The sequence below is a fragment of the Cuculus canorus genome, chromosome Z (genome assembly GCF_017976375.1).
Source record: "Cuculus canorus isolate bCucCan1 chromosome Z, bCucCan1.pri, whole genome shotgun sequence".
In the NCBI taxonomy this organism is placed as follows: domain Eukaryota; kingdom Metazoa; phylum Chordata; class Aves; order Cuculiformes; family Cuculidae; genus Cuculus; species Cuculus canorus.
Genome location: NC_071441.1, coordinates 42216253 through 42360431, shown reverse-complemented (window position 1 = coordinate 42360431; position 144179 = coordinate 42216253). Strand labels below are relative to the sequence as shown.

Sequence of the window (144179 nt, the reverse complement as noted above, 5' to 3'; positions counted from 1 at the left end):
TTTGTGAAGCTTGAGGATTTCGTCAAAGATCAATTCCTGCAACAAATGAACTCCATCGGAAGGCCATATTTATATGAAAATTACTCCAGTGCTTTTTTTGATTTCCAAAACAAGCCATACTCGACTTCCCATTTAGTTATCTACTATCTTTCACTACAATGCCCATTCATTTGGGAAAGGGCAAAATACAGAAAACAAAATGTCAGGAAGCAGAAACTAGAGGAGAGGAAGGAAGATCCATGTCTTAGATTCCAAATTACAGAAAAGTTCCAAATTTTTACATCAGACAGGTTCTGGTCTTCAAGAGCTACTGCTGAAAAACTAGACTGCATTTACGACTCAGCTATATCCAGAAAACCAGTAACTGAGGTCCACTGTATTCCAAAACAATGTTTTCAGCTGTTTGACCAGAAATACTATAAAAACCTAAGGCAAGTCTAGTATAGTGACTGAGCATTTCACTATACAACAGCCTGTAAGAGTTGCTCTCTTATGAGCATTTTATTCCTATAGAACAGGACCATAACAGCTATTTTGCTGCAGTGTCTTTCTGGATGAAGAGATAGCATCAAAATCCATCACATTTTTAAGTTAATGTTCTGATTTATATGGAACCCTGATGGAATAATCTCAGTTTACACCGCATAGCTTCCTCAGAACCAATACCACTCATCTAACTCAACTGTGGCTGCTTACCAGACAGAAGACGCCAGTAGAATATTTGTGCCCTTTGCCAGAAATGCTACTGGAGGTTCTGCAAGCATCAACGAAGACAAAACTGAACCACCAAAGCAGTAAAGCATAGCACTAAACCAGCAGGCAATTGGACTTCGGACAGACACTTCTACTGCACCTGAAACAAAAGGAGAAGATGCATAAATAGAAATAAACATTTGAGAACATCATGTTTCAAAAGCCAATATTTTTCAAATCATTCAGTCCAACATTGTTCCTTTAGGTAATGAAATATCCCGCAGAAATCTGTAGGCTTTCACAGAAAAAGTCTTTCAGAGCATGGCTGAGAGGTCTCATTGTTAATAATCTGGCACAGAAATACATTTGCTTTTAAATTTGTACTAAAAATACACAAGTAGCTTAGCTGACCTAGACAGGTATTTGCAATGTCTGGGGGGCGATAGTACAAATTCCATTTCTACTTTTAAGTGTAAACTGTCACTGTTTTCCTTTTTCCTCATAAACCCCTGCTAAATGTGCTTGCTGACCAAAATTAAAGCAGTATTCAAAAATAGTAGTTGCACCTGCAATTCTGAATAGAGAAAAAAGGTTGCCTGCAGCCATAATATTAAAAGGATCACAGCTTGGTTTATTTTGTCATCTTTAAAACAAATTATCCCTTTCAAATTGCCATTGAACACGTCAAAACACTATTCAATATTAAATGATTAAAAGGAGGTAACGAAAAGCCTTAACCCATTTCAGGTGGAAATGACACTTTACCGAAGCCAGAAATATCCTCAAGTAGTTGTTTAGACTATTTCCTTCCACTTCAAAAGGCCAGTGTTGCCAAAGTTTCCTCTTCACATAGGTGCAGGACTCTGTTTGCCTGAAGTGGTTTAACTCTCCATAGTCCAAAGACTGAAGTTTGTTCACAAAATCAGAGATGAAACATAAGTATCTGCCCCCAAACGAAATTTGATACATGTTACCAATTCAGAAGAAAAGCTTTTGTTTCTTCAGGCATTTATGTGGGAAAAGAAGGTTCTTACTCCAGATGAGAAGATCAAATGTGTCAAAGAGAATACAGCACATAGTATAACTCACTTAATAGAAGAGTATTAACAGGATTGTTCCAGTTTCAGTGGTGGCACAGCTACCGCAAATGCAGCTCTATTTAAATTCCTGTGTAATGCACAATTTATAATCCTAAGCATTACAGAATAGCTGAATACAAAACAACATCTTTTTTAACTATTGCTTAATTTATTTTCCATAATGCAGTACGTGGCGCTCCAAGTCAGTTACGCTCAGATTTGTCATTGCATATTACCACTCCTCCAAAGTAGCTATCAGCTACGTTTGTGTGCATAAAATTACCAGGAGAAAATTCTAAAGCCTGCTAACTTTACTTAATAGCAAAAGTAAAAATACTAAGTGAGTCATTATAAGATCCCTTGTAACTGAATGTAGACCTATTTTCACCAACATATTTGAAAAGGGTAAGATGGTTGCACAATATTAATCGTTCATGCTTTCTATGTTGAGGTTTCTTCAATTAAAAAAAAAATCTAAAAATGCTAACAGCCATTGCATTCAGAAAAACGCAAAATTATATTATGTAGTCACTTACTGGTCCAAAATCATTATAGTACTTCCTTCTCTCATGCAATTATTCTGTCTAATGACACAGCTGCCTTACTACTATATACCTACTTTAGGATGAAAGGTCTGAATTCCTTTCTTTGCAACAAGAGAACATCCTGCCCCTGTGTTCAGCAGTACTCTCTGTTGAGTAACTCCACTAAGTGCTGCTATGGCATTACAGAATGACGTGGCTCTACAGGACAATGAGAAAACCCAGCTATAAGAGGCAGCCAGCATAAATCACAAATCACAAAGGAACACGCGCGGGAACTGAGGAGTACTGCTAACAGATCAGCTGTTGCGTTATGCACAAGATGTAACTCCTGGGTGGATGTAATACAGGATGTGATCTGCACAGTAATATGGTCTCAGAGTGAGACTAGTAACCAGATCATGACACAGATCACCTCCAGACCAGGTTTAAAAAAAAACAAAACAACATCTTACACTTCAGACATCCACTGTCAGGCAGGCGTGCACCAACCTCTCTTTTATCAGCACGAAAGTTCTGACCTTGCAGTAATCAACATCTTACTGGCAGCCTTCATCAGAATATCGAACTAACTCATACCTCCCCACAAAATACAGCATAACTGAGAGCTAGCAAACTGGTACTCAGCTGCTTCTTCATTTCACCACATGTTCAGTTAGATTGGTTTCCATTTGTTATGTTAGCATTCTAGGTGCTGTGTGTCTTTGACTTTAACACATTGTATTTTATTTTTCACAAACACGGACATCAAGTACCATTAATGAAACACAGCTAGTAACCCCTAGGTTTAAGTGGAAAAATGGAAGATTGCCATGTATTAAGTTTGAAAAGTCTTATATAGATTTCCATTATACATTTCACAGTGTTTCTTGTTCAACTTGCCTTCTCTCCTACACACTTTGTGAAAATACCTTCATGAAATACCTTCACGAAAAAAATATATAAAAAAACAGATTAAAAAAAAACTTTAAAAAAATCAATGAAAGGTTGGAGTTGTTTTAAAATTACTTAGCTATCTGTTCTCTTTTCAAATTCATTACACTGCCTTTCAGCAATCACTGCTCCTCCTCTCTTCCTTTCCTTCACAACTAGCAGGAATTTGTTTCCAGTTTTGAGGGCACATATAAGAGTTACTATTTTTATTACCAGACTGCCCTCTATGAGCAAGCTCCACAGGAAAGCATGTAAATTTCTTCATTAATCTCTTACATGTAAACCAATATGAGACTGGAAACCCTACTGGACTTGAAGAAATTTCTGTTGGTCAAGATCAGAATTTTCTTGGTTCAAACACCAGTATTTCACAATTCATACCTGCTTTCTAACAAGGAATATACTCAACATAAAAGGCAATGAGGCAAAAAATGCTGAGACACATTTAAAGATCATCGTACAGTTGCTACCTAAGCTATGACTGGGATATAACCTCTCAGAAAACGAACTCAGTTTTAAAAGGATCACATGTTTTTAAACAAGTGGTTATTTATATTTGTCCTCTGATACATCGTGTAAAACCAGTGAGGCATCATACAACCATGCAAAATATGACCTGCCAGAAGGCCACAGGTCCTTTCACTTTAAAGAGTAAAGATAAGGTTTCAAACTGCAAGGACTGCCGTTGAATACAGTTTTAAATGTTGTTTCTAGACAACAGTAATAAAAAACACCTTGCTCACAAACTATTTCTGTCAGTAAAATAATATCTGCTTTAACCCTTCCAACATGTTCCAAATAGGCAATACAAAACAACATCTAAGAAGCAAGCTAGAAGAATCCATCGAAGATTTTTTAGCACCCCTCTTCAACTATATTCAACTAGAATAACATCAAATAAGCCAAACGATTTATAGAGTCAGGTTTATTTTAGCAAAGCTAGGCAAAAAAAATATTAGTTCTCCTCAAACATCAGAATCATGTCAAAGAAAACTTGCAAGAACAAAACTAGCACACTCCTTCCAATTACAGCACATCCTCAATTCTCAAGAATTTTTTTGCTGTCCCTCAAAAAGAAAACTGTCAGTTCTACAGCTGACGGGAGTTACAAATTAGTGTCTCCTAAGCAATCCCAAACACACTAACAAAGAAATCTTAGACTAAAACTCACAGAAAGCAATGTGTCGGTTGTCACTGCTGCAGTTTGCCAGTACTCACATGTGAGCAATAAAATCTAGCTAGAAGGACTGGAAAAGTCCCAGTTGTGGGTGCGTATTTTAATGAGACAGTAATCTGGGATAAAACAAACTGAGTGGCTTTGACTCAACCACATACTTCTTACATCATCAGTCACTTAAGGTTACCCAGTTATTTCTCTGTGAAACACAGCTACTGTTTCCAATAAGAATACATAGTAATTCCAGGAGAGTATTCACCAATACTAATATATCCATCACAACTATTTAATAATGACTGCTATTTCATTTATGATTTAATATCAAGTTCAAACTGCTCACAAGTGAGCAGCAGGTCAGCATGCAGTCACCTGAATTACACTTACGAATTCGAAGTATTAGAGGACACTCAAGAGTTCTGAGCTTTCTAGCTATTAAGCTCAGCAGAGATTTGACCAGACTTCTGATAACACTTCTCCTGTCCATAAGTGCTGATGCTAGCAAAGCAGAGAGATTCTTCTCATCCTAGTCTTTACATGTCTCCTTTCCACAAGGAAGTTTAAAGGCTGTGCATGATAACATCAAATACCTTTAGACAGAAAACTCCCTTTTTGAGTGGAACAGTAATATTATACAACGCTACAACTCAGCATCCAGAAACATTTTTAGTAGTAGTAATACAAACTGGTGAAGACACTAACATCCATAAGCATTTTATATCATAATCTATAGGCACTTGCTCAGCAAAAAGCAAAAATCTTTACACATTTAGGAAGAGACCAAAGAACAAGCTCTCATTAAGCAAGCAGCACAGAGCCTTAAAAATCTGAAGCAAGCTTCCAAATCTGCAGTATAATCGTGCAGCATAATCTTGAAAGCCAGCTTAGTTTCCTACAAAGTTCTCAGCTGGGATGCACAGTTACTGTAACTGCCCAAAACCACACCATAAATCCTTATTCGAAACACTAAAACAATGATAGTGTCTACATTTCTGACAACTGAAAACTAGGCTTGGGGTTAGCAACCACAGTGCAAAAGATTTTCTACAAAAAAGCACAAAGGGATCGAAACATCATTATGTGCACTCATACAAACTCGAGAATCTTGTTCTTGGGAGTGAAAAGCTTTCCTAATTTAATTTTACAATTTACGGGTACAACATCAAGTCACTATACACAACCTGCCTATTATATTCCCAACCCGTTTCCTAGAAGACAGAGTTGTCTTAAGAGGCATTCCTGCATACCCAGAACAGGTGAAGGATATAAACCCATGAGCTGACTAGCTCTCCTCTCACTTCTCGAATGTAATAGCTGATAGTCACCGGTCTGTGATATGCATTCCTTCTCTGCACGCATAAGCCTAACTTCTAGGAGTTCAGCTCTTTTATTCTTGGGACTTTTAAAATCTTAAACTTAGATTTCAACAGAACTCCTGGCTGATTTCATCAACGCCTCTACTTCTGAGAAAGCAAGGAAAGTTCAGCTAGGCGCTTCCTATAGGGTCTCCGCTGTCGATTAGACATTATTTATTGACTGACTAACGCAGACTGCAGACAATCCTATTCGCACACTGTGGGACTATCAGGGAACGTCTGGATTTCGGTGCAGCCGCTGGTAGCAGAGCCCCGAGCTCACTTGGCGGAAGAAGTGACACTTCTCGCTGCAGAAGCCACAAACCGGCAAACCTCTCGCTACACAAAACGAGACGCGAGCCCCAAGAGACGGTGGGAGCGCGCACAGGAGATCTGGCCCATCCCCGTCACTGAAAATAAATAAAACACGACAGCGGGACACCCCCCCAGCGCTCAGCCGCGAACGAGCCTCGAGGAGACTGACCCTGCTCCGCTCGCCCGCCCGGGGGAAACGGGGAGCGGCGGGGGGACACCGGGAGGACGGAGGGGACACGAACGACACCGGGAGGTGGGGCGGGGGGGGGGGGGGGGGAAGGACGAGGAACGACACCGGGAGGAGGGGGGGGACGACACCGGGGAGGAGGGGGGCGGGGGCGACGAAAACATCGGAGAGGGGGATGGGAGGACGGCACCGGCAGGAGGGAAGGGGGACGCGGGGAGCGAGGGAACACACACGGGACACACACACAGAGGGAGAGGATGGGACACATGGGGGGGGATGCAGGGAGAGGTACACACGGGGGACACACACCCCCGGCGGGGGACACTGGGAGGAGAAGGGGGGGGCTCCGTCCCGCCCCACTAACCGCCCCCGCTCACCCCGCTGCTCCTTCAGCGCCATGACGGAGGCCACATAATGAGCCAGGTCGAAAAAGGGAAACATGGGCAGGCGCGAGAAAAGCAGTGGCACCTGCCATAGCTCCATGGCACCGCGGCTGCGGCTCCGCCACAGAAGTTTGGCCGCCGCCGGCCACCGTCAGCGGCGCGGGGCGGGGTTTGGCGGGGATTTAGCGGGGGTGGGCGGGGCCTGGCTGGCGGGGGCGGGGGCTTGACTTAGCGGAGGCTTCGCTGAGTGGGAGGGGCTTAGGTGAGGGGGCGGGGCTCGGCTTTGGAGGTGGCTTGCCCGGGTGGGCGGGGCTTAGCTGGGGCTAAGCGGGGAGCGGGGGGGGGGCTTGGCTTCACTAAGTAGGCGTGGTCTGGTTTGACGGGGCTCAGCGGAGTGGGCGTGGCTTCATTGGATGGACGGGGCTTTCTCGGTGTGGGCGTGGCTTTGCTCTGGGGTGGGTGGGGCTGGGCGGGGTGTTCTTGTTTCTCTGCCCATCGTCGCTGCAGTCTTCGGGGACTGAGTCCCTTCGCCTTTAGAGCCGCCTTTTGCCGCTCTGAAGCCCCTGCGACTCTGCTGGGTGTGTTCGTCTCTCTTGACAACACCCTAATGGTCCTGGTTAGCGATCGGCTGTGCCTCGTGTCTTCCCTACGCTTGTGTTTCTTCCCTGTCACATTGCTGTGACACCGAAAACCCCGGCAAATAAAACCAATCTAAGACTCGTTTTGGAGTTTCAGAGAGCAGACACCGTGTATCAGGCCTGGGCAGCACGAGGAGTGATCTCCATCAATCGTGTGCAGCCAGCCAGGAGCTGGGACACAATGGATTTCCCACTTATAGGCATATGGATAAATTTTCCCAGAAATCTTATACATATTCTGTTACTTTCCAAGGGCTAATTTTAATGTTATTTTGAACTTCACAACAGTCAAACCCCTTGCTAATTTGGAGGTGGCTCCAGCTCTCTGCTGAACGTTGCCTTTGAGACAGGGAGAAACTCCAAGCAGCAGGGATTGCAGAAGGAGAGACATCTGCTCAGCACAGAATCTTCAAAGAATGAACAATGTCTGGAAAAACACTGAAAGAACACATACCGTGAGAGGGACATTCTGTCTAACGTTCAAAAATACCATTACTTAGATGAAACTTTCAGCTTAAATCAAAAGTCTTCCACTTTTTGTAATAGTATCTATTTCTTGTACCAGCTGCAGCTCATTATCTTTAACGCACAGGTCACTTATAAGGCGACACCTTTTTTTATTTATTTTTAATTTCCCCTCCCGTAGAATATTCTTTTCGAATTCATCAAGAGTATTCAGGATTACCAGTATCAGGGCTGCAACATGCCATCTTTCTCACCTACCTAATAATTACTGAGGTTATTAATGTGTACCAGATCCTGGTCAAACTTCAGCGGAAACCCTTTTAATAGATCTTTACATCCACTTTGGTAGTGAGTGCCGTTGTTAATGGTATTGTCTTCTAAAAGTAGATTTCTAGCCAGCATCAATCCCATAGTGTTTTCAACAAAACCAATTTGCTCATGAGCTTCCAAAGTGAAACATCATCTAAGATCCACTTACTCCAAGATACACAGCACCACTGTTTTCTTTGTCTACCAGACTGGCTACCTTGTGGTAGGAAATCAGATTGATGTGACACTGTTCTTGATGGACCCATGTTAGGGGAGGGCTGTTTTCCTCAATTTTTTGGCATATTAGCTGGTTTGTTGGTTTTGCTGTTTTGCTTTCTTATTTAATCTGGAACTGGGAGTTAAGTTTACTGGTTTGTGAGTCTTTCTTTAGCTGTTTTTCTTCCTAAAGAAAGGCACCATTTTTGTCTTTTCCATTTGATTCCCACAAGCTGGTGAAAAGAATTTGTTAATGGCTTTAAGATTTGCACACTGTGTGGTGAAGCTAGTCAAGATAAGCAGTCTGAAAACATATTAGCTGCTGCAAGCACTCTTAAACTTGTTCTTTACCTACCAAGAACTAATTTCAGGAAATAACTGGAATAACTGTAGGATCATTGTTAGGAAACAGCTTATGCAGGGAGAGATAACAAATAGCTGCACTTTTCTCAGATTAATTTTACCTCACCATGAATAGTGAGGCATTTTTTTTACTGATTTTCCTCTTCTCAGCACCGTACACATACTCTTAAGTTCTCATTATCTTCAATACCTCTTCCTTTCTGTTTATCCAGTGACTCATTTTCTCCCTCATGCTTGTGCTGTATGCTTGTACCTGGTTTCTGTTTTATGCATATTCCCACCCTGCACTTCACTACACAAAGATCTCAAGATTTAGCCAAAGTGATTTCTTACTAGTCTTACTAAGAGTTCTAATTCTTGTTTCCTTTTGTGCTTATGTGCAGAAATGGAAACCACAGTTTGTTTTCCAAAACAGAATATTGCTTTGCCACAATTGATAGATGGTAAGACAAAATAAATTAATAAGCTGTGTTCTGCGGCGCAAGTGTATTCAGCATCATTTTGTTTCCCACTGAACAGTGATACGTGTCTATGCAGCTGCAGCAACAGAGATGTTACTGAACAGTTTATTATTGTGGAGCAATCCTCTGCCCATAGGCTGTAGAAATGCTAGACTGTTTCTACTCCTTGCAGTACTGTTTTATTCCCACTGAGCGGCACCAGTTTCATTACTAGAAAGTGAAAACTATTCAGACTGTGTTGTGTGTGATCATATTGGGGGGGGGGGAGGGGAAGGAGGGAGAAAGAAAAATGGCAATCACCACAATGTATCTATAGTGACATAAAAGGAAAATGTAATTTGGGCCAACAATGTGTTGTGCCTGATGGCAACGTCTGCGCTGCGGCTACTGCTGTGCCTAAAACTTATGTAGATAAACCCAAATTATCTAAGATGCCAGCAATTATACTGCTACCAGTGCTATCATGTAGCAGATTGGTAATAGCTACCTGAATCTCTACTCAGGTCCTCGAATACATACCGCATCTTCTTTCAGAGAGTCTTCGCTACATCTGAAGCATTGCTTTCCAAAGCAGAGTTAGCTAGTGTTAGGTGGATTTCCACAAGCTACTTTGCAGCGGTTAGGTTGGAAATGTTTGTTAACTTACACATCTAAATTGGAAAGAAGTTCTGGTGCTTTTTCCACCTCCAGCACCAGCAGGAAATAAGAATAGTTGTTTCTCTAAATTTGCTGATAATTGAGGTGAGATTCCTGAGGTTTCTGTGCATTTAGAGTAGCATCTCAGCAGAGCATAAGACAGAGGAAACCACTAAAGAGAAATCAGATCAAGGAACGCAGTCTTTGTAGTACAAATAGAGTAACAAATAAGAAAACTTAAAATTGGTCATTGATTTTCAAGCTGTCCCAAATGCTTCAAAATAATTTAAAGATAACGGAGGGTGAGCACCTCTGAAATAATCCTTTTTATCCTTGGATCAACTATGCTGACTCAGAGAGAACTGTGGCAGTGTGAGATGATGGTGTTGATGTGTAAGCTAGGTACACTTTTGTGTACGTGTGACAATTTTTTTGTCTTTTGCTGATTTCAAACTGGAAGAACAGATACCCCCTTTCTTCTTTTCTTGGAGGTGGGCTAGTAAAAAGAGCTGAGCACACTATGCATATAAGAAACTTAAAGATGGACTGCTTAGTATTCTGCTCTGTTGCATAAGTGTAAAGCTCAATATGAGAACAAAGCACAAGCCTCAACTGATTCTCTTGCCCAAGGATTGATAGCATGACCTTAAAAAAAAGCACTGCAGACACCTGCTGATTAGCTATCCAACTACCACATGCACTAGAGTAATTTTGAGCAGGATTAGTTGTCCTTTCCAAGAGAGCAATCGTAAATCAATACAAATCTTAATTTGCTTCAGAAAACATTCCAGCTGTTCATGAAATTGCCATATTTTTACTTCTGAAACAGCTGTGAAAGTCTAGGATGTTACATATAAGTCAGTTATTCCTGACTGCTGCCTTCCTGCGTATCATAACTGATCTTGGATAGAGAGTTGTTCTTGGCCCATTCTAGGCAAAGCTGAAACTACCATATAACACTTGACAGTAACAAAGAGAAATGTAATGAGGAGAGTTGGTTGCAAGGTGTTCACATGTTTAATCTCGCATCAGTAATGCATTGCAGCCTGGATCTTACAGAAGCTGTGGATGACAGGAAGTAGAGCTGTCATATCTGATTGATTTGTTGTGTCCCTTTCATATGGCAATTATACTAATTTAGTGTTTGTAAAGAAGGTCTGTATACCTAGCAGGGAAGCATTGCTAGTGAAGTTGCTGCCAAATGTGGGCTGTGTTTATTTAGTATTTTATTTCATGGGATCCTATAGACATTGACCAGGAATTCAAAAATAGTGCCTTAGGAAAAATGGGGAGGTCTTCAGTTATCAGTACACCTCTTGAAACTCAGACATCTGTACTCTACTTCCCAAAATTATGAAATAATAAATATTCCTACTTTATGGATTATTTGATTACATTTATTTACCTTTCTTAGAAGATCTTTCAAGGTCAAGTCTGTGTCAGAATCAAGTCAGGTGAAAATAGTAATCTTTGCCACGTGAAAATGGTCATTCCCATTGTCTGCTCTCGTCCTGCCATATTTGAGGTTTGTGATCATAAGTCACACTTCCATCTTCTGAATGTTCTGTTCTTTTCAACTTTGCTTAGGTTTCAGTGTCTGGTTAAGCCTCTTTTTCACATCTTATTCCTTAACAGTATACTTTTCAAACAGAGCTGATTTCTAGAATGGGCTTGAACTCTTACTTAACCTTTTTTATCTCCCTACTGCATCATTAGATGTATCACTAGATGCTTAGTTCACAGGACTTAAACAGGTTCCAGCACACTGTTGATCCAATCAAAGTTCAAAGGTGTCTCTCATTACAGTAATGACTCACCTTCACCAGAGTCATGGGCTATGGCAGTGGCACACTGGTGTGTCAGGGTGCTACTTGCCTGTAATATTCCCTGGCTGAACTTTTAGCCATTATATTGACTTGTGGATCAGCTCTGACAACCACTGAGCAGCCTCTCTCTTCTCTCATTACATACATGATTTTCAAGACTGTGAGCTCAGTACACCTTCTGTACCTTTCACCCGTGCATGGCTGTCATTGTAGTTAATTGACTAATCCCATTCTATCAAAATGAGAGTCTGTTCTGGGTCTGAAAATTGTGGGCCTACTTCAAGCAACTTCGCAGAGGTTTTTTTTTCTGGAAAAATCTATGTCATTAATTATCATCGCTAGCTAGTTTCAAGGTTATTGCCAGTAACGGTTGGCAATGCATTCCTTATATATTCCTCTTACTGTAACTGTTATTGCATAAGTGTTATATGCCACAATATTATCATAGAATTGTAAACTAGTTTGGGTTGGAAGGGACTTTAAAGATTATCTATTTCCAACCCCCCTGCCATGGGCAGGGACATGTCCCACTAGATCAGGCTGTCCAAGGCCCCATCCAGCCTGGCCTTGAACACTTCCAGGGATAGGGCAGCCACAGCTTCCCTGGGCAACCTGTGCCAGTGCCTCACCACTCTCTGAGTGAGGAAATTCTTCCTTATGTTCAGTCTAAATCTTCTCCTCTCCAGTTTACACCCATTGCCCCTCGTCCTATCACTGCAAGCCTTTGTAAACAGCCCCTCCCCAGCTATCTTGTAGCCCCTCTAGGTACTGGAAGGTCGCTATAAAGTCTCTTCGGAGCCTTCTCTTCTCCAGGCTGAACAAGTTGGACTCTCAGTCTGTCCTCCTATGGGAGGTGCTCCAGGCCTCTGACTGTCCTTGTAGCCCTTCACTGGACCCGTTCCAATGGCTCCATGTCTTTCTTATGTTGAGGATTCCAGAACTGGACACAATACTCCAGATGAGGTCTCACAAGACAGGAATAGAATATTACTTAGGAGTTTCAAATGAGGGTAAAGCCCATTGCATTAAGCTCCCTATGTATACAAAGCAAGTGAAATATCCTTCCTTGGTATAACTTACTATCTCTGTGAACAAGGAGTTAGGAAAAGGTTATCCCTCAGGTCAAGAGGAAGACAAAGCAACAGAGCAAGACCTTCTCCTCTAGGTTGTGCTACTTAGTCTATCTCCATTGTCAAATCTTCGCCAGTCTCATCTCACTTCCAGAAAAGGATACAGTAAGACAACACAATATTCAAATAGCCACGCCTCAAACTACTCCTGTGCAGTAAGCCCTGCTGTCTAACAGCCTCTGCTAGATGCATCAATAGGGCAAAGTTCTTAAAAATTCATTAGATATAAGTGGGCTTTAGGTGTTCAAATACCTTCAAGAATCAGGCCTTCGGTGATCCTAGGATCTGGGATTACTGATTGTCTCAGATTTCAAGCTGTATATTTGTTTAATCAGATGTGTTTATGTACAATGTAACACAGCTTATATAAATACTATTTGGTTTGGCTCACATCTGATAAGCTTCCCTGCTTCCCAGGGAAAAGAAGAAAAGCAAGGGATATTTCCGTGCATATGATGAACATAGACACTCCAATTGATGTGTGAGAGTTTCAAAAAGCATACTCGTTATATTTGAATTTAACCTGTTAATCTTACATTTCTGATGGCTTTTCTGCACATTTGCTTAGTCGCTCCACTCATGTTATTCAGAGCTAGTTTTGTTAAATGCTGATATACACATTGTAATGCACTACACATTCAGCAAATGAGATCTTAGATTAGAAAAGCAATACTGGCAAGATACTGCATATTTTCTACTCTATCAAATAAACTACACGTAATCCCCTCTCTCAAACATAATGCAAATGCAGCTGAACCTAAGACTGGACCTGAGGTGACAGCTGTAAGACAATTTTTTCCTCTTCTTTCATATAATGGTGTCCTGAAATATTCTACTTAAGACTGCAGGACTGAACAGATAGTCTGCTCTGCATGAGGAAGACAAATCATACTATTTAGGGTGGAGCGCAGCACAAATGTCTCGCTTGCATCTCCCGTTTTCCCTCTCAATAGCAAATGACTTATCTTCACCAAAGGCAGGAACTGTCTCTCAGAAACTAACCTGAATTTCTGCCTGAAAGGAGCGCAGAACAGAGCAAAACAAGGACTTTAACCAAACAGTTAATATTCCCCATATGCCTTTGGCTAGTAACCGTTCTTCATCAGAGTTTTAAGAGTGCAAATTCAGGCCCATCTCTTTCTGGAAGTGTTGCAATGCCCTCTTCTTTATCTTGGCATCTCTGCAGTCATGTACATATAGACAGTGCTTTTATTATGTATGGAAACAAGGTGCCTCCTTCCAACGATTTCCAGCTTGAAAGACAAAACGTACTTCTGGTTTGTGACAAATACACTCATCAGAAACAGTAGTAGAGTTGTGCTTTCTTACACCGTTCTTAGAACTAGCTCAGACCAACACACAGTCTTGAGCATCTTGACTGATATGAGTATCCCAAGGAACAAGCAGGGTCCTGCAAGCAGGTCAGGGGACGTAATCCACCACTCTCTTCAGCACTGGTGAGGCCACATTGGAAGTGCTGTGTCTAGTTCTGGCCTTCCCAGTACAAGAGAGAGAGAGACTTACTAGAGCAAATTCAATGGAAGGCCAGAAGGATGATGAAGGGTTTTGAAGATCTTTTATAGAATCCAGGGCTTATCTGGCTAAATGAAGACAAACTGATACCAAATGATTGATTTAATAGGAATTGATTTGTACAGGAATTCTTAGGAATAAGATTGGCATTGGCATGCTAAATCTGCATTAAGGGAAAAGAAAGGAAGAGAGAAAAGGGAAGAAAGGGAGAGAGAGGAAAAAATGTGCAAGGATGCCACCTGGGCTCTAGTCCTCTTCTGCCTCTCAGGCTGCTGGACACATGGCAAGTGGCCCATCCTAAAGAGTATTACTTATAGTTTTTGGTGGGCCAAAACTTTCTTCTAGGAAAGTTCTGGAACTGAGTTTGAGGGGGGGCTTAGGGAGACTGTGGAGTCCAAGGTATCATTCTGCTCCTGCTTTCCCTACCAGCAAGATCACAGCATGACTTCTCTAGGCAGCAAGCTGCAGCTGGGCTGCTTGCAAGAGTGAGCTAAGCCGTTGAAGGACACTGCCTTTTCTACAATCTCAAGAGTGGCATGAGGTATGAAAATGAGTGGTTTCAGGCAAACAAAAAGAATCAGAGTCTTAGACCTTCTTCCTTACCAATTCCAGCTGTAGCAAATGTAATGTTGGTAAACCCAGGCTGGGAATGCTGCCAGCTCCTGCAGATGGGTGAGGTCTGTATTTAGAGTAGTGAATGTGTTTCTGCAAAGTCACTGCCCATTATTCAATAAATTTCAAGTGCAGCATCAGTCTGATTGGAGAGATGAGGTTATATGTGCTCAGATGCCATCTAGTGCCAAAGATACCATCCAATGAACAATTTATGGACCATGCTTCAACTACTAGATTCTGGGAAGGATTAGTTAAGAAGAAAAAGCAATGTTCAACAGGAAACAGACTTCTCATTGTGCACCTTCATTGTATATTCTCTGTGCTCCCTTTTCTGCTTAGTAGTGCAGGACAGTTTGGGACACTTTAAACCGTCAAGAGCAGCAAGGGGTTACGCAGAGTGTGCTTTGTTTGGCAATACAGACGGCTTTTTTTGTTAACTGACTTGAACTCATTGTGTGTGCTCCACCCCCACCATACCCTCTTTCCTGTCCTCACCATCCTCATCCCCAGCCCAGCTCACTCTCTGCAGATCCCCTTACAGTCTATGGGTTCATGAAGTACAAATTAGCATAATCAGATTAGCTGCATGGGGTTGTTCAGCATGGAGCTGAAAAGGAAGAAAAAGAAAAAGTGGTTCACAAAGAGAAGCCCTGAGGAGGGTAGAAGGGGGTGCTATTGGTGTTGTGCTGTGGTGCTGAAAACTTGCACCTGCATAGCAAGCGGATCCTCTTCTCACTAAGGACTCTCAGATGGTATTAAAGCATAGGAATTAATTGGGGGGGAGGGTAAGGAGGCAGAGAAAGGATGACAGGAGAGCTGGGATGAAGAGGAGGGAAGAGATTCTATTAATTGAATTATCTGGACTGGGAATGTATGATTTGCTGACTGTGGAAAACTGTTTGATTCCTATTCATGGTGGAGAGGAGAGCAGTTTGGTAACCTGGCCTATCAAGATAAGAGTTTTAGAGTCTCTGCAAGACACTGATAAGAAACATGGTAGGAAAAAGGCGAAGGGAGTGGTTCTTTTCTGTCTTTTTTTCCTGGGCATTTTCTGTGGTGGGCTTGCGTCACCAAGTATAGTAAACAATCTGCTTGATTGCTTTAGTGCCTGCCCTTATTTTCTGCTTTGTGCCCTTGCTGAGAGAAGACCACTCCTAGAGGATTCAAGACTCAAATACTAGCCACAGGTTTTAGAAGCAGCTGGAGTCTTTATATGCTTGTATGTACAGGAACATGAGATGAAATGATTTGAAGGTGCCCGTTTTAAAATAAAGTCTTCAGATACCTTCCAAGCCAGCTTTCACACTGCCTGCTCTCACAGCTGAATTCCCTGACCACTCACCCTGTTTGTTTCTGAGGTATCATAAAAGCATACAAGAACAGCAATTACTAGAAAAGTACCCCAAAAAGTAGTCATGTCAACCCTAAAATGTTTTAAGTTGAGCCCTCAAGATCAAGAGTCTTACTACCAACCTTAGCTCTAGACTTTTACAGTACTTCACAGAGTGAGGATAAAAGCAAACATAAATGTCAGAATAAATCAAGTTTTGAGGCACTATTTATGACAAGACCCTGGCTAACTCAAACCTGCAGTTTTCAAGAAGAAATACTGTCATGGTTTGATCTACCTTAACAACACATGGCAGAGAACTGCTGAAAGTATTTAGTTGATGAAGCTGTGACAAAAAGCAAAGAAACTTTTTTTACTATTTTTTTGTCAGCATTTTCCTTTCCATAACTTTATAAATAAGTAATTAACTTAGAACTTTATTGTTAAGGGAAATCATTCTCTCTAAATTAGGGAGATATGGATTTGATGGGTGGAGTGTTCAGTGGATAAGGAAAAGTTTGGATAGTCACATTCAGAGCATAGTGGTCAACCGCTCAATGTCCAGATGGAGACCCGTGACAAGTGGTGTCTCTCAGGGGTCCATTCTGGGACTAGTGCTGTTTAATATCTTCATCAAATATATAAATAGCTAGATCAAGGGCACTCTCAGCAAGTTTGCAAATGACACCAAGCTGAGTGGTGCAGTTGTCATCTAGAGGGACGTGGACAAGCTGGAGAAGTGGGCCTGTGCGAACTTCATGAAGTTCAACAAGGCCAAGTGCAAGGTCCTACACCTGGGCTGCGGCAATCCATCCTTTCAATACAGGCTGGGGGGACAACATGATAGAGAGCAGCCCTGCAGAGAAGGACTTAGGGGTGCTGATTGATGAGAAGCTTGACATGAGCCAGCAAGGTGCCCTCATAGCCCAGAAGGCCAACCATATCCTGGGCTGCATCGAAAGAAGCCTGGCCAGCAGGTCAAGGGAAGTGATTCTGCCCCTCTACTCTCCTCTCATGAGACTCCATCTGAGGGACTGTGCCCAGTTCTGGAATCCTCAACATAAGAAGAATATGGAGCTGTTGAAATGGGTCCAGAGGAGGGCCATGAAGATGATCAGAGGTCTGAAGCACCTCCCATACAAGGGCAGGTTGAGAGAGTTGGGGTTGTTCAGCCTGGAGAAGAGAAGGCTCCGGGGAGACTTTATAACAACTTTCCAGGAAAGCTGTTATAGGAAAGCTGGAGAGGGACTTCTTACAGGGGCATGTAGTGATAGGATGAGGGGGAATGGCTATAAATTGGAAGGAGGAAGATTTAGACCAGGCATTAGGAAGATATTCTTCATGATGAGGGTGTTGAGGCACTGGCACAGGTTGCCCAGGGAAGTTGTGGATGCCCCATCCCTGGATGTGTCCAAAGCCAGGTTGGATGGGGCCTTGAGCAGTCTGGTTTGGTGGGCGGTGTCCCTGCCCTTCGCAGAGGGCTTGGAACTGGATGATCTTTAAGGTCCCTTCCAACCTAAACCACTCTGTGATTCTATGATTCTATGATTCTATGATTCTATGAAACATAAAACATATTTAGAACATATAGTAAAACATATTTAAAAAAAGAAGATATAGTCAGTGTTTGTATTGATTCAGCAGCCTGTGCTCTTGAGAAATCTTTGAAATTAATAGGGCCCACTATATCAGAGCCTTCAGAATTATGTAGACTTACTCATTAGTTGTAAGTTTGACTTACTCATTAGATGTAACAGAAACAAGGTAACGGTGTTCTGGGTTTTTTTTGTAGATGACATACAGAGAAGTGATATAGAAGTCTGCCGCCTTCAACAAGGGTAGTGCTTATCCAAGTATCTCAGGCATGGGAGAATCAACCTACACTCTTTCTCCCACTGACAATTTATCTCATTTTCATTCTTCTAAGTTTTCTTTCTCCTTAGTCTGAAAGAAAGGCAAAATTTGTGATTTTTCCCTTTGCATGTGCCCTTAAGTGAATTTCAACGTGGACTTCAAGATTATAAGGGTAAGATACATAGACAGAAAGCCAGAGAGATGGACAGGCATAGGTATATGTATGTTTTCTAATCATACATGTTCCGTTATTTAGATCAAAATTTACAGGTACGTTTTGCTGCTGAAGTTACTTGCTATGAATTTCTCCCCTCGCTTCTGAGACCCATTTGCATTCCACATGTCTATGCAGAAAAGCTGCCTTTGAGACTGGGCTGTCCTGTGCCAAACACAGACAGCTGACCACTCTTCTGTGCCTGGAAATTTAGGAAAACCCTTGCAGTGTAGCTTAGGATGAAGAGCCAGAGTCAGTAGTTCCATTCAGTGTTGATGTTCTTTAAGTTTCCATCCAAACAGTGGGAACATTTCCCACACAAGTGGGCTGTGCCAGCTCTGAGCGCTTTTGACAAGTCCAGGTTGCCAGGCTCACTTGCTTTGTCAGAACTCTTATCTGGCAATTGACCTTTTGTCATTTAGTCTGATAGGGACCACTGCAGAGACTCTTAGCAGGGCCAGATGCTTCCTTCTGAAACACCTTTTAGGCTCCAGGCAGTAAAACACTTCAGGTCACAGTCAGCTGGCCTGAGTTTCTCTGGTTAGCTAGGTCTGCTAGTCTCCACTCAAGATGCTTTCAGGCATTGTGGTTATCTCTTGAGCCTTCAGCTCTTGCCAGTAAGTGCAGAGCTTTTCAAAGCTTGAATGTGATACTGTGTAGTCTTGAGTTGGGGGCACCTATAGGTTGTATTTTAGTTGGTTGCACATCTGTGTATCAGAGCACAGTAGTTCTGCTGTGATTTGAAGGGAGATTTATTATTACTGCTCTTATCCTTTCTTGGCTGCAGGACTGAGGGCTGCTGACTACGAGGATTTGCCAAGTACAGTCACCAAGAGAAAACCGATGCTACATGTTGTGTGCTCCCAGGACTGGAGGCTTGCTGACCACTGACTGTTACCCTTTAGTTTTTCCATTAAAGTTTTAGGCTACCTAGAAAAAGTCTGTCTTCGGGGATGGAAAGAAGGGAATTTCAAAGAAAGTGAAGGATTTTCCCTGGGTTTGAGATACTCAGTGTTGTTCATCATGCCCCTAGCCAGCTGTAGTGGAATGAAAAGGTGGGTGCATGTGAAACTCTGCTGCTCTGTGCTGGTGAATACCTCTCTGCATCACTTGTCAGCATACAAGTTGGAGAGTTTTGTCTAAGGCCCAACGCAGTGCATGCTGAGATCCAAAGGACTCTCACTGCCTTCTTTCTGCTTTTCATCCTGAGCCACTTCTGGGCTGTTTTGTAGCATTGACACTCACCAGCGGAGATGTACCCACAGAACTGTTGATTGCTCTTTGACTTTTGTTTTGGTATTCTGTGCTGGGAGCCTCCTTGGCAAAAGATGCTCCGAAAAGGGGCTTATTGCAAGGTCCTCACTTATGCACTGTTGGGTTTGCAGTGTGGAGCAGTGAAACACACTGTGGAGGCATGGGATGTACATTTGCTTTCACACCGGGAAGTGGCTGGGGGGAAAATACAGTGAGATAAGACAAGCTCTTTTTCTTACAGAGAGCCGGAGCAACTTCAAGTGCGATGGAATTTCCACCTGTGGCTTATGGAAGGAACAAGAACGAACAAATTGACCCAGATAGACATATCAACCAGATACAGGGTGATCTCTACCTTCTGTAACCTCAATACTTGCTTGATCTGCTTCCTCCACCCACTTTCTCCCCTCTGATTCTCTCAGCACCTGCTGTATTAAAAATACAACTACACTGCTGAAAAGTGATGGATTTAGATTCTGTCACTTTCTTGATGACCTTTAGATTTCAGACTGGCTTCCAAGTGACCCCTGCCCCACAGGTCAGTAGTTAAGTCGCCCATTCTTTTCACCTCCTTTTATCACCCAGCCTTCAAAGAAAAGTCAGATCTGCATTGCTTACACTACTTTAGCTATGGTCACTGCATATCATTCTCTAGAAGCAAAGAAATTTGTGGCAGGCATTTAGATACTGGAAGATAAGTTATTAAGTGGTTCATGAATCATATGCTTCTGAAACACATCAGTCCTGCAGCTTCCACTTCTTGCTCAGCGCAAGATGCTAGGGTGGACCTTGGTGTCCTGAAATAACTCTGTTTTGCCATTTAATTTGGCTGTCCCAGGAATCCTATGAGTCTCCCACTGCTATGCTTGCTGTACCCTCCTCCTCCCTGATTTAGACTCAGTACAACTAACAGGGCTGATGAGTACGTGCCTCACCACAAAGTGTTGGCATGAGCAACACTCCAGAAAAAGCAACATGCTGTACAGCTCTAGGATTTCACTGTGCAATGTCTAGCGCTAAACATAGCGTGCTCACATCAGCCAGGATTTGAATCCACTTAATCTCAAACCAGAACCCTGATAGCAGACCTTTCCTTCCTCTAATCACAGGCTGGCCTTCACTAGGATTCATGCACAAAACTACGGGGATATTGCAAGACACAATTTCTTTCTTTATCCAATCTAAATGTCCAACTTTGATTACACTCCATAGCCACAAGAGAGATACTGAAAAAGTGGACATGATAAAGAGCATTATGCACAGCAGGTTTCTCCCTGGTGATGTGTGCGTTGCTTTTAAGGACAGAGTACATTGTATGTCTCTTGTCATCAGTTCTTTTAGGTTCCATGGTATCTGAAGAGTCATATTTGCCTTCTAGTACACAGCCTCTGTAGAAAGTAAGCCTCAGTTCATGTGAAATGTGGAGCTATATTCTTCCATTGATCCTGGTAGAAATTCCAAGTAAGGGAATGCCTTACCAGGACTTTTGCATTACAAAGCTGTGGGAGGACACCTCACACCCTCTGTGCATGTTAGGTGTACAGTGCATTGGAGTGAGCCATGACTCTGTTAACTTTAGATCACATCTCGAAGATACCATCTTAGTTGGTCCTCCCTGCAATATCAACAGCCATATCCTCACAAAAAAAAAAAAAATCTAAAAGGGAAAAAAATGGCTACTCGCACAACAACAAATCACAACCAGGACACCCAGTAGGGGCCTTAAGACTAGGCATATTGTTGTCATTTATATAAGGTTTTGCCACTGCTGCAACATATGTGAGACATTTTCAGCCAGCTCCGACTGGATTTGTCTCCATGCTACGGCTCCCTTTATCTCACAGCACAGCACCTTGTTAACATGGCTGTGCCATGCTCACTTCCAGAGCAAGCACTGGCATTTAATCCTGAACAAACTAATTTGGCATTACCCGCTGTAAGCATAACGTCCTCTCTAAGGCGACATTACATTGCTTAGTATAAATACATAGTTTGAACCTTACATTTGCTGATTTCGTGACTTTTAGATATAATCTCTAGAGACGATACCTTTCGCAGACACATATAGTGCCAATAGAAATCCCACTCTCAGTGTATCAGAGTAGTGTCAGGGCTGTGACGGTCCAGTTAAACATAAAACTCAAAACCTCATCCTAATGCTTCCTCTTCTACTCCCAGCCTTATATTCAACTGTGGATTAAGTTGTTCTCAGTAGCCGTTAGGCAGAAAGAGCAGCTTTACATCCTAAGCTCTCTGCAACTTTGAATGAGTTTTTACATCTGAACTTCGACTCCAGTCCAAAGCTGTAGGTTGTGCCTATCTTGCTCTTTAAAATGGAGTTGGTTAAAATCTATCGATATATGAATATTTGGAAGACAAACACATCAGTGTTGCACAATGAAATTTAACTTATCTGTCTTTTTCAAGAGGTGGTAGTACTCTTCTTAGCATGTAGACTGAAATATAATTCAACCAAGAAGTGTAAGAGTTTATAATAACCAAAGAATTCCTGTCATTCTTCATCACATGATAATGTTGTCTCTAACACCAAGACTCTTTCCTTAGTGTTGAACAGCAGAACAATTGGCTACTGTAAATCACATTGTAATGTTTTTGGTATCTTCTACAAAGCAGTATGGAAATGTAAAATGAAATTTTATAGACATTTAAAAAGAGAAAGGTTAGTTTCTTAAGTACTTTATTTGGAATATGTTAGATGTTAAAAATGTCATACAGCACAGCATGTGATCAGTTACACTGTATTTGTTCATGATTATATAGATAAGAAATCCGCAAAACACAAAGAATAAAATTGACCAGAAAAAAAAATATCTTTGGTAGATAGATTTAGTGAAATACATGTTGAACATGAGAGTAGGGAGCTCCTAAATGGAAAGGACAACAAAGAAAGAGCTGATATGAACCAAAGCAATAACAAGAAGGGAAGCTTTTTAGGATAGAAAATATAACAAATGTTATGTAACAAAATTGCCAGGTTTCTTTCTCGACAATAATTCCACTCACAAGATGTTTTGTCTTGCCTTTGTAACATGCGTTCCATAGGACAGCAAGGGGATGATAGTCCAAATAGCACATCACACCTTGCCAGTAAGTGCTCTGGTTTATTTGGACAAATTTGTCTCACTGTAACACCCAGCAAGTCAACAGAAAGCTACGAGGAGAACTTATTACCTTTGAGGTGCTGTGCATAAGAGGCTGTGACTCCATTCAGTAACACTGAAGTGGAAACAGATGGGGAGAAAACAGTACTGATTTCATGAACTGTGCAAGACTAAGTGATTTTTCACTCCGGTGCAGTCCTTGGCTCTGAAAGCTCAGAAATGCAAGAATTACAAACCGATGATTAGCAATGTTCAAAACTAAAATGAAATCACCACGAACACTTTCAGTTTGTTGTTTTGTTTTTTTTTTTAATTTTGTTCAAAATCTGTCCACTGGTACTCCTGTACCTTAATGCACCAGACCTGGATGGGGTGAGCTGCTTTTTCTATCAGACCTTCACCTTTGTCAATGCACAGGACAGCCCAATCCACACTTAGCAGAGCCAGCCCTGGCTTATTTGGTGTATCTGGCAGTTGGCGAGGATTTAAAAGGCAGCTCAGCGTCAGAAGGTGCACTGCTCACTGGCATTTCCATGAAGGTTTTCACAGTGCCTCATTGAGGCCTATTTCCTGGGACCTCCCTCCAGAAACAGGACTTCCCCCATTGCCACAACTGTTGAAGAACAAAGACATTTAGCCACCAACCTGTTTAATGTTTTTTTTTAAGGCAGCAGGAGCATAGTTGACCAGCTTTCTTGACGTGCAAGCTGTCACTTACACAGAGGAGGTTTACTCTGCCTATTGAACCGACTGAAATTCATCTATGACTATCTGTTCTTTTATTTTAAATTTGCATTTTTTTACTTTAACCAAATATTTGATTTTGTTTAATAGCATTTGGTTCCAACACTAGGGATTCCTCCAGTCTGCTGCAGAAAGATGTAGCCAGGTTGAAGGGCAAGGATATCTACTTTAAAAAACAATAATCAAGCTGGAAATAAGATTCATAGGCTCAAGAGTGAGTGCAATTAGTCTAGTGGAGGGCTGTGGCAAATATCCCATTAAAATCCTCACTACTGAGGATTGGACAAATTTTATAGTGCAGTCATCATTCTTGAGCTTGGTAGCGTTTACTTGAAATAGCACGGGAGAATAATCTCTTTCCCTGCAAGAAACACTGGAGTAATTCCTATGATCTGATATATGGATGAGATCAAGGCAGAAGGCCCTTCTGGCTTGGACTCTTCTGTGACAGCAGTAAGCACTTCCAAGTTCCTAGGGGCTGCAAGTTCTCTGCCTGGTCTTCCAGGTTGTTGGCTGAACAAAGATTTCCTTCCCTATTAAATAAAACCCTATACCAAATAAAACAGTAATAAATACAAATAAATAATCACAATACATAGAGAAGCAAACCACAGATTATGCAAAAAGAGGGGGACAATCAGACTAACACCAACACTGCATGTCTCATTGTCTGCTAGGGAGATGATGTCTCTGACCAATACTCTACTATATTGCTGCTCATGCCAGGAGAGGAGACACCACAGTTTTCAATCAGCATCAGCTCCTCCATGCTTTGCAAGTGCGGGGCTTGCTGGAAGAACCCCAGGATGCTGCCCCGTGCTGCCACTGCTGTCTGCTGCAGGCCTGGCTCTCCCAGGACCTTGACAAGGAAGTTGATGTATCTCATAGCTAAACGGAGTGTCTCATTCTTGCTCAGCTTTTTGTCTGGTGGGTGGGTGGGAATGAGTTTCCTCAGCTTGGCAAAGGCGCTGTTCACATTTTGCTGCCTCCATCGCTCCCTGGTATTGGTGAAGATCTTCCTTGTCATTCTCAAGGTGCTGCAAAGTAAAGGAGATGGTGAGGGCACTGTAAACTCCTTGACAGTGGTGAGCACAGACTGGTGGTAGGCATTTCTGATTTTCTCCCTCCTTGGCTGGTGCCTTTGTCCTGCATGTCCTGCACAGAATCACCTTAATCCCTAAAGTCATGTTGCTGTTCACAGCCACTATCTACAACTCCTGAAATGAGGTTGTAGAGAGGAGGGAGCTGGGCTTTTCTCCCAAGTGACAGGGGACAGGACAAGGGGGAATGGACTCAAGATCTGCCAGCAGAGGTTCAGGCTGGGCAACAGAAAAAAAATTTTCACAGAAGGGATCATCGGGCATTGGCAGAGGCTGCCCAGGGAGGTGCTTGAGTCACCATGCTTGGAGTTAAGGGACAGGTGGACAGGGTGCTCAGGGACATGGTTTAGTGGTTGATAGGAATGGTTAGACTCAATGATTCTGAAGGTCTTTTCCAACCTAGTGATTCTGTCATTCTGTCATTCTGTGATCGTAAGCATTGCAGGAGCAACCAGATGCTAGACCCCATTAAGGGCTTCTCAAAGGAGTAAATGGAGTTTCATTTCCTCATACAACCGTTTGATGCTGCTACAAGCCCACCTTTTCCAGGCTCCTGAGAGATCCTTCTCCTGCAGCAAATTTCCCAATAGTCAAAGCATTAGTCATCCCACCAGGCGGGCCCAGGGCAGAAGATATCCATGCTTTCCCAGCCCAAGTTCACACCTTCTTGGGGGCTGCTCCCAGTTGGCCCAAGGTTTGTGACTCATGGCTGGACTCAGGTGGACCTTCATCATGAGCCTTCAGTGAACAAACACTACAGACACTTGTAATTATGGTTATTTCAGGAGATTTCTCCAGGGAAGTAAGTCTGGTTCCCTACCCAGCCTGCATTGACTGCTCACTGCTAGTGGCAGAACTCCCAGTCTGATCCATTCAGGCTTCTGCTTTAGCCTCTGAGAGTCACCAGAACTAAGCAAGAAGTGCCATGAATGCAGGCTGCAGAGGGGAAGTGCTATTCCTACAAAAAGTGCAGGCATCGCACCCAAAATGTCTACTCAGGTGTTATCCATCCACCCCGCCGCACAGAGCTGAGCAGCAGAGGGAACCCAGTACCCAGAGCAGACCTGGCAACAGAAGAGCACTGTGCAAGGGGTGTGCAGTAATTTTAAATACTCTTTACCTGCAAGGTTGTCAGAACGTGTTGGGATTGCCCTAATCCTCCTCTCAGCACCACTGGAAAGTGTTGTCCCTTCTCTTTTCAAGCCCTGCTGGAAAAACTCACTTCTGCATTTCTGAAGCTGCTCTTTATGCCAATGGCACACAGACAGCTGGAGCAGGGAAAAACTATCTGCAGCCAAAAGACTAAAGGACAAATGTTTCCACTTACCCTTATAAGCCTGTGAAAATCTCAGCTTTTTATATTCATTGGAAAACACATCCTTACAGAAGTCACACATGGGATCGGGGAGCAGTTGGGATAGCACCTCTCACCCCAGAGAGAGGAAATTTTGAGGTGACAGCCCAGTTGTGATCCAGTGTCAATGTGAAGCAGCCTCATACTGAGCAAACACTCAGGGTTTACCAAAGTACATGGTAATAGCCTGGTTGAACAAAGAAATCCCACTGTGACTTGGGGGTTAATTGGGGTTCTCTGGCAGGGAGACAAGACATGCATGACAGACAGGGAAATTCCCTCCCAGCTCCTTCAAATCCCAGTCCAACACTGATTACAAATCACCAGGGAAACACAGTTACAGCATCATAAACTATGTCAGAGTTGTGTTCAGAGACCTCAGTCAGAGATGCAGCTAAGATGCACCCATGTGTACTACATATGGCTATGCTCACGCCTCCAGTACCTCACAGGCTCCTCTCGGCCGCAGCATTTAGAAAGCGAACACATTTCTATTTTGATAGAAGTCTGAAATTACTGTCAGGCACAATTGTCTACTCTGTCTTTAGGGAACAAGAAAATTGTCTCTTGCTTCATGAAAGGCATATTAAGAAAACAAACCCTCGATTCTCACATTGCTGAGAATTTTCCATATATTTTGTAGACTAATGGTGAGACTGAATGGGGATTGTATCTCTTTTTATTATTATCCTACTCCATGTGTTACTTTTGGTCTGTGCTATGTGAACAACACTAATTGTTACTTTGCACCTATATGAAACAGCTAACAAGTACCTTTTGGCAAGAATACTGCTACATCAGTGATATGGATTTTAAACACTGACTTCCAGAGCTCCTCAGTACTGCAATGTGGTCACTCCCCAAGGCAAATCATTTGCCTTAACAGTTTTATTCTTCTAAGCCACTGCTTGAATCCATGTGAAATTCAGACTGCCACTTGCTTTTTTCCGCTCTCTCTCCCCTTCTCTCTTTTTCTCATTCTCTCCCATGTTGATGGTTTTGGGGCTGTTGTTTTGGGGTTTTTTTAAGACAAATTTATCTATGTACAAAGACAGCTGTTTTTTGTAACATAAGGAAAGTTATTTGGACTTCCTCGTTTCTTTTAATGGCTTGAGTGGATTGTATTTTGCCAGCCCTTCCAGTCTCTGCTCAGTAATTCTCTGCATTGTGGGTCTGGGCTTGCTGAATGCATCTTTACTTCTCAGCTAGAAATACCAACACAGGGTCTGCTCTTTCTCTTTCTGTGGCTGCAGAGATTTCCCAATGCAGCACTCCAGGAAAGCAGGTCATCATCCAGCCCTGATGCTGTGAACAGATCATCTTGTCCTGTTAGTAGTATTATTGGTGGAAAAATAATCCCAGTCTGCTCCTTCACACTGTGCTTTCTTTGTCTCCCTTCTCTGGCCGTTGGAAAGGACAATACTACATTTGTGGTCACAAGCCTTGTCACCAAACAGACATCTTTGTGAGACCAGCTCCTGCTTTGCTCTTAAAAAATGTGTGTTTCTATTTCTGACTTTTATTCAAGACCAGCAAACAACAGCTCCTCCTTTCCCCCAGAGCCTCCTCTTGCATTGACAGCTCTAAGAGGAGCTTCATTTCAGGTGTAATCCTCTTCCTTACATATCTGCCCTTCAAATTTCTCTCTCCTTTTTCCCTTTCTTGTGTGGGTTTCCTGTTGTTCAGCTAGTTCTGCAGTAATTGTAATGCTTCAACACAGCTTCTTTTCTCCTACACAGCCCTTGAACTCTCTGTAATCACAGCACCTTCTTGATAAAATGCAGCCAGTTTACTGACAAGGGATCTGATTTCCATTCCTTTTGTCTCATTCCCTTCCTCCTTTTCCTCCATTATCTCCAATCCTCTTCACGAAGCTTGGCTTTTAATATGATATTACTTGCAGCTTTAAGTCTTGGCTGGTGTTGTACATCTAAGCCATATATTCTTACAATAATACATAAAATATGTATCGTTTAGTGTCTGCATGTAGCTTATATCCCACTGATCCATTTTTAATCTGTACAGAAATCACACATATCATGGACAGATAAATTGCATTAACTTACAAGCCTGGATCCTGTGCTTTCTAGTCACTTTCACTAACCACAGGTTACCAGCCTCACATTTAGCTGAGAATAAAGAAACCCAGGATTTTAATTCTGCTCTCAAAGATGTAAATCTGGAAGGTTACACCATTTTCACTGGCAGAATTGCTCTCAAGAGCAAAATGTTGCCACTGAGGACAGGATTTAACTCAATCAAGAAAACACATCGAGACGTAGTAGGTAAGTGCAGTGTAATAAGGTGAGATCCACATCTGCAGTGTGCAGAGAGAATCGTGCAAAGAAATAACCCCAGGCTAGCAGTAAATCTGCTCCAACAATCAGAAAGAGAAAAAAACAAAATACACCACTGGCCTATCCCTTTCAAAAATATTAAAAAGGGGGGAGGGGGTGCGGAGAGAAGAAAGGGGAATACTGGCAGGGGTTAATGCAGCCGCAGTTGTCACCAGACAAAAGACTAAACAATAGAAAAGATGAAGACCTTAACCTCCCTAGCAGCCGTTCTCACAGCCTCTCTATGCAAAAGCCTTTCAGGCAATTCGGCAGCAGAGCAGCTTAGGGACAAATACCGTCTCTGCTAGGACATTCCCCGGCAAATGGCCCCTGAGCCAGCGGTTAATGTCTGAGGGATGGCAGGGGACTCGCCAGGAGCCTAGCACTCAGTCTTAATTAGCAGGTTGCTATTAAATAAAGATCTTGGATGAGAAAGTTCCTCCCTCAAGTCATACCTTTGATCTCAGTGAAGTTAAATCCATCTTGAAACTGGCCACTGGAGACCTACTATTGCAAATCTTAATCAGACAGCAGATGCCTGCTGCCAGCGAGAATTGGCGTGCTTACAGTGAACCTGAAGTGCCACGCTGTTACTCCACAGGGGAAACCCAGTGCCTGCTAAAACTGGTTATTTAACACATTGCATTCCGTTTTGTGAAGTCCCCTCAGCCCTTAAGTAAATGGCAACAGAAAAGCAGATGGTGCCTGTTTTTTGTATCATGTGGGTGCTTGTGAGCGGGGTCTACTGCAGGAAGCAAAGATTCTCTAGCTATCATTCCTCACTGCTGCGCTTTGTTCACTTTGTATCAGCGTGATCCAAGAAGACGAGAAGGAGGAAGCTCATTGTTTCCCTCTTCAATCTCATGCGAACCTCAGAGCATGGAAATCAGCTCCACACAGAGAGGAAGATTGAGCATGGATGTCACAACATATTACACTGCCTGTCCATAATGTGTGACTTTTTGTGCAAAGAAAAAACCCCAGCCTAGCAGTAAATCTGCTCCAACAATCAGAAAGGGAAGGAAGAGAAGAGGGAACATTGCATCCCTTTTCTCAAGCCCCTCTTTCTATCACCCTTTCCCTGTATCTCAGCACCTGTACTCCTGTCCAAGAGCCTCTTCCAGCTCTTGCAGGCTGATCTCTAACACCAGCACTGAACTTCATTTTATTTCAAATAAGATGTGGGAAGATGAGATACTTCAGGAGTAAACAAGGGCTCCTTTCACTGCCTCATGCCTCTGTTGGGAGTGTTATCTGACAATCATATCATGGCCCAAAATACAGCAAAAGAGAACCAAAAGCTCTACAAAAAAACGCTAGTGTTGACAGAGTGATTTACATTTTTTAGACTGTGTAAACATGGGACAAAATGCCCATAGTGGAACCTCTGCTTTTGGGAGCATCATTTACAGAAACTCTCACAGCTACGCTGTGCTCTCATTAAATTTTAGAAAACGGACAATGCTGTAGTCTTCAAAAGCAACTGTGTAAAGGTCTTCAAGATTAAGTCAGCATTCACGTTTGCGGATACTAGTCTGTAAGTGATCACAGCTTCAAAAGGCAAGTTTTTTGCCTGACCCAGTGTTGCCCCTGTGTTGCACAGCTTTGTAGTTTGGTTGTCCTCCTAGAGGGTGCAGATATTCAGCAGGGGAGAAAGCTTGCTTCTTTCTAAGAATTTGGCCTAGTCTGCAGATTGGTCACCCTGGCATTGTGTTCCCTAAGGCTGCCTTGGGAAAGGTAGGTCTGTAAAGCATTGGGCTGCCACTCAGCAGGCATTTGCGAAAGCACAAAATGTGTAGCTAAAAACTTAGCAGTAGAGACTGAGAAACTTGTTCAAGGAAAGGTTCAGTTGAGGAAAGGTTTGGGGTTTTTTATCCGTGGCTCCCATCTTGTTAATGCTTTCTGTGTTCCTTTTAGGAAAGTCGATTTATACCACAGTTCTGCATAAAACAAAGAACCCACTCATGGGCTGCAACAGCTTTTGCTAAATGGAGGTCTAGTGTGTTGGCATGGATGTGACAGCTTGCAAAGCTGTGAAAGGAATATTGCCTTTATGTGCTAAACTAAACTTGCACTCGTCTTATTTTCTGTTCAGAAAGATCGAAGAGCCTTTCTTGGACAAGTGCTTCTCTGTCCTCCTGGTCCCATATCTATTAAGGTTCTTGTATAAAAGTCTGAACTACAGTTCTAGTGGGTTTCTTTAAAAACAGTCTCTGCCAAATGAACTTCCCAAACACTACCTATAGACACTATCTTTGTGCTTCAGGGTTAACATAAAGAAGAAAAACAGCTTAGTGGTCTTGCAAGAGTTTTATATGAACACATTTTTTTCCAGATCCAGCATGCAAATCCCTGTTCTACCCAGATATTTGCTCTCACCCTGTTACAGCACTCTCTCCTGCACATCTTTCTCTGCACCTGCCACTACGAGGCAGTAAGGTGATAGAAGAGACGTGTTCATTTGTTTTGATTTCCTTGCCTTGTCTAGATATGTAGGGAAGTCCACATCCTCCTTATGGTCAGTCTGACATCTAAGGAAGGAGGGGTCCACATACTGCATGTCTAACAGCTTGGCAAAGACCAATCTGCAGCAGCTCATGCTGTTACAGGAGTTATTAGGAGCAGAGAAAGGAAAATCCAAGGCTATAAGGGACCTGTGCATCTAGGGGCAGGTAGATCTTGTGTTATATTTGGAGCTCCAGAAAATATTTGCTTTTGCATTTTATTCAGGTCTGCTCTGAGGCAAATCTCTCTCTGACTTCAAGAAAAGCAAGACTGAAATTGTGACAACATCCTGATGGTGGTATGCAGTGCCTACCAGACACCAGTTAAAACTAGTCTACTGACCACGGTGACATCACCCCAGGAAGCATAAGCATGGAGAATGTAACTACTGCAGCAAATCATTACTTCCAAAAGTGTGATACAAAACCGCTGCAAGACAAGGACCACAATCCTATTTTACCTTCAATGTCATAACCTCCGTGGGTTTATGCCTGATAGAAAGATGAGTGTGAAGATCATCTCTACTTCAACCACACAACTGTGGGCACCTGCATTTATTTCACAAGCTTTTTACCTAGCATGCAAACTCCGTGAGCTCTTGATTTCTTGGATTATCTGCTCATATCACAACTACTTTAATGGCTTATGTAAACAAGCAGTAAAACTGAACTGCACTTACTTTTGTTATTTTTATCTGAAACAATATATAAATGCATGGTGGAAAAAGGTTCCGGTAATTAAATATTGCCATATTCTGTTCCATGGAAATCAGGAAGGATAGAGACAGCTACTCCAGAAAAATGCTTGTTTTATTGTTTATTAACTTTCTCAGACAAATGCATCTTTGTGCAGAAGGTTAACCCCAGAAATAGAAACATGTTCTTGATTGGCAGTTTCCAAAGGTTTTTTTACAAATCTGAGAGTCTTTAATATTTACTGGTGGAAATACAATTAATAACATTTCTAAGCTTTTCCTCCCAACTGAACTATTGAATGGATCAAAATTCAAATACCTGTGAATTTTATATACGCATCAGCTGTAAAACAGGTGACCATTAAAATATTTTTAAATATGTGAGAACTGGAATTTAAAACTCTTTCTTCACATCTTTACCTATTGACATTCATAAGGTTTCCACACAGTGTAGTGCAAAAGCATATAGTAAAGTCTAATGAATTCATGATTATCTGTGCTTTTGCCAATAATATTTTAAATATCGAACACCATTAGAGAAATCTGTGAAGTTTTCATTCAAAACTCAGGGAGTCTATGATACTCCATGTAATCATTTGCATCAGTGCAATAACTCTCATTTACAGCACTTTGCAGTGGTATAAATGAATTTGCCTAGTGTATATTATACAGTTATGATGTAAGAAAATCAGGGATCAGTAGAAACAATAATTTTAAAACCACAATAATTTGCTCCACACCTAAGCATCGACATTTCTTTCAAATGTAGAAACCAATCAATAATTTCTCCTGAGGTCTGATTCATTGAATCTCTGGAGATACTATGAATTTTTAAAGTCCAGGCACAAAACCAGGGCAACACTGTTACTTCTCTTTATTAAACACAGCCACCTGTACAGGGCTGTATCTGTAACTATTATGTTACCCAGACTATTCTGTTTGTTTCGTGCCTTACTCTTGATTTTTTTGATGACAAGATTGAGAAGTGCCATGATAGGAAATAAAAATCTAATGGACGGTAAAAGACTATTGCAGAAAACTTTGGCATTCCTAGGGAAGTTGCAAGATATGCCCTGAAGAGGGGAGGCAATGCTGTAAAAAGAAGAGGAGAATGTCACTTACTTTTCCCGTCACAGGTGCTTGTGGCTCTTGCACCCTGGTCAGCAGACAAACAGACAGAAATATCAGATGCTTCCTATTTTTCTTTCCTGACTGCTTTTGCAGTGCCTGGCTGCAGAGCTTGCTCTCACTGAAGTCAGTGTAGTGCTGGTCCTGGCTGCCTCATTTATAGAGTAGCAGGTCCTTTGTCTGGCGCGTGTCACCACTAGTCCTAGCAATCCAGGGAGCTTGTTTTGCATCTCCCAGGAGATTCTCTCTATCCTGCCTTTTCTCTTCTCACCATGCGCCCTCTGCCCTTTTCTGAGGCTGATACGGGGCAGTAGCTGAGACTCTGCTTACTAGTCTTAGAGCAACTTTGGCTAGGTCAGCTGCACTTTACAGAAAAAAAGGGAAACTGCTCATGGCAAGAATTTATTTTTTTCTCTTTTTTTTTATTTACTGGGGGGAGATATCTTTTTAAAATTTATTTAGTCAGCCCTGACCTTGTGCTTCCAGCAACAGAAATGCAATCCTTATTCAAAAACCATAGAATCATAGAATCACTAGGTTGGAAGGGACCCACTGTGTCATCGAGTCCAACCATTCCTAACAATCCCTAAACCATGCCCCTCAGCACCTCGTCCACCCATCCCTTAAACACCTCCAGGGAAGCTGACTCAACCACCTCCCTGGGCAGCCTGTTCCAGTGCCCAATGACCCTTTCCGTGAAAATTTTTTTCTGATGTCCAGCCCAAACCTCCCCTGGCAGAGCTTCAGGCCATTCCCCCTTGTCCTGTCCCCTGTCACTTGGGAGAAGAGGCCAGCTCCCTCCTCTACACAACCTCCTTTCAGGTAGTTGTAGAGAGCAATAAGGTCTCCCCTCAGCCTCCTCTTCTCCAGGCTAAACAACCCCAGCTCTCTCAGCCGCTCCTCGTAAGACTTGTTCTCCAGCCCCCTCACCAGCTTTGTTGCTCTTCTCTGGACACACTCCAGAGCCTCAACATCCTTCTTGTGGTGAGAGGCCCAGAACTAAACACAGTACTCAAGGTGTGGTCTCACCAGTGCCGAGTACAGAGGGAGAATCTCCATGGACCTGTTGATCACACCGTTTCTGATACAAGGCCTTCTTGGCCACCTGGGCACACTGCTGGCTCATGTTCAGTCAGCTGTCAACCAACACCCCCAGGTCCTTCTCCTCCAGGCAGCTTTCTAGCCAGACTTCTCCTAGTCTGTAGCACTGCATAGGGTTGTTATGCCACAAGTGCAGGACCCAGCATTTGGCCTTGTTAAACCTCATGCCATTGGTCTCAGCCCAGCGGTTCAGCCTGTTCAGATCCCTTTGCAGGGCCTCCCTACCCTCCAGCAGATCCATGCTTCCACCCAGCTTAGTGTCATCTGCAAACTTGCTGAGGGTGCACTCAATGCCTTCATCCAGGTCATTGATAAAGACATTGAACAGGGCTGGACCCAGTACTGAGCCCTGAGGAACCCCACTTGTAACTCGCCTCCAGCTGGAGTTAACTCCATTGACCACCACTCTCTGGGCCCGGCCATCCAACCAGTTCTCAACCCAGGAGAGTGTGCGCCTGTCCAGGCCAGAGGCTGACAGTTTCTGAAGCAGAATGCTGTGAGAAACTGGGTCAAAGGCTTTACTGAAGTCCAGGAAGACCACATCCACAGCCTTTCCCTCATCCAGTAGTCAAGTCACTTTGTCATAGAAGGCGATCAGGTTAGTTTGCAAGACCTGCCTTTCGTAAACCCATGTTGACTGGGCCCGATCACCCGGTTCTCTTGCATGTGCTTCATGAGCACTCAAGATCACCTGTTCCATGACTTTCTCCAGCACTGAGGTCAGACTGACAGGCCTGTAGTTCCCTGGATCCTCCCTGCAACACTTCTTGTGGAGGGGCACAGCATTAGCCAACCTCCAGTCCAGTGGAACTTCCCCACTTGGCCAGGACCACTGGAAGATGATGGAAAGGGGTTTGGAAAGCACATCCGCCAGCTCCTTTAATACTCTTGGGTGGATCCCATCCGGCCCCATGGACTCGTGGGTGTCTAGCTGGGCAAGCAAGTCTCTAACCACCTCCTCTTGGATCATGGGAGCCTCATTCTGCTCCTCTAACTCCTGGGTTTGTACACAGGGGAACAACTTCACTTACTATTAAAGACTGCGACAAAGAAGGTATTAAGTACCTCAGCCTTGTCTTCATCTCTTGTCACAGTTGTTCCTTCTGGATCCAATAGGGACTGAATATTCTCCCTAGTTCTCCTTTTCTTGTTTATGTATTTGTAGAAAGATTTTTATTATCTTTCACAGACTTAGCCAGTTTGATTTCTAGCTGGGCTTTAGCCCTCCTGATTTTTTCCCTGCACAATCTCACTTCCTCCCTGTAATCTACCCAAGATGCCTGTCCCTTCTTCCAAAGCTCATAGACATTCCTCTTCTTTTTGATATCTCTCAAGATCTCCCTACTCAACCAAGCTGTTTTTTTTCCCCAACCGTCTCCTTTTCCAGAACATGGAGATAGCTTGCTCCTGAGCTGCTAGGATTTCGTTTTTGAAGAGCGCTAAGCACTCATTGGGTCCCTTGCCCTTAAGGACTGTCTCCCATGGGACTTTGCTAACCAGCCTTCTGAACAGTCAAAGTCTGCCCTCTGGAAGTTTAATGTGACTGTTTTGCTAATCCCCTTCTTCATCACACGTAGAACTGAAAACCCTATCATCTCATGACTGCTTTGTCCCAGGAGTCCTCCAATCGTCACATCGCCCACAAGACCTTCACTATTCACAAACAGCAGGTCGAGGAGGGCACCCTCCCTTGTCAGCTCACTTACCAGTTGTGTGAGGAAATTGTCTTCCACATACTCCAGGAACCTCCTAGACTGCTTCCTTTTTGCTGTATTGTACTTCCAGCAGATATCAGGAAGATTTAAGTCTCCCATGAGGACAAGAGGTAGCAACCTAGAGACTATCCCCAGCTGTTTATAGATGAGCTCATCAGCTGTTTCTTCTTGGCTGGGTGGTCTGTAGCAGATTCCCATCACAATATCTGCCTTCTTGTGGGCTCCTCTGATTTTAACCCTCAGGCACTCAGTCCCTTCCTCACCATAACCGAGCTCCAGGGTATCAAAGCACTCTCTAACATAGAGGGCTACACCACCTCCTCTCCTACCCTTCCTGTCACATCTGAAGAGTTTACACCCCTCCATGGCTGCACTCCAGTTATATGAATCATCCCACCACGTTTCCGTGATGACAACAACATCGTAGTCACCTTGCCCTACAACAGCTTCCAACTCCTCCTTCTTATTGCCCATGCTGCGTGCGTTGGTGTAAATGCATTTCAGCTGGACTGGCAAACCTTCAGCCCTCATAAAGGGAATAGAGTTCATTCCTGATTGACTGGTCCTTGGAATAACTAACTCCACAGTGCCAGTTTCATCCTTACTGTCCCCAGGTATAATGACCCCCACTCGCTCTGAGGTAGTACTGGTGGTCCTCTCCAGCATGCGATGTCTCAGTTACAGGAGTCCCACTTCCAGGCTCACTCCCAACTAGCCTGGTCTTGTCCCCCTCCCCCTTCACATCTAGTTTAAAGCTCTATTTAAGAGCCTAGCTAGATTTTTAGTAATGACTTTAGTCCCCCGCAGGAGACAAGCATGTCCCATCCCTAGTAAGAAAGCCTGAGGGTGGGTGGGTCACCCCATGATCAAAGAACCCAAAGCCCCAGGCATTAATCAACTGTTTCTCTTTGACCTCCTGCTTCTCATTCCTTAGCATTGGAATGGAGCTAAACACTACTTGCGCCCCAGAGCTCTCCAACATTCTCCCTAGAGTCCTAAAGTCTTTCTTGATGGCTTTCAGCTTTCTGCACTGTAAGTCATCTTTGTCTATTTGAAATACTACTAGAGGGTGTTTAACATGACTCAGTACTGAGAATAGGCTAGTGTATTTATTGTATTCCTAAGCAGGAGATTCTCTCTCTGCTCTAAGAGCAAGCATGCTCAGGCTGTGGGAGTGACCATGTGCACGCAAATCCATTCTGCACTATCTTTTTGGGGAAAAGCTCTCTTTCACTCACAGTCACAACTAGCACCTTCTACAGCCTGAAGGACAGCTACAGCTGCTGTAATGTCAGTGATCAGCACTGCCCCAGGCCCCCCCAGGCCCTGTGCTGGACCTCTGCCTGAGTCTGCGTGACAACAGGAGGCTGCATGTGTGAATTCACACATCTACTAGCTTGCCCTTCACTTTGAGGCCCACACAGTGCATTAAGGGTAGGTTTAATTCATCCTTTTACAGCAAAGATGAACCGGCTCCATAATTCTGTGGCTAGGACACAGGGTCAGTGAAATAGACTTCTTTCTCCACTCCTTGGTTGGCCTCAGAACTTCCTCTCAGCTCAAGTACAACAGGGAAGTAAGCTGACATCTCAATGTACTGGAGCACATGCGTATTTGCCCATGATAAAGACTGGTCCATCCAGCCTCACCCTCCCTTTGGGTAACAACTATCTTCATAGCAAAATAGCCATAAAATTGCCCCAGGCACAAGCTAACAAGGACATAGCTTTGTTACAAACACACAAAGCCTTTGGAACCCATATGACCTCATTTGCACCTCCATCCACTCATCCAGTAGGTGCTGGGAGTTTGCTTTGGATGAAAGTAAGAGTAAATAGGGAGAACAAGAGCATACAGAGCAAGGCTGCATACAAGAGCAGAAGAACTTATACACTGGGAGCAACACAATACTAAACGGGACCAAGGGATGGGGAAGGAGGAGGCCCAGCTAATCACTCTGCTGCAATCCTGGGACAGGAAGATGCCTGCTTTTACAATAAGTTAGCTTTAAGCACACTCTATGGTTTTCCTCTGTGTAGCTCTAATAAAGCTCATCTCTTACCCACACAACCTGACCCAAAACAGTGAGCAGACTAGGTAGGACTCACCTATTGGGCTTTTAAAAGCACTGTAAATGTTTTTTTTTTAAACAGGATTGCCCCCATAAGTATTCACAACCCAGTGGTGGAATGATGTGGTTGCTCTCCAGAGAGAACCAGCCCTAGGTCCTTGTCAGGGCAAGTCGTCCCCACAGAGCTCAACTGGAGGTTCAGTCCTTTCACACGGTAAATTAACAGTGGCACTACAGTCTGAAAGCTGTGTCAACCGCTTCATTTAGCACAAGTGTTATGTTAACTAAAGGCCCTATTCCAGAGAGGCCTTTGGCCTCACAGGAGCCTAATTTCCATGTAATTTACATTGGAAAGTTGCAGAGTGCCCCTTCTCTCTGTTACTTCCTCACACCCATTATATATCCGCAGTCTGCCCTGAGATGCTCCAGCCAGCACGGAAGGTGAGGAAGGGGGCTTGCCAGTCCAGAAAGGGAAGAGAACTGGAGTTTTTCGTCCTTAACTGCTTGGAAACTTCACTGGGCTTTTAAAACCTGATCAGCAGAAACATTATAAAATATATAGTTGCAGGGAGAGGGACTGGACAGGATGCTATTCATTCTCACTCATCTATTCAAACAAGAGAGCTGGGTCTGCTCCTGTTGCTGTTTGATATAGGTTTCACCCATGTCTTCTCCAGAGCCAGGCTCATGACGAGAAACCTGCCTCACTGGGGAAACATGAGGAGGAAAAGGGGCATTTTAGCCCCCTCCCAAGTACTTCAGAAAAGACACCATTGTGCCTCTACTGCTTCAGCCATATCACAAGATCTCCTCTTCTCCCCTGTGTTATACAAGGGAATTACTCTTCCCAAACACCTCTGTGGTGCCCAGCTAAGGCTGCGCAACCCACAGCACCCAGGAGATCCTCACCTTTCCCCTGCTCTCCTGCTCTCCACTGTCCCCTGGCACTCTGCAGCCCAAATTTCCTCCTCTGAAAGGCCACTGCATGAAGGTTCTCCATCTACTGCAAGCACAGTGGGACTTTTTCCTTTACTAATGGGACACGCTGTGGCCCACTGTCAGGCCCTGGGCAGGAGGTTCCAGATGCTAAGCCAGTGCTGATGTCAAGTCATTGTGGATGCTCATGGAATGACACAGGGATGCTCACTTTTATGCCAACTTTAAGGGTCTTCTCTACCCTGCCGGATCGGTCTGAAGAGGTCTTACATGAGGGTCTGCTTCACTGTCTCTTATTAAGCTTCTTATTGAACTGTGATTATTTGGCACCAATGAATCACACTGACCACACTCAGCTTCCTCTCCATACTTGGTAGTGACATGACAACAGGGGCAATGCATCATCAATAAAAACATCCCTATAGTCCTGGCATTACTTCTGCCTGGAACAATCTGTATTTGCTTAGCTAGGGGCAAGGAAAGGGGAACAAGTGTGGTGAAAGCAATATTGTACTATGGGTATGCTCTTCCTCACAAAAATTTCTGCTGAGAAAGATAAGATCCATCCTGATGGTTTCCTTGGAGTCTGGGGTGTTTCTTTATCTGCAGTGGATCTAGGTTTTAGCAGCCACCCATTATTATTGGAGATCTTATACTGACTTTCCAGTACCTGAAGGGGCTAAAAGAAAGCTGGGGAAGGATTATTCACAAAGGCTTGAAGTGATATGACGAGAGGGAACGGGTATAAACCAGAGAGGGGCAGATTTAGGCTTGATATAAGGAAGAATTTCTTCACCATTAGAGTGGTGAGGCATTGGCACAGGTCGCCCAGGGAAGCTGTGGATGCCCCATTCCTGGAGGTGTCCAAGGTCAGGTTGGATGGGGCCTTGGGCAGCCTGATCTAGTGGGATGTGTCCCTACCCATGGCAGGGTGGGAGTGGCGGCTGGGGGTGTTGGAACTAGATGATCTTTAAGGTCCCTTCCAACCCAAACTATTCTATGATTCTATGATTCTATGATTCTATGATTCTAAGTCCATGAAAAGTCAAGGGAAACAGAATATATTCTGTAATTTGCACTCTACCTCCAAACTGCAGTTGATACTAGCATGTTTGCTGGTGTAATGGCCACATTTTTCCTCCTGAAGATACTGAGAAGTTGAGTCCCAGTTTTCCGATTCACCCAACAACATTTACAGGCGTGGCTCTGCAAAGCAGAAGCTGTGAGGGCTGGCCACTTCGAAGAAGTCATGTACATGTGGGTAGTAACAAAGTGCGAACGTCCTCAAAACTAGGATTCTCATGTCCCTTTTTGAAATTAGGCATGCCAACATTTAAATTCCAGGCACTGAAACATTCTAAGGGAGTAACTCTAGTTATTCTTTCTAAAAGGAAGGAAAGCTGTTTCTGGCATATGTGACTGTGGTATGCAAGCAGGAACAAAAGGCTTTATCCTATTGCTACACAGCCTCCAAGGCCAACAGAAGCCTCTCCAATTGGAACAGTCAGATGGCATGTTTGTGTTTCACACTGGTTCAACCCTCAAACCCTGTGTTTCTCCAGCAAACCTCTTACTGCAGATGAACAGGAAATCAAAGAGAATCCTCTGTAAATATGGGCAGAGATTTCAGAAGATGGGCCTGCGTTCAAATTAATTTTCCCCCTTTCTTGTGTGACCGCCTTCAGTCTGGTGAATTCAGCACACATAAAGTGATGGACAAGAAAAGGCTATATAGCCTTGTTGTCACTGTGATTTTGGAGCCACACGCTACAGATGGGAACAATAAGAAGCAGTTATACACGTCTGGGTTCCTGCCCTTTAAAAACAAAATTTAGGTCAATAGATTTTGAATATAGTGAGCTGGTGGCTGCTTGAGGTTCAGAACAGCAGCTACATGCAACCTGCTGAAATATTGAACTTCCATCATCTGGAACTTTTTGTAATGTTTTGAATCTCCTGTCAGAGTTAACAAAACACACACATCAGGGGGTGTTTTGAATTCTGGCCACACTTTTTGGCTTATTGCTAGAAGCCAAAAACCTTTTCCTTTTTAGTGCTGAAACTTGCTGATAGCCTTGAAGAAAATGTTTAAGCCACAGGAGAAAGAGTTTGAAAACCTAATGTTTCTCTAAACCTTCCACTGGGAGAAGGAGAGAAGAGGCTAGCAGCTTGTTTTCACTTTGACACAGACATACTTACACACTGAAAGTTCTTTGGAAACCACTTAAAACACAAGAAAACAAGGCAGTCATCCGACATAATCAGCAGCTGCCATTTTCACTGACACAAAATGCTGAGCTCGCACCAGCAAGGCCATCACATTAAGCATCACTCAAAGCAGGGACTGAAAGAAACATGGAATTGAATGTAAGAAAACCTTCCTGCTCAGAACATGAGCCCTGGCATAGATGGGTTCGTGTCTTTTACAACAGTCTTTTACCTAATGACAAAAGGTAGGGACTGAGACATTTAATTTCTAGTATGACTTCAAGCAAAACATTCAAACCTCAGCTCTTTGCATTCGATGCATTAAGAGTTGCCAGGCTTTTGCATGGTCTGGCAAGTTCTCTTTCTTCACATGCAAGTCTTTGAAACCACGTGGCTTTCTCTTTGAGGTGTGCTCTTGCAAGGAGCAAGGTAATTTGCTCTGAATCTCCCTAACATCTTTTCTTAGTGCAGGTTGCTGCTGTGGAATGGCTGCAGTTGAAATCCTCAGAGAGGTCTCAGTTTTGGTGCTTTAGACTGCTCCTCTTGCAAAAGTAGCTGTGCTTGTGTGTGCAAAGGTAAGATCCAAGAAACCCAGCCTCTCAGGGGTTCACTATGATCACACAGTCCATTTCATATAAAAAAAACCCAACCAACCAAACCAGAGCTGCTTACTATTCAGACTCTGAAAGGTTATTTCCTTCATTTGCTTTTAAAGTTTTGCCATCTTATTTTTTCTCAGTTATGCATGTATGCCCTTACTGCTGCCTTAATGACAGGCAGATGGTACAATTAATTTCAATTTTCATTTTCGATTGCTTTGTTTCCATTGTTTATAAATACATCTCTATATTTCAGATGATCAGGTGGTATAAACTGATGTAGTTTGATCGGTTTCTGTAGAAGAGTGCTGGTCTACAGCTTGCAAAAATCATTCCATTCTTCTTTCAATTCACCTGTATTCCATAAAAGGACTGTGCTATACATCTCTTTACATTCCCCTGGCTCTACAAAATACAACAGCAGACAGAAAGTGACAAATTCTTGGCGAATTCCTCAAGGTGAGAACTCTGCAATCTGCATATCTGCCTTTCCAAAATCATTTTGCAAGGTCAGTCAGAAACTCCTAATAGTTTGGACCAGGGTGCCCATTTCCCACCTGAGTGAGAGTACTGTTCCTGCAGCGCAGGCATCACAGCCACTCCTGTCACAGCACAGGGAAGCAGCTCTGTTAACACCAGTAAAGTCCTTCATGTACACATTAGCATGTTTTCACCCCTGTGTCATCTGAGCCTATGAAAGGAAGATGTGTCCTATAACTAGCCTGAACCATTGGGCCTGTGGGGTCTGAACTCTGTATGTGCAATATTTTTAATAGCCTGTGAGTAGCCCTTTGGGATAGCTTTGCCTACCTTCTGTGATCAAAATCTAAGTATCAGGATGTGTGTTGAACAGTGTGGAGAAGGAGAGGGGCGAAAAATTGATTTGATCCTCTGTGAGTACCCAAAGCTGTGAGTTATGTAAAGAAAACCTTATCTGGGGTGGAAAAATATCATCTCCAGTATATCATATCTGCCATGATAGAGGCAGTCTCATCTTTGTCACAAACAAAAGGAACTGCTTTCAGCCTGGAGTATTATACAGAAAACATAGGTCAGCTCAGCTTTCTGGGTGGCTTTTAGTGGCCACACAAAGAATATCAAGCTCTCAGCTCCTCTGCTTAAGTTGTAACTGACCTCTCTTGCCTTCCTAAGCTTTCTACTCCAGTTTGTGGGGAAAAAACCCCACCATTACCCCTAGCTGGATGAAAATGTGTCAGCCTCAGAGACCCAGAGCGTGCCATAAGCCATGTTTTGAGTACTGATGAAACGAGTGAGATATTGTGATTGCCTAGGCTCCTGACAAGCATTTCAGGAAGACATAATCCTGTATGAAACCCAGACTCAGAGGATGTGAATACCATGCATGCACTAAAGCATAAAAGCAGCTTTTAGCTCACAGAGAGCCTGTATATTCAGGCTTTGCAGACACAGCTTCCATGGCTGTTTTTGACAATACATCCCTTCATTCAGATTGGTCCCTGTGTTCAGAGACTAACATTGCTGACAGCACCTCTCAACCCAAATCTTGCTTGGGATGCTGGGCTTTACACTATGAAGGAACAAACTCATAGCACATCATGAGCTCAAAAGAAAGGGCAGCTAGTAATTTTGCACCAAAGAGATCAGAGATGCTCTTTCAGTGCACCGAAAGCAACATCCCAGGGCAAAGTGCTGGCTGCAAGGAGTACACCAGCATTGTCCTCCCCAACCCAGTACTGAGATGCCATTAATACACAGGCAGTGCCCACTCCCAACCTTCTATTTGCTGGTGTCTCCCACTGCTTTGCCAAGCAGGAACACCCATCTGCATGGAAACAAAGCCCTTCTCCTTTGCCCCTCATCTTGGCACTCTCTGCCCACCCCTTTCAGCAGCACTACCTTTTTTCAGCCTACATGTTTCTTTTTAGAGTGTCTTTTATTTCCAGCTTGGAAAGCATGGGGATGAGAGATGGAATAGAGATGCTGAAGTAGTGATTTACATAATCTGATTAAAAGAGGATTATCCAATGGCTGCTGAACAGCCTTAGTGTGCTTGAGCTAAAAACCTTACTATTCATTGCTCTCACTACCCTGCAGGACAGCTGCACCTGCAGCACCAGCTAATTCTCTCCTGGGGACTTCAAGAAAGGAGAAAAGCAGTGGCATATTTTTATTATTATCTGAGGGAGGGTTGAGGAGCTGCAGCTTCTTGTGTGCAGCCCTTAAATTGATCTGTCTGCATTAGTCTCCAGGAAGCTGAAATGAAATCTGAGCCAGTTGGCATTGTCAGGAACAGCCATCACCTTTGAAAAGGGCCAGCTTGTGTGGATCCTCCTGGTTTCCCTGCAAGGCTCATGCAGACTCACTGCAGAAAGAAGATGGGTAGAAGTGTCCTGCACATACAAGAGCCAAGTTTCTGGCTGTACTCACCACTATCCAGCTTAGCTGGGAGCAAAACAGACCCAACCCTTGCTCTAATATAACCAGAGAACTTCTCAGGCTGTAGTCCACACCTCACCACACTCCACCATACCTCCAAGAACAATACAGTGACATGGGGACAAGTATGCTCAAGGCTCACAAAGCATCACACCCAACATCTTATCTTTTTATGGCCCACAAACTATAACACAGTCCAGTCATCCAGGACAGCAGGATCCACCAGACTAACCCAGCTGCACGTTCAAGGGGGAAGGAATAAGCCTGCAAAACAGCTATCCCACAAGCAGAGTCTAAGACCTCCCATACAGAAGGACAGCTAACTCCTGCAGCATCTCAGAATGCAGGCTAGAAAAAGAAGAAGTGAAGAGAAGGGAAGTTGAATGCCCCTTGGATGTACTACAAGACTCAGCAGTGAATAAGGGCATCAGCTGGGGCTGAGTCAAGCTCTTCCAGAAGGATATGGGATGAAGTCCCGGTCCTGGCAAAACAAGAAGAGTTCAGCTGCTTGCTTCAACAGAACCAGATCTGCACACCAAACAGCCACCCATGATGAAGGGGTGAGACTCCAAGCTGGGAAACATGTTAACCGCAGAGTAGAAATAACTGGGAACACAGATCTCCCGGTTAGGAATAGCAGGTAGCACGAGCTGCACTCTCTAATATGCATGCACATCAAAGCCAGGTAAAGAGGAAGAATTTGGACATTTTTCCATTGTGCAGAGGGACATCAGTTAGGCTGGGCAACCATAAGAGCTTTCCTAGCCTTCCAAGGAAACAAAAACTGGGCTTCCTATAAGAAGAGACACAATTAAATTTAATCCTCCAGTACAAATGCTGGAGTGTAATCGCCCAAGACTAATTGTGAGCCTTTATTTCCAGGACCACACTCCATCCTCACAGCTAGGTCTGCAGAAGCTAGTGTTGCTTTACTTATTCACTTATGTCTGCTGTATTTGACTGGAGGTTTCTGGTCTCTGAAGATCTGTGTGACAGCTGCCATTCACAGATACCACCTAAAGAGATTTGCAGTGCAATGTGTCTTTCCTACTCTTGCCAATAACAGCGTGAATGAATAATGCTGCAGAGTGATCTAGTTAAATAGGGACATTACAGAATATCAAGTCATCCTGTCCATTTGTTTCTTCAATTTCTCTTCATCTTCTGAAGCAAGAACAGGAAACCAGTTCTGACTTTTGGGTAAAAAGCACAAGAACAAACCCGGGAAGCAGCCGGCAGATGAGACTGTGTGCTGACAGTACATGCGCAGTCATCTCCACTGAGTGGGTTTTCTTGTGAGGAGCTATGACACAAAGAGCTGCTCTTTCACTGTGTGTTGCACAGAGACCAGGGCTCAAACCTTAGTGCTACCTGGTAAAAGTAACTCCTTCCAGGTGCTGGCTGATGTGATTTGACTTGCATCATGTACAAAGCTGGGCAGCCATTGCAGCTATGGGATGTAGCGTGCCATGCAAAGTGCCCAACATACAGTATGGTAGCAATATCTCCATGTTCCACAGTAGAGGTATTGCCAAAATATTTCCATGTTTTGGTGTAACTCATATTCCTGGATTTAGCAGTTAACTACTATCAATATAAATGGATAAACTGCATCCTAGGGTAAAGAAGCTCTTCTGCTTTGAGGAAGTTCATTTCTGTTGCTAAACTAATCCTTCATATTAGCATCTGCCCAAATGCCAAAACGAATGAGGAACTGACAGCAACTTCACTAGCATTTCTCTGTGCTGTGTGCTGTGGGAAGCCTGTTTCCTATGGAGCCTTATTTCTTTGTACAACTGTAGCTTAGTGAGGTGCCACTGCACCCAGTGTTGAACTTAGACCCTTGCCTCTTGAGCAGAAAAGCATCCAAAATGGGAAGAGGCAGAACCGAGGTGAGAGAACTTGCACATACCCAGGCCCCTTCTTCACTAGGACACAACACTCTAGTACAGGCTTTTTCTGTATTTTCAAATTAAAGGGCTAGGACCTCATGCAGGTCATCTGGCATCTCACAATGTCCCGGAAAGAGAGAGCATTGCCACAGATCATAACGACACAGAGACAACAGCAGCATCTGTTTGCTTCATCAAGAGTTCCCAGACATAGACTTTTTTTTATATTCCCCAGAGCTCAGCAGCCGGAACAATAAAGCTTCTGCACAGCTGCTATTATTTTTTTCCATGCTTCTGTCTCTGGAAAGGACAAAACAGCTATTTAGCCACCATATATTCCCCAGGAACCCAAACCTGACCCACATGAGGTATACAGAATTCATATAAAGCATGAGCAGAATGACGGAAAAAACCTTCTCCTGAGCAGTGGGCATGTTTCTCAACATAAATCTTCAGCCTAGAAATAGCAGCAACTGCTCCCGAGCACACAGTGGGCAAAGCTGTGGAGCAAAAAGCATGCCAAGGAAACATACCCAAATGTCAGGGGCCTGGCCCACTAATAAGAGTAACAAATGCATGAGTTTATGTGAAGAGCTTGTGCTATCTCTAGCACTAAAAGTTGTCTTAAACATAGACTGTTCTTCTTAGAAAGGCGCAACAAACCAGAGACTACTTCTTTTTTCCTTTTCCAGCACTGCCCCCATGCCCCTCCCAGCCGACTCAGGCTCCCTGCACAGCTGAACAACTGTTTCAAAACACAGGACAACTCAGCTCTGAAGCCTTGTGTTATTTATGAGTTTGGAAATCAGAGCCATTCGGTTCACTGCCGGTAAATGGCAATGATTGGAAGGAGGGAGGGGTAGGCTTGTGTGCAGCTCTTCATTCTCTACTCATTGTGAAAAGGGGATCACTCCAGCTAACTGGTCCATGGAGATAAGCATTTCAGACAATCTGCATTAGCCTGATAAGCCAGGTTTGCATTGCATAAAGATTATTTGTTAAGAATCTCAGCAAAATAAAATACAGTCAGAAGGCTTATCAGCACAATTTGTTTCCACTCACAGCTTTCCCCCAACTGACATTTTTTTTCCCAAATAAACAAAGCTCTCTGATAGTGTCCCAGCTCTCTGGGATGGAGCATAGAACAAGGATGAGAGGCGGGGGGGGGGGGGGGGGGGGGGGCAGGGAGAACAAGGAAGAATAGCCTGCAACTTCCCAGCTGCTAGTGGTCACTCTTAGAGCCATGGTTCTGATCACACTATGTGGGAGGGCATCAGTGCCCACCTGGTGGGTGGTTTGAGTTTGCCACTTCTGGTGTAAATCAGAGCAGCTGGCTGACATCAGCATTCTTTCCTTCTTTCTACTAACTAAGGATCAGATCAGGAAGGAGGAGTTTATACATGTTGCCCTCTATTTCATGTTTTTCCCCTTCCTCGCATATTTTAAAAACAGCCCCTAACATGTGAATTACTGGTAACTCCCAAACCGCTGGAAATCTTCTCTCTTCCTTCTACAAACTGGACACAGTCAGGCATTTTGCTGTGAACCAGCCCTGCTGAACAATGAAAAACTAGTAGGACAGCCCCCCATGCTCCTTCTCTTCCCCTTTTCTTCTCAGCATTTTCAGCTTTAGCAGATGTATGAGACCCAGGACTCTTCTGTTCAGACAGTGCTGCCTTTCCAGAAATTAAATGTCCATTTCTGCACAGATTCTAGGCATTATTCAGGTATCACATAGTTAAGTCCTTCTCCAGCCCACCTTGGATCCTAAGTCCCAGAGGAAAGGCAGCCACACAAATACAAACTGTTAACAACAAAAGATCTTCTATGTTTCTGACAGGCACTGCTATTACAGTCACTTAATGTGTGTAAACTGTTGTTTCCAGCTGCCATTGCTGCACACACCTCTATTAGCTTTTGTTGGCAGAAAGACCTTATCAAGACAGAAAGTACACTGATAGGGCTTAGCATTTCTGTTGTAGTACTTGCTAACATCGTGGAGTAACGCACCAAGTACTACACACCATTAGTACTACAAGTACAGACAACTCTGTCTCACTGACATCCTCTGTTTAAGGACTCCAACCCTACAGTCATAATGGGTGTGCTTGGGAAAACTATTGCTTATTTCAGACAGTGTTTTTTCATGCATAGACAAGACCTTGAGATTTCTGTGTGTTTCCTCTATGAATATGGTCAGAAAGGAACGCGTGAAAATAAGTTTGCAAACTTCTATGTATACAGATAAACAGTTTCCACAGGGGATAAGGCACCATAGGTCTGGTCTGTCATGGAGAGACTCCTCTCCTAGGCCACAAATGTATCTTGGCTTGGCAAAATAAAACAATTAATAAAAAACACCCCAGCTCTGTCTTGGCTCCCGTCTTTACCGGCTGTCACCAATTTAATCTTCTGTCCCTTTCCATGTTGTTCAGAGATCCCTCTCTTTCAGTGCAGCTGGAGAGGTTGTTGGCAACCAAGCCTGAATGCTGAAAATGCAAAATGATTACAAGTGCCCGAAGAGTAAACATATGGGCTTTTCAAAAGAAGGTGCTCCTGCTGCCCCGATGGTCTTCCGAGATAGTGCTCCAGACAGCAGTGATAAACATGGGCTACTGTCAACTAAATAGGAGAGGCCAGAGTTCAACAGTAGCTCTGTGTGGAAGCTGCTATACTTAAGAATTTTGACTTTTCTGACAGGAGTTGGCTGTAATTAGTTGATTTATGTCAAGGAGAGGTGCCTGGTTTATCTTGGGTTTGAAGTGTTAGGAACAGAAATGGCCAAACTGCTGAAAAGTAAAGAGACTGAAGCACCAATACCATGCAAAGTGCGTAATTATAGCACTCCAGGTTATGAGTGCCCTTTGAGGGCCTAAACCAAATCACAACAAAGTAATCATAAAACTTCCTTGAACTGATCTGGGAACAGAATGAAAATGCATGGAACATGACCTGCTATATGGGAGTCCCTGCTGGAATTTCAAGTTCATACATAACGCCAGACTGTAGGCTGTGGCTTTGTGCTGCCATACAGAAGGACCTCAGCAGGCTGGATAAATGGGCTGACATAAAATTCGTGGAGTTCAACAATCAGAAGTACAGAGTTCTGCACCTGGGGAGGAATGAACTGAAGCACCAGCACATGCAGTCGGCTGCCAGGCTGGAAAGAATCTTGAAAGAAAAGGAGCTGGGGTCCCTGATGGACACCAAACACAGGACAAGTAACAAAATAACAAAGAGCTGACTATGATCCTCTGTGAGAGGACACAGGGGAAACCAGAGGGCTGGCCAGCAGTGCTGAGCTGTGAGGAGAGCCTGTGCGACTCTGTCCTGCAACCTCCCAAGGAGGCACCAGGTGTTAGGCAACAAATGCATCTGCCACATACGCCTGGATATGTCTGCCCTGGCCAGAGCAACCTGGTGGAACCCTGAGAAGACACAGCTGAGGGCTTGGTGACTGGCATAAAAAAACAGTGCTGAGCACAAGAGAAGACATGGGGGTACAGAGGTCGCTCTGCCATTGCAGTAACCCCAGACACATGTCACTCAATTCCATCATGAGCCACTAGGGAGAAAAAACACATTTATGCACAACCAAACAAGGCGCTTAAAATTAGTCCCATGTATAAAAACAGCCTCGCAGACAGTATAAAGCATTCATAAAGCGGTCACAAGCCCTTTCCTTCCCTTTCCACATTCATTTGATGCTCTCTCAGCCTACAATGCAGTCAGCTGGGGAAGCCCATTGCTTGCTTCTGTGATTTGACAGTGTTGCGGTGAGAGTCTTCCTAACTTACTTCAGGGCTGGACCGAGCAGTTGCGGGATGGATTGCCAAGTGTGCAATGAAAAGCTCCTAGGCAGGCGACATCAGAAATTGGCAGCAGTTAATCTGGAACATTGATTCCAACAATAATATTGATCTGAAAATAGTGAATCAAATCCTACAGGTCTGACTGGGCCTGCTATGAATAAATCAGATCCGTTTATTTTTGGATGTGTCAATAATCATATTATAGTCATCAATGTGCTTGTCTGAAGGGATTATAATTTAATCAAAATGCAGTTAAAACTCATCTAAACAAATTTGGCCTCAGTTGCACTGCCACGCACACGACTAATCTTCTTCAGCGTGATGTGAGGGTTTAGACACCAAAACAGATCTTTCTGTAGAGACCTGGCTACGGACTTACGCATGACTTGATTTTGTGTGTGCAATTCCCAACACTTTGCATTTTATACTGCAGGCCAAATAAAAGATAACAATGTGGTATGCTCTGAAGCTTTGGTCGCAGTGTTCCTAGCTTGTACAGGTCACCTGCTATGGAGTAACGTAACTGCGGCGGTACATTGCTGTCCTAACTTATGCATAACCTGACAGCTGGAGAACGCGAGCCCTCGGGATTCATCAAGAATTCACTTGTATGTGTAACTCCTCTGTTGTTGTACAGCCATTGTCTAAATCAATACCAACTCCTAGGTCACAAGAGACCACAGAAGCGTTATTTGAGGGTGACAGAGAACAGACAGCCCACGAAGGTTGTGGAGTCTCCTTCTCTGGAGATATTGAAAACCCGCCTGGACGTGTTCCTGGGCAACCTGATGCAGGTGAACCTGCTTTAGCACGCGGATTGGAGAGATGACCTACAGAGGTTCCTTCCAACATCTACCATCCTGTGATTCTGAGATTACAGTATTCAGGGACCACCGTTTTCCACAGTAGCAATGCCAAATACTCAATGTCCTCGTTGAATCCTTATAAATATCTGTTCATCAAAAAAAAAAAAGGTCTGTGCCCAAAGTGTAAATAAGTCCCGTTAGAACATCATGAGGTCTACGGTTTCTTTCAGCGAGACTGAATTCAGCTTCTGCTGTCCTCCGTAAAGTAGGAGTCAACGTTAAATTACCTATGAGTTACCGTTTTCACACACACACAATTAACACTCCAGTGGCAGTACCGCATGCACTGCCCAACAGAGCCCTGCTCCAAGCATGAACCCTCCTGTTCCACAAGAATACACCCAGGAAAAATAACTGGAGAGCACAGGCAGTCTCAGCCTTGTGAACATTCAAGAGACCCACATGCGCTACAGCTGTAGAATCCCCCTTACACAGTCAAAAAGACCCCTCTGACTCCCAATCCTGACAAAATTGTTATTTATGTTGCGGTTTAGGTCAGGACAGATTAAACACGTAAATTAATTACTGGGCTATAAGTCTCCATGTGAAGGAGTTTGGCATTTATCGTCTTGCTGAAGTAGCTCTTATTAATGCAAATAACACCATGAAGTTATGTGAAAGCCCTTCCGACAGGCCCTAGGAAGATACGGCCGAGGCCTCGGTGTCTGGTGTGAAACATCAGCATCGAGCACAAAGCAAGAAACAGGAGGTGCGGGGGGCAGTGGCGTCGCCGAAACCTCAGACCCACGTGCTGGGACTGCAGCACGGCTAGGGAAAGTGCAACGGGTGAGGATCACCCACAGTGATGTCACGGAGTGAGGGGTTCCCTTCTCTCCCAGCAGACGATTGTGACCCGTGCCCCTTGGTGCTTATACCCAGGCACCGAGTTCCACCCAGACGGCTCCTGCCCTCAGTCCAGCCGAGCAGTTGTCGAGGCTGGAGTGTTGTTGTTGTGCTCGTGTCCAACGGCACAGCTACTGGAGGACCCTGCTCAGCCCAACCAGCTAAAGGCTGGCAGGGCACGCAGGAGACGTGCCTGCAGCAGCAGAGGTGAGCTGTGTGGGGATACCTCGCCCTGGGGAGCTGGGAGAGTTCCCTTCTGGAGGGACCTGGGCATTTCCTCCACCCCTACCTTGGCCAGCCCATGACCATGGTCTCTCATCCCCGCCATGGTCTCTCATCCTTTTCCAGCGTGACACCCACTGCTGCAGCGCCGGTGAGAGGCGGCTGTTGAGCATCTCCAGCTGCCCCCAGCCCACCGCAGCAAGCATGGCCACGGAGGCAGTTGACCGCTGTCCAATATGTCTGGACAGCTTGGATGATGCTGCCTACGCGATGCCGTGCCTGCATCGGTTTTGCTACACGTGCATCCTGCGCTGGGCTGAAACCAACACCAGCTGCCCCCTCTGCAGAGGGAGGCTGACCTCCATCTTGCACTCGGTGCAGTCGGACAACAGCTTTGAGGAACAAGTCATCCCACCACCTCTGGAACCATCGGTTGTCGTCCACCCAACACGGGCAGCTCCTGGCCAGCCAGCTGCCCACCATCGTCCAGCAGCATCCCAGCCACCAGCTGCGGGGCCGCTGCCCAGCGTTCCAGGGCGCGGCCTCCAACCCAGCACCTGGGCTGTCCTCTTCCGACAGCACCCAGCTCTGCTCCGACCTCTGGTGCCCTGGCTGCGGAGGGAGATGAGGCGGATCTACGAGGGAAACAGGAGGGAAGCAGCGGCAGCACGAAGGATCACCTTGTCGTGGCTGTGCGTCTTTGGCCCGGATGAGGAAGCCCTGACCCTGATGCTGCAGGCTGTCTTGGGCAGGGACATGGGCAGCTTTGTGCGGCAGCTGATCGACACCACGCTGGCCTGCTGCCGCCAGGAGCTCCAACAGCAGATTGGCCTGAGGAACACCCCTGCCACCCAGGAGCGGGAAGGCAGCCCTGCAGCTGCCCCCAGTGCTGCTGCTGCCCAGGCGGGGTCTCCTGCCCCCACTGCAGCCCCTGCTGTCAGCCCCGACACATCCGAGGCAGAAGAGCTCCCCAGCACCTCGTCAGCTGCCCTCCAAGGGGGTCCCGGCAGCCCCCTCTCCGCACCCATTCCTGCCAACGGGGAGCAAGAAACGCCACGGGAGGAACCAGAGGAGGCTGGAGCAGGACCCTCCACTCCCAGCCGGGGCAGTGAACGCTCCCCTAGGGGGCCCCGGGGAGCCCGGAAGAGGAAAGCCAGCGGCTCCAAGGCCACTTCACCGCCAAACAAGAGGCCATCCCGGCGGCAACACTAAGAGACTGCCCCACCAGATGGCAAAAACGCAGTCGGACCAACAGCTCGAACACCCACCAGGCCTTGGACCTTGACAAAGGGGTGATGTTGCAGTCCTTGCTGCTGACATCTCTATACCTTCTCCCAGATTCCCATAGTTTTCCATATAGGCAATAAACTTTGAGCTAATCCCTAAGTTTCTGCCTAGTGTTTCTGCTTCTTGCAACACAGTCATCAGAGGAAATTTCCAGTGGGTTGTGTCCAGACACCGTTCCCTGAGGAGTTTCTCAAACAACTTGCTTCCAAGCTATCAAATCTTTCTCACAGTTCTGAGGTGAGCTAGCCAGGGCCCTTTGGATTTCTTCCACATGAGAGTCTCAGTCTTCCCTACCCTCCTGGCACCTCTTTCTTCCACCTGCTCCGGGGAAAATTCATTCTCCTTAGGCAGAGGTGGCCAGCACACAGGTAGTACAATCACACTGCTTCTCTTCCTGGCAGTTCCAGATTCTATGAGGTTCAGGGCCCCATCTGTTAGTGAATCCAACTTATTAATCCATACTGCTTATCCGACAGCCATTTCCAAAAGGCCGACCTCCAATCAGGCAGCCAAGTACAAATGTGAAACCTTGTGTTCTTCAATTCCATCATGAGTGACGAGGGAGAAAAAACACATTTGTGCACAACCAAACAAGGCGCTTAAAATTAGTCCCATGTATAAAAACAGCCTCGCAGACAGTATAAAGCATTCATAAAGCGGTCACAAGCCCTTTCCTTCCCTTTCCACATTCATTTGATGCTCTCTCAGCCTACAATGCAGTCAGCTGGGGAAGCCCATTGCTTGCTTCTGTGATTTGACAGTGTTGCGGTGAGAGTCTTCCTAACTTACTTCAGGGCTGGACCGAGCAGTTGCGGGATGGATTGCCAAGTGTGCAATGAAAAGCTCCTAGGCAGGCGACATCAGAAATTGGCAGCAGTTAATCTGGAACATTGATTCCAACAATAATATTGATCTGAAAATAGTGAATCAAATCCTACAGGTCTGACTGGGCCTGCTATGAATAAATCAGATCCGTTTATTTTTGGATGTGTCAATAATCATATTATAGTCATCAATGTGCTTGTCTGAAGGGATTATAATTTAATCAAAATGCAGTTAAAACTCATCTAAACAAATTTGGCCTCAGTTGCACTGCCACGCACACGACTAATCTTCTTCAGCGTGATGTGAGGGTTTAGACACCAAAACAGATCTTTCTGTAGAGACCTGGCTACGGACTTACGCATGACTTGATTTTGTGTGTGCAATTCCCAACACTTTGCATTTTATACTGCAGGCCAAATAAAAGATAACAATGTGGTATGCTCTGAAGCTTTGGTCGCAGTGTTCCTAGCTTGTACAGGTCACCTGCTATGGAGTAACGTAACTGCGGCGGTACATTGCTGTCCTAACTTATGCATAACCTGACAGCTGGAGAACGCGAGCCCTCGGGATTCATCAAGAATTCACTTGTATGTGTAACTCCTCTGTTGTTGTACAGCCATTGTCTAAATCAATACCAACTCCTAGGTCACAGAGACCACAGAAGCGTTATTTGAGGGTGACAGAGAACAGACAGCCCACGAAGGTTGTGGAGTCTCCTTCTCTGGAGATATTGAAAACCCGCCTGGACGTGTTCCTGGGCAACCTGATGCAGGTGAACCTGCTTTAGCACGCGGATTGGAGAGATGACCTACAGAGGTTCCTTCCAACATCTACCATCCTGTGATTCTGAGATTACAGTATTCAGGGACCACCGTTTTCCACAGTAGCAATGCCAAATACTCAATGTCCTCGTTGAATCCTTATAAATATCTGTTCATCAAAAAAAAAAAAGGTCTGTGCCCAAAGTGTAAATAAGTCCCGTTAGAACATCATGAGGTCTACGGTTTCTTTCAGCGAGACTGAATTCAGCTTCTGCTGTCCTCCGTAAAGTAGGAGTCAACGTTAAATTACCTATGAGTTACCGTTTTCACACACACACAATTAACACTCCAGTGGCAGTACCGCATGCACTGCCCAACAGAGCCCTGCTCCAAGCATGAACCCTCCTGTTCCACAAGAATACACCCAGGAAAAATAACTGGAGAGCACAGGCAGTCTCAGCCTTGTGAACATTCAAGAGACCCACATGCGCTACAGCTGTAGAATCCCCCTTATACAGTCAAAAAGACCCCTCTGACTCCCAATCCTGACAAAATTGTTATTTATGTTGCGGTTTAGGTCAGGACAGATTAAACACGTAAATTAATTACTGGGCTATAAGTCTCCATGTGAAGGAGTTTGGCATTTATCGTCTTGCTGAAGTAGCTCTTATTAATGCAAATAACACCATGAAGTTATGTGAAAGCCCTTCCGACAGGCCCTAGGAAGATACGGCCGAGGCCTCGGTGTCTGGTGTGAAACATCAGCATCGAGCACAAAGCAAGAAACAGGAGGTGCGGGGGGCAGTGGCGTCGCCGAAACCTCAGACCCACGTGCTGGGACTGCAGCACGGCTAGGGAAAGTGCAACGGGTGAGGATCACCCACAGTGATGTCACGGAGTGAGGGGTTCCCTTCTCTCCCAGCAGACGATTGTGACCCGTGCCCCTTGGTGCTTATACCCAGGCACCGAGTTCCACCCAGACGGCTCCTGCCCTCAGTCCAGCCGAGCAGTTGTCGAGGCTGGAGTGTTGTTGTCGTGCTCGTGTCCAACGGCACAGCTACTGGAGGACCTTGCTCAGCCCAACCAGCTAAAGGCTGGCAGGGCACGCAGGAGACGTGCCTGCAGCAGCAGAGGTGAGCTGTGTGGGGATACCTCGCCCTGGGGAGCTGGGAGAGTTCCCTTCTGGAGGGACCTGGGCATTTCCTCCACCCCTACCTTGGCCAGCCCATGACCATGGTCTCTCATCCCCGCCATGGTCTCTCATCCTTTTCCAGCGTGACACCCACTGCTGCAGCGCCGGTGAGAGGCGGCTGTTGAGCATCTCCAGCTGCCCCCAGCCCACCGCAGCAAGCATGGCCACGGAGGCAGTTGACCGCTGTCCAATATGTCTGGACAGCTTGGATGATGCTGCCTACGCGATGCCGTGCCTGCATCGGTTTTGCTACACGTGCATCCTGCGCTGGGCTGAAACCAACACCAGCTGCCCCCTCTGCAGAGGGAGGCTGACCTCCATCTTGCACTCGGTGCAGTCGGACAACAGCTTTGAGGAACAAGTCATCCCACCACCTCTGGAACCATCGGTTGTCGTCCACCCAACACGGGCAGCTCCTGGCCAGCCAGCTGCCCACCATCGTCCAGCAGCATCCCAGCCACCAGCTGCGGGGCCGCTGCCCAGCGTTCCAGGGCGCGGCCTCCAACCCAGCACCTGGGCTGTCCTCTTCCGACAGCACCCAGCTCTGCTCCGACCTCTGGTGCCCTGGCTGCGGAGGGAGATGAGGCGGATCTACGAGAGAAACAGGAGGGAAGCAGCGGCAGCACGAAGGATCATCTTGTCGTGGCTGTGCGTCTTTGGCCCGGATGAGGAAGCCCTGACCCTGATGCTGCAGGCTGTCTTGGGCAGGGACATGGGCAGCTTTGTGCGGCAGCTGATCAACACCACGCTGGCCTGCTGCCGCCAGGAGCTCCAACAGCAGATTGGCCTGAGGAACACCCCTGCCACCCAGGAGCGGGAAGGCAGCCCTGCAGCTGCCCCCAGTGCTGCTGCTGCCCAGGCGGGGTCTCCTGCCCCCACTGCAGCCCCTGCTGTCAGCCCCGACACATCCGAGGCAGAAGAGCTCCCCAGCACCTCGTCAGCTGCCCTCCAAGGGGGTCCCGGCAGCCCCCTCTCCGCACCCATTCCTGCCAACGGGGAGCAAGAAACGCCACGGGAGGAACCAGAGGAGGCTGGAGCAGGACCCTCCACTCCCAGCCGGGGCAGTGAACGCTCCCCTAGGGGGCCCCGGGGAGCCCGGAAGAGGAAAGCCAGCGGCTCCAAGGCCACTTCACCGCCAAACAAGAGGCCATCCCGGCGGCAACACTAAGAGACTGCCCCACCAGATGGCAAAAAACGCAGTCGGACCAACAGCTCGAACACCCACCAGGCCTTGGACCTTGACAAAGGGGTGATGTTGCAGTCCTTGCTGCTGACATCTCTATACCTTCTCCCAGATTCCCATAGTTTTCCATATAGGCAATAAACTTTGAGCTAATCCCTAAGTTTCTGCCTAGTGTTTCTGCTTCTTGCAACACAGTCATCAGAGGAAATTTCCAGTGGGTTGTGTCCAGACACCGTTCCCTGAGGAGTTTCTCAAACAACTTGCTTCCAAGCTATCAAATCTTTCTCACAGTTCTGAGGTGAGCTAGCCAGGGCCCTTTGGATTTCTTCCACATGAGAGTCTCAGTCTTCCCTACCCTCCTGGCACCTCTTTCTTCCACCTGCTCCGGGGAAAATTCATTCTCCTTAGGCAGAGGTGGCCAGCACACAGGTAGTACAATCACACTGCTTCTCTTCCTGGCAGTTCCAGATTCTATGAGGTTCAGGGCCCCATCTGTTAGTGAATCCAACTTATTAATCCATACTGCTTATCCGACAGCCATTTCCAAAAGACCGACCTCCAATCAGGCAGCCAAGTACAAATGTGAAACCTTGTGTTCTTCAATTCCATCGTGAGTGACGAGGGAGAAAAAACACATTTGTGCACAACCAAACAAGGCGCTTAAAATTAGTCCCATGTATAAAAACAGCCTCGCAGACAGTATAAAGCATTCATAAACTTCTGTATTTACTATTTGCATTGACTGTGCTGAAGTCTGTATACAATGAAAGAGGAAGTAGGGTCTAGAAGATAAATAGTTTGGAACTGGCATGACACGAATGCAGATTTAGCTCTGACATTTACTTCCTGAGCAACTACCTCTACCTTTCTAATTTCCCCTCCAAAACTGAGCTCGTTCCAGTTCTGGAATCCCCAACATAAGAAGGGTATGGAACAGTTGGAATGGTTCCAGAGGACAGCCACAAAGATGATCAGAGGGCTGCAGTACCTCTCCTACAAGGACAGGCTGAGTGAGTTGGGGTTCTTCAGCCTGGAGAAGAGAATGCTCCGGGGTGACCTTATAGTGACCTTACAGTACCTGACAGTGGCCTTCAAGAAAGCTGGGGAGGGACTTTTTACCAGGACACGTAGTGACAGGACAAGGAGGGATGGCTTTAAATTGGAAAGAGAAGAATTAGATTAGAGATTAGTAGGAAAGACTTCCTGAGGAGGGTGGTGAGGCTCTGGCACAACTTGCCCAGGAAAGTTGTGGTTAACTTTCCTGTGGTTATCCCCCTTCCTGGAAGGTGTCCAAGGCCAGACTGGAAGGGGCATTGAGCAGCCTGGTCTAGTGGAAAGAGTCCCTGCCCATGGCAGAGGGCTTGGAACTGGATGATCTTTGAGGTCCCCTCCAACCCCAGGGCATCGAACATTCTCCTAAGAGATGGCAGCGAGTGCTGAGGAGGGCCAGCAGCCCCGAGGACCCCTCCCAGCCCCCCAAAAAGGCTCCCTACCATCAGAGACACTGAGAGGCTGCCTCAGGGGCTGGCAAGACGACATGAGGGCCAGCTGCTGGAGTTCAGGCTGGTCCCCAAGAGATCCCATCCCTTTAAATCAAATCATTATTTATTACTATTGTTCTTTAAAAAGAAGAAAGGATCAAAACTGCAGACAAAATCTCGGTATTACTATCAGTCTCAGTGGTGTTTCTATCCCCACCCATGCTGCTTTCTCCCCCTTGTCCTAGTGCTACACGCATTGTTTCCTCATGTTTGCTGGGCCTGGAGAAGGCCCCAAGGAGATCTTATGGCTGCATTCCAGTACCTGAAAAGGCTACAAGAAAGCTGGGGAGGGACTGTTTACAAAGGCTTGTACTGATAGGACGAGGGGCAAAGGGTATAAACTGGAGAGGGCCAGATTTAGACTAGGCATAAGGAAGAATTTTTTTCCCTGTGAGAGTGGTGAGGCACTGGCACAGGTTGCCCAGGGAAGCTATGGCTCCCCCATCCCTGGAGGTGTTCAAGGCCAGGCTGCACTGGGCCTTGGGCAGCCTGGCCTAGTGGGAGGTGTCCCTGCCCACGGCAGGGGTGTTGGAACAAGATGATGTTTAAGGTCCCTTCCAACCCACACCTTTCAGACTCCTTGCAGGCTCGGTACAGAGCCTGAGGTCTGGTATCAGCAAGAGCAGCACCCTGCTCCTGGGCTGTGGGACTCGCCGGCCTGAGTGCACACGCTCACAAGGCTTTGGTCCACAGAGGAGCAGAGGCACAAATCCCTCCCGAATGCCACACGCCAGCCATTTCCTTACCGGCGCTCTGATTTCAGCGAAGCTGTTGTTCTTCGGCCACACCCCGACCCTGGTATGATCTGGGGCTGTTACAGGTCTGTGTGGAGTTCCAGGGGTGGATGGCCTTTGCAGCTCACAGACAGAGCATTGGGTTTCCCGCTGCATGTCAAACCACAGAAATTAAAGCACCATCAGGCTACTCAGCCTCTTGATCTCCACAACCTTCCCAAATGTGTGGGTGAGCTTTCCTGGGAAGAAATCCACAGTTTGTGCTTGTCTATTGGTTTGAAAACCAGTGCCTGCAGCCATAAGGAAGGTGCTTGGGGGCTTGTTGTCATCTGTCAAGGGAAAAGCTGTAGAGCTCAGTAAGTTCACAGTAGTAGCCTAGGTCTAGTTCTTAGTGCAAGAAAATAAAGGATTGAAAGGGATCCCACCTGCATCTGCTGGCTCTTCCTTCCAGCTGCTGGAGTACATCTTTCACAGAGAGATGAAGACTATGTAAAGCCATGTGTAAAGCCATAGCTGACACTTAAATTTGACATCAATTACTTTAGAGTGTCTTGATATCCATTTAGAGCCCCATCCTCCAAAACATTCCATGGTTTTGAGGCTTTTTCTGTCAATTCCAGGTAAAACTCAAGCTCCTCATAAACCTTCACTCCCATAGCTGTTCCCATCAACATAAAACATGGCCCAAGGAGTATACAGCAAACAGCATTACTCCTATGACAGTTGAGTAGTCCTTCAGGAACCAGCTATTTAAAGTTCATTTCATAGGCTGATATCTTATAAGCTCATATTCAGTATTTTTATCAGCTTTATTTCTTACTGTAAGGAGAAAAAGTGAGTTTCAAGAGTGTCCCATTAGATTTCATTTCACCTGTAAGATGGTAGGTCTCCTACTCCATCAAACTATACCAAGTGGTCCTCCCGACGTGGGGAGGACCTTTTTCACTAGATAAGGTTGCTCAAAGTGCTGCCCAACCTGACTTTGAATACTTCTGGGGTGGGGGATTCAAAACTTCTCAAGGCAACATGTTCCAGCATCTCATCATCCTCATAGTGACGAATTTCTTCTTTATAGGTAATCTAAATCTACTGGGTTTTTTTTTGTTTGTTTAAGTACAGACTCCCAGTCTGCATTGATGTTGAGGATTGCCTCAGATGCACGACCTTGCACTTGAATTTCATGAATTTCACTCTGCCCTACTTCTCAAACCCAATGAGGTCCCAGCTGGACGGCATCCCTTCATTTCAGCATATCAGCTTCACCACTCAGCCTTGTGCAATCTGCAGGTTTGCTAAGGGTGCACTCAGTCCAGCTGCCAACATCTTAAATTAAGATATTGAGCCACACCAGTCCCAATACAGATCCCTGAGGCACACCACTTGTTACTGATCTCAGTTTGAACATTGAGATATTGACTGTCACTCTCTGGATGTGGTCATCCAGCCAATTCCTTATCCATCTTGCAGTCCATCCATCAAACCCACATCTCTCCAATTTAGCAACAATCATTTGCTGGGGGACCATATCAAAGGGCCAACAGAACTCAAGATTGTGCCATAGTTGCTCTTCTCTTATCCACTAATGCAGTCACTCCATCACAGGCAGCCACCAGATCAGTCAGGCGCAACTTGCTCTTGTTAAAACCATGTTGGCTGCCTCTGATCACCTCCATGTCATGCATATGCCTTGACAGAGCATCCAGGAGGCTATGTTCTATGATCTTACAAGGCACAGAGATAAGGCTGACTGGCTGGTAATTGCCGGGTTGCAACTTTTCTCCCTTTTTCAAGAAGGACATAATTCTTTTTCTCCAGCCACTGGTGACTTTGCCTGACTGCATAACTTTTCAAATATGTTGGAAAGCAGCTCAGTGACTACATCTATCAGTTCTGTCAGGGATGCATCTCATCAGATTCCATTGACATGTGTACATACACATTCCTTAGGTGAGCTCAAACCTTATCTTTTCCTATGATGGGAGGAATTTCACACCCCTACTCCCTGCCTTGAAGTTTAGGGGCTTGAGAGATGCGGTAAGAGAGATGATAATTGAGAACCAAAGCAAAAAAGTTCTTGAGTACCTCAGTGTTTTCCATGCCCATTATCACCATCTCCTGGGTTTTTTTTGTATTTTTCTGGGAGCCAAAAAGAAACAAACTGGTGTCTACCCACCGCAACTGCATAGCTGTGGCTCAAAGCCAGGTAGGGGAGATAAAACCTTTTTATGTGGACACCCACACCCAGGCTGACCTCCCAAGAACTGAAAGAGTGGCCCAGATTCAAAGAGGCACTGCACAAAACATGACAAGGAGACATCCAGAAGTGCAACATGCTCATGCAATTCCAGGATCTTTTCTTCTTCATATGGGCACTTGATTTATTGCAAGTATCTCCGTTGTGTCCAAGTACCTTTATTTAAAAAAACCCAAACTCTCAAGAGAGACGGTCAATAAGAAAGTCCTAAATTTTACACTGTGGTAGGTCACAGAAACCACAATGAAGTGTGTTAAATGCTGCCCAAGATGACAAAACAAAGGATGAAACAACATCTTCAGTTGCAAATTTTACTCTTCTTTTAATCAGTGTTAAATATACACTTGTATCCCCTGAAGAGAAAATGTTTTAACCTGAAGAATAACTTACAGGTATAATCAACTATTTAAGACATTCTGCCTTTCAGTGACATGCATTTTTTTCCACTAGTCTTTCCATTTGCAAATACAAAGTCAAAAAATTGTCATAATTATAAATTTCTGATAGCATCTTTTTTCTCCTAAAAGTTTCTCACGTTTGATAAACATACAGGCTTATTGTATGTTACCAAACAAAGAAGTTCATGACAACAGAGTTCTGAACATGAAAACCATAAGGACATGGGCTTTTTTCCACTTTAACGAAGTGGAAATTCTACCTGAAATTATCCCTTATGATGTAATGTTTACCTTACTGAATAAATGTCATTAGCAGGATTTTACATCTTTCTCTTCTTAATTAGGCAAAGTTAACATAGTTACCATACGAATTGAAGAGCCATCATGACAAATTGTTGCCAGAAGCTGAATAAATTATTCCAGTGTTTCAGTGCCAGAAGACTTCTGGAACAGAGAGCAGTGGCAGGAGAAAGCATAGAGCATGCTTCAGGATCAAAAAAGCAGGGAACCTCCAGAATGCATCTGGAACGATACAGTAATAAAACTGCCACGAGCCAATAGCTATTTCATTTCTCCAGAACTGCATACATTTGAATACACAGCCAAAATCCACAGATCAACAGAACACAAACCACAGAATCAGCCTATCTCTACCCAGTGAAAGGTGGAAAAGCTGCAACCCATAGATAGCCTTTTTTATTTAGCAAGGAAAGAATGAATACAGGCTTGTTGCAAGTAAACATGACCTCCATTCAGTAGCTTGACACTGGTTCACAGGTACCCCTGAGTCTGTACCATGTATTATAGCTGTAACTCACTAGCTGCTCTAGAGTCCTTGTCTTCCCTGCACATCAGGACTGGCTTAAACTTAGGGGACACACCCTCATAAGAAAGCTATTATCCCTCTCCAAAATACTGAAGAAGAAAGGTTATTTTATTGACCAAAAGCACAAGCAGAAGCAGGAGCAGAGAGCTGTCAAGCTTCCACTCTCTTCCAACCCAAAGCCCAATGTTAGTCTAACACTGCACTTGCAATTATGATACTGCAAATTTGATGAAACAGTTGGTATTTGTACACAATCTCCTTACGCTTAGAGAAAAGAGCTATGGTTTTCTGAGATCTCTGTTCTGCAAGCCCATGTTAAACAGCAAACACTATGAATGCTCCCATTTCTACCTACTTGTAAGTCAGCAGGGGTACCTATAATTTTCTAAAATCTAGTCAAAATTTTTACACGGAGAACACAGTAACTGGGACAGCAAAACCAGAATATTTACTTTTTTGCTGGGAAGACACCCCTTCGGCATACACCTTCAAGTTCTTTAAAAAAGCTAAAAAAAAAAAAAAAAAAAGAAAAAAGAAAGGAAAAAGCAGATAACATTCTCTGTCCTAACTGCATGAAGTGGTCAGGTCACAAAAAAACCTAACTGTTATCGCAACATCTCTGGTGCGGATATTTTCTCCTTCCATTCATCCAGTATTTTGCCATTACCCAGTACACTCTACATGTAAAGCAGATGGCTCATGTGTTCTGTGTAATAGAAAGTTTCCACTTCTAAGAGCAATCTGCTAAATATCGTAGGGATATATCAGTCTCAAATCAAGCACATTAACACCATTAACTCTGTTGTTATTGAATAACAACAGATAATAAGTTGAATATTCACAGATCTCCTATGAAATAACAAGGAACTCCTCTGTGATTTTTCCATCCTGTCCTCTCTTCAGCTTCAGAAGTGAAGAGTCCCAAGGTTTTGATGATCCCAGAAAAATCTAAACCACTTAGCCACTGCATACATTTAAACAGCCAACTGCCTATAAGTTTACTATAACATTTCTTCTCTACTCTCTTTGTGCAGCTTTTCTTTTAGCTTCCTTTCTCTTCAGTTGCTACGTCCTGCCTTTAGTATTTTCCTTCAACTGCTTGGAAAATGCATGATGAAAATGCAAAAAAATACCTGTTAAGTAAAAAAAAAGGTAAATGTCTCCTTAGGAAACAGATGAGAAATTACAAAAGGAATGGATCTTGATGCCTTAGGAAAACACAAACTGACAGTTTCAAGGACAGCAGGCATCCTCTATCAGGAGTCAAGCCATCAGTAGATTTGAATGACATCATCCCATTCATCAATGGGCCAGACACCATTGTACTGCACATTGGATGGTGAGCTCTTCCAGTCCCATGTCTTCACAGGAATCTTCCAGTCTGGGCCATAGTTGGCTTCAACATACTGAAGGGTTTCACAGGGCACATGTACCTTGAGCTCTACAAATTCAGTCCAACACAAAGTAAACTTTGGAAAGAGATACCTGTATCAGAACAAAACAACATGGTCACTAGCAGAAGATTGAAACACATCTCTAAATACGTTCATGGAGAAAGCAAGCAACCGCAGCAAGTGGCCATATTACATTTATAGTATTTTTTTCTTATTTAATAGCTTCCTATCTATGAAATATTATTCATATACTGGGCAGGGGTGCTGTTATCAACAGTAACTGGTTAACATTTGCCACATGTTCTTAGGAAGAAACATTTCTAACTCTTTTGCTGTTTATTCCCATATTGTTCTGCCACCTATTGGAAATCACTCAGTCCTTGTCTCTACTTTTCGCCTTACAAACTGGATTTAACAGTTACTTCACTTAGAAGGGTGTCAAGAGTAAGATATGTGTTATTTGGTAGGTGAGACTTTGATACAAACAGCATTACATACTTGATTATGAGGCAGGTCTTTTTTAAAATCAAGTTTTTACTTTTCTTCAATCTTTCCAAACAAAGCATGCAATTCCCTCTCAGTATCCATGTTTAAATATGGAACTAGACTTGGAATAGCTGCAAATAATTAATATACAGCTGTCACCGTGTACCTTCTGAAACCATCTAAGTCCATTCAAATTTTAGAAATAGTTTGTTTTACCAAACTGACCTTGTTCTGTACCTGCTTTTTTCTACATAAGGGCCAACATAAGCTCTACCTATAAGTATGCTCACAGCAGCTGAAGTTCATAGGTAAATTTCACAGTTTGATCAGAATTACATCCTACAGGAGCCCAGTGTCAGGGTCAATCTGTTGAACAAGTAAATACCAAAGACTATGCACTATTCCTGCAGAGTATCACTCATTTCTGAAGCTGCAAATTCTTCCACAGAAAAAAGTTGTTGGGTTTTTTTTCCATTTAGCTCTACACTAAACTAAACCAAGCCAAAAAAAACCATCAAAAATGCCAGCTACCAAGGGGAAAGCAAGATCATTCCAAGTGGCAGAGATAAGGCTACCTACTCTGCTCACCATTTTCATTCCCATTTCAGTCTCATCAGTCTTGACCATAAAAGTCCTGAAAAAGTCCTGACACACAACTTCCTCTACGTCAAGAGCCTACAGAATTAACTAATTTTAAGGATTAAAGCATACAGTATAAATGTGATTCCCACATTCAGTTTTTGCAAATACTTATTCTCTGCTGAAGAATGCTGTAAATGTCCAGCATTAATTTTGTAAACATATAGGTCTCAGTTGCTGTAAATCCAAGAGAAGATAAGGAGAATGCACGATTGCTTGTGTCTGGAATGATGAGGAAGTATTTGTGTACATGAAAATGCAAATCATAGACTTGTAAGGTTCAGAAACCAGTTCTCTGAGGAAACAGAGATGAAAAATGACAAATCAAAAATATTTTAGAGACTAAATGAGAAATACTTTCATTTTTCATAGTTTTGTTTAGCAAGATGTATAGAAAGTATGCCTATACAAATATTTAGCTTTCTCAGAAACATGGTTTTTACCCTTAATTTTTAAAAACACAAATACCTTGGAACAGAATTACCCACAATGATTTAGTAGCCACTAGTATCTCTTCTGATACCACAGAAACAGCTGGTGAGATTCCTTTAAAATTGTTAAAAGTGGATGAGCAAACAATCACTTCCCTTTTAACTGACCTTCTCACATTACCTTCCCCCAAAATTTTTAAAGGGCTGAAGACTGAACAAAATTGAGGGTCATTCTGGTGTTGCAGGCATTTAGATCAAGCATGCTAAAATATCACATCTCGCAGCTAAAAAGCCACGATCTTTCTTCTCTTACTGAAAAATCACTTTGAATAACACATATCTAGAATTATTTGGCTAAGCATTCTAAACAGCCATGTTCTGTCAGGGGTTGTGGCCCTTATAATAGCAAATGAGTAGTTTTCTTACTCCTTTTCTATAAGAATTAAGTACAGTAAATTATGCATAAAAAACACTAGTTCAGAATTAGAGGCTTCCCTGCACCACTATGTCTAAGCAAATTTGTTCTTATTGAACTAGAAAGCTGTGTTGGTAAACTTAAAACATTACCACCATAAAAGGAAGTACCAGGCTACAGGAAAAGGACAGTGGTTTATGAAAGCTGGAGTTCCAAAAGAGCTGTAATATCCCAAGATATAGGAGCTGGAGCAGAGCACAGCTTCACACCAACTCTCTATTCTCTTGCACTGGACCATTCATACCACAGAAGGGAAAAAAATCTCCAGCTCTCAAGTACCCAACAATTCCTACAATGGAATTTTGAAAGAGCATGTCAACTCCACTGGCATGAAAACAGCTATTGCAATTTAGACACAACAGAAGTACAAAGAAAACAAAATTAATTTATTGGTCAGGTTCCTCCTCAGAATGCAGCACACAAAAATCCTCCAAAATCTTGTATGGAAAAACAGACATTAAGCTTGCTTTGGAAAATTAGAAAATTGTTGTTCTAGTCTAAGAAAGACATTCTGCAACATACCACATTTTCTGTGGCAATAATCCAAGAACTCTTTCTTTAGTCTATTTGTAAGTTTGTCTTTTGATTGGTCATCAAAATACCTTCCCTAATTTTTGTTTATCACTTCAGAACAAAGGTAACTTAGACATTATCACCACCTGGATGACACTGCTCACTAAGTTTTCATTAGCTAAATACAAGCAAATTCAATTCAGGCAAAATAAGAAAGATAATAAAATCCTTCAGAAGTCAACAAAGTTTTCAAGTAATCTGCAACTATGTCTTCCTGAGTTAAGGTGGATGATGGAAAGAAACAAATATAATTATCCAAACCTATTTGCTGAGTAGCCTAGGAAGCTGTTGTACTTATTTGCTGCTTTAATACTGAAAGATATGAAACAAGAAATCTGATATTCTACTTTCAATTCCATTTTCAGAACACAACCAACAACAAGGTCTGCCGTAGTCATCCACAATGCTGTCATAACATTACAGTCAATAACGCAGTCTCAAAAATCCGAACATATGGGGCTTTTACACCTGCACTTCACAAGGACAGTTGAGGCTTTCTACCATAATGCTCCATCATCGAGACAGATGCCTAAGGATCCATTTTTTACTGCAAAATTACAGTTTGTGCAACACTTCTAGAGATTTCTTTCATGTCTTACCTGTTTATTTAACTAAGGCTTGTCACAGACCAGATAAGATCTGCTTGATACAATGACATGCCAGCGTTGCTTTTCATTTTATGACAGAAATTGACAAGCCAAACACCTCTCTAGTAAGGCACAATACTGTTCTACTTCTCTGGTCTGAAAGTGCAAAAGCATCACAAATTCTCCTCTGATAGCCACCCTTCCCACAAAGAGCACAGACTTTTGCCAGGCAACAACATACACAACACACAATGCCAACACTAAACACTAACTTTTTGCCAATACTAAACACTAACTTTTTCAGGTTTTTTCCTATCAAAGGTACAAATCCAGTTCATACTTAAATTTCTTGCCCGATTTGGCCTGAGTTCCTCCATTCCATATGTGGTCATCCTCTTCATAGAAGAAAAAAATATCAAGTTTCACATCATCTTCTCCCTGGAAAGAGAGTTCCAAGCTGTCTTCTACCTGTGAGACAAAAATACATACTGCATATATTCATAAAAATATAAAGCTCATCAGGTTACAGAAAATAAACTTATTTTGGCCAGGCATGCAGAGTCACTCCTATCCTAACTGAAGAAAATACACTAATTGTGCAATTTTTTTTATGCTTTAAGAACACTGGAAATTTTCTGCAACTCAGTGAGACTACTTTCTCTTTCCTCCCTTTGGCCTCAAAAATTTCAGCACTATCTCCTTGTCTGTCACAAGCAAAATACTCTCAGTGAATAAATACATGACTAGTAGGCGTATCCATTTAGCATACTTCCTCTATAATAAAACCACGCTAGGTGCCAGTAATGATACATCACTTGAACTGTAACTGAGCCCTCACGTTCCTCTTATTTTGCTTATTCTCTCCACCATTTTGAAGCCTACACTCTGAAAAAGTTAAAGATCCACATAATAATGAACAAGCCCTGTGCTCACCTCAAGCCATCCTATCCCTTTCTGCTAGTTTTACCAACAGGGCTACAGATAACCTCAGAGCTAGCACCAATCCTCCTGCACGATGGGGCCTGTCTAATCTCAAATACTAAATTCTACCTTGATTCTTAAGTTTCTCTAGAAGCACTGAAACAGATTAGACCCCTTTAAAACTTATTCTGAGGTGGAATACAGATTCCCCAGGCAGGACTGAAGCCATTAAGAAAGCTGTTTTCTCACACACTGTCCAAGAGAACACCAAAAATCGACAAGATTATAGATTTAGTAAAGGTCTGCCAGGGAGAATTCAAGTGTCCACTTCTACAGAAGGGATCTGCAGCTGTTTTCAAACTTATGAACATAAAGAAAGTCACATGAAGCAAAATGTTCATTATGTACCTTGCCAAATTTGTGCTTCAGTGGTAACCCTGCTTTCTGAAATGCTGGAATGATATCTGCTTTGTAGTCCCTTATGAAGACTCCCAAATCCACATCTTTGCTGTGGGGAATAACATTGCACTGTCTATACCAGCCTGAGGGGGGCAAAAAAAAAAAGGAGGTTAAAAAAAAGGTAGTTAATTCAGGAACACAAGAATTATATCAGCAGAACAAAATCTACATAAAAATTAATTGCCATAAAGTCAAAAGGGAAAGATCTTCAAATAAGACCATAAACAAGATTTTTTACTTTCTCTAGTATGAAATTAAGCACACTGAATAAAACAAGTATTACTGCGCTTAAAGCTGTTTCTTCCAGAAAGCCAAAAATGAGAGGGAAAACACTAACTATTTCAACAATAAAGTACCTTCAGTTTTCTAATCTAAATGTCTTTAAAGGAAAATATTCTTTATCTAGGCCCAAATCTAATCAGCAATGAACAGTTACAGGGCTACAGCTGTGCTTTTACTTTGAAACTTTATTATTTTAAATAGTGTCTGAGATGTTGATAAACTTTCAAGCACCACTGCAAAATAGTAAGACAAGAAGTGAAACGTCCTTTTGTCTGTTTCATTAAAGCAGCTTCATTAACTGTTCGGTCAGAAAATGATAATCCCTAGGACCAAACAAATACAAATCAAATGTGCACACACATGAATTTTCAAAACCTATTTTGATAAGAAAAGGATCTTCACCAGTGATAAGATACTAATCCCATCTTCAGCAGAACTGAGACCTTGCAGTACCTGCTGTAACAGGCTGACATTTTGTTAAAAGGGTGTAGTTTAAAATAAACAAATGAATGTTTTTAGAAGTTAGTATAAGCACCAAATTACATGTGAAGAAAAATCTGGTGGAAGTCTACATGGACAGCATAATATGTGCCCATCGCTGTTCTTTTCCAACTAGCACCTCAGTAAATTCCACTTCACAAAATTTACTGATTACTTTCTAAGCACTGATCAACACAACAGAGATAATTGCTAAAAACATTAAATGCTTCACTGGAAATTTGCTCAACATCTCCAAGGTTCAGGTTTCTAAAGAAAAAGCATTTTATCAGGAGTAAAGAGACAAATCTGAATAAAGTTAATGCCACATATTATCTTCCAACCAAGTACACTTAGCTGAAAACCTCAGCCGACACCACAAGCAATACAGGATGCAATGTTTAAAATTTCAGAGGAGTTTACAAATTAAACAGAAAAGAAATATCTTACCAAGGCATGTTCCACTGCTCAGCCAGAACTTTACTCCCAAGTTATTCAGTGTCAGGGCAGCCAGATGGAGCAAGGATTTTGCTTTTTTTCTGAACTCCACTGCATCAAGAGAGGCATCATCAGGATATAGCTGGAAGGCAAAGGAAGAATAAGCACCCTTTTGTCAGAGAGGAAACTTGTCACTTCATTTTTCAGTGTCCTATGAAAAAATGACCTTTAGAAGTTTATTTAAATAATATCTGGACAGGATCCGTTTTCACATATACAGCTCAGTTTGAGAACATGCACCAGAATGAAGTTAAAATTTTAACTCTTAAATATCAATCTCCAGTTTTTCCAAACTAGCAGAATGTAAACTCCCAGTAAAATAGCATAAAAATATATTAGACACCGATTCTCATCACTTGGCATCAACAGAGATGAATCCTAGTTCACACGCTGAAGCCAATATCCACAGTCCCAGGGAAAAACCGGGACATAATGGAAGTTACTTCCAACACATGAGTTTATTTGGCGCCACCCTGTGTTACAACTGGATGTTTACAACCTTTGCCATATAGTAGAAATAACACTAACAGAAATCAAACCCATCTTCCCGCTACAACTGTGGCAAGATCTTCTGTTAATGCAAAGCCAAAACCAACACCACAGTCTGGGACAGCATTCCCAAAATCAAACACAGGAACAACGCACCACTGAGCTTCACGACAGATTTCATTAAGAACTCTTGGGCAACAAACAACTGAAATTCATACCTACTTTTCAAACAGATGACAGCCACTTATTTCGATATTAAAACTGAAACAAAGTTCAATGTACCTTCTCAGGCACATCTTCTCTGTGTGCGGTAATAGCTGCTTGGAGGTTTTAGAGCTGAAGGGGAGAATGCTTACAATTTCTGTCCTTTAGAGATATAATGACAACACACGGGTCTCCTTGGGTGTAGAAACCCTCCTGCTACACGTATAGGGTGCTGCAGACTACCAGACTGACAAGGGTGGTCTTCCCCTCAAGACCTTCCTTTCCTCAAGACCTCAAATGTCTGAAGAATAGAACCTCTAATGTCCTCTTTTTTTCCCCCTTATACTGCAGCAGAAAGTTTTCTACTATCTGCTAAATTAGGTAGCAATATTCTAAAAATAATGCTCTAAATAGTGTTGAAAATACTAGCTTACATGGCCAAAAAGCAATAAGACAAGTAATTTCAAAATGAGTATAACATTTCAAACAAACCGAAGTACGAACATGGAATTGCAGGGCACAATTCAAAAGAATATAAAATGAAATTTTACTCAGAACTCGGAGAACTCTTACAAGGAAAATCCTCAGCCCCAAAGGTACACAAGATCTTAGTGTTATTTACATACAATCAATTTAACAGTAACAATGTGTGAGAATTATAGACATGTTGGTTACCATTTCATTACAAAGTTTTGGAAAATTGCACTAGAGACGAAAAGACAGACCATGATTTTCAGTTTTAGTTTTATTACCACTTACTCTGCGTATTGAGCTAAGAGGCTGCATTTAGCTTTATGTAAGTGAACAGTCCAATCTTGGTAAAAACCAAGGAATTGTTTGTAGGTTTGGGTCAATCACTGAAAATGTATATTACATCTCACAGACACTACCCAGTTACCACTAACCTGAAAGAAAGCTCGAGCTTCTCTGTACCTACATTCAAGAAATCTAGAGTGTGACATCTCCTCTAGAAAACTGGATGGATTTTTCGGAATTTGAACTTTTAAGTCATCAATAGAAATAAGCAGAAGTTCTGGTCTGCAAGGAAAGAAAGATGATACATTATCCCATTTAGGTCTGAATTAGAGTAAAATGCTGTTTGCAACAGGTGATGCTGACGTGCACAGGACACTTTTTTCCTCTAGCTCAGGTTAAAATCCTAATGCATAGTACTGGCAGCGATTCCTCTATCCAAATACACCCAAAATCGATTATAAAAGATGAGCAACAGGAGCCTCAACAAGTTCTCCATATACTTCCAAATTTTGTTTAAAAAGAATTCTATGCCTACATGTCCACAGTCAGTTTGTCAACCCAACAATTCCTTTCCTAACACATGACTTGCTTGGAATTTGTTTAGAGCTGTTGTTCAGTGCATTTGAAAATCGAGGCTATTTATTTAGTTGTCTAAGTATGCAATGCACGTAAAAACGAAATTTTACCCTGTATTTTAAGGCTGACTGTATTTACAATTTAAAAACTGTTCAGCCTTCACAACGAATTGAATGTCATATTTAACAGCTTAGAATCGACTCTAAACGTTCAAGCACACAACTGGTATAGATTCCATGTTTTAGAAGGACAAAAGAGTGGTGTCAGTTTTAAAGAAAAAGTTAAACAGATTTAAACAGATTTATTTTAACCTCTGAAATGTTTGGCCGTTTTTCTCTGATTTATGGTACATTCCCAACCCTAGTGGTTGGCTTTGAACACAGCAACAAGATTTGCCATTATTTGTATTTCCTGAAATACTGCTACTGAAAGCATTGTATGACAAGGTAGACATTCACAGTAACTTTATCAATGTAACGCAAAGTTTAAGCATAAGGCAATCAACAATTAGCACCACCAATACAAACATTTATGCAAGAAAGGATTCCCATCAGCAGGGTAAGAGCTTGGATTAGGTGCAACCATTAGTACAGGTCTTAGTGAGACAAATGTCATCTCTCTTTAGTAAAGGTCTTTAACATTGATTATTTGGACTGCTACTGAATGGATTTCTGTTGCTTCCTCTTTTATTCAGTTTTTAGATACATATAGTTATACAAAGAATATCAAACATCTATAAGCTAGTACCAAATCTCTTGCCACTTCTCTTTTACCCCTGTACCAAATGCAAAGTTATCATCACATTTCAAAGTTTTAAATATATTAATGATAAACCACTGACTCTACAAGATCCTCTAGTACATTCAAATTCAGTCATGACTTCTTTGTCTTGTCTTGTCTTTCTGCTTACTTCGACTGGGCTACTCAGCAACTTCCTCCAAAATGTAGTTCTTTATTTATAAATGGTGGGTAGCTCTTATTCTCAGGTAAACAGAAATAGAATCTTCATACCTTAATTAACCTGCACTTCAAGGGCTGAGCCATACATGAGCTAAATTTTACAAGAGTAAAAGAGAGTAATTTTAAACAAAGGAGAAAAGTTATTTTAGAAGTGCCATTATGGCTTTTTCCCTCCTCTGTTCTGAACTCACTTTTCATATGCTCCAGGGTAGCGACCAAAGTGGAGTTTCCGGAAAGGCACAAACTTTCTGTCCATATGTTGCTTAAGTCTCAGGGGGCCATGCCAGAGATAATTACCGCTCCTCTCATAGAAGACCACAAGATGAATGGCATGAGATGCCAGTTTAAATATGTAGTGCAAGGGAATTTCAATCCCAGACAGGTCATCCATCCCATCCAAGCGGGGGTCCTTGTTTATAATCTTCAGCCACTGGAACCCCATTTTCTCAGCAGTTCTAAAAAGGCCAACCTAAAAATGAAATATAGGAAGAGACAGAGAGACAGAAAGAAAAAGAGAGACGCTAAGGATTAGAGAAGCTACAATTGAATGCTAAATGCTTATTATTAACTGACATTATTCCCCATTTTCATTTTCTAATCAGACTTAAACACAAAATACTTAAAAATTTCTAAGACCTTCAAGGTCAGCAACCACAAGCAATTCCAACCACTGTTGGCTTGTCTTCAATTTTGCCCCTCAAACTAGTCAATAAAACAACTACGAAATCTTATAAGCCATGCCTGGACTAAGTTTGCTCCTTGCTGTAGCACCCTTCTTGGCATCTTTGAACTGTTCTGTAAAGGTATTCTTGTGCTGAACTTAGCATTCATAATCCCTTGAATAAAGATAGCACTAGTGCAAAATCTTTTATTATACACATGAATATTTGTTTAAACCTCACAAACACCAAACACTGTGCTAACTAGCAGGCTTTCATACTTCCACAGAGAAAGGGAGTGAAATTCTGGCTACAAAAAGAACCAATCAGCATCCAAAGACCCCTTCAAGTACCCACCCCACTCCTCTCCAAAACGTTTTATACATGAATATCCGCTTCTCCTCAGGATGCAACAGATATTATCAAGGAGCTACAATGGAAAAGGGAAATGCATTTATATTACCATGCACCACCTTATTCTCCATTTCTTTAATTATTTTACAGGTATGGGTAAAACCACTGTGTGACAGATCCAAAGTGCTACCACTTCTCACTTGAGAGGGACTCCTTAAGGTAAAATAGTCACAGACCATTTTAATCTCTCCTGCTTTTTCTCAAAAAAAAACCAAAAAACAACACACCCCTCCCCCGAAAAAGCTGCGTGTCACTGGTATCTTTGGTCTGTATAAATCAATCTAATAAATATTTCCAGATGACATTCAATTGATGAAATAATCTTGGGTTCCATTTTGTCCCTCATCATATGCTACACCTCTATTTTTAACACAACCATTTAAAAATCTCAGAACACCAAAGAAAAGCAGAGATTCCAGTACACTAAGCTCGCTCCTTCCTTCCTTCCTTCCTTCCTTCCTTCCTTCCTTCCTTCCTTCCTTCCTTCCTTCCTTCCTTCTTTCTTTCTAACAGAAGACCCCTTTGGGGTTCATTTTTTTGGTGTAGTCTCTTACTACATGTGTTTATAAATACTGCAGACTGCTTCCAAAAACTTTTATTTATCTTTAAATCACTCTTAAGGTATACAGGCTAGTGTCTGGATACCTTTTACTTTAAAAAAGAAGCTTCCTCTACCAATACCTTCCACACAATTAATTCAGAGGTTTTAATACAGGCATGAAAGCATTTTGACACAAAATCATAGAACAGTTGTTATGCATTACAATCATGAATGTGGACTGAAGAAAAGGCACTTACTTCATGTTTCCATGTTTTGTCCAACAGAGCAAACGTAGTGAAGTCTCTTGGAGCACAGAAGTACTTGCATTCCAGACTAGGGCCGCCAGGTGAACTTTTAATCTGCTCAATGTCTTTATCGACCAGTCCCAGAACCAAAGGATCAATCAAATACACTGGTATATTGTGACTAGATATTAAGCCTAGGAACTTCCTGACCACATGCTGTTTGACAGAGGATAAAGTTTGAAGTTAGAAATAGCAACTGTAAGCATACAAACATTAATACATTAAAACTCTTTGAAAGAAGGAAAAAGAAACAACCCATTGATATAAGGAAATCTTATCGCCTAACACATTTTCTGAGTGTGCACTTTAACTCCATGAACACTTGCAGAAAAGGAAATTTTTTTCTTTCAGAAGAACAAAAAGCTCTCAAGCTTTCCGGGTTTCTAAGGCCAGAAGAAAAAAATATTTCACCTTTGATTAGAAATTTCCACAAGTTAAAGCACTCTAATGCCAGGGTGCTAGACTTCAGAATGGACTGAAGTCTATATTCTTTTCAGCTTTAAAATTAGTTGGAAACCACTTGAATAAATTAGAGATTACAGAATGAGATGTGATGAACTCGTTGGAGCTGAGGGAGCTGGCTGGATTCTGAGGCTGCTCTGCAACATCTAGGCAAGGAAGGAGAGGTGGTGGGGTAGCCCTCTATGTTAAAGAGTGGTTTGATTGCCTTGAGCTCAATGATGATGATGACATGGTTGAGTGTCTACGGATAAAAATCAGTGGAATGCCCAATAAGGCATATATCCTGGTGGGAGTCTGCTATAGAAGAGCCCAGCCAGGAGGAAGATACTGATGAGATATTCTGCAAGCAACTGGAAGAAGTCTCACGATTGCTAGTCCTCCTCCTTTTGGGAGGCTTCAACTTACCAGATGTCTACTGGAAGTATAATACAGCAGAGAGGAAACAGTCTAGGACATTGCTGGAGTGAATGGAAGGCACAACTGGTGAGTGAACCATCTAGGAAAGGTGCCCTAGTGGACCTGTTGCCTGTGAACAGCAAAGGCCTTGTGGAAGATGTGATAGTTTGAGGACACCTGGGGCACAGCAATCACAAGATGATAGAATTCTCAGTTCTGGGTGAAGTAAGGAGGGGCGTCAGCAGAACAGCCACCTTGGGACTTCCAGAAGGCAGACTTTGGACTGTTCAGAAGACTGGCTGATAAAGCCCCTTGGGAGGCAGTCCTCAAGGGCAAAGGAGCCTAAGAGGGCTGCATGCTCCTCAAGAAGGAAATCCTGACAGCACAGGAGCTGGCCATACCCACGTACAAAAAAACGAACCAGTGGGGAAGAAAACCAGCTTGGCTGAGCAGAGAAGTAAAAAGGAGATAGTATATGAGCTTTGGAAGATGGGGCAGGCATCTCAGGAGGACTACAAGGATCAAGCGAGATCATACAGATGGAAAATCAGAAGGGCTAAATCCCAACTAGAACTTAAATTGGCCAGTTCTGTGACAGATAATAAAAAAATGTTTCTGCAAATATATTAACAACAAAACGAGAACCTTCAGCATTTACTGGATGCAGGGGACGGAGCGGGAAATAGTGAGAAAGGATGAAGATAAAGCTGAGGTACCGAAGACCTTCTTTGCCTTAGTCCTTAACAGTAAGCTACGATGTCCTTTTGGGTACTTGGCCTCCTGAGCCAGAAGACAGGGAGAGAGAACAGAACAAAGCTTCCATGACCCATGACGAGACGGTTAGAGACATGCTCAGCCAATTAGACATTACAAGTCTATCTGGCTGGACAGAATCCACTATTGAGGGAGCTGGCAGAGGTGTTCACCAAGCCCCTTTCCATCATCTACCACCAGTCTTGGCTGACTGGGAAAGTTCCACTTGCCTGGAGATAGGCAAACATTACGCCCATTTACAAGAAGGTTTGGAAGGAGGATCCAGGGAACTAGAGGCCTGTCAGTCTGACTTCGGTGCCGGGGGGATCATGGAGCAGGTCATCCTGAGTGCTGTCACACAGCACACACAGGACACCCAGGTGTTCAGGCCCAGTCAAGATAGGTTTATAAAAGGCAGGTTCTGCCAAACTAACCTGATCTCCTATGACAAGGTCACTCACTTGATGCATGAAGGAAAGGCTGTGGATTTAGTGTACCTGGACTTTAGTAAAGCCTTTGACACCGCTTCTCACAGCATTCTGCCTGAGAAACTGGCTGCCACCGGCCTGGACAGGCATACCCCCTGCTGGGTAAAAAACTGGCTGCGTGGCCGAGCCCAAAGAGTTGTAGTAAATGGAGGCCAGTCACAAGTGGTCTCGCCAGGGCTCAGTGCTGGCTCCAGTCCTGTTCAATGTCTTTATTGACAACCTCAATGAGGGGACTGAATGTACCCTTAGCAAGTTCACCAATGACACTCAACTGGGAGGAAGTGTTGATCTGCTGGAGGGTAGGGAGGGTCTGCAGAGGGATCTGAACAGGCTGGATCGATGGGCTAAGTCCAGTGGGATGATGTTCAACAAGATCAAGTGCTGAATCCTGCACTTGGGACACAACAACCCCATGAAGCCATACAGGCTTGGGGAAGAGTGGCTGCAAAGCTGCCTGGCAGAGAATGACCCAGAGGTGCTGGATGACAGATGACTGAACATAAGTCAGCAGTGTGCCCAGGTGGCCAAGAAGGCCAATGGCATCTTGGCTTGTATCAGAAACAGTGTGGCAACCAGGACCAGGAAAGTGATTCTACCCCTGTACTTGGCACTGGTGAGGCCACATCTCGAATACTGTGTTCAGTTTTGGGCCCTTCACTACAAGAGACATTGAGGTCCTGAAGCGTGTAAAGAATGGCAAAGAAACTGGTGAAGGGGCTGGAGAACAAGTCTTATGAGGAGCAGCTGAGAGAACTGGGGTTGTTTAGCCTAGAGAAGAGCAGACTCAGGGGAGAACTCACCACTGTCTACAGCTACCGGAAAGGCGGTTGTAGAGAGGTGGGTGTTGGTCTCCTACAGGTGACAGGATGAGAGGAAATGGCCTCAAGTTGCTCCAAGGAAGTTTCAGATTAGACATCAGGAAAAATTTCTTCACTGAAAGGGTTTATCAGGCACTAGCAGAAGCTGCCCAGGGAGGTGATTGCATCACCATCCCTGGAGGTATTTAAAAGATGGGTAGATGAGGTGCTCAGGGGTATGTTTAGTGGTGGACAGGCTCAGCTGGACTTGATCGCAAAGGTATTTTCCAACTAAGCAATTCTATGATTCTCTCTTCTTGAAAAGCCGTGGTAGTCAGCAGCTGCTCTTACAAGTCCAAAAAAAAAGGCAAATCTCACACTGTTTTGAAAAAAGGAGGATGTGGAGAATCCTGATCGCCGTAATCCCAGCCCCCAGGGAACTTTTGGAGCAGAAGACCCATATATCCAAGCACAAGGACAAGGACATGATTGGGAAAGACAGCCAAAGGCAAACTGCACCTAATCACATTGACTACTTCTGAAGAAGTCTAGGGACAAGGTGAAAGCAATGGACACCGTTCACACCTTGACTTGAGCAAGGCTTCTGACCTAGTCCCACCTAATATTACAAAACCCCATGCAGGATGCCTGCTGTATATAAGGGGTGATCCTGTGAGAAGATAGGAAGTGAGTACTATCCAGTCTTTGGATGGTAGCATACCCAAGGCATTCAAACACAGCAACATTGCATAAGCTGTTGAGAGGATTTATTAACTTCACTCAGTGGAGAATTTTAATCAAGTGTATTTTAAATGTCCACAGCACACAGAAGATTTACAGCAACCACAGACACTCTATTAAAAAAAGGTAGCTGACGTATTTAACCATAACATTAACTTAAAGTACCATTTTAATCAGAATTAGGGCTTTGTCAGGCTTTGTATCGGCTACACGCAAGGTGAGATGTGATAAGGGAAAACAATGGTCTACTGCCCAAGCTATCTGTCTAGCAAGCTGACTCAGATTTCCCACCGAAGCTCTAACCTTCCTCTCGTCCAGCTGCTGAGTCTGTTCAATCAGACCCCATAGTCCAACCTCCAACTCCAGCATGCAGCTTCGGCTTCAGAGAGGCATAAAAATGTGAATGAAGACAGGATGTGTATCAACAAAAAGAATTTAGGCAGCAGCAGCACTAAATACGTAGCACAAGCAGGCGGCAAGGCCTGTGATTTCAACTATCCAGATTTGAAAGATAAGTGATGTGCTAGCACTATTTCTGTAACTAAAACTAGCAGATTAGATGGATGAACAGGAAGCAAATCTATGCAAAAATATCTACTTCCTTTTCCCATCACCTCTCCAGGGAAACAGATGCTTTCAGCTGAAAGATAATGTGGTAAAATGCATTGGCGACAATGTCAAGCAGCTAATTAAGCATATTTTGGCCTCATCACCGAGACTCTGAAAAAAGACTGGAATATAACAAGTCCCTGGCAGGGATATTCTGACTTGCTACTAACGATCCCATAAGATCAAACTGAAGCTAAATAAGAACTCTGTCTACCGGCTGGCTGATTGGAAGCCCACTGTGACCATGTCACCTAATACCTAACAGCTAGTTCCAAGGGCTGCCACCTCCAAGAACAGTGAGACATTCCTAGCAAAAGCAAGAAGTACACAGAGCAGTTGGTTTGGATTATTACCAATAACAGCTCTTAATCAGAGCACCTTTCTCTTGCTCAAGGCATTTAATGGCCTTATTTAGCTAATTAGCAGCACTATCATATTGCATCCAAACCAAAAGGCAGCCAGCTCCCAGGGCATAGTCCCCTTTAACCATCTGTGCTGTTCTTCTGCTGGAAGATTTGTTAACAAAAGGCTTCTATAAAAGCGTTTCCAAAAAACGCTAGCTACAAATAACATAAATGAGCTTCTGATTCTCTGAAGCCAACACAGTGTTTTGGTTGCACTCAATCCTGCAAACCTTAAGTAAGAAAAAAATATTCCATTTCATGTATTTACTGGCACTCTAACACTGCTTCTGAATACTGGAATACAGCAGCGGGTGAATGCTGAAATGTAACGTTTTCCTGCTTGTGAAGAGCTTTATGATCCAGCATAAGCAAGTAACACGTAATACCTAGCAGCAGGTTAAACAATTGGAGTGAGCAAAGAGGTACTCTGTGACCTGAGACCTGCAGCCAATTCTTTGCTATTATCAGACGAGCTGCATGTCAAATAAGACAATCTTCAACATTCATTGTGAAAGAAATCAAAAGGCTAAATCAAAACTCCTACATCAGAAAGAACAAGTTTTGCTTCTTAAAATATTAAGAACACTACTAAGGACTGCACAGGCAAAGGCTGCTAAGCTGTAACCGTTTCTCAACTCAATTTTAAACTGATGTTTTGAAACACTTCACTCAGTGAAGAATGTATCTCTTATTCCTTAATAGCTGAAAATCCCCAATGAAGAGGAAAGAGAAGTGGACCCTGAGTTTGCAATTTCAGAGGAGTTCTCTTGAGGCATGCAGAAGAATTGTATGAACAATGACATCATACATACCCATCTAGCGCTGACTTGGCCTGATTGGCGTCCTCTGACTTTTGAAAAAACTGCTCCATTCTATCAAAACCAAATAAGGGGAGGAGGAGAGAGAAAGAAAATCAAATGTTTCAGTCGAATTCCTGCTCTGAATTTCTTAACAGGAGATTCAGGGGCATTTATCCAGTTAGCACTTGTAATGATGGTGATGGTTATGGTTATGCCTCTGGTCAACCAACTACAGTAACAAACGTGAAGTCATAAACAACTGCTGCAGCTTAGTGCAATTAGAAGGACAGTGTGAGCCTTGGGGACTTACAGACATGCAAGAATTGCATGACTGTGTCTCAGGTTTCTAAGTGAATGCGCCAGTAAATGTAAAATAGGAAGCTGACAAACACGAACAGGGTTAGCAAATAGCACTGGGGCAAAGACAGCACAAATTAAGCCTCGGTCCTTCCACATATAAAACCAGAGAATTAAATTTGCAAGAGCACATTCATACTGCAAAGCCAAGGCAGTTAGCGGCCCAGCTCTCAGATTTTCAAAAGTATGAAGAAATTTGCATTCACAGTCTTGCTCCTTAAATCAAAAACTATAAGAAAGAAGTCAAAATCGTGCTTTTTGACTAAGACTGCCTGCATTTATTGACAACATTCTCAACAAAAAAAAGCAAACCAGGAAACATGACACTTATGTAGTTCTTCTATAAAAATAAAATGAAGGCATACAATTGCAAAGAGTTTGCTCGGTGAATCTGCATTGAGCTGTAAACTATGAAGCCACCAATAAAAACCAGAGTACTTAACCTATAGCAACATTTATCTCTTTCTCCCTTACAGAAAAAACATAGAATCATAGAACGGTTTGGGTCGGAAGGGACCTTAAAGATCATCCAGTTCCAACAACCCCTGCGACAGGCAGGGTCACCTCCCACCAGACCAAGCTGTTCAAGGCTCCATCCAACATGGCCTTGGACACCTTCAGGGATGGGAGGTGTTCAAGACAAACATTTCATGGGTGGGTGATGCAAAAGCTGGATTTGATTTATGACATCTAGAAAACTATAAACAGTGAATCACAAAGCACGCAGACAAGTGCGGGAAAAGCTGGGTTTTCTTTAAAAACACCACTGCTGTAAAACCTGAAGCCAATAATTTGTTGTAAAACCTGTAGCCAACAAACGCTGCCTGCCTTGTTTTCTTCAGGAAAGCCCGAAGACAGCACTGGCCTGACCTCAATGTCAGCAGAGGTCACCTTACAACGACAGCAGCCAGCGAGGATCAAGCCTGGGCGGCCCAAACCCGCAGCTGGGATGCAGGAAGGGGAACCAAGGGATGCTCGCGGCTGACGGAAGGAGCCGGATCTCGGGCCGGGGGCTGAAACGGAGGGAGGGATCCAGCCCGCGCGGCTCTTACCTTCTGCGATAGGTAGAACCTGTAATAGTAGAGCTGGAAAAGAAGGAAAACCAGGCTGGTCAGGGACAGGAGTGCCAGCACCGCGTTCTTATTGATCTTCTGCATGGGTCCTGGCGGCAGGAGGCGGTGCCGCCCCGCGCATGCGCGCTGGGAGGGGGAGGTGGCCCCGCGGCGGGGCGGGAGGATCGCACGGAGGCGCCGGGCGAGTGCCGGTCGCTGGCTGCCATCCCTGCGGAGCTGGGAATTCCTCCGGAGGGAAACACTGCGCATCCCTAGTCTCTCGGGATGAAACAGCGCTAGCGTGGGAGGATGCGAGGAGGGGGCATTTGTACAATAGCCTCTACTTTTTCTGCTCGAGAAATAAACCTGTCGGCTTCTGCTGCGTGTGTTTGCTGTGTGGAGAATCACCTGTCACCTGGATGCACTGAAATCACAAAATAGCCTGGATTGGAAGGGACCTCAAAGATCATCCAGTTCCGAGCCCTCTGCCATGGGCAGGGACTCTTTCCACTAGACCAGGCTGCTCAATGCCCCTTCCAGTCTGGCCTTGGACACCTTCCAGGAAGGGGGATAACCACAACTTTCCTGGGCAAGTTGTGCCAGTGCCTCACCACCCTCCTCAGGAAGTCTTTCCTCCTAATCTCTAATCTTAATTCTTCTCTTTCCAATTTAAAGCCATCCCTCCTTGTCCTGTCACTACGTGTCCTGGTAAAAAGTCCCTCCCCAGCTTTCTTGAAGGCCACTGTCAGGTACTGTAAGGTCACTATAAGGTCACCCCGGAGCACTCTCTTCTCCAGGCTGAAGAACCCCAACTGACTCAGCCTGTCCTTGTAGGAGAGGTACTGCAGCCCTCTGATCATCTTTGTGGCTGTCCTCTGGAACCATTCCAACTGTTCCATACCCTTCTTATGTTGGGGATTCCAGAACTGGAACGAGCTCAGTTTTGGAGGGGAAATTAGAAAGGTAGAGGTAGTTGCTCAGGAAGTAAATGTCAGAGCTAAATCTGCATTCGTGTCATGCCAGTTCCAAACTATTTATCTTCTAGACCCTACTTCCTCTTTCATTGTATACAGACTTCAGCACAGTCAATGCAAATAGTAAATACAGAAGTTTATGAATGCTTTATACTGTCTGCGAGGCTGTTTTTATACATGGGACTAATTTTAAGCGCCTTGTTTGGCTGTGCACAAATGTGTTTTTTCTCCCTCGTCACTCATGATGGAATTGAAGAACACAGGGTTTCACATTTGTACTTGGCTGCCTGATTGGAGGTCGGTCTTTTGGAAATGGCTGTCGGATAAGCAGTATGGATTAATAAGTTGGATTCACTAACAGATGGGGCCCTGAACCTCATAGAATCTGGAACTTCCAGGAAGAGAAGCAGTGTGATTGTACTACCTGTGTGCTGGCCACCTCTGCCTAAGGAGAATGAATTTTCCCCGGAGCAGGTGGAAGAAAGAGGTGCCAGGAGGGTAGGGAAGACTGAGACTCTCATGTGGAAGAAATCCAAAGGGCCCTGGCTAGCTCACCTCAGAACTGTGAGAAAGATTTGATAGCTTGGAAGCAAGTTGTTTGAGAAACTCCTCAGGGAACGGTGTCTGGACACAACCCACTGGAAATTTCCTCTGATGACTGTGTTGCAAGAAGCAGAAACACTAGGCAGAAACTTAGGGATTAGCTCAAAGTTTATTGCCTATATGGAAAACTATGGGAATCTGGGAGAAGGCATAGAGATGTCAGCAGCAAGGACTGCAACATCACCCCTTTGTCAAGGTCCAGGGCCTGGTGGGTGTTCGAGCTGTTGGTCCGACTGCGTTTTTGCCATCTGGTGGGGCAGTCTCTTAGTGTTGCCGCCGGGCTGGCCTCTTGTTTGGCGGTGAAGTGGCCTTGGAGCCGCTGGCTTTCCTCTTCCGGGCTCCCCGGGGCCCCCTAGGGGAGCGTTCACTGCCCCGGCTGGGAGTGGAGGGTCCTGCTCCAGCCTCCTCTGGTTCCTCCCGTGGCGTTTCTTGCTCCCCGTTGGCAGGAATGGGTGCGGAGAGGGGGCTGCCGGGACCCCCTTGGAGGGCAGCTGACGAGGTGCTGGGGAGCTCTTCTGCCTCGGATGTGTCGGGGCTGACAGCAGGGGCTGCAGTGGGGGCAGGAGACCCCGCCTGGGCAGCAGCAGCACTGGGGGCAGCTGCAGGGCTGCCTTCCCGCTCCTGGGTGGCAGGGGTGTTCCTCAGGCCCATCTGCTGTTGGAGCGCCTGGCGGCAGCAGGCCAGCGTGGTGTCGATCAGCTGCCGCACAAAGCTGCCCATGTCCCTGCCCAAGACAGCCTGCAGCATCAGGGTCAGGGCTTCCTCATCCGGGCCAAAGACGCACAGCCACGACAAGATGATCCTTCGTGCTGCCGCTGCTTCCCTCCTGTTTCCCTCGTAGATCCGCCTCATCTCCCTCCGCAGCCAGGGCACCAGAGGTCGGAGCAGAGCTGGGTGCTGTCGGAAGAGGACAGCCCAGGTGCTGGGTTGGAGGCCGCGCCCTGGAACGCTGGGCAGCGGCCCCGCAGCTGGTGGCTGGGATGCTGCTGGACGATGGTGGGCAGCTGGCTGGCCAGGAGCTGCCCGTGTTGGGTGGACGACAACCGATGGTTCCAGAGGTGGTGGGATGACTTGTTCCTCAAAGCTGTCGTCCGACTGCACCGAGTGCAAGATGGAGGTCAGCCTCCCTCTGCAGAGGGGGCACCTGGTGTTGGTTTCAGCCCAGCGCAGGATGCACGTGTAGCAAAACCGATGCAGGCACGGCATCGCGTAGGCAGCATCATCCAAGCTGTCCAGACATATTGGACAGCGGTCAACTGCCTCCGTGGCCATGCTTGCTGCGGTGGGCTGGGGGGAGCTGGAGATGCTCAACAGCCGCCTCTCACCGGCGCTGCAGCAGTGGGTGTCACACTGGAAAAGGATGAGAGACCATGGCGGGGATGAGAGACCATGGTCATGGGCTGGCCAAGGTAGGGGTGGAGGAAATGCCCAGGTTCCTCCAGAAGGGAACTCTCCCAGCTCCCCAGGGCGAGGTATCCCCACACAGCTCACCTCTGCTGCTGCAGGCACGTCTCCTGCGTGCCCTGCCAGCCTTTAGCTGGTTGGGCTGAGCAAGGTCCTCCAGTAGCTGTGCCGTTGGACACGAGCACGACAACAACACTCCAGCCTCGACAACTGCTCGGCTGGACTGAGGGCAGGAGCCGTCTGGGTGGAACTCGGTGCCTGGGTACAAGCACCAAGGGGCACGGGTCACAATCGTCTGCTGGGAGAGAAGGGAACCCCTCACTCCGTGACATCACTGTGGGTGATCCTCACCCGTTGCACTTTCCCTAGCCGTGCTGCAGCCCCAGCACGTGGGTCTGAGGTTTTGGCGATGCCACTGCCCCCCGCACCTCCTGTTTCTTGCTTTGTGCTTGACAGTGGTTTTTTAAGCCAGTTCCATCCCCTTGCCCCATTACACCTCCCACTAGATCAGGCTGCCCAAGGCCTCATCCAACCTGTTCTTGAACACCTCCAGGGATAGGGCATTCACAACTTCCCTGGGTAACCTGTTCCAGTGCCTCACCACTCTCAGGGTGAAGAAATTCCTCATGTTCAGTCTAAATCTTCCCCTCTCCAATTTACACCCATTTCCTCTCGTCCTACCACTACAAGCCTTTGTAAAGAGTCCCTCCCCAGCTTTCCTGTAGCCCCTTCAAGTACTGGAAGGTCACTATAAGGTCTCCTCGGAACCTTCTCTTCTCCAGGCTGAACAACCCCAACTCTCTCAGCTTGTCCTCATATGGGAGGTGCATCCTTTCCAAAAGGAACATCATTTGCTCCAGGTCATACAGCTTTCCGTAGGAATAATGAAAGATACAGTCTTCTGATGCATTAAGAACTCAAGAGACTTTGTTTCCTTACATATTATTCTGATGTTAATTTAATTCTGAAAGACTACCAGTAATCCGTATTAAAAAACAAATATCTCCTTTTGGTCATACAGAAGAAAATGTCTGTCTATACACCAAACAGCATCGACTCCAGAGCAGAAAGGCTCGTAGAAGTATCAGAGTCAGCAGGCATATTATACTTAGTATTAAATACTGGGCAAAACGACAGACCTTCAAAAGACCAAATCCATTGCCAAAGAACAACCCCGCCAATCCCTGAATTGGATTCCCCTAGGAGAAAGTAACTTCACAGGCTGCATGCACCCCCCTCCAGCTGCAGGTATAAACAGTGCACCACCTGCAACAAAATACCACCCATATACCAGTACCAGACAGACTCTAGCTCAGAAGAAAAGAAGAGTCTAACAAAAATCTAAAGTGCTTAAGGCAATTCTTTATATCCCCATTTACTAGAAACAATTGGACTAGCTGTTAGCAGCAAAAAACTGACATCAGTGCAAACTATTATACAACAAATTCATATTTTGAGGGTAAAAAGTCATATGTTAAGTTCATCTAGGACATAAGTTAAACTTTCAAGTCACAAATCACAGTATGAAATACTTCAAGCTTTCTTCTAAACGTTAAGGAAAATTCCATGTTTACACTCCGCATATAAAGTTTACCTTACAGGTTGCACTACATCTTCCTAAAAAAACTTTAATAATTTAAATACTTTTATGTAGGGCTGGAAATAACTCATGGTTCTTTCTCACTACATACTAGATTAATGTAAATGTTCTCTTTCTTTCCCAAAAGGGAAATTGAAATAGGAACTGTACTGAACACCAGAAATCAAGCTGACAACTGGGCAGCGTGAACAGGCACTAGCCTATTTAGATGTCTAAACAAGAAGCATCCACCCTAACCCTCCTCTCTCTAAACACCAAGCATGCAAGTTTCACTCCCTCACGCACCACTGAATTCATAGCAGCCGAGTCCCTAGAACTGCCAGTCAGGTGTTCATTGCAGTAAAAAGGAAATAAATGAGGAAGAAATATTAAAAGACTAATACACAGACTATTTGCGTAATAACAACATCCATGGATAATGTGTGAAACCGTTCAGATGCTGTTCATTTAGGAACCATCCCACCATCTAGTATCTTTGTTTAAAGACTCAAACCACTAAACTGGTTGAGGAAGGTGCAGTTAAATGGGAATAGCTTTGCACTTTCCTCTGTGAAAGTGATTACAGATAACTTGGTTTACAATGCAAATATTTAGAGATGCTCAAGTTCCAGATATGACATTAACTTTTAAGTGCTCAACTGTCCTGTCAACTTCACAATTTCTCAAGAGAAATAAAATATTCTAGAGCAGATATTAAAATTAGGGGGAAAAAAAGTTTTCCACTCAACATCATAAGCAGCTTATAAAGAGTTCTTTCAAGGAACTTCCTCTCCTCTTGTGAAATATCTTGATGGACAAAAGACCTGTTGATACTAACAAGATTTAACATGATTAGGTGGTTGTGTTTTTACGGACTAAAAGATATACAGAAGAAAAAGTACACCCCTGTAGGAAAGGAGCCAATTCATGATGGACCCTATCATCATGAATTTGGAACAGTTTTCAGGTAATATTAGGAAAAATCTTCAGTTAGGCAACAGTGATTCAAGCACATATCTGAAAACTATTTCTAGGCTCCTAGGACTTGATTAGAGGGAAGAAAGCAGATTTATACAGTCTATAATACATAAATAATTCTCACCGAAAAGCTGAGATTTTCCACGGAGAATATATCATCATTTTTATTTTATCTCTCCCAGGAACACAAACCATTCGACTTTCGTTACTAGGCTTCCAACTAGAAGTTGAGATGACAGAACACTAAGGCTCAACATTTCACTGGATTTGCAGATGAAAGCATACAACCACACATCCAAAAGCAGATTGTATGTCAGTCAAAGCATATGCTTACTTTCCACTTTCTCCCTGCCCTTAAAACATGGGAAGGCATTAGTTAAATTGGAGTTTATAAAGAGATTCTCTAGAATACGATCCTCTGAAAGCCAGTCTCATAGCCATGTATACATAGTATACGGTACAAGCTAGCAAGTTAAGAGTGGGATGCTATATATATATGAAAGCTATTGGATAGAGAAATCATGCAAATGTCACACTTCTCTAGTCATCCAGAAAGTTGCATGAATCCTCAATATGCTAGTCAAAACAGGCAGCAAAAACGTGTGCCTAGGCTGAGAGGGTACTGCCCTATCACCAGAAATTTAGTACTGCTTCTGCCCAAAGCCAACTTCTGGCTTCTCTATTTGAGAAGTCTTAGCTAACCTTGAGAAAAAACTGAAAGATAAAAGCCTTCCCCCTGTCCCCCGTATTCTCTGGGGAGAATAAATACCTCTACATTTTTACATTTTCTGTAACTTGTGATAAACAGAAGCTGAATTCTAAATATATGATATTTAAATGAGCTGGAAAATAGGATGATTTTGTATTTGGGAGGGGAAACAAACTGCTCTTACTGTTTCTTCATATCAGACGTACAACATATTATAATATTATTTTGAAATCATACAGCTATGCTACTTTTCCAGGCTAGGCTAGCAAACCAATATTCTTTTGAAATGCGTGTTTTGACATCACAAGTTCCAATGGGAAGCTCAGTAACAATAAAACATATAATCAAGTAATTCATGTCAGGAGAGCTAAGAATTCTGTTATATTCTTCCTAGGAAAATAATATTCATAACAAAATTAATATCCAAGTCCGTAACAAAATGCTTAAATACAGTATTAGAAAAGTACATAGTTACAGCTCTTGATTTCCCCACTTATTTTTCAAATAGGCAACAGTTCAGTTTTCTGTCTGACATTTCTGTCTGGATTCACAGTAGGTTCCTAACACTTCAGCCACAAATCTTTGCACTATCAGCATCCAGGTCTTAAATCAGCAGTAGGTAGCAAACTCGCTTTAATCCACTGCTCACAAGCTTCTGTGAGTAGCAGCTACACAGGAAAAACACCATTGAGCAACAGAAGTCTTTGACAGACAATACTAAGCAATATCGTTCAGGCTGCTTGTTGAACCACTCAATCCATTTTCACTTTTCTGAAGTGTTTTCATAGCACTTGGCACCTGCAATCCAGTACTCACTGTAAGACCACCACACCAGATCTAAGGGGGAAAAAAAAAAAAAAAAAAATCAATATTCTGAAGGTTATAAAATGTCTCTATCTCTTGCCTCCCACCTCGCAATGGAACCCACACAGAACTTATCCTGCAGCTGGCATTTGTCTACTCTCTTGCTCTCTAGTCACAGCACTCTAAAATATTCTTATCCCACAGACACTCATTTTTATGCTTCACATACTATGCTTTATGACTAACTTTATAACCAAGTCTAAGATCTAATACTAAAAGTCTTGCTCCTAATCAGAAAACTCTGAAGACCAATGTGCTAACAGCAAGTATTTAGAATGATAGTGGAAAGCAATACACTCCCTATGCTCAAGTATCTGAAAGCAGTGCTTAGTTTTAGTAAGAAATGGTAGAATTATGTCAATATAAGCACGGTACAAAAATTAAGTTTTGAGAACCTTCACAGGTGCTAGTGACCTCTATTCTACAACTGAGTACATGCAAGAACATATCTCTACGTTTATTAATAAATTTGAGACTTGTAATAAGTAACCCATCATTGTTATTTTAACTGTTTAGGCTAACACAAGTAGTGTCTGTAAGACTGCTATCATCAAGTACTAAGGGCTGTATGAAATGTAGACTAAATAGACTGATACAAAGGTTTCCTTTGATGCCTTTGGAACTGACTGCCTTAGCAATGCTAGAGATCAGTGCCTAAGCAGTGTGAACTAACATGCTAATCTCCTCCAGATCCCTACGTTTTCCCAGACCTCTCCCCTCCTCCCGAAGTACTTGATGGCACCTTATAAGGCAGCTGAGGCCTCCAAATTTAGTTATTTAAACAGATCACTTAATCTTTAAAGGAAAAGGAATATGCAGTTTTTCATGTGTATTTTTGCAAGGTTTAAGTCATTAGAGTTGCTGCAAGTTTTCACTGATTAGCTTAGAGCCAGAAAAATGTTACGCAGAACAATGACGTGACTGGCAAGAAAATCTCACTGAGCTTTTAAAGACTTGAAAGCCATTTCAGTATCTCAGAGGGAAGCACCTGACAGCTGCTCTGACAGCTCACAGCATCTTGGGCTCCTATCTGCATCAGTTCAGGTCCATTATTGTAGCAGGCTTATCAGCTACCAGAATGTGCTATTAATTCACCCTACAAAAATTTAATTACTTTTATGTACATAGCTGAGACATCCAGGTGCTGAGTTCTCTACTGGAGCGCTATTGTAAGCACCACATGAAATCAAAAACATAACAGTTAAACCCTTTTAAAAATTAGTCAGCCAAAACCAGTGCTCTGAGTTTATTTAAAAAAAAAAAAAATGTTGAGTAAACTGAATTCAGTACTAGAAACTGAAAAAATAGATACTAACCATGAAGCCTGGTAATAAGGGCTGGGTAAACTTTGTTCTGAAGGTGTGTAACAGCTCCTTTGAGTTTGCATTATAAAATGCAAGCTGACCTAGAAGAAGCAGAAAACAAATATGAAATACACGTTTAAATGCTATTTCTGTGTAACTTTTTGTAAAATCAGTTCTCTTCCAGGGAAAGCTTTTTAGAACACATTAAATCCACATGACTGAAAAATTCTCAGATAGCAGCACTGTCACACAGATGAACTCAGGTCATTTGACATTACCAACACTATTACACAAACAGCTACAAGCCTTCTTTTAATAAGAGACTACATCAATCTGGAAGTAATGTACTACTTTAGTGTTGTACTTCTTCAACTTGACACGAACAGCTAGCTAAGTTTTTAGCCAAATCTCAAAACTGTAATTTACCTCCATTAAAGTCACAGTATATTCCTATTCTGTCCGGAACAGGTATATCTAGAGTCTTGGTTTTATTATTATGTTTTGCTGAAAACGTAGTTTGCAGCCAGTTGTTGACATGGATGCACCAGCTTGAACTAGTCTTTCCCAACTGGTCAAATTTCCCCAGGTTTCTATATGTTACTCCCACGCAGTAGGATTTGCAGTCCTTCTGGGCTCTCACCTCCCAGTAATGCTGTCCACTTTCAATAGCAGTGTCTCCTATCAAAATAAAAAACACATATAGTTGCTATAATTAAATGTACCTTACAACGTTTGCGTCCTTATAGGCACCAGTGATGTCTTCTCTGTTTTAAGCTGAAGGCTTAAAAACACAAAAATCTGAACTATAAGTAAAGAAATGTACAATAAAATAAAATATAAATGAAATAGAATTATGAGAGTTTTTACTTACATTCACTGAGACAAGATACATTTAATATTCACATTTAAATGCACTGAATGTCAGTCATTAAGAGGTTTGTAATAAAGAGCTTCAAAAGACTTGAAGACAATGCAGCACAAAACTCTGGTGTTACACTGGCAAAACTTCCTCTGTTCAGGACAGCATCAAGTACATGGCCTTGAACAACCATGCATTTTCCCACGCATCTTCTTATGCAATTTGTCCTTCCATAGCATTACATCCCTAACAGAAGTAAAGTTTACCTTACCCAACACTGTATATGATTCACCAGTAAAATGATCTCTGCTCCTCCTTGCTGGGGATCTTGTGCTAATAGGGGTCCTCTTTGGAGACGGTGCACCACTTCTAGGAAGAAATGAATCATTCAAGATTTGGATGGAATTCCAGAAATGCACACTCAAACAAGTTTTCTTGAGTCAGGGTACAACGGACACACAGACGCTATCAAAAGGACACAGTAGTTCAGCCATTTAACAGCTCTAACAGCATGCATGCACAAAAATGCAGCGAGGAGAGACCACAGCCAGAACAAAACGCAAGCTATTGTCACAAACAAACTCAGAGGCAGCTGAGAGTAGACAGGAAGAAAAAAGCACATGTGGCACATGGTTAGAGTGAATAACTGTATAAAACAGGGATTGCCAGTACAACAGAGAAACCTTTCTGATTTTCCACTTAAGATTTCTAGTAAGTCTTGTAGATCAGCTACAACAATCAGATAAGTACAAATACACTGCTGATATTAAATGCCAAAATGTCTAATTTTCAATGAAATTCAAATATCAGTGAATGGGAACATAACATCAGCTGTGTTAAAGGTATGTGTTTCAGCACATGTGTGGCTTATGTAAGCAATGACTGAAATCAAAGGAAAAACCATAACCTAATGAAGAATGAAACAAACAAAATTGTGATCTTCTTGCAAAATGCACACACTAAAGATGACAAAACTCAAGTGTTTATAACTTGTTAGATATCTGTGTTAGACATAAATCTAAACATAATTTATATCAAAAGAGATTAAATTAGACTTGTAGAGTTTAATGCATCACAACTGTTGTCAAAAAGAGGATCAAGCACCAAAAAAGTATATTGAAGGACGGGGATTCTATTTGATTATATTAACTCTATCAAAAACTAGAAAAAAAAAATTATGTCACAATACATTATGCTGAGAAGCACACAGCAGCTCCTCAAGAGTCATAAAATTTAGAAGTCTAATCCCAATCAAGAAAGGCTTATATTTTCTAATGACACCTTTCAAAAGTATTGTAAGGAGGCAATAGCAAAATCAACGAAGACATGCTTTGCTCTGCAGAATATTTTTATGAGCAATCGGTTGCATAGAGGAATAATTTTAACCTAGTGAGGTTTTCAAATGTTTCATATTACCTCAGATATGCCCTCAGAAATAATTCCTAGCAATTTAACCATTAAACAAAATGAAGTTTTTTCTATCTCAGAAACAGGTACGGAGTTCGGTTTAATTTCATTGACAAAAAAAAATAAATCAGAAGTATAACATAAAGACTCTGAAATAAACACGTGAGAAATAAGCACATGAGAGACGTACCATGCACAAGTGTTCTCTCCAACCTTGCCTTCGGCTACAGTTTGATAAAGCTAATTGCTACTTAAATCTCTTACTAATACAGTGACATTTAACTTGTTTTCTTTCCGATTCACTCAACACTGATTTCAATTTTTCCAGCATTGTTCTCAAGTACCCTTTCATAACTGGTTAGAAAATGTCCTTTTTGCCTCATACCTTCATTAGAATAAAGTCACACAGTAATCGAAAGCTGAGCATTGTAAAGCTAGCATTCATAAGTATGCCAGAATCTCTGGTTCATCTTCATGACCAGTTCCGTTTCATTCCAATTACAGAATTCTACAAGGAATCATTGATGAAAAGGTGGCCTACTTTAGCATCAACATTTAACAACACGTATATGTGCCAGTACTGATGAGAAGACAGGTTAGCTTCTAAAGTGCTTGACAGAGTTACAGGAAGGAGTAAGCGTGCAGATGCACCACCACAAATGCTTTTGAATTTTGTTAACAGGGAAGAAGGTGTAGTTTACTTACCAAAGAAAAAGGTAACAAGTGATAGCATGGGGGGAAAAAAAAAAAGCAAAGCCAAGAATTAAAGCATAATTTCAAGGGGAACCGTCATTCTTTGCAGATTCCCTCCGGCTTCAAGTGCATCACAGATCGTCCACTCACGCTTCCAACAAAAGCTGCTGAAATGTTTCTATTAGATTCAGTAAAAATGAGTTTTGCAAAAAGCAATGTGGCCATCTAGAGAATCGTCATAAGAAAAATAGAGGTGCTTTTCCAGTATTTTCTCAAAGTTAGGAAGACATTAAAATGTCCTTAGCATCACTTATTTTGTTCAAGTGTTCTGTAAATGGCCGCTATGAGAGCTGTGTCTACTCAAAATCTAACAGCCTTTAACAGTTCAGACAATGACAACAGATATTTGGCATATAAATTTGAAAAACAGTTCTTCCTTCCCCACACAGTGCTTAAGTCTCCCTTCCAATAGGCAAAGGCAGGCAACTTTAGAGAAGAAAGTCAGTTTGGTGCCTGTTTTCCAAGACATCACAGTCCTTGCTAGCTGGTATAGTAACTGATGCATTTCTTCTACTACTCAGTGACCAGATATTCTCATCTTATGGTTACGATTGTTGCCTACTAAATAGATAACAGGAAAAGAACCAGATAAAGAGGAAGAGAGCTGGCTGGAACTGGATGATGTTTCAAGAGGGTCCCCAGGCAGTGATAGCAGCAACGAATATGGACTGACGGGGATCTGGGGCATTTACCCTAGCAGATCCATTGGTTAAAATAAGGCTAGGGGAACACAAGAAGGAAGCTGAATTTTTGGTAGATAGGGGAAATCTAATACAATTAGGAATAATAATGCTTAATAGTTTAATTTAGTTCAATTTCAGGTTTTAACAGCATCACAACCACGAGGACACACGTTTCATTTCCAGTCACTGGAAAATACATACAAACCTCTATGAATCCAAATCAAACTTCTAAATAATTTTTAAAAGCATGTGTGTACTGTTACTGATAAAGGCTATTAGATTTATTTCTCACTACATCAAGCAAAGGAAAGTAGCATAGTCTGCCAGCAAAACTAAGTGCTAGATCCTAGGAATAAAAGGTATGTTATCACCTTCTATTGCTCTTCAGAGGAGAATTCTGGCCACTGTCAACAGAAATAAGTAGTCATTAAACCACCATCCTACAGTAAGATTCCCAGAGTAAATTATCCCCCTTTTCAAGATGCTGCTAAAACTTATTCTACTGTGCTTCTGGCAGTATATGCCCAGAGGGAAGGTATTTGATCGTATATTTTCTCAAGCAGCACTCCTTATAATGAAAACCACACGCTGAAAGTCAATTGTATTTGAGGAAGTACTAGCCAGCTCTGTGGACCAGGCAAGAGCAACAGACACCATTTACAACTTAACTTTAGCAAAGCTTTTGACCCATTCCCACACAGTATCTCCAAAACCCAAGAGGCGAGACATGGAATGGGTAGTAGGCTATAAGCTGTGTACAGAAGCAGTTGAACACCAGGCTCACAGTTATGGGTAGTGTTCTGCAGATGAGAAGCCCTCACAACAGGACAGGCTGGGGGACAACTGAGCGAAGAGTGATTCTGCAGAGGCAGCTGGGAGTCTTGGTGGACAACACACTGCACTGTGCCCTTGGAGCAGAGCTAGTTAACCACATCCTGGGCTGTAGCTACAACAAAGCAATGAGGAGGCCAAAGCAAGCAACCATTCTGCTTGATTCGGCACTTGTCAGACCGTGCCTGAAGTTCTGTGTCCAGGGTCTGAGCTCCTCAGGACTATACCCTGACACGCTAAGCAAGTCTAGCGGAGAGCCAACAAGACAATTTGGTTTGCTTAGCCTCAGGAAGACAAGAGCTAATTGCTGTTTTCAACGACATAACAGGAATGTACAGAGAAGATCAAGGCAGACTTTTCTCAGAAAGTGAACACTGATAGCTGAGAGGTACCTGGTACTCATAGCACCACAGGAAGTTCCAGTCAGCTATCAGGATATTCCTTCTTTCACACCAAGGTGGCCTGGAATAGAGGCCTAGTGAGTTAATATTTCCTTCATCCTTGGATATACTGAAGGATTAGCAAGAGTAGACCAATCTAGTGATGTTGTTTGAACTGTATTTATTCAAGATTCTAAAGTACACATCCGAGTGCCTAACACTTGACAATCTACCAAGAATTCTGTTGAAGTTACTTAAGTGCTTTTTCTAGATGGAAACAGTTGCTAAATACATTTAGTGCTGCCCATTTTACAAGAATTACATTCCATTATCTCATTTGTAATATCAGTGCCTTTCCCTCAACCAATGAGCGTTATGAGATAATGAAAAAAACTACCTATAGTACCAATGCTATTTAACCTTTGCTTTTTCAACAACACTAATCAGGCAGCTCTTATTTTCTATAGTAGAAAAGCTGCCTACTCACCAATACTGACCTGCAACACTACTAAACAGAGAATTAAATCAGTTTCTTGCTGACATTTTCTTTATCTACTGTATCACATCTACATGGGTCATGGTTTAACACCAGCTGGCAGTTAAGCCCCACGCAGCTGCTCACTCACTCTTCCCAATGGGATGGGTAGAGAACTAGAAGAATAAAAGTAAGAACACTTGTGGGTTGAGACAAAGACAGTTCAATAGGTAAAGTATAAGCCGCACATGCAAGCAAACCAAAATAAGGAATTCATTCACTATTTTCCCACTAGCAGGCAGGTGTTCAACCATCTTCAGGAAAGCAGCGCTTCATCACACTTAACAGTTACTTGGGAAGACAAACATCATAACTCTGCTTGGTCAGTTGGGTTCAACTGTTCCAGCTGGGATCCCCTCACAACTCCTTGTGCACCCCTAGCCTGCTCACTGGTGGGGTGAAGTGAAAAGCAGAAAAGGCCTTATTCTGTGTAAACACTGCTCAGCAGTAATGAATACAGCTCTGTGTTATCAACACCATTTTCAGCACAAAGCCAGAACATAGCTCCTTACCAGCTACCACAAAGAAAATTAACTCTAGTCCAGCCAAAACCAGTACAACGTGGCAAGATTTTGGTGGTAAGGAGGGGCTACAGGGGTAGACATTGTAAGAAGATGCCAGAAGCTGCTCCCATCTCAGACAGAGCCAGTTTCTGCCAGCTCTAAGATGGACCTGACACTGGCCAAAGCTGAGCTCATCAGTGACTGTGGTAGTGTGGTGGTGCCTCCATGGTAATGTATTTGACAGAGTAAAAAATGGTGTGCAAGAGTAGCTGAGTGAGAATGTAGCTACCCTTCAGCCCATCAAGAACCCCACACTGGGGCAGGTGGATGTGCCCCGAAGGAAGCTGCAGCCCATGGCAAATCCACACCAGAGATGATTTGCCAGTGGTTCCTGTGGCCTCATGTGAGACCTATGCTAGAGCAATCTGTTCCAGAAGGACTGCACCCTGTGGAAGGGACCCAAGCTGCAGCAGTTTGTGAAGGATTGTGTCCCATGGTGGAAACCCATACTGGAGCAGTGGAAGAGCATGAGGAGGAGGGAACATAGACAATGCATTATGCACTCACTGCACTCCCATTACCTGTCCCCCTGTGCTGCTCAAGGTAGAGGAGTTGGGAGTGAAGTGGAGTTTGGGATGAAGGGATGAGTGGGAGGAAGGTAATTTAATATTTGTTCTCATTTCTCATTATCCTACTCCAACTTTTGATTGGCAATAAATAAATTTCAATTTCCTCAAGTAGTCTGTTTTGCCCACAACAGTAATGGTGGAGTGATATCACTGTCTTTATCTCAACCCATAAGCCCTTCATCATATTTTTTCTCTTACTGTCCAGTTGAAGACAGGAAGTAATAGAGCAGGTTGGTAGGCACTTGGTGGCTAGCCAAGGTCAAGCCACCATATCTACGAGTTATTTCAGTACCTGGAATGTTACCCTAACTAATGTATTTTAAAAAGACTTAAATTCTGTTAAATGATTAAGATACATTTCTAATAGCTTCTATAAATAGCCTCCACATCTGTGTGACAGGGTAAGGGAAAGAAAAAATTTAAATTTATTCCAGTGAGATTTCTGAGTGAAAATTCCTCTGGTGTCCCACTGTCTTCCAGTGATTTAATTCCCTTCTGCCCCCTTCCCTTAATTGCCAGATGAGACATCTCAGGCAATGTAAACATTTACATAACAATTCTTACCTGCTTTTATTTTCCTTCCCTTTTATTTTTTCTTGGCCTTTGCCTCCTGTAGGATCCCATTCAACATACGTATCTTCAACTTTCAAGTTCATATGAGATGAAGTACCGTCCAAACTGAACACAAATGCTGGTCAAGACAAAATGCAAAATGGTGAAATGGTATAAATGCTCTCTCCCAACAGTGGCTATTCATCGAAAATTACAGAAGCAGTAATGAAATTAAAGCACAGCACCATTCAACTCAATAGAAACATCAGCTTTTTAGTGTGATGCTTGTAATCAATGTAACAAGCCCTTTAAACAAAGCCCAACTATCTACCTTCAGTGTATAGATTACAAAGTAAGGTTTTTCATCTTTGTAATGCTGCAATATCAGTAACTAAATTCAGCTGGTGCTTTCTGCTCGTTGTAGCCTACTCCCTAGATTCTTATAATCACGAATTATTTGAAAAGGTATGCTTATTTTCCATGCTCTGCAATACTGATTCTTCAACAAGGTGCTTATGATTAATAAGGACTGCAAACTTTGAGAATACTAAATAGACAGCACAGCACACACAGGCAGACAGAGTTGAAATGAGAGGTCAATTACAAATACAAGAAGAGTAGAGGATGTATGCAACTAGAAGAGACTTGGTATTTGCTGCAGCCAAGTCCATGTTTTACCACAAAGAGACTTTTAGCAAAATCATCATAAAACCCCCAAACTCTCATATACTTCATGAAATCATTCACTTTTAGAAACATACATCATAAGAGTCCTCAAACTCTCAAATACTTAGGGCCCTCTTTCTAATCACCACGAAGGCCCAAACTTTGTGAAATCAAGTTTTACTCAAGTTATTATGGCATGACAGACAAATGATTAGTAGTGATTGACCACAAGTTAACAGTAACAGCTTGTAAAGGCAATGTGTCTAATCACTGCAATAAGAGAAAAGTACAGTGATTAAGAGAAATAAATTACTAATAACTAATTGCTTTAACATCATCCATATCTACAGTTGCTGGGGGGGGGCCCTTTCTTTTTCACAGCGTGGATTTGGAGAGGCAATTGGGAAATCACCCAGTGTGTCCACCTGTGACTGAGGTGTCCCAACCCTTGCTGTGAGGGGCCTAACCTTTATACCATCAAACAAACAAAATACACCACCCTAAAATGCGGAGTCTGGCCCCAGCTGCTTACTACTCTCCCTTCTAGAACATGGCCAAGGTCCCAGGAGAGGAGAAAGCAGCCGAGTATTTCTTATCTTTCAGATAAACGGCTGTAGAAACGCAACATTCCTGTCCAGCTCTCCTCTTTCATAGAATCACCAGGTTGGAAAGGAACCACTGGATCATCGAGTCCAACCATTCCTAACACTCCCTAAACCATGTCCCTAAGCACTTCATCAACCCATTCCTTAAACACCTCCAGGGAAGGTGACTCAACCACCTCCCTGGGCAGCCTGTTCCAGTGCCCAATGACTCTTTCTGTGAAGAATTTTTTTCTGATATCCAGCCTGAACCTCCCCTGGCAAAGCTTCAGGCCATTCGCCCTTGTCCTGTCCTCTGTCACTTGGGAGAATAGGCCAGCTCCCTCCTCTCCACAACCTCCTTTCAGGTAGTTGTAGAGAGTAATAAGGTCTCCCCTCAGCCTCCTCTTCTCCAGGCTAAACAACCCCAGCTCTCTCAGCTGCTCCTTGTAAGACTTGTTCCCCAGCCCCCTCACCAGCTTCACTGCTCTTCTCTGGACACGCTCCAGAGCCTCAACATCCTTCTTGTGGTGAGGGGCCCAGAACTGAACACAGTACTCAAGGTGCGGTCTCACCAGTGCCGAGTACAGAGGGAGAAGAACCTCCATGGACCTACTGGTCACACCGTTTCTGATACAAGCCAAGATGCCATTGGCCTTCTTGGCCACCTGGGCACACTGCTGGCTCATGTTCAGTCAGCTGTCAACCAACACCCCCAGGTCCTTCTCCTCTGTGCAGCTCTCCAGCCACTCTTCCCCCATTCTGTAGCACCGCATAGGGTTGTTGCGCCCCAAGTGCAGGACCCAGCATTTGGCCTTGTTGAACCTCATGCCATTGGCCTCAGCCCAGCAGTCCAGCCTGTTCAGATCCCTTTGCAGAGCCTCCCTACCCTCCAGCAGATCCACGCTTCCACCCAGCTTAGTGTCATCCACAAACTTGCTGAGGGTGCACTCAATGCCTTCATCCAGGTCATTGATAAAGACATTGAACAGGGCTGGACCCAGCACTGAGCCCTGAGGAACCCCACTTGTAACTGGCCTCCAGCTGGAGTTAACTCCCTTTACCACCACTCTCTGGGCCCGGCCATCCAACCAGTTTTCAACCCATGAGAGTGTGCGCCTGTCCAGGCCAGAGGCTGACAGTTTCTGAAGCAGAATGCTGTGAGAAACTGTGTCAAAGGCTTTACTGAAGTCCAAGAAGACTACATCCACAGCCTTTCCCCCATCCAGTAGTCAAGTCACTTTGTCATAGAAGGTGATCAGGTTAGTTTGGCAAGATCTGCCTTTTGTAAACCCATGCTGACTGGGCCTGATCACCCGGTTCTCTTGCATGTGCTTCATGATAGCACTCAAGATTACCCGTTCCATGACTTTCCCGGCACTGAGGTCAGACTGACAGGCCTGTAGTTCCCCGGATCCTCCCTGCAACCCTTCTTGTAGAAGAGCACAACATTAGCCAGCCTGCAGTCTAGTGGAACTTCCCCAGTTGGCCAGGACTGCTGGAAGATGATGGAAAGGGTTTTGGAAAGGACATCTGCCAGCTCCTTCAATCCTCTTGGGTGGATCCCATCCGGCCCCATAGACTTGTGGGTGTCTAGCTGGGCAAGCAAGTCTCTAACCGCCTCCTCTTGGATCATGGGAGCCTCATTCTGCTCCTCTAACTCCTGGGTTTGTACACAGAGGGAACAACTTTCCTTGCTATTAAAGACTGAGGCAAAGAAGGCATTAAGTACCTCAGCCTTGTCCTTATCCACTGTCACTGTTGTTCCTTCTGCATCCAATAGGGACTGAATATTCTCCCTAGTCCTCCTTTCACACAGAACAACTGTACTGATAATGAAACACTTTCTCACACTCTTATTTATCAGCAATAACACAGTACAACTCTATTGATGATAGCAATGTGGAAAGTTACACACTGCGCAATGCAAATAGCAACGGAATATTAATCATCCATGGGTCATACATATCATTTCAGGCCTGTCAATTAGAGCCTGTCACTGCTCTAATCCAAGAAAACTCCAAGAAAACAAAACTAATACAAGATGCCAAGTTCCCGGAAGACGTTTACTTACAGACTATTCTGTAAGTGTCCTAATGCCACCAGATATTAGTCTGATTCTGAAAGGAAGTATATGTGGGATTTTAATAGTTTAGAACTCAGCAGTACACAAATCTGAAAATAATAAGGTGAACATATGGATGAGGATACTGAGTTTCCACGGGCCAGTTATTAAAGAAAGTGAACTACATGTTCATACAGAAATAACAACAAAAATATTTTTAACAGAAAGCATGGTAACTGCCCAAACAATCAAAATCAGAATTGTTTTTCTAGTACTGATGTAAGAAGTGTTAAGTGGCTATTAAATGGATACTACACATCTGACAGTGACTATTGCTTAAGAATATTAAAAGCACTTTAGAAAACTACCAGAAAGCACATCAGCTCATGCAAATTGCACATAGCTTTGTTTTTATAAAGTTAACATTATTTTTATTTTAATTACCCTGTTCACATCGGTCATTTTGCCATTTATGCTACAGGTTTGGCTATAATTAAAGTCTCAGGATCATTATTTCCACTATAATAGTTTATTTGTATTCTGTCACAAAATCTCACTTCCAAGAAATTTTTCTTTTAGTTTATTTAGAATGCCATGTTTGGAAGCCACCATTGTCAGACTAACTGATCTGTAACACAATGACTTAACTGTAGCAATCTGGAATTATTTTTTTAATATTGACAGTGATTAGAATCTATAACTATAAAGTCAAAGAAATCCCATTCAGCTCTTTCTATTTACAGAAAGCTATTACCTGTCACATGCTTAGTACCAATAACCAGTCAAGTACGCACCAACTCTTTAGATGCCCTAAGAGTCCTACTGATGCTCAGCTACAATATTTATATCCTCTTGCTATTTGTTGGCATGACGTAGTGCACACGAAGCTGTCAATTCACAGTTCAAAACAACCACTATCAAGCTCTGTTGAAGAAAGCTACATCACTACCTCAGTTTTAGAGTTTGAATGGTTGTTTTGGTTTTCACTCATGGCACATGTTTCAGCAGTGCTCATGCAGAAGCAGACTGAACATACAAGTTCCTTTATGAAGGGAGAACAGTAAGCTCAGGGCTTTCACCACATCTGAAGTTACCAGTCTTCCAGATTTTACCTTTGGTTTCCAGAGTCACAGGATCAGAGTATTCCCCTGCTATGGCTTTGTTGCAAGCTTGTACTCTTACGTTCATGTACTTTGTATCAAATTTCAGACCTAAAAAGTGAACATGTAGAAACATGAATTGAAATTAATTTCTGACAATTTTTATAAGCCTAAAATCTATTCCACATAGCTGTTTTCCATTTATAGCAGTCTGGAGAAAAGCTTAAACACTGGTGAACTTTATTTAACACATGACATTTTATGAAACTTCAAACTCATAACTAAATGCAGGGTCAATATCATACAAAGCACCTAAGAGCAACACGAAACAATGGAAGATTTATTACATATAGAATAATTGGTATTTTGCAAAAGTTTCAAGTATAGTTTTATCAATGTTACCAGTTTTGAAGTATAAAAAGCCCATACCTGATAACGTATATTCAGTAGCTTTAATATAGTCTATCACTTCCCATGGCTGTTCATCTTTTAATCGAGGAAGCCCATCAAAGTTGGTTTTCCTATACTCCAGTACAAAATGATCAATCCTGCTGTCTTCTTCAGACATTCTCCATGATACTGTTACACAGTTATCAGCAACCAGACATGCTGCTATATCTATCTCTGGAGCTTTAGGGACTGCAGAAAGACAAATTCACACAACAGTTTGAAGAGGAGAATAGGCAGAGCATTAATTTGTTCTCGTCAGATTTACAGACCTTGCCCTCAGCCCTGTAACACTCACTCCTTTTAGAAGACATATTCCACCAGCAAAGCACAACAGAAGACTAGGCATATCGTTGACACTTAACATGCATTTTACAAAATGAGGAATATGTATTAGCTTTACAGTGAACACTGACATCACATTTTCCAGATGTTTGTTTTGCCAGTAAGTTGGGCTGATGATCTTCTGGAAGCAGCAAGAAAGCCATGCTTGAGTTAAGTGGACTTGGAGCTACGAACCTACACTTAGAATAATATTCCACAGGAAGAACATTAAGAAGCAAATTTTGTATTTCTGAGTCTTTGGAAGTTATGTACAGCTGCAGTGCTCAAGCATCACTTAAGTTTACTTCCACTGCTACAAACAACTAACAATGTAATAGTTTCCACTAACAAATCAGCAGTTACCTAGTTTTCTTCTCTTTTCATCCTTTGTCTTTAAAGAAGGGGAAAGAATTCCTAAGATTCACTAAAGACTGAAGTTTCATTCATATATGATAGAAGTCCATTTTCATGAAATAAAGGAGCACTTAAGCCAGTGGAAAATGTTTTTCAAAAGAAGGCATTTACATATTCTTCATAGTGTCTAAAGTACATTCAACGAAGACTTTTGCTGGAGGAAGTGAAAAAGGCAATTCTTTCACTTGTGGTTTTGGGAGAAAGGATCTGAAAAAGCTTTTCCTTTGTTTCAGCATTCACAAAAGCTTGAAAGAGATATAAAACTGGCCTGCAAGTCAGGAATATCAAAAAAGTACAATACCGATGCATCTGTGGGACTGACAGATTTCCAGATTTTGTTTATCAAAAATCATCCTTCTTCCCAACACTCAAGCACTTAACTGTGTTGTTCTTTATGTCCCAGTGCCAAGTCTCAACTATAAACAGGACATCTTTATGCAGCTGAAACAACTATTTCTTGAACAGATTGTTACACGATTCCCAGCCACAGTGACTGATGACAATTAGCACCTTTAATTATGGTTGAGTCATTTAAAGATGTGCGATTTTACCATCTAAATACAAACTCCTCCTAGGTATAGCAGGTCCACTAGAAACAGAAGGCCTAGTTTGCTTTGTGCCTGCTACTTCACACCTTCCCTTACTCTCCCATCATAATCTGTTCTAACACTTTACTAAACGCACCCCTTTCACTCCTTACATCCCTGCAGTTTAGGTCAAGCAGGAATTATGCTGAAATGGATGGTATGGGTTTAAAGTGCTTTAGAATGAGTAAGTGGCATGGAAGACAGTGAAAGCAAAAGTATTCAAGTCTGTACTGATTTTGGCTTGGTCAGTTACATTGCTTCATAGAGGCTTGTACTGTGCTATACTTCGGATTTGTAATGAAAACAGTCTTGATAACACAGACGTATTATTTATAGCCAAGCAATATCAAGGCCTTTTCTACTTCTCACTCCACCCCACCAGCGAGCAGGCTGAGCGCACAGCTGCACTCAGAAATTGGCAGGGGACCCAGCCAGGACAGCTGACCCCAGCTGACCGAAGGGATATTCCACACCATGTAGCATCATGCTCAGCACATAAAGCTGGGGAACGAAGAAGGAAGGGAGAGACATTCAGAGTTACAGCATTTGTCTTCCCAAGAAACCATGACACGTGATGGAGCCCTCCTTTCCTGGAGATAGCTGATCACCTGTTGACTGATGGGAAGTAGTGAATAAATTCACTTACATGCACTGCTTTTTCTTTACCTATTAAGCTGTCTATCTCAACATACATTGTTTCACTTCTACCTTCCTGATTTTCTTTCCCACCTCACCACAGCAAAAGGGAGTGAGTAAGCAACTGTGCAGTGCTTAGCTTCCTAGTGTAGTTAAATCATGACAAATTTTGGTCACGCACATTTGCCATCAAGTTTCAAAGTCATCCATCAATAATTTGAGAATAATATCAGTAAGAGCCTTTCTCAGGCAAAAGAAAAATTAAGATGAGAACAAGTATTTCAGAACATAAGCCTGTAAATGCCTTGTAAGACAGAAGATGAGAACAAGTTTAGCCACCTAACCAGTTAATTTCTGTCAATGTAAGCTACCCGATAATGTCTTTCATGTGCTTGGACCAACAAAGTCTTCAGTAAAATTTTGGCAAGCAGTGTTCAAATGTCTGCATTACCACAACACCAAACATATTTAGCCTCCCAGACTACGATATTAGTAATTCCTGATGCTTGAAAGGTCCATCAATGCATGAAAAGAAGTGTGACCAGTATGTCACTGGAGACAATTCTGCCCTGCCCTTCTACTCAACTCTTGTGAGACCTCACTTGGAGTACTGTATTCATTTCTGGAGTTCTCAGCACAGGAAGGGCACGGATCTATCAGAGCAAATCCAAAGGAGGCCACAAAGATGATGACAGGGCTAGAGCACTTCCCATACGGGGACAGGCTGAGAGGGCTGGGCTTGTTTACAGAAGAGAAACTCCAGGGAGACATTACAGAAACCTTCCAGAACTGAAAGAGGGCCTTCAAGAAAGCTGGGGAGGGCATCCTTATCAGGGACTGTGGTGATAGGATGAGGGGTAATGTTTTCAAGCTGAAAGAGAGTAAATTTAGATTAAATATTAGGAAGAAATTTTTTACCTTGGCGGGGATGAGGCACTGGAAAGGCTGCCCGGGGAAGTTGTGGACGCCCCATCCCTGGAGGTTTTCAAGAGCACATTGGATGACGCTTCGAGCAACCTATCTAGTGGAAAGTATCCCTCCTCGTGGCAGTGGGGTTGGAAGTGGATGATCTTTAAGGTCCCTTCCAATCCAAACCATTCTGAGGTTCTGAGATAAGTGCAATCTTGCCTGCAACAGTTTAAGCTATCACTATTTGGTATCAGAGTAAGTTGATAGTTTGTCACTATATGCACATATAAGAAAGGCCATACTAATCACCGTTATCTGGAGACAAGACTTTGTTCGTGCTTGCTGTTAGATCTCAACACTCCCATTCCTGTGTAACAGGTTATCTAGTTTGCTCCCTTACCTATATAATACAGAACAGTGATTGCCACTCAGAGTCTAAGACTAAAAATCTGAATTTCTGCCTACACAGAGCTAGCTAGCCGCTAGGAATAACACTTGTAATTTACTACAACTGCTACCCCACACTGTATCTGCAGCATACAAGATAAATGGGCAGAAGTGTAAACTGATACTGTCAAATTCTTAACAAATTTGGATTACTGACCCAGAGATGAAACAATTTACATCCCTGCCAGCATTATTCTTGTCAATATATTCTTGGTATCGGTCAAGGGCAAAGTGGTTTAAACAGGAAAGCAGAAAGCAATATGAATAAAAAGACATGAAAGATACATACCAGAACACTGCACCTATGTTTTCTTTCAAATATGAGTAAATAGGTGCATCGGTACATGTTCTGTATTATGGCAATATTACTGCTCAAGGAGATGACCCTTGCTCTTGCATTCCAGACCAAAGCACACTGTAAGCAACATACTAGCTTACAGTTCCATGCATAACACTACAGCAGATGACTAAGATTTGAGTGTCACTAAGCATAAAGTTAGCAGGTACAGTCCTAAGAAATTTAATATAACTTTAGGGAGTACAGAGGAACTGACAAGAAAAACACAGTCTAGAGACTGATTCTCACTTCTAAGAGCAATGTTCTTTTCTAAAATGCTATACTATATAGGAATTAACTCAATAAAAGTACAAAACTTTTACCTTCAAGATAATTAAATGAATTGAATTCCAATGAATAAGAACAAGTCTAGGTACTCTGAAAAATTTGCTCATGAGGGAGCAAAAGGTGCAGTTTGGGTTTTGTTTTAAAATACAGTAAGTTATTCATGTAGAAAGAAATTAAACTCACGACATACAGTTTTTACCTGGCAAAAACTTTACAGCCTGGAGCATGCGTCTTTCCAGAGCGAAGTCCACCATCAAATGAGTCATACTATCGCTGACTTTTGGTTTCAGAGAGATGCAGAATGCTGAAGCCATAGTGACTCTGAAGTCAAGAAAGTAGCATTAGCAAAATGTATTTTGCATTGTTGAATTCCTACAGCTATTAAACCAGCAATCAGATAATCTGTATTGTTAATTTCAAATTATTAGCCAAAATACTGATAAAAGATCGAAATACTTTTCTAATAGATGTTTACCACTTTGCACAGACTCCAAAATAGAAAGTTTTGCTAATGTGACCGTCTCAAAGAAAATATGGTGTGAGCTCTGTTTCTCCACATTACCAGGCAAAGCGACTAGAGAAAAAACTAGAAGAGACAAAGTAAAACTCATATCACTTTACACAAAACCACGAAGTATGAAAAACCTAAAGCATCACAGAATCAGGTATCATGTTATACGCTTAGAAATCTGAAACTTTATTTTAAAAAGGTCCAAAGACTTCTCTGATGAACAAGATCCACTCATCACCTCCAATTCAGAAAGCACATTCACATGTTAAAGATTGTTCACAAGGCATTTATAAATAGCAGTGAGCAAGCTGAACGTTCTGATTTCATATCTACCTTTGCTATTATCAGGGGATGAAGTAACCCTTAGATTGCAGACATCATATCCCTTGGGAACATGCAAGTATCAATCAGATCAGCCTTAGAAGAGACAGTGAAGCACAGCTCTCACTTCCCATTTTGAAATCTTAGTTCAGTCTTTTCTCCGAATATTCCTAAGATATTGCTATACTCCATGAACTAGGCCATCAAAAAAAGAGGACAAGTCTCTTGTATAGTTACGTAACTCTGAAGACACCAGGCCACACAGCCGGATTTTAATAACATTGATTCAGACAGCACACAGGTTTTAACTCCCGCTTTAAAAAGAGAGATTCCTAACTAGAAAGTCATATATATACTACCATAAAAAGTCAACTCCAAACACCTCTATCCAATTTACATCTACAGATCTGTGGCATCATCAAAACACCTAAGGCCTATCACTTCACTGTGAGCTCTTAAGTGTTTCGCTAGTATGTAAAAGAGATTGTGCGCTAACTACAGGTACATTTAAAAGACAGTGAAAAAAATTTAGGTAGCAAAGAACAGGGAGGAAATAGGAAGTTGAGTATTAAAGATATAAGCACATGCAGAGTGATAAGCATAAGAGATTTTGGGATATGAGACAATCATGATACTGCAATGAATAACCTAAGAGACGGGTCAACTGATCTCCCATGACAGGGCTGACATTCTGATATTCAGTTTGGGCCGTCTAGCAGATTCCACTGCTTGGCTAGATGAGTACAGTAAATCTCTCATTAAGGAAGAACAATCCTCTGATTACAAGTAAGAGAACACTGAGTTGTCAGCTTCAGACAGCTTTTTAACTGCTGTTTAGGCCCTGATCTTGGAAAGGGAACCAGCCACAATGAGATCAAAAGGATTAGATCACAGAGCCTTTCATGAAGCCAGAAGAGAATGCTTATTACAGATAAAGTATTAAGATTCCTATCATTGCCACTATCCCTCTGATTTCTTAAGGATAATAAATCTTTACCCTTGGAAAAGCAAAAGATTAATTTCACTATCAATTACTCATTTTACACACAACTTCAGAGAACTTAAACAATCAGATCCTTCTTTCCTTGAAAAAACGTAAATTGAAATCTAACCTATTTCATCCACAAGAACAATGTATGCTGGAAATGACCTGTGAACTGTCTTTCAAAATATTATGCACATCACAGTAAGTTTTCTGAACCAGACTGTCACACTCTCAGAACATAGTTATTCTTCCACGTGAAGAAAAACAGCCTTGCACTTACTTTGAAACAGTGAAGTTTTGCTTTCTAAACGATAGTTTGAAGATAGAAACAGCAAATTCACTGATATTAGTCACAGCAATGCTACTAGAATTATTTCAATAGCTACAGAAATGTTTACATTCAAAAGGAAAATTAGCTAGCAAAAGTCTGTAAGTACTTAAAACAACGAAATACCAATTTTTTTCTCATAATTTAAAGGGACAGAGTCAGCTTGACACACTACATTTCAACCATCGGGTATTAATAATAAAATAGAAGTTTATTAATAATAATAATTAATGATATAATGTATTAATGACATACAGATACTTAAAGAAATAAGAATAAAAATTATTATTAAAGTCACTGCAGAACAATATCTTGTTAATAATATCTTCCTCTTTATTAAGGTATGAAAGGCCAACAGCGAGCAAGGAAGAACACCACAGGAGAAGCATGGAAGTTTCAAAGTCTCTTTCAGAAGTTGTAATGTCACAACAAACACTTAGGAAAGAGTGAGTGAATCTGACTTAAGCTGACTATGACCCTTTCAAAAGAAATGCATTTTCAAGGATAAGATTAATTCAAAGACACAAAAGTGATAGACTTTGTACTGTACCTATCTTTGATCTGTCTGGCAGCCTTGATGCATGTCAGGAAGAAGAGAGAAAGTAGTTAGTATTCCCATGCAAGTATCAATAGGAGTAATGTGCAAGAAGGCTGAGCACAAGCTCAGCTATATTGCTCAGGTTTGAAGATCAAAATGAGCTTAACACTTGCATTAAAACATATTTTCCCATGAAGCATGTTAATAGTGTTGGTTAGAACTGCAACAATATATCAATTGGGAAAAAACTACTTCAAGAACCACACCAAACTAATTCAAAATTACTCACATTCCAGGGTGTGACGACTTCTTCAGATTTCTATAAATCAGCTAAGTTACTCTCCATCACATTGTAAAAAAGCTTCATAACCAAGTCAGTAAAATTTAACTATGTGGCATTATCTATGAAACTATGCAGTGCCAGTTAGGGGCATATAACTGTACCTGGCTTGTTCAGCTATACATGACAGGATGTATACTCTGACAAACAAGAAAAAACAGGACTTGCTTTAATTTTCCCTCTGAAAGTTATTGTACTATTCTGACAATGCTTCCTAAAAGGTTCTCTCCATACATCACTATTCAAAACCACAGAACAACTTTTCCCAGCATCTAAGTGATAACACTGAAGTAGACCCAGAAGTGGTGATAGCATATTCCAAAGATAAACATTAACTAGCATTTGGAAAGAAAAAAAACAAAAACAGACTTTCAAGAAGAACTGCAAACCTAAGACAAAAATCCTACTGCTCAAGATTTAGTCAGATCTGTTGGATCCATGTCTGGAGCTAACATTGCCACTTGACCTACTCAAGTAGCTGAACTACTTTCCCTTCCAAAGAGGGGACAAGAAACATCAGGTAGCTTCCAAATTTAAAACCAAAAGTGGAGGACTTACAAATTTTTCATTAAATACAAAACACACTCAATGGGAAATAAAACACACAAAACACCCCACCAACATGTCACGGTTGTCACAGCTATAAAACCAATTTCATATTCCCAAAGTTGGAAGCTGAAAGAACAAAATGTTTAGAAAACATTTAGCTCAAGAGGTAGCTTTGTTTTACCTCAAACCAAAGTTATTGTACGAACTACTTAATTATTTTCCTACATGACAGCGGTAAGCAAAACAGAGCTAATTAAAAACAAAACCCTCTTTCTTAACCTCAATGTGTTGTGGAATATGTGGAGCCCAGGACTAAACTAACAGCCTTCAGGCAAGACAGTTCTGGCTTAAGTCCTTTGAATTTAGCTTGCCTGAAGGCAACTGACAAAGAAGAGCACACATCCACAGATCAGCTGCCCAGCAGCATCAAATTACAACCTATCTAACCACTGAACCCTCTTCTGTGCCAGCATTTGTATTCTTTTGGTTTCCAAGTAAGTCAATTCAGCAAATAAAGCCACCAAAAATCTCAGACAGAAAAATGTTAACAAATAAAAAAAAAAAAAACAGCTTAGCTTAGCTTAGCTTTATGCTATTTCACCTGAACAGATCTACTAGAAGATCCGAAGAAAATCTGTACCAATAGACGAGCTGGGGCTGAAGCTGCCCTTTCAGGAACACTTGGTATTGCTATTAGCACAGTAATAGATGTTAGGTCGCTAATAGCAAAGGCGATGTTACCTTAAAATGCTATACCCAAAGACACACTTACAAGTGCAAGCTACAGTAACACGAGTTTCAAATCCTAGATATTAACATTCACTAAATGGGATTCTAGGATCTTAAGCCTTTGACTTGAAATTTAAAGATAAACTCCCCCCAGTAAACACTCGAAATAACTGTCCTTAGTATATTTGATCAAAAAAAGCATTAGAGGTATCCAAAAAGAAACAACTTAAAATTAATTCACAGTTACATTCTGCATAGCACTCAAAAGCTAACTACATCTTTACACATCACCATGACAAAGCAGAAAGGACAACTCAAACTGAAGTACTAAGAAAAATATTCCTTTTAGGAACTGTCATTCTTCAATGCAAATAAATCAGAGCTGACACTCAGGAACCATGACAGCACAAAAGCACATTATCAATAGATTTAACTGACAAGGTAAGACATTTTTCCTATTCTCTCTTTTAGATAATTTTTGTCCTTGTTCCTGTTAAAATACAGAAAGCAAAAGTTCTTGGATTTGGTGTAGCTGACTCCACTACTAATGCAACGATTATTACAACAAGCCTAATGTACTAATTAAGTGCATATGTAGAACTGTTTTATTAATCAGTAAGGATATTCTTCCAGTTTGCTACACGTCGCCTTATTTACAAGTCTGCCTAATGTATATCAGTTCAATGTTTTCTACCTTTAAGAATGCCACAGGGTCTTTTATGTCCAGCGACTGTGCAGCAAGTTCCAGCAGCTCCTCAGAACTCTCTAGGGCATTACTACACTGGTTAAGTTGATCCTGCAGCAACAACAGAAATTAAGAATAATTTAATGTATTCACATTAAAAAAAGTGGTTTACAACTACCAGTACTGGAACTGCATGGATTTGCTATGCATTTGTAACAACTTAATATCTCATCAAATCAAGACTATTACCTCTGACACATGGTGTTAACTAGAACTCCACTGTGCTTGACAGATGCACAGTGATACATGGGACTTCCTATAAATAAAAAAGGGAAAAATTTGGATAGGTGGTAAAGTCCAATTTAAAAGCCAGATTTCATTTTAAGGCTTGTTTCTCCCAATATCTGGACTTCAGAAGTAAACAAATACATTTGTGCACACTACAATTCCTATATACAGAACTGCACTTCACGAATGAACTGACATTGCTTAATGTATCAGTAGCCTTGAGAAAAGCAATGATTTTATCCCCAAGCAGCTCTAGAATTGTCACAAGACAATTCTGAAAAATCAATACTGCTGGGTTACAAATGCAGATGGCAGAGGAAGAGGAACAGAGGAAGAAAGGTAGAAGAGATTTTTTTCAGGATTATCTATAACCCTATCATTAGTATAAACAACCTTTCCAGTACATGAGGGAGTCCATAGAGAACTTCCAGTATTACAGACTATGCATACACCCCTAAAAAGATCTGTTTTGAATACACTGCAGGATCTTAAGCATATTGCAACTTAAACAAGACGGGCATTTTAAACCTGCTGGCAGCTTTTGCATCACCATTCAACCTACAGCTGGTTTTCTACTTATGTGAAACTTACTGTATTATCTCAGAGCAAGTCAACAGTGAGTAATTATTTTCCTTTAAAACACTTCAGTAAAGATGGCTTACTCTGAAGTAGTTATGGTCTCAAAAGCAACCAACGGCTGCATCAGCTTCAAGAACAGACCAGTCTCAAGTACTTCAGAAGTGTAACTAGTTTTGGCAAATGTGGTGAGTTGACCTGGGCCAAGTGTCAGACGCCCCAAAGATCTACTGTTGAAGGACAGAACAGCAGCAAGGAAATAGTCCAACAGCTAGAAGGTTTTATGTAGTTTCTAGATAACTTCTGAAGCATGCTATTAACCCAAGTTGTCATTCACCTAATACAGTTGCTCTCCTCTCTGGAGGATAGCCAACACTGACAAACTCCAAAATGCCATGATACTGCCAAAATGTCCCAGGCAAACACCTCAAAAGAGAGAAGAAAATGCCAGGGGCATTTTCAAACAGCTCTGCAGAAATGACATGGCAACTGGATGCTTACTTACTTTAATATCTAAGATGCATGTGCTTTTGGGAGTTAAAAATAAATACTTCAGTGTCATTAAAATATATCGTCCCAGAACAAAGCAATATATTTTTAAAGCAAGGGTTTAAGGAGAATTTCTGATTTTCAGCCTTCACCCCCAAGGAGATTATTTGGAAGGGATCAGTTTGAAAATTAAGTCCTCACAATTTTGTACCCCCAAATTAGGTTAATTGATCAAATTAGATTAACTACCAGAAAATTAACAAAAATTAGAGAAAATTTCAATGGTCAAATCAAACTGCCAGTTGAGTAACTATAAAACAATTTTCAGTTCCAGAATCATTACTTGCAAGATTAACTTCACTTTTTCCTCACTAGAAGGTAAAATAATTGATACATGCCAGTTTAATTTCTGCTGTGAGCTCTTAACTGAGAAGCACTTATCCTTTAAGTCCTCAGTGTCCCTGGGTAAAAGCAGACTTCTGTCTGTTGAGACATTTCAGAAGGACTTAGACATATGGGGAGAAAGATTACATTGGAGGTGAAAAAGCACACAGAAGTGCTTAAATTAAGTTATGCACACAGAAGTCATGGAATGTTTTACTTCCGGTCTTTAAGTATGAACATAAAACAGACCTTGAAGAAATCTGTGGAATTTATTTTCATGAAAAAGCTCAAAGAACTTCTTTAAACTGACTAGACAGAAGATGGTGAAGTTCTTGACGAACAAACACCTTCCTCACTGACTTGCATAAACAAAAAGAACTGATCGAAAAATACTGTAACTACAACCATTTAAAGAAAAATGCTGGAGAAACGGCTTCTGCTTAAAAGATTAAACTGCCCTTTGGCCCCATGCAACTAGTCTTTCTAGGGAAAGCTAGGGAAAGTTGCTACAAGCTAATAAAAAACCAAAATTCATAGGTCTTTCAGAAAGTTACATTTTTGTTTCTATTTCTCTGAAACCCATTGGAAAGATTCTCCTGCATGAAATTATACAACCATAAGCTGGGAAAGTTCATGTAGTAGACATCAGCATAACCTGCACCCAAGCAATTCCCATATGTCTTCCTATGGGCATATACAATTTTCTTGATGTTAACAAGTGGAGAACAGCCAGTTCCATCAACAGCAGACCACTCTCTGTGCTTAGGATACCAGGTGTGATTCTTGACCCCAAGGCTGAGCAAATCATTAGGCTTATCTACAGGTTCACATGCTCGGATTCCAATTTCACCCCAGAAGCTGTTCAGTAGTTTGAAGGTAGTAAACATATCCAAGTCCTGCTCCTATGCAGCCACTCTCCACCTGTAAGTTCTACAGATAATAATCACTTCCCTTCTACATAACTATGTTGAGAGTATAAATATTCTAAGAGACCTCGAAGTACCCCAGGAGACCAGAGGAGTACTCCTATCAACAAAAGCATTCACATGACACTTACTGCACTTCTTGCAACACTACCAAAACCTCACTTTCAGTTGAGATTTAAAATAGCAACTTAGAACTGCTTCTGCTTAGCCGCAAAAATTTACAGGTGTAATTGTAAAGTTACCTGCAGGGCTTGGATTTTACGAGCCTCTTCTTGCTGAATAGTGCTGGCCATATTCCCCTTCATCTCGTCCAATATAGAATACAGACCATCAAATTCTTCATCCAACTCACTGATTGCATTAGAAGAATTGACCTAAGAAGAGAATTGACACTGCTACAATTCGTATTGGAAATAATGCAGACTAGGTATTTAAACTGAAAAACACATTGTTTGCCCAAACGTGCTTTGCTATGACACACTACATACCTAGTCACTTCTCCTGAGCATACAGAAAGATAAAAACTGTTAAGAGTGATGGACACCACCTAAGCAGATTTTGCATGAGGACACTGAAGACTGAAGCCCATGCAAATTCCATGATACTCAAACTTGCACAGAAGTAACATATTTGGCAACTTTATTCCATGCCAAAAGGCCTTGATTTCCCATTCACAATTATATACGGATTGCCAGATATTGGTAAGGAGTAATCCAGTTTCACATAAAATGGTATTATGTGGTACTAAAAACCGTGCTCAAGAAGCCAGTTTAAGATGCGGTGGATGATTTCAATTTCTGCCACTGACTGGACTCAGTTTTAACATGAACTTAGCATTTATTCGTAGCCTAAACGAACCTTAACCTCATCCTCGTATAGATGCTCCAAAATTTACATCTAGCTTTTAACTTAAGCCCAATGATTTGCAACAACTGAAAAGACAAAGAGCAAAGTATCAAGATGGTCTCATTTTTCAGTCTTCCAAGCAGACTAGAAGTCTAAAAAAGATATTCTAATTACAAGTAACAGCAGTTTGAGATCTTCCATCAAAATTCTGATTCTCACTTCCACACAAATCAAACCCCCCAACAACCTTCTGCACAAAAGGCAAAGCCACTATACCTTTCAACTAGATATAGATCTAAAAAATGTTTTTATCTGGTTCCAAAATGAAGACATATTTGAAACTTGATTCTCACAGTCCATCCCTTAAACATCACCCAAATAGCTTGAGAATTATGAAACTGAAAAGCTGCTTCTCTCCCAGCTACAATCTATAAGCCTTAACACAATATACCTGTACATTTTCTATTGTGTGGTTCAGCATATCAATGAAGTTGTGGATTTCATCATTTTTGTTTGCAAGAGTAGAGACAATCCTTTGCAGAGTCTCCTAGAATTAGAAAAAAAAAGTGAGAGAAATTTTAAAAAATATGTAATTTTTTTTAACCATCACCATTTCAACATGTATGTAAATTCATCATACATATAAATTCCAGCTGTGGTGAATCCAACTCTTATTCTGACAGGATCAGGAAATACCGTATGTTAGTGAAGAGAAAGTGTATCAAAGGTCTAAGAAGCATTCCACCAAACTAAAGATTTCCAGTTGCTAGTTTAAGAGAAATCGATAATCTGTTTTATGACACACCACTGTTTTACAGGTTTTTGCTACCCATGTTACTGCAAATCCCAAGTCTTCCAAACTACCCTACCTACTGGCACCACATTCTGCCACACGTGACTTCTCCAAATGAGAAAGGTAGTGTTTGTGCAACCAAATAGAGAAACAATAAAGAAAGAGTTAAGCCAGAAGAAAAATTAGCTTTTTCTGCTATCAAAAGAAGCTACTGTTAAATAGCTAAGCAGACAGCTTTTTCTCTGTGCAGAATAAATCCATAACAGTGACTTCTAAACTTATTCTACAAGTGTTAAAATATTTTAGCAAATAATTTATATATTCCAATTAAAAGTGACCTGAAAGAGAAAAGCTTACTGGCAGCTGGGAAAGAGAACCAATGTTATTTCTGTTGTGTATTGTCTTGAGCCATTAAGAAGCAGTAGATTCTACGTACAAAATACATACAAAGCACGTAAAACTTAAGCACATCAAAATGCATTTTTAAATTAAATCAGACTACCAAGTCTAATTTTGTTAAGTAGTCTGTCTCATATTTGAAGACTTTGACACAAACACTTTTATGACTAGTATTTAAAACTAAGTCAAATTGTATAATTAAGGCTCAGAGCACACCAGCATGTGTAAGTAAACAAAGGCCCAGGTAGGGACGTAACTAAGAATTTTCTGTTATTTCATTCAGACTGGTTGACATTAAGCTATTGAAACAAACCTAGCTCTGAAATGCCAGATTTGGCTCTTTAGCAAAAAGTGAAAGCTGTCTTAATTACAATTAAGACATTATTAGTTAGCTGCACTAAAGAGCTCCAAGTTGCTCAGCTTAACATTGTTACTTGACAACAGTTAGGGAACCAAGGCATGGAGAGCAAGTAAGTACACCTGAAAACCAGCCAGATCAACAAAAAGATTTTGCAGAGGCTCCTCCCATAAGCAATTTCTTAATAACCCACCTACACACCATCCACACCAAACCTCAACACTACATCCTGCATAAGGAATCTCTCCACCAGTCCTAAGCCATGCTCATAGCTGTTTCTTCTGATCCCTGCCTCAGCAGTTTTCAAAGAATCTGCAATGATGTATATATTGGTACTCTGTCCCACTGCCTGTTTGCACAGCATCACATTCACAAAGCCAAGCCACCAGCAGAGGAAAGTGAAATTTTACTGCTTTTACTACAGGCATTGTAATGGTGTTGCAATGCGTGGGTTAGCAATGACTGAAATTAGGACTCTAAGGAAGAGAAGTAAGACCAGATTGAATCCTGTCAGAAACAAAGAGTACTGCAAGTCTTGATCACTTCATTAGAGAATCCTTTCATTGTCCAGTTAAAACTTAACGTGCGTAAAGACAACTTTGTACACATTAGATTGGCAGATGAATCACCATTGTCCAACCAGCTGCTTCTGCATTCAGTACTGACCAGAGGTAATTGTTTTTGCATGTCAGACAGCCCACAGTTAAGCCTTAGATCCTATAAACATCACTGTCAATTTGGATGAACAAGACAACTCCCCAATCCTCTTTCAACTAGGATTGTAGGGCTTACTCTGTTCCACCACAAGGGAAAAAAAATTTAGTCTTCTTCTACATAGCACTGAACAATGCTTTTGGTTTTTATAGCTATGTGCAATTAAAGGTAAAAATCTACATGTGAAGAATGCTTACAAGGCCTTTACACAGCCAAACATATAGCAGCAGCTGGAAGAATGCTGCCAAACAAGGTCTTTTCTATATCTAAAGTTAAGGTCAACTAACCAGAGATCAGTAGGGCTCTTTTTAAGTAACCTACAAATTTCTTCAAACAGGAATTCCACCAAGTTTGGTCAAACCCAAACTTAAGATTAGGCACTTTTTCAAAGTGCAGATGAAAGAGGCCTAAAAATATCCACCAGTAGGAGAAAAAAATTTTCTTAAGCACCAATGGATAAGCCACCAGAAGAAAAGGTCAGCTTCTAGGAATCACTAACATACAATATTTTCTACTGTAATTTTCTAATTGCTAGTAAGTAATAAACAGATTTTCTTCCAAACAAAGACATGTGCCAAATTCAAAACACTGCACTGTTGCCATTTCTTCCTTTAACAGGAATTTCTGAAAAGTCACTACAGTTAGAGGTAACAAAAAGGATGCTAGAAAAGCTACCAGTGTAAGCAGCAGCTGAGGCTTACATTCTAAATTACTTCATAAGAGAGTTACAATAGCACCACATTCAGCAAAGCTTCTGCATAGAAATTTATTTCTGCATAGAAATAAATTTAAACCTATAGACCACTGCTGGATGCAGTATTTCATAGAATCCTGTTACAAATAATTCTTTTAGTTTTTTCTCTGGCTAGCATATGTTAAGTGAGGTCAGTTTCAAATTTGTTTTCAAAACAGTATGGCATATTAACTACAGAAGTAATTTTCGCTGCCATCAGTGAACTTCATGCTGCTCTTCAGTTCTACATTCTATTCTTATTCTCTGAATTTAATACAGTCTTTGCAGAAAAAAAAATGCAGGGTGTGGCAAATTAACAGTGTGGATGTGCAAGGGATGAATAACATAAAAGGATATGCAAAAGGACAGGAAGCCTTGCAACATGTGGTGGCTTGTAGTCTTGTGAGGAGCATAAAAGTAGACAACAAATCCTTTGAACAGCTAGTAACTAACATCACATAGCACCTGTTGATGCAGAGGAGCACCTCATAGAAGTTGCAGAGAAAACTTTGATAAATTTAACAATAACATCAGTTCTGTTTAAGAAGCAAGTTATCAACTTGCTCAAAAGGACGTTTAAGTCTTCTGACATGACTGGATGTAGAACAGAGTTTCTGACGCAGCCTTGGGCCTAGGACAAAATCCTGTCATACTAATCTTCACATGCAGATTAAATTTCAAGCAAGAGGACATACTACTTAGCCTCCATTCATTTGCACTTGTTCAGACGTTGAGGTTGCCAGTTTGAAGGAGTACTTAATACAGCATGGGCAACAGTTGCAAATTAATGGACAAAATATTGTAAAATACAAGATAAATTGCAGTTTCACCACTGCGTTCAGAGCAGCACCAAAATTGGAGCATGATCAATGACTCCACTCAGGAACATTCACCTAGAGCCCCCACAACAGCTGCAGCCCTCATTTAGTCCTCCAAGAGACTAATCTCACACAAAACATGCAAAGCCAGCCAGACAGAGCAGGTACCAGAAGCACTTTAGAGGCATTTACATCTCACTTTCCCAAGCAACAGACACATAGGAAGTGGGAGCGCACAAACACCTCGCTGAAATAGCAAACATCCGTGCTCTGTAAATTCCAAGCCATGAGCAGAGCTAGTTATCCAGATCCCACTCAGGATCCAGACTAGAGAAAGGGGATTCTTCACAGGGACAGCAACAGCAGCCTTTCTGAGCTGCCAGACCGAGAGCCAAAAGGCTGAGTCAGAACTTTTTGCAGAGGGTATCGTTTTTAGGAAGCCCAGCGTGATTCCCCGTGGGGGCAGAAGGCAAATAAGGGAAGCAGGGAATGGTAAGGCAGCAGCTAGAGGGCAAAAAAAAAAAAAAAAAAAAAAGGCAAAAAAAAAAAAGGCAAAAAAAAAAAAAACCACAAAAAACCCCAAACAAAGCGCTGGGAAACGCTTTTATTAACTGGGTCCCTTCAGCCCAGGCTGACAGCGAGGGAAAGCCTGCGAGCACCGGTATCCCTCAGGACGGGGACAGGCGTCTCCCTCGGGCCGGGCACCGCCCCGCCGCCCGCGGGAGGAACGGAGGGAGGGAAGGAGGCTCCGTCCCGGCACTCACCCTCTGTTCGTCCATGATGAAGGAAGGAGGGGAGGAGGCGCAGCCGTCACCGGCGGCGGCAGCGACCCCAGGCAGGCCCCGCCCCGCGCATCACGCATGCGCCAGGCCCCGCCCGCAAGCCGGCGGCACGTGCAATGCCCCGGCAGGGAGGGGCTCTGCGCATGCGCAGGGGGAGGTTTAAGGCGGGGGCGGGAGGCGGAGGGGGGGCGCGGATTCGAGTCTCGGCTGCGGTAGTTGGCAGCGCGGGGTGAGTGGTGCGGGTAAGTAGGTTCTCTGTCTGGTGCCGGGACACACCGCGTGATATCAAAAATGCCGGCAAATAAACTCTCCGAGACTCGTTTTGGAAAGCGAATGTCGTTTATCAATGATTGACAGGCGGCACGAGCAGTGATCTCCATCAGAGAGTTCGAGTTGGAAGGGACCTTAACGATCATCCAGTTCCCACCCCGTTGCCGTGGGTAGGGACACCTCCCACTGGCCCCATCCAGCCTGGCCTTGAACACCTCCAGGGATGGGGCAGCCACAGCTTCCCTGGGCAACTTGTATCTCACCATCCTCGATCATGTGGAATCAGTCAGTCGTGTGCAGTCAGAGAAGAGCTGGGACAGAATATGTTTCCCACTTACGGGCATATGTATAAATTCTCCCTGGAAGCTTATGCACGTTCTCGTATTCTCCAAGGACTAATTTTAAGGTTATTGTGAACTTCACAATAGTCGAAACTATGTCTCACCATGGTTTTAGTTTCTACATGAGCATCACTGTAGAAACACGGGAAAAGGAAATGCAGAAGCAGTGAGGTGCTGCAGCCAAAAAGCATGGCTCAAGTGTTCCCAGCTCCATCCACAGGTGTCGTGAGGCTACCTTACCTGGTAGGGGCTGGGTGTTGGCTGTGGTTTGAACGTTTATTGTGTTTTCCAGGTGCCTGATATCTTATTAGGTCTAACACTCAGCCTGTTCTAGCAGTTTCCATTTGAAACTTTTGTTTGAAAGAAGAAAAAAATCATGTCACATCATACCTCAGGCTGACGAGAGGCAGGGAGTCTAGCACCCACAGGAAAAACACTCTACCAGGACTAGGACATACCTGCTGCCTACCTGGAGCAAAGAATCTGGCTCTGCCTCACACAGCTGCTGATTTTGCTGATTCTGAACAAAACACCCTAATAATTGCCTCTGGGTTGAAGAGCCCCCATAAATCTTTTGGAACAGTTAGGGACAATTTGGAGCATGGAGCATGGCCACCGCTACAGAAGCTGACACTACAGAAGGTGGCAAATGGGAAAGCTGTGGGACTGTATAGCTGGGACTGCTCCATTGCAACCTGTCTTGCCACTCTCCCTTCATATACGTACTTTCCTTTTCGTACCAGGCTAGTAGCAAGTAGATTCAACGTTGGGGAGCGATTTCCTCTTCGTAGTGACAACATCCTTTCAGAATAAGACTTACCTGTCACATCTTCCCATGGGTAAAAAAACATGGTAAAGCTTTTCAAGGAGGCAGCTGTGGCTCTTAAAATTAACTTAGTGCCTAAATGCAACTTCTTAGGAAGATAGCAGATTTACCATGACCATAACTCCATCAATCAAAGATAAGAGGCATCAATGCTGTTTTCCCCAAATAGTTTAGCAACAGAATACTAAAACTCAAAAGGGATTTAATGTCTTGGCTTGAGAGAGACGTTGGCAGCTGGGTCAGAAGTAGCGCCTGTGGTCAGACACCCAGGGTGCCAGCAATGCTAGCCTTAGAAAGGGCATATTTGGCTCTGAAACACTTAGCAGTGTGTAGTGGCAGGGGATTAAACTGGTTTCTGAAGCTGTGGGACTACGTCTTAATTCCAGGTCTGGATTACATGTAAAGATTCAACCACACAACTTCCTATATGCTTTCTTATTTCAAAACTGCAAATGAAAGGGAAGGATCACCACTGAGAAATAATTCCATGGTTTTGTGGCTTCCTTCAGCACTGTTGTAATCATAAATTGAATAACAAAATATCTGCTAAGAAGATTTTCTCCAGAGTTATTCACATTCTTTTTTTTCCTCCCTTGGTGGGAGATTTTTAAAAGAGGAAGGATGGGTGAAAAGAAGTATTTCCCTAAAGGACCTTGTAGTATACTACTGTATATTACTGTATATTACTGCTTTATAACTGGGAGAACAGGGAACATGTCAGGGTCATGTGCAGATCCTTTGCAGCCGTTGGGACCTGGGTCCCGGACAAAAACTTAGTTATGTAGGGTTCCTAGCAAGAAGATGATTAGTCAGCCAATGTATGAGCAGAAGCTCTGCTGGCAAGATGCTAGGGGGGAATAGAGAATATCTTCTAAGTTAAGGCTTTTAGCCTATTCTGGGCCAAAAAGAGATGTCACAGGAGAAGGACTCAAAATTAAAAATAGTAAGAAGTCACAGGAGGAAGAAATACTTCAGTTCTCTTAAACAAGAAAAGACCTGCTTGAGTAATCACATAATTTAATTTAATCTGTCTCCAAACAGAATGGTAAATTAATTTCAGCTCCACGTATAAGATAATGCCATTTTTTTTTTTGCTTTCTTCAAACAATAGTTACACTGCAGGACTTAGATTTGCTTGCAGCACCAGATACGTGTATGGATCATGTCAGGAGGAGGCAGCAAGTTGCTGCATTTCTGTATGGAAGAAGGCTTGGAGGTAGTTAATACTGATCCTAAAACCAAGTTAGCAAAATAACGAGGTAGGAAGACAGCTGTGGATGGCCTTAATAACACAATATATTTGCTCTTTGCTGGTTTTGAGAAAGGCTAGACCCTGTGACAACTGCTACAGATAATGGAATTGGTTATGCACAAGGTGGTGTGCCTCTAGCATTACCTGATGCCTCTTGTGCAGCTTCTCCAGTAGGCTCCTCGTTGATGCAGACATCTATTTTTCTCTCCTTTTTTCTGTTTCATTTATAAGCAAAAACCAGAAGCCACTAGGACAAATGGTCAAGCAGAAGAATGTCAGTGCAGCAGGAGGGAAGCATAGACGCCCTGGTGCCAGACCTCATCTGCCTGAGGGAGATGCAGCACACAGCCAAACAGCAGACAGAAAAGCAGAGGGACCAGCCCTGTTATTTAAACAAGACTCATTATATTAAACGTAATTACTGCAGTGCTTCCATCATGACTTATGAAAAATAGATTTGTATAATTTCCTTCTCCCCACCAACAACTTCTGAACATTTTTTTTTAAACAAACAAAATATTAGCTGGAATTAAAGGTCTGAACTGAAAATATTAAAATGCCCCCTGGTATTCCCAAACTGGTAGAGGTGTTCCTCTGCTAGACTGTTTTGCTTCATATTAAGACCAGAGAACAGTGGGAAGAGGAAAACAGGTTTTCCCACTGTTCTTTGAATCAGTTAGTCATTGCACTGAAAGAAACACAGTGAGGTTTTATTTATGTGCATGCAGAGAAGGCTGTGACTATGAAATCTGCTTCATTGTTCCAACACACTGTGCAACCACAGAACTAAAATGTTGACACAAACATTGCCTTGAGATAAGAACTGTGTGTTTTATGCATATACTTAGTATAGTAGGGCTTTGATATCTCTCTAATTTTTCTAATAGTCTTCTTTCTAATTAGAAATGGAAAGAGTAAAATGTGTTTTGAGATTGAACAACTGAATTTCCTCTCCTGGAAAGCACATGAAAATTTGCTGCATTGCTGGTTTTATATACACTAAGGCATTAATTTTTTTTTTTTTTTTAAAATAGAATTGAACAAACAAAAAAGAACCGAGGAGACTTTAATTGCTTTCCACTTAATCATATTTTCGTGCCAGTGTAAATAAGGCGTCAGAGGAGGCTTTGAAGCTTTCTACATGTTTTCGTCATTTAAAGCACTGTATCTTTTTTGAAGCAGTCTTTAGTGGCACTCAGCAGAGAGGAAAGGAATTTAGTCTGATTGATGTAAAAACCACCATCACTACTTGGTACCCAGTAAATCAGGATAGGCAGGATGAAGTCTTTTTCACCCCAGCTTTAACTTGATATCATCACTGTTACAGAAAAGCTTGGAGCCTGACTCTATTAAGGACATATCCTGTACCAGGTAGCAGTGTCCATGCTGTCTCTCTCTCCTTGCTTCATGCCACCTAGACTTTTCAAGCCTTGGATATTACTGGGGGGGTGGGGGTGGACAGGGCATAAGGGAAAAAAGAAGAAATATGGCAAGGAGCATCTCTTTGATCAGCCACAGTGCCTGTACTTGGAGATTTTGCTGTTTGTGTAGAAACCTGACTTCTCTGAGCATAGCCGAGAAGGTGATAGATGCACAACATGCTCCTCAGCAAGCCGTTCTATAGGTCAGGAGGGGAGTATTGCTGGCCTGGCAATGAAACACAAACTCTTACAGAAGACCTAAACATCCTGCTCCATGCAGATTAATTTTGTGGTTTCAGGGAAAGGACCTGTACATGCTCCTGGTGCTCCCCAGGTTCTTACAAATGTTATTATCTGCACATGCTCCAAGGACACCCAGCTCCAACCTCATCCAGGACAGCACCAACACTCTCTTGCAGAGGAAGAGATGCACCCAGTCCTCATTCACAACCCATGGCCAAGCATATCTGCTTCCCTTCCCCATAGTTCCTGCCTCCTCTTTGAGGCAGGTTAAGCCATGCTGGAACCAGTTGTAGATATCCCATACCTGTTGTGGCCTGGTGACTGCCTTGCAGGGTGGGACAGACTCCCAGATCAGTGAAGCTCCACAGGTTTATTTTGTCCTGTGACCTTCCCTGGAGTACGATGTTCTCTTCTAGAAGGGTGCAGCTGTTGCCAGAGACCTGCAGTGGAAAGCAGGCTGTTGTGGTCCTCAAGACCATGTTTGTGTGGTGTGCACAACTTTCTTCACAGAAACAGCTGCCTGCTGCTAATGCAGTTTGGATGTGCCTGGCTCAAAAAGCTCATCATTTGCTGGCCAGCTGGATAAATGTGTAGCTTGCTGCTCACCGGCAGGCATTTATAACATTGCTTTTTGCCACACTCTGTTCAGGACACATCTTTTTCTGAAGTTGCTGCAGTTTTCCTTGGACAATTGGAGTTTACTGAAGTTTTTTGGGATAATTGAAGAACATTGTGCAAGATTTGAAGAGCAAAGACAAGGCAGAGAGTGGTGGGGGATGTGAAAAGAGCTGTGAAATCCTGCAGAAATGTACGCAGGACTCCCCATATTTCCTGAACTGGAGCTGATGTGGAGTGGGTAACTCTCTCCTGTCTCCTCAAAGGGAGCACTTTGAACAAGCTGTAGTATTTAAATTATAACGAGGCTCAAGGTAAAACACACTTTTGAAATGCTAATTTGTAAATGGTGAGATGGAATGTCAACTGCAATGCATTAAAACAAGATTAACAACTAAGATAACGATAAGGACCATTATAATCTTGTCACCCAGAGTCATTAAGATTAGCTGCTCAGCTATGACCAAGCTTTAACGTCTCTGGATGGGATTAATTTTACCCCCCTGGATATGCAGTGAGGTTGCAGGAATAAGATGTGCTTGTCATTTCATGGAATAATTGTGAATATGAAGACACCTGTGTGTATTTAAAGTTCTCTGAAATCGCTGTCGGGTAGAAGCACTTTGAGAACAAATGGCAGTGCTCCTCCAGCGCTGTGTAAAAAGAATACCTACTTAATGACCACATCGGTTATTGAGTGTAAATTTCTTTGTTTCACTCTAAAACAAAGCTTTATGGATGTTTAGCTGTGGGACCAGACTCTTTCTCTGAATTAAATGTAGACAGAATGCTGCTTGTACTTAGGGTTGTGTTGCCCTGTACACAGTGCTGTGCCACACTGCATCTAACGCTTTCACTTAGAAAACCACCACACATGAGGTCTCTGAGTCCTTGTTCAAACTATCTTAGGACAAAAAATGTTTAAAAGCACTGAAAAGTGTGTTTATGTTCTCTGCTTTTAGTGCCATTAAGAGGGCACTAAATTCCACCAGTAACCTTTTGTATCATAGAATGGGATTCCTGGTTTACCAAGCCCAATTACACACCTACGCAGAGGTAGGAAGGGTGGCATGACCTGCAAGGAGTAACAACATGTTGCTGACATTTAGCTACAAAGAGAGGAGATTAAAGCTTAAAATAGAAGTAGAACTGCATGGTCATCAACTGGTCCTATAAAAGGCAGGGCAGTGATTTGAAGCTGTTGTCCATCAGCTTACCTTCACTGAAGTTATCGGCACGAGTCAGAGTTGCAGAATGAAGGCGACTTCCATTTCCTTTACTCAAGGGATGTTTAAACTGAGACAGACAAATTTGACAAAGGACAAAGATAGCAGGGAAAGACAAGGAAAGCGGTCCCAGACTGAGAAACTACAGTTGGGTTGGGCGGCCACCTCAGATCTGAGCTGGAAAAGCAAAGAGGTGTCAGGTGGTCTAGGTGGGGGAGTGGAGGGGATCACACATGGTGTTCAAGGCTGGGCCTGAGGGCTTCGTATAGGAAAACCACAGGAGACAGCAGAGGTGACTGGGAGACACAGCAGGGGCTGTGCTTGAGCAAGAGTGTTAAGGAAGAGAAGGAGTGTAAGGCAGATGGGGAGAAGGGAAATGCTGAGCATATGAACAGCAGAAGCACAGACCGAGTTTTCCCTGTGGCACGAAGATCTCATTTTCAAAGAAAAGAAAAGAGTAGGACTGCAGCAATTAAGGTGAGGTAAAAAAGTTGATTCAGAGAATATGAGCCTTAAGGACAAGGGAAGATTTACAAAAGGGTCGACAGTTACATTTCAACACCTCAGTGAAGGCAGTGCTGTATATGTTTATGTGGCCCTTAGGAAAGCAGCAATGGATGATGGATCTGACCTCTTAACTTCCCATATCTTGCAGGGATGTGTGGCTGTACAGCAGAAGAAGGTTGGCAGCTGGAGAAAAACATAGTGTGGTTGGGCATGATGAGCATGAAATGGATTTTCTGACTCTGTCCTACCTTTACTGTGACTGAAACACAAAGGGACCAGATCACCTTCCCACCGAAGACTCATTTTCTGCTACCTCTTGGAGAACAATAAATTTTTGTGCATTGCCTCGGGTCACATGCTGATAAGCTAACTGAAGGAGGCAAGGATGGAAGACAGGAGAAGTCAGGTACAGCAATTTCAATTTCTTGTGCATCATCTCCTCACCATGGGCTAAGCCGGTCAAGAGGTGAGATTCTTATCTGTTCACATTCCTCGTAGTGCTCATAGGCTGGCTGCATTCAGCACAAATATCATGCCAGGTGCCCATGTTAACGTCATTAACATCTGTCAAAAGGTCATCAAGTTGGCGATAGTCCTTTAACTAAGAGGGTAGCAAACTGCACAGTAATCCTGGCACAGCTGTGAGCCACCCTTAGAGCAGGCTCAGAAGGCAGAGGGGACACCAAGATAACAGGAAGGTTAGTTTGAAGTCACACCACCCAGCTGCAGCACCGAAGATTGTGCCAGGCTATTGCAAACCAGAGCTGGTGCAGGATGTGTCTTTAAAGACTAGAGACTTAATTGCACCAGGGTTATTTTTCTGGTAAAAGAATTCATGCCACAGACTCTCAGGAGGTGAATTGCCCTTGGTGGTTTGTTAGGGGCCTAGAATACATATGAAAAGGAGCAGTTTGTTCTTACAGGAGAAAGTATAGGAGAAAAAATTTGTTTCAAATTCCCTTCAAATAGCTGCACTCAGTCTCTCAGCTGGGACAGTGGAAGAACCATTGTTGGGGGCCTTCCGCACCCAGCAAGTGCCATGCATCCATTTATGCTGTGGGAAGCAGCTGGGCGTTGCCAGGGCATTGTACCAGGTGCCCTGAGCTCTGAGCTGCTAGTGAGATCCAGCAGCCCCAGCAAACTCCATTTTATAGGAGCTTACTGAAAAAGTCAGCAGTGTAACAAGCACAGCTGTTTTGGTTTCCTGATCCTCATGCACAGGGGAAAGAACAGGCCTATAGTGTCCCAGAGGAATAAATACAGCTCGATGCACACTGAGTTGAACTGAACAACCTTATTAAGGATATTGCAGAGCTGAGTGTACAGCTGGATGGCCACACCACCTCTCCCAGCTGAGGTCCATGGTGGGGAGCTGCGGGCAGCCTAAAACCTTCCCAGCTAGCGCTTTTAACCATGCACTCCTGGCTGTGCCTGGAGGAAGGGTACGACGCAGAAAATTTTCTTTTCAGCAGAGGTCTGAGTGCAGCATTCTGCAGAGAATTTCCTCCCAGAGACAGCCAGTGATGAAAATCTCTTGCTGGTTTATTTGTAACATTGCTTAATTGAACTCACAAGGAGTTTCAGGGAATATACATTTCCTGTGATGCTATTTTGGTGTCAAAATTACTCTATCAGCAGTTCATTTAAAATGGATTATGATGAAACACCAATTTTATTAGCTAATTGTGCTTGCTATTTTATGGCCGTGTATTTCATGGCCAAATTACAATGGTTGGCTGATGGGCTCTGCAGTCAGAATATTTTTAATTCTCCGTGGATTTCATTATTGTGACTGCAAAGGAAGGAAGAGAGTAGCAGATGAAGCTGTTGCTGCTTAGGCTTATGCACTGCGCTGTGCTGTGCCCCTAGGCTAGGCAAGTTGGCAGGACTCATCCGGAAGAGTGAAAATGCAAATTTTGTATTTTTTTAGGCTTTTTCAATACAAAAAAAAAATTAACACTTTGGCTCAGGAGCCACTGCTCCTTTTTTTCTGAAGCGTAGACCTCTTCAGTGTGAAGTGCTTATCATTTATAATAATTTTTCCACCTGCACAAGCACACCACAAGTTTATAAATGTGACATGCTCAGTACCACTTGCCTGCTTTGTTACCACTATCATAGCAACATGCTGTGTGTCCTGGCCTGCAGTGGTGCATCGTTTCTTACAGACCTTCTTAACAGTTCTATCAAGAACAGGCAGCAAGGACAGCTTTGTACCCTTGCAAAAGTAAAATACTCAAGGGACCGTCTTTCCAGAATCTCCTTCTGCTGCAAATCCAATGATCCTCAGACTGCAGGGGCTCATCTGTCTTCATACAGTTTCCCAGATAACCTCCATGCAAATGCTTAATTCCAGCCAAAGATGACCTAATTCTTTTTAATTGCCAGCAGCAGGAGTTTTGTCCAGGGTAGCTGCAACTGGTAAAAGCAAGCACAAATACCCACCTTGCAAACAAACACACTGCTGCCCTCCCTCCAATAAGTGAGACACAGCTAATGCTCTTGGACCCCCTCTGAATTTTTCTACAGCCTGCTTCTGAGGAGTGTCTCTATTCTGCTATCTCCTGTACTGCTTACTGCCTTTCCATATTTACTGGCTTTTCTATTGCTTTTTCCTTATATATTGCCTCTTTTAGCCTAATCTCTCAACCAGGGCTAGCTTAAAAGTATCTGTAATAACTCAGCGATGGAGGGCATAGCTAAACATGCAAATGCCAGGTGCTCTTCAGCTTGGACACCAAGCATGGCTTTGCCATTGCTGGGATTTACTACAGTTGATATCCTGCTTCCAGTTTCATCAGTCCATTCCTTCCTTCCTCCCACTTGCTTCACCATGTCACAGCTAGGGCCATTCTGGAGCCCAGCCACAGTTTCTGGCCACATAGCCAATGTTCAGCTTGTCTCAAACAACAGTTTCCTTGCCCTCATGGCTCAAAAACTCAATGGACATTTTTTACTTGTCTTGCTATGTACTATTCTTAAAGTAAACCCAGATTATGGTTGCAGGAAGGTTGGGGACCCTGTCCCAGGAACACAATGATGTGAACATAAATGTCAGGATCGTGTATAGTTCTCTTACACCCTTCATTCAAGTTTTGCTTCATTATTATTTCCTTCTGAAGCTTAATAGCTTTTCAAGCTGGGCTGCTTCTGGGAAATTCAGACCTGCGTGCTCCTGTGGTGTTTTTTTTTAGGGGAGCAAATTCTATTTTCATAACATTCTCAAGCTTTCTCTTCATCATAAATAGCACAAACCTTAAATGCTCTTCTGGGAGGCTGGTCTCCTGTAGTGATGCAATAAAGACCCTTCTGGGATTTCTTGTCCTCATGTTGTCTCCTGAAAAACGGAGCAAGCTGTGGTGCTCTTTGCCTGGAGGCAGCAAGAGTTCTGCGCTCATGAGGCAACCCTCCTCAACCCTCCCACCAGGCTTTATGAAACAGGCAGCAAACTCACACTTTGAAAACACTCTCTCTAGCAATCTTCCAACATTAGGTATTAAAGTCAAGTTTTGCTGTTTTCATTAGGCGTAGTACAATTTGTGGAGGTTTGGAAGGAACCCAGCAGTGCCTTCCAACAAGTGTGACTTTTTCTTCTTGCAGAAAGCAGGATCTTCCAGTGGTGTCCCTGGCCTGGGAGCTGGGACATCTTGTTTCGGTCCAGTTCTATCATAGAGTGCTTTGCACATGGTTTGGTTATGGTTATCAGAGACTTAAAAAAAAAAAAATAAAACCCTGAGTTGTCTCAAGATATTCTGAGACTCCCCTTCCCTGGGACTGACATTATTACCATTCTTGCTGATCCATCCTTCTGTTGATGAAAAGTCAGGAGGGCAATGAATCCCAACACAGAAAAACATGGGATGCTGAATAACATCTTGTGTGAGAAAAGCTTCCATTGAAACCAGCAGTGTCAGAAACAAAGCCATTGATGACTTCCGGTGAAAGGATGACTCCAAGGGGCTATCAAGGCCCACTAAAGGACTGGATGGCGTTTGCTAGTTGAGGATTCAGTTTTAGCATCAGAAGAGGGATGATTTTCTGATGTCCATGTCTGTATAATTTTCCTCCTCCTGGACTTATCTGAGGGTGTACTGATTTTTAATGTACTCACCTTCGAAGCATACCCAGCATCAGGGAAAGGGAGGAACAAAGACAGCAAGAGATGAGCCCCAGGCTACAGAGGAGGTATCTGCTGGAGCAAAGATGGGGGTGGCCCTGCAGTCAGGAGAGCTGGCCAGACCACCCTGCTCCATCTGACATTGACAATTCCTACTGAATGCTTTTTGCCCAAGGTTTGTATTCCTCCAGGACTTAATACAACTAGAATACACCTAAGAGCTGTCAGAGGAGTAATTAAAATGAAGGGACATCTTATTGCTATTTCTGGGAAGCGGGCAGACACTTACTGGCTCGGGCCTGTGATTTCTTCACAGAAAGAAATTGCAGTCTGAAATACCTGCTCACCCATTCGTCTCCCACTTGATATTACTGTCAGCTGAGGTAGCTAGATAAAACAATTCAGTGGCTTCTGTCACAGGCTTTATTTCTCACTTTGCTGTAGCAGAGGTCTCAGAAAATATGCCCTGGTGCTGGATTTTCTTCCATTTTATTTTTAGTGTATCAAAGATAAACAGGGACTGAACATCAGATGGAGATTATGGCAGTAGGTGACAGAAAAACAGCTTCTTTAGGTGTCCTCTATACAGGAGCGCGAGCTCCATCCATTTCACACATTCATAATTTAAATAGTAATTAGAAATTCTAAATAATCTCTCCCTGAGCACTAGCTAATCTTCATTGAATATCTAAATATGAGTGACTAAATCTGGGTCAGCCCCTCAGTGGCCACTGATGAAGGAGCTATGCCAGACCTCAGCAGCACAGGATCTGACCTTACTGTCTTGGAGAAGGAGCTGGTTTGCTGCATGCTGAGGGTTGCATAGAGGGCCCTATCCTCCACATCAGGCAGGAGAGCTCCTCCAGCAGTCAAGAAGCTGTGCTGTCCTGCAAGCAAGGAGATGGGTCCTTCAGCTGTGGTGGGAGCGCAGGACAGCTCAGGGAGCAGGGATCTCATGAGGCACCTGCCCATGCTGCTCTGCAATTACCAGTGTCAAGGAGCAGGTCCCAAGGCTCATGTTCAGAGGTAAGTGCTCACTGCATGCAGAGTGTCTCAGCAGTAGGAACCCCTGTGTGGCCAAAGGACAAATCCTGCTTTTTGCAGCTCTGGTCCTCTGTCTCCTGGTCCCTGCTCTCCCACCTGGTAACAGCTTTCTGGGTTTTCTAGCCCACTCTACCCTAGTGCCCTCAGGTTTTCCTTCCATTTCAGGTCCCACTGTATTGTCCCGTTCTGTTATCCCTGCATATGCTCCTCTCACTAGCCCTCCCCAGCCCATCTTTAGCCCTTTCGTTTTCTTTACCCCTGGAAGCCATAAAACTCTTTTTTCAGAGCTGGAGAAATCAGCATTGCTCTCCCCAGTGCTTCAGGCCCTCACTGCTAGAGAAGGTGAGGGGAGCCAGAGATCCTGTTCTGCAGTTTTGACATAGGCAAAACCCAGTGGAAACCAGACAGGCTTTTCAGAACCTGTATGCAACAAACCTCCTCCCATCAACACCTCTGGCAGTTAAAAACAGCATCTCTGGAGTCTATTTTGCTCCATGCAACTAAACCCATTTAGCCAAGCAGTTTCAACCTTAATAAAGAATGTAAAACACTGAGCGAAGGGGACATATCGTAAAAGGAACCGCAAAACAGTGAGACGTGCATGAAAACATGAGGGTCCACGGCATAGGACCCTGCCTGTGTGCAGAGGTCCTGCCTGATGGATCAGATGGTCCTTTTGGTCCTGAAGGTATTTAGTGATTTGCTGCAATGGATTCAGTCTTGGGCTCAGAAGTGGCAGTGGTTGCCAGATAAAGTAAAACATCGTATGCAAATGCAGCACTTAAGTGGTTTGCAGTCAAAAGTAATACAAGCAAGAAAACATGGTTTAGCTTGCTGGCTTATTACTGTATTAAAAAAAAATTGGCAGTAAAGAAAGCAAAATTTTTCTGTGCCCATGGGAGAGAAAGAAGGCAAGTAATCTTCATGACTGCACACGAGTCTGCTAGCAAGATTATTTAAGTGCTGTTATTAATTGCTTCTATTCACCATCCATCTTTGGCTATCCAAACCTGTTAAAACAGCTCTGCAGAACGGGCACACTGCTTCGGCAGTAGTGAGCGTGTACAGCATCCTGCAGAACAAGGAGTTGGCCAGAGATGCTGCGCTGGGATGTGCAGTTTTCATAGCTCATAATACATAATAAGATTTCCCTCATTCCTCCCTACTCCATATTCCCCCTAAACTGTCCTTATAAGGCGAAGCATACATTATCAGCCAGCCTGCTCCAGGCAGCCTTAGCAGCCTTCAGTCCTGCATCTTGGGTAGGAGGAAGGGACTCAGTGTATGTGATGGCAACCTCCATTTCCACAGTGAAATCTTTAGCAACCTCTTCTGTGTGGGACAAACCTTTCAACACACCCTGTACTGGGGAGGCCAAGGAACCTGGTGATGGGTGAGAGTGTTGCCACAAGGGTGGGTTTTCTATCCCCAGGAGAGAAGCTGAGAAGCAGAAGGTTGGAGAGAAGATGGCAAAACCTCCACCTCTGCATTGCAAAAATCCAGCTTGGCAAAGCATTAGCTTCACAACGCTTTTCTTGGCATCAGGACAGAGGGAGCACCAAGAAGGCATGTCCACCACTTAAGCAGCAACTCAGTTAACGTGCAGGCAGGGAGCAAAGCAAAGCTTGAGAAAAAACTTGTATGGGCTCTGCTTGCTTACACAGATGTGAGATACTAATCCTAAGAAGAGAGGCAACAGGGAAGACACAGAAATTTCTTTCTTACTTAAAAAGAAAAACTTTATTCTGATACATTAAAAAATCTATACATTTCTTAGACTAAAATACAGTTTTGCATCAGTATTCTGGCACAATGTCAGTTTACACAGAAAATCTAAGAGTAGATCAGTTAATTTCCCTTCACATCCTGCATTCACAGCTTGCAGTATAAAACATTTCAGGTTCTCAAGTCAACAATACGCAGTGTCACATTTACTTTTCCCGTTCCCAAAGGAGGTGGCATTCCACTGGAAAAAGGAGCACTCATTAGTTGAACTTGATTCAATGTAAATCACTAAGCCAATCCAGGGGTCTGATCACCCCGCTAGAAGTATGAGTGAAAGAATGAAAAATTTGTTTCCAAATGAAGCTTTCATGGACTATGACAATGCAAGTACTATCAAGTCTTTAAAATCTTTTCAGAAGATCTTCCTTTTTCCCAGGGTAGTTGCTATAATCAACACCACAATCCTCTCTATAGGAATGATTTCTTTTTATAAGTATAGGATTCCACCTTCTTTCTTGCTCTCAAGAGAGCCAGGGTAAAATAAAAGCCAGGCACAGGGAGGGGGATGTTGCTGTGAGATATCTGTGAACTGGAATGTGAATTTTCTTAACTACTATGAAGATACTGCAGCGTATTTTCTACCTGTGAAATCCTGCTCTCCACAGCTCCACCTAAACTCTGGTAGCTGCTTTCTGGCCTACATTAGAAACAAAACCACCCTTATGTTTTCTCTCCCTCGCTCCCCTAGAAGACAGTATCACATTGTCTGCTGCTCTGTTTTTCTAATGAGAGACAGTCTCCCTTTTCAGTCTGAGCAAGGAGGGAACCAACCAGTACTAACACTGCAGCACATGCAGTATTTATTTCAGTTAAATATCATGACTTCAGTGCCGAGCCTCTGCTGGGTTTCAGGAGCAATCAGCTTCCCAATACCTCAAAACCTTTCTGAAATACTCCCCAGCCACCTCTTTTTCACTCAAGCCAGCAGGGAGTGGTGGTGTGCTTGAGGACTGTTATCTTCCTATACTGCCAGCAAATTCCATCTCATACTTAAGAGAGGTCAGTGCTGTCTTTAAAAGTTACTGAAATTAGGCTAGTTCTGCTAAAGTCAGCTCTGATTTCTCACAACTTTGGTTCTAAGGGGAGCCCCATGTTTCTATTTAGAAGTACGAAGCTGTTAAAATAACAAATTCTGCTCGTCATATTCACATATGATGGCTTGACCTCAGTGAGATAAGGGAGTAAAAGCTGATGGTGTTTGCTGTTTTTCTTCTAAATCTGTTTTAATATATTTTGTTGAGTGAATGCCAGATAGTTTAGCCTCCGCATGGGTGTTTTTAGATTGATTCATGCTACCTGTTGCCCCTAGAAATGCTTGCATAATCCTAATGTCTCTGAAGAGCTTTGGCTTGATTGTATCAACTTGCCAACACTGCAAGACACATCACAGCCCCATCCCAGACCAGAAATTCTGCCTTTTATACATGACCCACATCACAAGAGACATGTTTCTTCTCTTTTCTCATCTCTCTAAACACAAAAAAAAAAATACCTTGAAAACAATATTTGCCACAGAACACAAGAAATACAAATTTACTAGTCTCTATAATCTCTTGTTATGTAGTGGAAATAACAGCAGAGATGAAATAGCTGAAAGAGCTTTTAAAAATGAAATGTTTAGAGTAAACTTCCATCATCCCAATAAAGCAGCTGAGTGCAAGAAATGTTTCAAATAAGTCTGCTGGATTTTGTTTTGGGAAACACGAGGGGTATTTTCCCAAGATTAAATAGGATTTCTGTCGTGATAATGTGACATACAAGATGTTCAAGAACCAATGAACTAGTGACGTTTAGATTTAGTAAACAGTATCTGCACAGGCAAAGCCATTACCTTAAAAATAGGGATGCTGTTAGATATCTACTTTTAAATCTTAAGAGTGTTTCTTAAAATGACTGTGCCATGTTCAATACAGTATGTAATACGCACTCAGAAACAAATGATCATTGGATTACAATGATGAGTATATGTCTGCTACATGCATTTTATTCTGATTCTATAACATACATTCATAGAATACACCATAACCATTCAGAGCAAACCACTAAAGTGCATGCCCTGAAGGCACATATAAGTATTTTGTCTCCAACACTGGCTGCTAAATTGCCAGAACACTGATACAGAAAGGGCTCATTTTTGCTTTATATCCCCATTTTTGTGCTGAAAGAAAAAGAGCTAGCATCCCCTGCTCCCTCCGTGAAAAGGAGCACTGTGGAGCAGGCTAATTGCCTGCTGCGAAAAAAGCCCTTTCAGAAAGAAGTAACCACCCTGAGAAGGTGCTGTACAGAAATGCAGGAAGTGAGTCTTGGATTAACTCTTCAGTAAGTGGACCTGTGGACTGCCTTACACTGGGAAGGAGTTAATTTTCTTTACAGCAGCCCTTATGGCGCTGCGTTTCAGATTTGCAACCAAAACAGTATTTATAACACAACCACGTTGCTGAGCAGTGCTTGCACAGGGTCAAGGCCTTCTCTGTTTCTCACTCTGCCACCCCAGCAGAGACGGCTGGGGTTAGGCAAGAGTGCAGGAGGGCACAGCCAGGACAGCTGCCCTGAACAGACTGAAGAAATATCCATACCATACAATGTCATGCTCAGCAAAAAAACTTGTGTGTGTGGGAGTGTTGGCTGTGTGGTTCCAAAGTAGCTGTTGCTTGGAGACTGGATGGGCATTGGTCTGCTGGCAGGAGGTGGTAAGTGAATGCCTTTGCATCACTTGAGTTTCTTTTTTCCCCTTCTATTTAATGAAGTGTCTTTATCTCAATGCTTTTGTGCTTCCAATTCTCTCTCCCATTCTGCTGAGAGGATTGAGCAAGCAACAGAGTTAAGGGCTTATCTGCCAGCCAGTGCCAATCCAGTGTCAACGCATAATTGGGTTTTCCACTTGAAGTTCCCCTTCTAGGACATGCTATCCTAATGCAGAAAGTCCTTGGGTTACCATGTCAAGCTAAGGACACACATAAAACTCCATCTGGTTTTGGCAATTAGGAACGTGAACACAAGCTAATGGAAGGCTGAAAATGCAATTCTAAGATGGCCATACCCTATCCTATATTTAGTTTAGCTGTGGAGCAGCACTGAAACAGTGATGGAGTGGTATCACACAAAAAACCCAGCTGAGAACTTTAGCTCAGCTCCTACTCCCCTTCCCATTCAGTCCAGGTGATATCCTGAATCATTGCCTTGGAAGGTGAGAGGGCATGTGCTAATAAGCTCACACAGAAATGAGAGCTCAAAGAACAAAAAAATTCCCTAGGGCTAGAAGAAACAATAAAGATGACACGGTCCTGCTGAACTTCCAAATAAAAAAGAGTTTACAACAACGTAGAGAAACAGTAAACAATTCAAATAACGGCATGGGTTTTTTTTTCCACCTTTGAAATCTAGCCGAGCAGAGGCTACACTGCAGACTGTCTGCAGAAACTAAATGCTGGGAACCAGTAATCCTATTGTATTGGTTTATAAACCCAATTTGTCCAGGCTCAGTCTCCAGTCCTCAAGCACTACTTGGTTCAGTGGGCTTTCCAAGATGATTTCTCTGCCTCAGCTGTCTCATCTGCTCCTCCTGCAGTGTTATTACCAGTACAGCATCACTCTCTAGTTAGTCCAGACTGCGTCTCACAAAGCAGTCCACATACTGGCTTCAATAACCAGCTGGCAAAAAATTATTTAATCCATCACATGAGGCAGACCCTAGCACTACTATTGCCAACTAGGGATTTACATGTCAAGTGTTCTCCCACTCCACTATTCCCAGTAGGGAAGGAAAGCAGAGTTAAAATTTGCCCTGAAAAGTTGTATCTTCAGACATCAGTCTTCTGCTTATTTCCCAGCACAAGACATAGCTAGAAGAGGGCAGCTTGTAGTTTGATTGCAAATGAACTTCAAAGGACATTCAAAAGCTATAAAGGGCCACTGGAAAGCCTGCGTTTGGATGGAATGCCTTTTTGGCATGACTGAAAAGCTCTGCATGCCAGATATACACTCAAGAATGGTGCACAAAATTTTATTAAGAACTTTGCAATGATATAGATTTGTCACTTAAACATTACAACTATCCGTATAAAACTTTTGCCTGTATCTTTAAACACCATGTAAATAAACCAAATTTATTTTTAAAACAGGATAAACTGCTATAAAAATGGTGCACAGTCAAGTCATACAAAAATACAAAATCTGTTTCCAACTGCAGTCCTAGTTACAATTACAGAGAAAGACCCCCACCCAGGACTTCCAGTGAGCAGAGAACACAAACTTGTGGAAGTGGTCACAGCAGAAATTTGTCACAACGAGCAGAATCCAAGGCTTCAGTCAAAGCACCTCCAATAACTTCCAAACAAGATGGAAATTAGTTTCTCTGGAAGCAACTGGGTATGTGTTTAGTATCTCAGCCTTGGAATCCAGTTTCTAGGACTCATCTAAGCCAGTTTTTAAATTTCTATTGCTAAACCCCACTGATCTACACAAATAACGGTGCTCAGTGCCACTACTCTCTTAAGACACTGGTGCAGCAGGAATGCTTCCTCTCCACGAATTTAAGGCTCCTCCAGTGCTGCTTCTAGATAGTCTGACCTCCAACTTGTACTGAGAGGCCTCACCAGTGCTCCAGTTTGAATCCCTAGGTTGAAGTTTTTAATCCAGTTAGCACGTACATTGATGTGTAACTTACAATTCCCCTACTTAGAGAGCCCTCCTGATGCCAGTGAAATCACCAATATGGTTCACTTAAATGGATGTCTAAGTGCATGCAGGACTGGATAATTCTGTCTCCCTGCCTCCCCAGCAGCTATCATTTCTAAATATATTTTTATTTTCATATCTTTCATAGAGTTTGAGCTCTGTGGTATGAAAAGCATAAATCCTTTTAATTGGCTTACCAAAAGAAAACTAAACAAATCTAAGTTATCAAATGACTTCTAGAAGCAGAAGTGAAATATTTCACTGTTGCCAAAAGGTAAGAGCACTGGTTAGCTACATGATACTACGTATTTTTAAACCTTCGGCAGCAATTTAAAAGTCTGACCCTCTGAAAGGAAGCACAGATAACTGCTTACTTATTAAACCTTGATAACATGAGATGTGCATGTCTCTATTCAGACACACCTCTCCACTCCATCACAAAGCTTCTATAGAAGGGCTTTTCTCTTTCAAAATTTTTTCTTGAATGGAGTGATTGAAACATTGAGGCATTATTTATTTGTACAGAGCTTGTATTTAGTGCAATAAGTTTAAAAATTCTACTCTGAAATATTAACTTTACATTAACAAAAATAGTCTTCTTAAAAAAATTGTAACAAAAGTATATAGCATAGACAGATCATGAATTCTTAGCAAATACACTTTTAAGCGTTTACCATTACAATACGCTGAACAACTGAATATTAGCATTCATATCTGGTGAGCTTCCAGACTGAAAAGAAATATATGTATCCAGTAATAGTTATAAAAAAGCACGTTCTCTTGTCATTTGATAACTTTAGGAAACTATCCTGGCAGTTACACTTCCAAAGAAATGTTTCTCTGCCCTCTTCTGTTTTAGCCACCCACTACAGTACATACAAATATGGATGAAGCAACAGGCAAGGAATCGTCCCTTCCACCTCCCAGAGCTCTCTGGCATTAAATTAAATGAAGCATGCAGTACTTGTTTGTACAGTAGAACAGCTCATTTCTCTTCCCATTCTCAGCATCTTTATATCTAGTCATGAATTAATCATGACTATGGCTAAGACTGAGCTTTAACCATGTGTTATTTTAATTGCTTATATGGAGAATCCATACCCTTCAAAGGAACACTGCTGAACTGTGAAGAAGGCTACTGAACTCAAGGGGAAGGTAGAGGGAAATGAGTATGAGGGATAAGTAGGGTAAGAAAGGAAGTTAATTGCATATAAAAATTATCTGTCCCCATTTTGTAGTTTCTGTTTAATAGGAGATGCAAGGGCTTCCACACACTTGAATACCTGAGGAGTTGGTTATTGTGATATCAGATATTGATGAACAAAACTGTGCCCTCACAGGGCTGTAAAGTGAAATGACTACTTACAAATCCTTTCAAACTGAATGACTTCTCACTGAAACCACCATCTGAAAAACTAAATATGAGACTTTTCTTGATTTGAAAGTTTTCCTTACATGTAACTGGAAATTGAATGTATTGTATGTAAATGTAAATAAACAAAACAAGTAAAACGCTCAGCAGATTAGCAGTATCATGGGAAATCTGTCTCTAAACTCAGTCATCAGATTATGTTTACAACGATACCTCCTCCAGATGTAAAATAGCAAGCAGATAAGAACCAACATTTCTATGACCATAATGAGTAATTTAAAAAATGGAACAATGATAAAGCTGCTTGTAAAAGCCACCCGTATGAAAAGAGTACATGTTTCACAAAAATAATTGTTAAAAAAAGTATTAAATCCCTGTTCCTTTTCTCTGATTTTGGCTGTTTATTTTCATATATATATATATATGTATGTATATATGTATATATATATACTGTTTTGGAATGTCAATGGGTTCCAATATGGCTGGCTAGTTTCAAGATGAACTTGCTCCAGAGGCCTAGAAAACAAAGTCATACAGTACAGTCTTAGACAAATGCCAAATGACAAAGAGAAACTGAGTCAATGGGGTCACTGGAAATCATAATGACGTAGGAAAAGGGTTTTCTTCTTGTGCCTTGATACGAGAAGTTCCTAAATGTTTCCTCATCTCTGCTACTAATACCTAGTTAAATATAACTGCACCTAGGGCATCCCACTTTTAGAACTGCCGCGTCTAAGAAATACCTGTAATTCAAGGAGACTGAAGCAAAACAACAAAGATTACTCTTAAAAAGAAGAAAAAAAGAAGAAAAATTAATCTAATTTTCAGACACCTAATTTTGGGACTACAGGTGCTACTAGTACAGAATAGATTTATAAATGATCCTATTCCACGTGTAACTGAGGTCTTTTATCAACACTTCGGGGAAAGGTATCAGAAATTTCATGGAGTTAACAGCTGTGTCCCATCTCTGTCAGGAAATGAGATCCTAGTATTTAAGGATCTATTCACCTGGCGCTGAATGCACAAAACTGGAAGACCACTTGAGAAAACAAGGCCAAATAAGTTTCAAGCAAGACTCTCACATGAGCAGCAGAACTGGGAGTAATTCAGCAGGTAACACTCAGGCTGAGTCTCAATTGCTCAGCATCTTCTCCAGCAGTCCTAGGTGGACTTGCAACCAGTGCCAGGCTTGAGCATCTACAGCCAAGCTCCTAAAAGAATGAGACCACCCTTGACTTGCAAGTACTTGGTTTGCCCTTTACAAGGCGGGGTTGTGAATAAAGGTTTTAACATGCAAGCTGGAAGCAGTCAAGTACAAAAGTATAAGAAGCGGTCTGTGCTAGCACTGACAAGAGTGGAAGTGGGAAACCACTTAAGGTAAAACAGGTGTGTTAGAAGGTTAGCATAACAGAATTTTGGACTGAACATTTTTGTGCATATGACTAGACTAGAGGTTCTGGACTTAATTCTCAATCATTTCAGTGACAGCTTTACATCTACAATGTTTGGACCACTTTTAAAATCCCAACATTGGTATCTGAATAGCTAGAATTACTCCCAGAAGAAAACAGTAAATGAGCACAGAATTAGTTTTTTGATGTATAAACATAGCAGCATTTAGGCATAAGCAAATTTAGAAACTGGTATGCTATAATGAATAGCAAAACACATAAAGCTACACATCAATCCACTCTACAGCAGGAAACCATTCCAGCTTAGTCAAAAAGTGCTCATGCAACATAGCTTCACATCTATTATTGAAAAAAAAAATTCTACTGTTAGCATACACTCATTTAGATTCCATTAGGTTAAAAAATTGTCCCCATGATAAGTAACTGAGTCAGGTCCCAAGTACTCTGAGATAGTAATGATGGAAAAATATTTTATTTCACAAAGTCAGATTGCACGATGACAAGTCATACCTTGCCCAGCCTGGCTCTCCATCATACACTCTCAGTTCTCCACCTTCCAAACTCATCCTCCTATCTGTTATCTTTACCATGTATAGCTGTTACTTATTCCAGGCTACCAAGACATGCAATGCCTTCCTAACGGGCACACCATAAGTAAAACAGGCTGCAGAAGCATAAATGATGCATTATTCACTGTCTGTGTATCTGACAGTGTGAGATGGAAAGAGCACACAAGAGACAAGCAACGTAAGTAGTTGGCAATAACAATAAACAACTAGGAGAAATGTCATCTGAGCAGGTTGAAAGGAATCACTATATCCAATTCCTTGGCACTGTATAAAATAATTCAGTGACATCTTTAAATGCCTGGTCCTACTTTGCAACAATGGATGCGCTCAGTAGTGTTCTTCAGGCTTTTACAGTGAACGTAGGATAAACAAAAATTGTGCAGCTCAGGGCTGAAAAGAGGATTAAAGTCAGAATAGCCCAATGAATTCAAGAGCCATCTTATTTTGAGAGAACTCAGCAATTTGGGCTGTTTATGTATACAACATAGCATGCACTACTAATCCTAATGAAATGATACTGCATTTGTTTCATACGACACAGTTCCTTTCATCTTACTTTTACAGGAGATGGTCTCAGCTGTGACAAAAACTCTGCCATCCAGGTGATAGGCAAGCTCACAAACAAAAAAAGCAGAACATCTTGAGTGATACAAAGAACAAAAACTTCTCCTGAAGAAGTGCAGTCAGTAAAGACAAAGAGGGAGAAGAAGTAAAAGTGAAACTCTTGGAGGATCGCCACCTCCTCATCGGCACCTACCATTGGTTTTAGCTCTCTGCCCTCAGCTCCTCCCCGGCCAGCGTCTTTCATACATTTCCTACTATCCTCCACAAACTCCTGAAAAACAGTAATGAAGTGAAAAGTGCTTTCTTAGAACAGAGTCCAAACATCAAATATAAAGACAAAAATTAAAGATGTAACTACTCAAAATGTCAACATAACTCGTTCCTCCCATTTCTCCTGCTCAGACTTGTCCACAAAGTATAAAAAAAAGCCTGCCAAACAGTGACAAAGGTCTCCCCCACTTAATTGTGAAAGCCTCCTGTGCTGCTACAACTTTCATATTCACCACACAGCACTCTCCTGAAACGTGGTTCCTGGAAAAAAAAATCAAAAGCCCAAACAAGGACAAAACAGAGATGGCAGTTATTACATCCTATCTTGTAAACTGTGTTTAATGTTCAAACTTCATTAATCTTAGAACTTCATTAAACAGAGGTACTTGGAGATAGTTACTTGCATGGTCTTCTTGATTTCCCTAACTTGTACTAATTCAAACTCTTAATTTTTTCACCAGATCACAATTAACTATTCACAAAGACTTGCAAAGGTGCTAATTTAATTTCACCTATTTTTTTCTCTTAAAGGCAAATATTCTGTAGTAAATTCAGTAAACTTTTGCTGCTGGTGTTTTGTGCTATCTACTGCTGACTAAAGAAGCCCACAGTGCTTTTATGATTGATCTGTTCTGTCTTCTGAGAGAACATGCTGCATTTTACTCTTATTCTGTGCTAAAAAGTAACCCAGCAGCTACTGTTTTATTTACTATATAGTCTAGATTCTGTATTGTTCTACCAAATATTTAACTTTAAACTCTTGGCATGGTTTTCCAACAAATAATCAGCAAAAAAAAAAAAAAACAAAAACCCCAAACATTTTTTTGAAGATACATTTTACAAGGATATATTCTATGGTTGCCAATTAAAAACATTGCCAAGAAAATTACTTAAACAACAGCAAACTGAAGGGCTTGAGAAGCAGAATTTTTATATCTTTGGTCTCTAGCTAGAGTAAACAGGGAATAACATGGGACAAACAAAAATGAACTGAATTGCGCAAAGTAGCATCTAGGCCCCTGGAGAGAACATTAAACCTGTAGGTTTTGTGTGTGATAGTCTGAGAGGCACATTCTGGTTGCTGTCTATCTGAGCGAAGAAAAACTCCAGTATAGTCGTTAGCTACATCTGGGGCTTAATACTCTGATAATTTTCCTCTTCTGTACCCCAAGAGAGGTCCTTCTTGGTTAAGTAAAAAACCCAAGCCTTTACCCCCATGTTTTGCTTCTTTCCATTCTGCACGGTATCATTCATAAGAAATGATATTCAAGACTATGATTCTGCAAGATGACTGCTCATCTAACAGTTCAGCAAACAGAAGCCAATACCAGTGACAGCAAGGGAAGGAAGCATCATTACTTATTTGAAGCTCATCATACCATATAGTTTGCTGATCAAGCCATGAACAAGACAGCAAGACAACCCAGGTAAAAAAAAAAAAAAATTACCGTATTAAACTCAGATTGTCAGGTCATTCCACTGCCAAAATAGCCATTTTATGGAGCCATATCCTTAGACTTAGCAAGGGAAAACTTACCATGAGAACTTTATCCATGTAGAATTCCCTCCCAGGGCTCCCATCGTTGTATTTTGTATCGATGGCAAAACATAAGAAAAGGACATCAACAACCATTTCATAAATGGAAAGGAAGCAGTGAGCAACCAGGAATGCAAAAAGGCAGACAATGATTAGCGGCAGCACCCAGATGGTGTAATCTCGTTGGTAGTTCAGCAACATAATCCCAGCCAAACCTGTACAGCAGACAATCAGGACCTGAAGAAGAAAACAGAAGACAACTCCAATGGCAGGAGCCTTTTGATATTTTCAGCTTTTTTGGTTTTTTTGTTTCATTTGGTTTTTTTTTTAATCTATATGCTTCTTACTCTGCCAAGGCTAGAACTAAAGGCAGATGCTAGTGTTAATGACATGTTTCCCTCCTGGATCCTCACAATGTAAATGTGAGGGATTCCCAAACATAAAAGCCATTTTATTCATTGATCCAGCATGTGCAAATCAGAAGAGTTTTAAGCACATTCTTCAACACAAGTTATTTTTCAGACCAAATTGCATTTATATTCCGCTCTCTTAGTTGTAGCGTTACAGAATACTTCTCTAAAAAAAGAGCTTTATCCTGTCAATTACAAACCCCTAGAACCTGATGCTACTGATCAACTAATATGCAATTGGGTTTTTTGGTTGATGATGAGACAGGGAGAAGGTAGGTCTTGGGGGTTTGGTATGCTTTTCAATTTGCTAAAGGAAACAACTTCCAAGTTTGTCTCATCTCTGTCTCATCATCCTATAGGGGAAAGCAGATTAGAATTCACTCAGGTAACTTCATGTAACAAGTCTCTACAGAACTACGCTACAGATATTTGCCTCCATATCAGGTTGGTTGACCTCAGCTGGAGTACTGTGTTCAGTTCTGCAGTTCTTAGTATACGGATATATTCTTATCCAGAGAAGGCCACAAAGATGATCAGAGGGCTGGAGCACCTCCAATATCGGGACAGGCTGAGAGCTGGGCTTGTTTAGCCAACAGGGGTTGTATCTAGATAATCTTTAAGGATCCGCTCCAACTGAAACAACTCTATGAATCTATGAATAACAGAAGAACTAAAACAACTGTTATGGTCACTCAACATTTTGAACATCTCCGAACCTATTATTATGAACTGCAGCTAAACATGAAATTGTAAAATAGGTCGGCTACACTGTATTATGAAAGTACCAGGTTGAACTGGTAGGGGAGACAGCTAGTAGCCTAGCACTGTTTTAGCTGATACTATTTTGTATATACTGCACTGCTCATTTTAACATTGCCACCTGTGCATTTCTCTAATAATCTGATAGACATCTTTTCAGAGAGATGTTTTCTAAAACCAGTCAGACTCTTCCACAGAATGTAACTTCATGGTCTCCCAAACACTCGTATCTTCATTATGTGTTTACTTCCTCTCACATATTCTTGACTTAATTACTGGATTAAAAGTTCAGCCCCACTGTACTCTGACTTAATAAAAGTAGAGGAATATAATAAGGAAGAATGTTCATTCCAAAAAGCATC

At 42.6% G+C, this 144179-nt stretch overlaps 5 protein-coding genes across 13 annotated transcripts in view; all 5 read right to left on the bottom strand.

Annotated features, from left to right (window-relative positions):
• TMEM38B (transmembrane protein 38B) overlaps positions 1-6824 on the bottom strand; it is a 16911-nt gene extending 10087 nt beyond the window's left edge. The window contains exons 1-2 of one of the 2 annotated variants that reach the window (XM_054054962.1): positions 6656-6824; positions 697-853 (exon numbers count right to left, since the gene is read on the bottom strand). In XM_054054962.1, coding sequence (XP_053910937.1) covers positions 697-853; positions 6656-6761 — 263 coding nt within the window. In that variant the 5' untranslated portion in view covers positions 6762-6824. Of the gene's footprint in view, positions 1-696; positions 854-1458; positions 1637-6655 lie in introns of those variants that run through there. The other variant, XM_054054963.1, reaches the window with a different exon arrangement.
• Positions 6825-21998: 15174 nt separating this feature from the next.
• Positions 21999-35469, bottom strand: TAL2 (TAL bHLH transcription factor 2). Of its 3 annotated transcripts, none has more exons than XM_054054642.1 (2): positions 35296-35469; positions 21999-24408 (listed from the first exon to the last, which is right to left on the bottom strand). In XM_054054642.1, the coding sequence occupies exons 1-2, from the start codon at positions 35322-35324 to the stop codon at positions 24045-24047; spliced, it is 393 nt and encodes a 130-aa protein (XP_053910617.1). In that variant the 5' UTR covers positions 35325-35469; the 3' UTR covers positions 21999-24044. The 3 variants fall into 3 exon arrangements, with proteins under 3 accessions (XP_053910617.1, XP_053910618.1, XP_053910619.1); XM_054054643.1 differs by lacking the exon at positions 35296-35469 and adding an exon at positions 32483-32582; XM_054054644.1 differs by lacking the exon at positions 35296-35469 and adding an exon at positions 28617-28690.
• Positions 35470-61095: 25626 nt separating this feature from the next.
• FKTN (fukutin) lies at positions 61096-81291 on the bottom strand. Its single transcript, XM_009564710.2, has 9 exons — positions 81158-81291; positions 79761-79820; positions 74251-74454; positions 72571-72848; positions 70993-71125; positions 69347-69476; positions 68087-68220; positions 67098-67225; positions 61096-63657 (listed from the first exon to the last, which is right to left on the bottom strand). Exons 1-9 carry the CDS (start codon positions 81260-81262, stop codon positions 63444-63446), a joined length of 1386 nt encoding a protein of 461 aa, XP_009563005.1. The 5' UTR covers positions 81263-81291; the 3' UTR covers positions 61096-63443.
• Positions 81292-87457: 6166 nt separating this feature from the next.
• FSD1L (fibronectin type III and SPRY domain containing 1 like) lies at positions 87458-118696 on the bottom strand. 5 transcript variants are annotated; one of them, XM_009564711.2, is made up of 14 exons: positions 118580-118696; positions 114452-114547; positions 113397-113528; positions 110501-110602; positions 108201-108223; positions 105705-105826; positions 101546-101755; positions 101129-101227; positions 96717-96843; positions 93646-93678; positions 90703-90800; positions 89999-90250; positions 89585-89673; positions 87458-88241 (listed from the first exon to the last, which is right to left on the bottom strand). In XM_009564711.2, exons 1-14 carry the CDS (start codon positions 118592-118594, stop codon positions 88122-88124), a joined length of 1518 nt encoding a protein of 505 aa, XP_009563006.2. In that variant the 5' UTR covers positions 118595-118696; the 3' UTR covers positions 87458-88121. The 5 variants fall into 5 exon arrangements, with proteins under 5 accessions (XP_009563006.2, XP_053910327.1, XP_053910330.1 ...); XM_054054352.1 differs by having other exon boundaries at positions 90703-90797; XM_054054355.1 differs by lacking the exon at positions 93646-93678 and having other exon boundaries at positions 90703-90851.
• A 15435-nt stretch (positions 118697-134131) lies between these two features.
• Positions 134132-144179, bottom strand: part of SLC44A1 (solute carrier family 44 member 1) — a 73242-nt gene continuing 63194 nt past the window's right edge. Inside the window, exons 14-16 of one of the 2 annotated variants that reach the window (XM_054053696.1) lie at positions 142649-142885; positions 141035-141112; positions 134132-138809 (exon numbers count right to left, since the gene is read on the bottom strand). In XM_054053696.1, the coding sequence (XP_053909671.1) occupies positions 138786-138809; positions 141035-141112; positions 142649-142885 (339 nt within the window). In that variant the 3' untranslated portion in view covers positions 134132-138785. The other variant, XM_054053693.1, reaches the window with a different exon arrangement.

Coding starts and splice junctions, on each gene's coding strand:
- TAL2 (XM_054054642.1), bottom strand. CDS start 35,324: ATGTGGAAGACAATTTCCTCACACAACTG. Junction 24,409..35,295: donor ACAATTTCCTCACACAACTG/GTAAGTGAGCTG, acceptor TTTACTTTGCAG/CACCTTGAGAATGACAAGGA.
- FKTN (XM_009564710.2), bottom strand. CDS start 81,262: ATGCAGAAGATCAATAAGAACGCGGTGCTGGCACTCCTGTCCCTGACC. Junction 72,849..74,250: donor ACAAAACATGGAAACATGAA/GTAAGTGCCTTT, acceptor TTTCATTTTTAG/GTTGGCCTTTTTAGAACTGC. Junction 63,658..67,097: donor AAATCGGGCAAGAAATTTAA/GTATGAACTGGA, acceptor GTTCTGATACAG/GTATCTCTTTCCAAAGTTTA.
- FSD1L (XM_054054355.1), bottom strand. Junction 108,224..110,500: donor ACCCTGTGGCATTCTTAAAG/GTAGAAAACATT, acceptor ACATGCATCAAG/GCTGCCAGACAGATCAAAGA. Junction 89,674..89,998: donor ATACTGTGACTTTAATGGAG/GTAAATTACAGT, acceptor TGCTTCTTCTAG/GTCAGCTTGCATTTTATAAT.